Source organism: Anopheles nili, chromosome 3, assembly GCF_943737925.1.
Source record: "Anopheles nili chromosome 3, idAnoNiliSN_F5_01, whole genome shotgun sequence".
In the NCBI taxonomy this organism is placed as follows: Eukaryota; Metazoa; Arthropoda; class Insecta; order Diptera; family Culicidae; genus Anopheles; species Anopheles nili.
In genome coordinates, this window is record NC_071292.1 from 73,459,534 (window position 1) to 73,602,666 (window position 143,133).

The window sequence follows — 143,133 nt, forward strand, 5'->3', positions numbered from 1 at the left end:
TGTATTAGACATCCGGAACGGAGTCGACGATTATGAGAGAGGAAGCGAAATTTTATATCGCTCCTGCCAAGCAGTCCGCGCTAAGGACAACTTCATTAGGTAGCGACCGCGAGACGGTGATCTTTTTTTATTATCGTACCTTAGTCGCCTTTCTTTCGCCCGCCAAATGATGCGTGACCGAGAGAAACCACTTTCGATTTCATTCTTCCCATGAACTGCCGGACGTTTGGTGTGTAAAAGGTCATCTGAAAAAACGCGCCCTACACGTATACACGCCCGTTGGTTTAAGTTAACGATGGTGTCGATCGACGAGCGGAACCTCGATCCGTGTTAAATCATCTCTCCCGAACGGCCAGCATCGAGTGTTACGTGTGCCGGAGCTAATTGAAGATTCACCGATTGTTCTCACCTACTGGGTGACTCGCTTGCGCCAATTGCGGCCAATTTTCGAGGACATTCCCATGGGGCCTATCCAGGTTGAGCTTTTTTATTGCTATCAGTGGCCAACGTTTGACCGAAGCAAAAAAAATACACACCATGCTGAACGATCGCATTATCGAAGTGAAAGGACCTGTTGCCAGGCAGACGTGCCATGTGTGCTTAATCGAAACGATCGAACGGCGGTTTGTCGGTACCGTTACGCAAAGCAATTCGGATGAGTACCTTTTTTTTGACGATGACGGACGGACGAAGAGAAAAGGTAAAGGACTCGCACCCCGGCTGAACCTCGCGCTGGAAGTGGCCAATTAAAATGCGCATCAGCTGTGCACGTGGTGCCTGTCTGCTTCCGTCCATCGCACCCGAACGGACCCGCGAGGTAACCTTTGATTGCACAAACGCGCGCAATCAGTGCCCAGGGACCGCCGGGAGGGAGAACGTGTTGAAACGAGGCGTACTATCATGCCCTCCGGGGGCAGCCACTTTCCTTTGCCATATCGTATCGGGTGGCATGCCACGGAACGCAACCCCGAAACCGGACCAACCGTCTGTCCGGTTAGCTGAAACGAAAGACTCACCAAGCGACGAACCCCCGGATCCGGTCTGGAGGCGGCATGAAGGTTACGAGCCGATCGGTTTCGATCGAAACACGGGTGGGGGGCACGCGGCACATTTTCCCTCTCTTCATCCTTCTCCGCCAGCTCTTGCCCCCCCCCCCCCCCGACCATCGTTTGGATGCATTCGGAAGAAAGTTTATGCGACGCCTCAGCAACCACAAGCCGGCTCAGCTCAGGAGTTGAGCTTCCTCTCTGCGATTCCGGCTTCGGCGTGGATCAAACCAAGATAACACGCTCGCTGCCCACGAGTGCGTCGGCGCCGATCGAAGATTCATCCCAATTCCGCCACAACCGCGGCCACAGCCACTCCCGGGAGGGCGCGATAAAAGCGAATGAGAAAAATAAAACCAAACGAACCAGTCGGACTTGTTTAGGGGACCAAGGCGGCGCTGGTTCGATCGAATCTGAAAGTCACGGCGATGGCCGAAGCCCAGGGTGAAAGACACTTACGCTTTCGTTCGCCATGGCCACGGAATGTTACCTCCCGGTCACCCCACGTGTGTCCTGAGTCCAGCAATGCGAAAAACCGGCCTCCACGAACATCCCGCGAACATTGCTGCTGCGTGACGTGCAAGAGACCTTTCTCCATTGCGCTCAAGGATGCACCAGAGCGCCGGAATGTGCCGCTGCAGCAGAAGGAAATTGTACGCGCGGCCACTCGCTTGCGTAACACATCCCATCATAGTAAGGCTTGGAAAGAGTGCCGCTTGGGAAAATGCGCCGCTGCTGCAGGACGCTGCGCACGTGAACTATGAATGACCAACCGCAAAAACCACATCCCCACGGATCGGGCCCTCTATTTGCATGCGAATGGGAAAAGGAAACGTCTCGTCCATTTCTCTCCCAGCACAATGGCGATCGTGGTGTGACCGCACATTCCGAAGATCGTAATCGGAGACGCGACTAGTCCCAAATTGGCAACCGTGAGGCCCTTCGTTGTCGCCAGTGGAAGAGAAGGCAGACCTACAGCAAGATAAACGATCGTTTTTCTTTTTTTCAATCGCCGTCTCTTCACACAGAACCACGTGGGTCGGGAAACCCATCGTGTATGCCGTATTTCAGTTGGGTTCCTCATCAAAACGACAACGAAGACCCACAACCCAGAGCGAGGTTGGATGGTTTCATCTTTCCCGTGTGTGGCTCGGGAGTCTTTTTTTTGTTTTTTAGTGGGAATCCCTTGGGGTTTTTGTGTACCCATCCCATCCATCGGCAAGCTGGCTAATTTATTAATATCGTACTTTGTTGTCGTTATCGTTTTCATCGTTAATTTCTTGCTTTTTTTCTGCTCCACGGGATGACACAAACTACCTGTGCCGGTGGCCTCCTCCGGCAAGGCATGTCTCTCCATTGGCTTGTGCCTTTCAGGGCTTTCAGCGAGACGCCACCGCCCACCAAGCTGGACGGCACTTTATGTGCTTTAGCACCACATAATGAACTTAATGCTGGTTTATGAGCACCATGCGCCCACCTACACGGGATACGGTGAACAAGGGTGAGTCGCTCTATTCAGTGAGCCCAAAAACAGGGCGACCAGAAGGTTTTTTTTTTGAGGGGGTAATTGAGATTCATGATAGGACGTGCTCGAGTTCAGTTTCCATGGGTAAGTGATAAAGAAAAAAACGAGAAATGAAACACCGCCTCCATCTGCCATTGGTGGCAGGTTTCGCTTTCTTCTTCGCTTTTGGAAGACCAACATCTCCTCACTCTCGCTCTCCAAATCACGGTCCCGAATTGAACGTGGATGATGATGATGATGATGGAAAAATTTGGTTTAAAGAAACACACTCGTGGCACGCCTGTGGAGGATGGAAGGGAAGCAGTTGGAACACCGCACGGTTGAGCCCTATCTTAATTACGATCTCGGTCTCAACAGCTCCAAAGGATGGCGCGCGCGCTCGCACACTCGATCTCCGCAGCCTTTCCGGGAAACGGTGACACCCGGTGCGAATGAAAGTTTAATCGCTAGAACTGGAGCGTTATGCATAGGCTGCGGTGTGCTGACATAATGGGATTTTTTTCGTTTCGTATCGGCCTTATTAGATCGTCTGAAAGGGAAAAAACTGTGTTTATCTAGCGCTAACGAGACCGTCGTCAAGCGAGCGGCCTGTTTAAAATTCAGCTTGGTTTAGAATTAAAATTTTAAATTGGATTTGCTCTGAAACATTTGGTAGAAATTGATCTTTTCATTCCAACTTGAAGGAATTACCATGCAACAGCTCACATTACATCACGCTTTGTTCTGTTTAAATGCACCTGCCTTCGCTTTAACCGATTGGAATCAATCGGTAGTCTAAATACATGCTCGTTTGCGAGCTGATTGCGAGATAAATCGTTTAATCGCTTCAAACGGAAATGCGGAATTAAATCACGCATTACCGGATTTATGATAAAAAAACCCTTATGCAAATACGCACAACACGCTCTCATACGATCGCTCTCGTCTGGCTGTGTAAATACCGTGGAAATGAATTGGAACCGGCGCCTCGAAAACGCTGCACGATTATGTTACCATTTTTTACACATAAACATTACCCCTCCCAGCCATCAGTGCTGGTTTCTTCTTCTTTCTTCCTTTCTCGATCGAACATGATCGAGCCGGCGGAATGATGAAGACACGCCACTTGGCAGATGAAATAATCTGCGATCCGCACCCCTACCACGCCGAGGGAACCACCAACGATTGGGGATGCAAAACGAGAGCATCGACCTTCTCGTGGCAGCAATCGCCAAGCCCCAACGGGCTCTAACACGTGTGAAACGGGCAACCGATCGCGAGAAAAAGCGTGAAACGACACGTCACGATCATGACCAAGCGGCAGTTTAGATGACGTGCCCCTCCACCTGAATGTCACGACCTCTTCCGAGGTCTCGCCGCATCCCGTCAGTAAGTCTGTCATCGTCGCTGGGCCACGGCTGAGGTGAGTCGACGAAAGCTATCACAAAACAATGCCTCAATGTCTCCGCTGTCGGGCTTCGAAGGCGATCGGTGGCAGCTGATTATGACAGCGCCATTTCGCAGTGATCTTCGTGAGCGTGTTCCGGTGCGGTGGCAGATGGAAAGTGATAACAGGCGTGCAATCCGGTTGCAGCTGCAACTAGCTCAGCTGACAGTCGCGCCGCAAACCATCCTTGACGGACGCTTCGGAACGGAAACGGTGTCTGAGTGGCAGGGTGGAAATGAGCAGACGGCAGCTCACGATCTAGATTACATCTGTCTTTCGAACGAGCGATCCAACAGAACCACGGAAGAAAAACATTCCCCTCATTGGGGAGTCGAAAGATGTCTTTGGGAGACATTCAAGTAAGAAAAAGCAAAACAAAACTACCTCCAATCTCCGTAATGAAGCGTGTTCGCTCTAAGTGAGATATCACAATAGAGAAGAAAATCAGCAGCAACAGGCGAACTGCAACCGTATAATAAGCTCATCGCATTAGCTCACCCCGTCGATCGACGGGATGGATTCGTTGCACTGCGGTCGCTTTAATCTCATTACAGCTTTAAAACGACTCCCCTATCTCAGACGAAGCTCTCAAACACGCTCAGTCAAAAAGAGCATTATAATTTCGTACACGAGCTTCGGTTTTAGGTTCCCTCTCGAACAGGTTCACCACATACACAGAAGACCGATTAGAAGCTAACCCGTGTCCGCATGGGGTCTTGGTCCCGGTTGCCCCATAAACCAATAAATCTTACCAGCATCCGTGCCTGGCATTCCCAGCTGGTAACCATGGGCCGTCTTGCCAGACACTCGGGTATCGAATGAGCGTCCACGAGGAACGTTCTTACCGTCTTGTTCCGGGGGCATTCTGGGACGGTACTAGCTGAAAACTAGAGCTCTCTCTCCGAGGAACCAATGCCAATGACCCTGCTACGATGTGGTCCCATATCCGTCGGCATTCTCGGGTGTCTACGGTTTCATTGACCCCTCCTCGGCGGTCAGAAGGCACTTACTTCCGCCATCCCGAAAGGTCAGAGGAAATTGGACGAATAAAACCGAGATGAAATTGAGAGATTCCCAGAAGCCGTTGGGTTCGTCGCTTATGCGGCTGTTGTGTTCTTTCCGCCTCAAGTCTCCGGTAGTCTGCTTTAAGCAACCACACCATTCATTCGAACGTTCGTTCTTTCTCTCTCTCATTCTCTCACTCTCTCTCTCTCTCTCTCTCTCTCTTTCTCTCTCTCTCTCTCTTTTTCTCGATTTCAGTTACTTTCCAAACGGTCAGCGGATGCGGGTTTTCGCTTTTCGCCTTCCGCGTTACCTCTGCACCCGAGGTGACGTGCCGTGATTTACTTTATTGCATTGTGTCCTCCTCCTGCCGGTGACAATCTAATTAGCGCTCGCAAGCCAAAGTGAAAGTGGCGGCTTGGGACCTTTATCGGAGTTTAATGACACCCCGCCTCGGGCCGAAAAGGGGGTAACAGGGATGCCACATTCGGTCGGGTGTTCGAAAACTCACCTAAGCGATTCATTTCCATTGTGCCTGCCGCCTTAAAGTACGAATGTTTTTTTTTCCTTCCTTATTTTCCCCTTGCTCGTTCGTTTTTCTATTATTACCGGCTAGCAGGAACCGCGACGCGATTCGATTTTGGCCCAGGGTGGACATGGCATTGCACTTCGTGGAGTGAACAGCGCGCTCCGCGAAACTAATTCCGCAACCAAATTTTGGCCCACCTTGCCCCCGGTACGGCACGCGTACACGTCGCGTTTCTCTCAAACGACGATCATGACGATTAGCTGGCGAAATTGTACCAATTAAGGCACCCTACCTCCCTTTCCACGCGCATCCAAGGTGGCCACAATGGCCGTCAATAGACGGCCGGATGGTGCAGGTCGGTCGAAAATAGCTCGTGCTTGGAACACCACCAGTCGCTCGCGCTGTTCGATCACTTGTCGCACGGCATCCGTTTATTATTATTTCATCGCAAGACCCCACAGCGCACGTGACGCGTGTACCAGCGTCGGCTGATCGAGCTGGTGGCGGCACAAATGGGAACACGGGTTGAAGAAAATGAAAGTGTTTTCCGCGGTGGAACAGTGGCGGGACCGGGACGATGCGAAAAGAGGAGCGTGTGCGAGAAGCACACCTGTACACGGCGTGATGCCGCCTCGGTTCGCCCAGGTGTACCTTCTCTTCCATCAAAGGCGCGAGCGATAGTTAGCTTAGCCCGATCGATTCCGATCGGATGCGGTAAATTATGGCTCCCGGGGAAGGCCACGAGCAGGGACGCTGTCTTCGCGGCCTGGCTTAGGGCCACTGGTGAGCAGGTACACGAGGGCACGCTGGCAGATTACATGAGCACGGACATTAATCACTCGGCCGACGGCGAAGAGACAGCAAATAGTCATTTATCGATAAATTGTTTACTGACCCCCCTGTAGGATGGGCGCAAAGAAGAGCAACAAAAAAAGTACAGCTGGAAAGCTGCAAGATTGGTGGTGAATGTTGCCGCTAGTGCTTACGTAAATGATAAAAACAATTGCAAAGTACAAGTAGGTTCAAAAATGGAAATTCAAAATTTAACAACACGCAAAAATATGTGACAAGTCGCGGTGGTAGCAAAATAATAAATACCAAATGAAAATGGCACATCGTAAGCTACAAATAAGCGCACATATCCTCGCCATCAGTGAAAGCATCTCGTGCCCTTTACGCCTGGGCTAGGAATCGTATTTCACTCCAAAGAGCACCTCAATGGAGAAGGTGCACGAGATGCTGCTCTTTGCAACCAAACCTCCGTGATCTCTAGGATGAACGAGAGAGAGAGAGAGAGTGAGAAAGAAGGACTAAGCAACCATCTAAGTCCAACAAAAACCAACGGTTTTACCAAATTTACAACAATTAAGCTCCAGTGCAGGTTCCTGAGTTCGTTGTCCTTCACTCGTTCAGCTTGTTTAGTAGTTCTACACGATCGTTCCCGCCTGGTGAGAGCAACCGATTGTTCACCACCCAGCTCAGTTACCGATAGCAAAGGCGTGACTTCTTCCCGTTTTCTGGAGGGAGTGTAGCGAATCCCCCCTAGCCCCCTCCCGAGGACCATTCATCTTCGATTCGATGCGCTGCCGTTGGCCACGTATTTGCGATTTCGCGATTGATTTTCCATCTCCACGTGGTGGGTGGTGGGTGTTATGTTTGCGGTTCTTTTCAGCGTCCACCTTGAGGTGGATAGCCGTCTCAGTTTCATCTGCGCAAATTGAGCGCCAATTAGCACGACCCAAGCGGTCCGCGATCCGTGGCACGAGATATTCAATTTTCCCGATTCCCGATCGTCCTCCCGTACGGAGGACTCGTGCCGATGCCCTACCCTAAAGCAGCTCTGGGCAGGGCCATACTTTGTTGTGGCGATTTCTTTGGGCCTTTGTCGGTCACGACGGTGAAAGAAAAGTACGGTCAAAAGGTCAAAGTAAGGGCGGCCTTACTTTTCCAGATTGCGACCGTTTCGTGGTTCGTCGATCTGCGTGTTGAATCCTGGCCGGGAAAGTGCTGCGGTAGGCTGTCAATTGTGGACCCTCACCGAAGCTGTCCGTTTTCCGCGAGCCCGATTCGACACGGTCCATTGCGCAACGGATCGACGATTTGGCTAATTGAATTAGCCGCAGTGGCCCACTCGAAGTACCCCGGTCTTACAGGGCAGCCGCCAATTTTGCTGCCACTTTACGATCGAGTACGATGTTCGGGCTGGTGGCTCGCATCGAATCGATTCCGGTAAAATGCGATATGGGTCGATAAGAAGCGAGCGCGTCCGGCAGTGAGGACGCGGACACTCAGGGCTAATAGCGACATGAATTGCGGAACGGCTTGAGATACATTTTGCCCCCCACTCGAGCGAAGTGGAGAGTAAATAATGCAACAAAAGAGCGGCGGCGTGTTCGAGTGAAGGTGTTTCATCTTTTGCCTCGACACTATCACGGCAAACGTGTAGGAAATGGAAAGAAATAATAATAAATTCCACATGGGTGCAATTACGCTGTAAGCATTGTTACGTGAGGTTGTTTCACTAAAGGACTCCACAAACAAACAAAAAACATTATTTTGCCAAACATACATCAAGTGCTATGAAGTGAACCTTCAACGTTAACTGACAACTTTATTTTAGATAGATGCTAGCATGTGGTAGTAAAACATGGCTATTATTTTAGAACTAATTGGTTTACTAAATTTGCTAATATATCTGTTAAATTATAATCAGAAATGAATTGCCCAAACAAAACGTTTAATTTAATCAAGAAAGAAAAATGTGACTGACGTTATCTCAAAACCTATTAAACGCCAGAGAAACGCACCGAGGTGTTGAAAAATCGCTCTATGCCAGCGACATTACCACCGTATTAAAATCAAAAACTATTTCTGACATTTTTTTTCCGTCAGCAAAAATTTGCGAAAGAAGAACTAATGCCCCTTTGTAGGGTTATTATTTCTATTTACAACTCAAAACCAGCAGCGGCTTTTCATCACGCAAAACAAAAACGGAACGAAATTCCATTACCGTGCTAGCGAACAGCCCAAACCATCTCCCACAGACCGGTGGTGGGCCAAAACTATGGCATAACATAAATTAAGCCCACTGATAACAGTTTTTGCCTGTTAGCTGGCAACCAAAAACCGGAAGCACCACGACCGTGCGGCCACGTGCGTCTCAGCGAACGGCCTACCCTCACAAGTGGCACGGATTGATATATTTTCCACCCTGGGAAACAGCGAATGAGATAAAAAAGAAAAGAAACAAGAAGAACAAGCAATCACAGAGCTAGAGAAAGAGAGAAAGAAGGAGATGGTAACAACAGCCGCAGTTCCGAAACCAGCAAATGCGCGGAAAATGGAAATTATGTAAATCAACACCGTGCCGGGCCAAACCGGGGAAGAAGGAGAAGTAGAGATGGATGAGAAGGTGCAGAGTGCAGTGAGTTTTCCTCCCACCCGCATAATAAAAGGGGGGTTGTGGCACAATTTTCCTTCGCCTGCACGACTGAGAAACACACCGAGGCGGCAGCGGTTCGCGAGTAATAAACGTTTATTTTGGCCGTCCGCACACATTGCACACAACCGATGCATTGCAAACGCTAATGCTTTTAAGATATTATTGCTTTTTTATGCGTTAAAAATATAACCCATCCTCATCTCATTACGGTCGGTTCGAAACCTTCCTCGGCATGGTTGCAATTACGACGACAACCGATGGGTGCATTTGCAGACGCACACACCCTTAGGACCCCTTTTGAAACCTTTGGTAATGCATTTTCCAAACACTCTCAATGCTGCTACACGACTGTTTCGCTGAGTGCAATTGCATTCAAACTGCATACACGCTTTTATTCGTAAGCTATACGCTAACCGTACGGATTAGTTTTTATCACAATTTTAGTTCCCTTTCCCAGTGGTAGTGTTGGGTATTTCTACCACTTTTTTTCTGCCTAGTGTATTTTCAACCCCAATGGGTAGGTCTTTCACCGTGTTCATTGTTGAGCTCGGCGCAATTCATTTGCGCAAATCCCACCACTTCTCCCGGAAGGAAGCATCCAACCCAATGCCAAGGTAAACCTGCGTTGCGGAAACACAAACTGCAATCGGTACGCGCTACACCGAAACGATCGCTGCCGTTTTGAATGTGCGGAATTCGACGATGACAAATTGGTGAAATGGTGTCTCGCGAAGGAAAGTGAAATCGTTGAAGCTGGGGAATTTCTTCGCCGAAGCCAATCAATCTTGATATCGGCTCCCTCATCCCGGGTGTGCCATCTTTGGGCGCTTTGGTCCGTTCGAGCGCGTGGTTCGAGTAAATATTGATCCAGCAAACACATGCTCGGGTGTGAGTTTTTTTGTCACGGTAAAATACATCTGCCTCTTGGTGGGTGACCTACACCTTTCTGAACCGCTCACATACGCTCACAATGGCACAAGCTGACAATAGGGAGCACAAAAGTGTCTCCCAAAAAAATGACCGCCGAGCCACGCGTTAATGACCGAATGCTGATCGACGTCACAATTGAAAGCAGTAAAAAACCAACAGAAAAAAGGACGCTAATGCGAGACCGAGAGTGAGCGAATGAGACAACACAACTTGCACTTAAAATGGTCACCTTCCCTCCGCGATCGATCGGGTGCTTCTTTTCAACATTCCGCGAAGTCGTCCCAAGCTGCCGCCGCCAACAGACTCGGAAGGAGGATGGCGCAGCAAAAATGTAAATAAATAAATAAATCGCCACTTCGAGCGGTCGACCGAGACCGTGGGGCCGACTGAGGCCACTCGGATGCTGAGGTCACCTGGCGAGATTTCTCTCTCACGGTCGCACGATCGCGCGGGATGAGCCCTCACGACAGGTGACTTGAGCACGATCGCGCGCCCGCGAGATTCCGGCGGTGAAATACTTTCTAAATTTCGCCCGAACCTCCATCCCGTCGCCTTTGTCATCGCTTTTTTCACGGTGCGTAATCCGATCCGGAACGTGGCGCAGCGGGAAGAGCGAAGTGCGTGGATTCGAAATTCGGAGCGGCACGAATTGTGCGTGCAAAGCTGGAAGACGACACTTGGGAAGCCTAGAGGATGGTGGAATTGAAATTTTCGCCATCAGACCCACTTATCACAGTGGAAGAAAGCGATTTAAAAGTAAATATTCTCCATTTTCACACCTTCTTTTTGAAACGACCGCGATAAAAGAGTGAGCTTAATAGAATCCATCGTTGTGTCATTTCACCACCATTCTGAGCGCTTTGGCAGAAGCAAACAAAAATCGTGTCACAAAGAAAAAAAAAAGCGAAAAACCGGGCTACTACGTGTTGCATCCTGCACCATCACAGCCAGCCATCAATTACCGCACAGGGTATCAGTTCGTGCTGGTGCATAATATGTTCGCGTCGAGTGTTCGAAAGTGAAAGAAAAACTGCAGCATAATGTCCGCTCGCTGGTGGATGCAAAACTCGTATTTCTCGTCCCGGTCGCCGTAATTACTTCACTTCGCGGACACTTCCTTTCCTCCTTCTCCTGGACGGCCACCGTCTCCGCATGCTTGATCCCTTCGGTGGATCGGGAAAGTGAAATCGCGTCATTCCACACCCTTTTTGCATCCTGCCGGTCCATCATCGCCGGGACGGTGGGCATTCGCCCTGCCCGGTGCTTTCTGTTTGCCATAAGCATAAGCACCGTTACACACCCCAACGAGTCGGGGTAACAGGATCGAGGGGACCAGGCGGTTTGTGTACTTTTCGGGGGTAGCTCTTTTTGTTTTCATTTCAAGCTCGATCATGAGCTAAAGAAAGCCACGAAAAATGTATTGCACTTGGGTGCTCGCTTGTGTCGCATACTCAAAAGGCGACCTTTTTAATGCGCCGGCTATTATCAGGGGCGAGATTGCTTTATTTTCTCAGGCCAGGCCTTTCGCGGATGGGGCTGGGCGAGTGAAAATGGGAGAATAAAACCTATCAATCAGCCGTTTCTTCGGGTGGAGCGAGTGGCATAAACCTACTGATGTGGTTTCGAAGGGTGAATGAGCGGAAAAAAGCCCTTTAGGTCTTTTTATCGCACAGTACACGGCATCTTCCATTAACGCATTGCCACGGACGTCGGTTCAGTGATGCGGTAGTGTCGGTTTTTAAAACACTTTTAACGAATTATTTCCTTGAAGCCCGTGTGAAAGGTACGGGTACAGGTTAATCGAGCATGAATATACGCGCTATTATTTTTTTATGCTGTAAGTATGCTTGCTATTGAACACTACGCTATGCAACGCCATTTTTGAGCGATCTTTTGGGGGATGATTAAATTTTCCATGTGTCAGATATACTTCTACACGCGTTCTCTTGCTTGCTGCATGCAATTTCTCCCATCTAAATCAACTCTTGCTATAGTTTTCCTCCATTCAAAGGCGGAATCAATCATTTCTAGGAACAACGGATTGAACACGTTCAAATGCCTCATAGTGATCTTGCAAACGCCAGTTCAGTCGAGATCGAGTGCGTCGGTGCAATCATCACTCATTCCGTTGCGCAATACTGCGTACACGATGGCTCTACAAATTCGGACATCTTCACAACCGGCAGCCTCACTCGGTTAGGTTGTGAGCAATTCCGCACGTTCATTACGGAATTACGTTTGCCTTCGGTTCGCCCCCGCCATGCAGCACCTTTTTGGCACCCACGTACATACGCGGGTTGGCCATTGGTAAACCAAACGTGCTTAGATTTGGAAATATAACCAATTTGTTTTACATTTACTGGATGCATTGCCAACAGGTACCACTCGATGGTCTACCGCCACGGCATTCGAGTGAGGAGAAAATATGGGCAAAGACTATTCACGACATTTCTCCGATCGGGGTGCTACTTACCAAAACGAACAGTCTCATCTTGGCGCGGCTAGGCTAGAGGTGCACGCGCGGACTGTCCTGAAACTGCAGCTGCACCGTAATACTCCAGTAAGCCACCGTATATAAAATGGCACTGTTAGCGTGGGTTTCTCTTCTTTTTTGTTTGCTTCACTTCGCTTCACTACGTTCCGCGTTCGAAACACCGAAAAACACCGCACGAAAGAAAGCTTCTCCTCCCGACGCCGGAACGGCAACTGCAAACTAAAGATAAAAGATTCACTTGTGAAAAAAAAACAATAATCGAAAAGGAGGTAAAATTGAAGCTTTAGTCACTGAAAATAAAACCCAGCCCCGGGTCACTTAACGTCGTTCGATTCGAAAGGGGGTTCGTGTCCTGTCGCTCATTTAAATCTTTCGAATCGATTGCTCCACCTTTCAACTGACTTTCGTACTCTGTTCTGGTTCCGGTTTTTTTTTCACACGTTGCGAAATCGTTACCATCTAAAGGAGGCTCGTTGGTGGGTTTTATCTTGCAAATGTTTCCCACCTGAGACTTCGCGTTTGGCTTTCCTAGAGCATCCGTTGATCACTCGGTCACGATTTTCAACTCACTCTAGCCATTATCTTTGACGATTCTCGGAGACCGCGTGTGTGTGTGTATGTGTGAAAATGTTTCGTTTAATTATCACCACACGCTGGATAAATGTGCATCACGAATGAGTCTCGTTAAAATTCGCACTATTTTATTTGCCGTGTGTTTAAACTTTTCTCATTTTCCCCCCAATGCCACCCAGTTCGAAATGGGAAAAAACGGTGCGAGGATTTTTTCCTCTTCCTTGTTCGTTTTCTACACCGTTCTACACCACATCACACTGAGCACTCGACTTCGTCCAATGTCCAATCGCTCGCGCCCAGATCCGTTCGCTCCCTGCGAGGACTTTCTCTCCAAAATTGCTGTACGGTTCTTTGCGTGTCTTTTTCACGTCCTGCTTGCATCCAACGTCACCGTTCCTTTGCATGAGGTGTCGCAAACCGCGATCGACAGCCGTCAAGGTGCAAAAAAGACGGTTCACCACGAACGGTCGCGTAACACACATTCACATTCACATGCCTTCGTTCGAAGGGAGGCGAAAATCCAATCAATCTCCCATTTTTGCGCGACCCCACCGTGCGGCGAGGTTCACTGTGCCCGGTTGACCCGTTTTTTTTCCACCCGTTGCCGATTCTCTTTCACCGAAAACCTGCCAACTCGCTCGAACATGAACAGAAGAAAGTGGAAGCACTTTGGGGCGGTGGATAGTGTTTTTTCCCCCCCATCGGTTTTCGCTGTTTTTGTTGTTACTATTTTGTTCGCTCTTCCTGGTCGATCCACTTAACGCGACACACAGTCACATATACGTGTGCACGAGCGCACGTTCTTGCTTTGCCAGGAGACCGCGAGAAGGTGGCGCAAAATTCGTCTTAATTTTCGCTTTCCTTCCAGCAGCACCCGATCGATCGAAGCACACGCACCCGCGGAGTCGCGCTTTTCGCGTATTGCTTTCCCGATCCGCGCCGTTTGGGTTCGAATTTTGCGCTCGCTACTTTCACTCTCACTCTGCCCTCGGTGTGGGCCTGGTCCTTTTGGCGAACGGTGCCGCGTCACGATATGCCTCCGGGCCCGAGAAGAAGGTGCTTTCCCGAATCCGATCGCTCTTTCACCCCGAATCCAGAGGAAAATTCACCACGATCGCAGTACGCGAAAACCGGCGTAAAAGGCACGCATGCACGTAGCACATACATACAGCACAAGCACACACGCAAACGCGGAAAACGGCAATACTTGAGTTCTAGTAGCAGAAGAAGCAGCAATGCAACACAAACCTTTCGACGCTGGCTGAGAAGGAACGCTGGCGCGCGTCTGTCTCGCTGGACAGTCCGTGGTCGTTTGAGCTGCCGGTGGGTTTGGGAAACAAATTTTTATAAAATGCCGCCCCGACGGGTGCAGGAGAGCCCGCTGAGGATGGTGGCCACCGAAAGCTCTCGCTGTGCCAGCCGGCTCGAGGTGGGGAGTCCGTATACTCTCACTCTCATTCGGATGATGCGAGCGGGTGTTGCAAGCTTTCGGCCGGTTCGGGCATCCGTTCAAATGAATATGCAAATGAGGAGTTCATCCGTTTGCTACGGGTACTACAAAAAATTCCGTCCGAGCTTATTTCGACCCATTAGCGGATGAACTTTCGATGATGATCAATAAAAAGTGATCCATTTCTGGTTGAACTTTGGAATAAATTGCAGTAAGTGCGCAGATTTGTGAATTTTATGGTTGATGCAGAGAATATCACTAATATTAAATGTCAGCCAAAGTGTCAAAAGATCATGAATAGATCAAACACTTTCACATAAGAAACATCAATAAAAAGTCTCAAATAAGTATACTTGTTACGGAATTCAAAAACAAGGAAACTGTTTTAATAAACATGTGAATAACCTAAAATTATGATATAAGAAACGTTTTTTTTATAGAAACGATAAACTGCAGCTTATAATACATTGCTAAAATGGTTTGAAAAAATCACTTATTTGATAGTATAATTTATATCAGTATATTAACAAATTTCCATTAAAAAAAGACATGCCAAACAGCCCATGGGGTTTAAATGAACCAATCGTTGGGGGATGAACTTTCTTCGAATCGCTCAAGTAACAAGTGGATACAGGGAGAAAAGAAACGAGGAAGCCACAGTCAGGCAGCACGCTCTCACTCTCAGTAAATGGAGAAGATGTTCAACGCTTCCCCCCATCAGACGCTACCTTGATCGATCTCGATCTCCTACTAGAAGAGATGCTGCTCTCCCTCCTCACCGAGATGACCACTTTCATTCGCTCCCGAGCAGGCTTTCGCTTTCTTCGAAGAATCTCCTTCTTCTCCACTGGGAGAGAGTGAGAGTGTGTTGCTATCCGGACCAACTTGCCGCCGATCGGATCGCTCCGTGGGGCATTGGGAAATATTTGACCTGCACCAAGAAATATCGAGCACACCGAGGGAGGTGTGCAAAAACTACCTAAAGATACATCTCACACACCGGGTGACATTCACCGATCCTGTCTGTTGGGCGATGGTCTCCTCTAAAAATATCGAGTACGATTGCGCCCGATGAAGCAACCCGATGGCGATACCCGTTAGGGACGTTTTGTTGCCGTTTCGACATGACTCGCATTTCGCAAAAGCCAGTTTCACTCGGGAGTTTTGCTGGCGAAAGTGGGGAACTATAATGTTGTTTTCAGAGCCAATGCACCATTGACCTTCGTATGTGAAGAGCCATTCGATTGCACCCAAACCCCACCAAAAGGACGATACAAACATTTGCATAAAATCAACCCATATGGGACTGGACGGTCGAGTGACTAATAGCAGGCGTTGTCTTTTTTTTTGCGTGGCGCGGTGAATTTCGATGAATGACAACCGAAACTAAAGCAGGCTGGGTTGCAATTCTCTGCACCGAAAAGTGACATTTTGCAAACAGCTTGTTGGGGCGTTTGTGATGTGCTACATTTCTTCTTGGCGAAAGGTCACTTATAGAAAAAGCGACGAGCATTATTTCATCATTTAACGAAAATGAAAATGAGAATGGCTTTGCGGCTCTGTGACGGGTGTAAAAAAGGGTTCATTATATCGTTTTCTAATTAACCATCGTTGGTTCGTTTCCCGTGGACGCGATTTAATCTCGCTGAACATGCCTAAATAAATGTTTCTTCGCCTATGGCGTGAGTCACTACACCCGTCTTGTTTGTTGTCCTATTAATTGACGTCGGATTAAGTCTCCCTTTTCCACCACGGTCAACGGTGCGATCGTCGGTAAACCCACAATCACCCACCCAATTGTCCAACACACGGCGTCCCTTACGATGGACTAAAGTGTTCGCGGTGCAGAAGCACGGCTCCACGGTCGAAGACAGCTGTGCGTCCGAACACCGGGAAGACTCTATCATTACGAGTCCTCCCTTTGGCCATGGCCCGACCGGCCCTTTTCTGGAGCTGGACAAAGTGTTGCGGCTCGACACTCCAAATCGTGCCCTCCGGGAACGACAGCTCCCTTTTGCTCACTGACCGCGCCATTAATCATACCGGCGAACGTTCGATAGGGCCAGAGAAAAGCCCTTTGGTGTGCTTGAACGCAACACGATCACGTGGTAGGCGCACGAGAGAAAAAAAGGGCTTTTGCGTGATCCGTCCGATGGGTGTGGATATAATTCAAACTCGCTGCCCAATTTAAGCCACCCCCGAAGGGTTTGAGCTTGTGAAGCGGGTGTGCTTCCACCCGCCGTCAAAATGATCGCTTTAATCGCTCCGGGGGTGATTTGTTTCTCTCCAGATTCGTTCAACGTTCAACGAAGGGCGAAACGGAACCACGTGCTGGTGTAGAGAAAGATCCGTGCTGAGTGAGAAGGACAGGACGGGAAATGCTGAAACGCGATCATAATTTCATCACGCACATTTCGTCCCTCGCGAAGCCTCGAAAGGACGGACGGCTCAGTCCTAGTCGCCTAATCGATCGAGTATTACGATCGTTACGTGGCGCGTGCCACGGTCCCGCGTGGTTTCCGGTTTGGGTGGACAGGGGAGAAAAAAGAAAACCTAGCAAAGGTTATTGAGTTGTTTAAGGGTCGCAATTGCATGATGAATGGGTGCACGTTCTGGACAGACACGCTCTTACAGATGTTTTATTGTATCTTCCGGATCTTTTCAACACTCGCTCCATTAAAATGTCATTTTGTGGAACACTCAATGTTGCTGGGCGTGGGTGTTTAACCTGTATTAAACAGATAGCCAGGTGTAGTGTAATCATCAATCAGATTAAGATCTCTGATCAATGGAAACATTTGTTCATGTTTAGAGGATAATTTAATTTTTAGTCATTTTGGGATCTGTTGAAGTACATTTTTTAACGTTCGCAGCAGATTTGGATGAATCATTTCCAAAAAGTATAAAGAAAAAAAGTTCTTCGATTGATACTTGGAACATCAGTTTGGATTGTGTTTAAAATTATTTGACAAAAAAACAATCGGCATCAAATTTTAAGCCATTAACTACTGTTGATATTTTTCATTAAATCCTAATCCTTATCCATCCGTCCATAAGATTATTCCATTTAAAGAGCGTTATTCATTTTAGGTCCAAATCTGCTTCATCGAACGATCCAATTAAACACATCATCTAACAAACGATGATCAACACACCACACAAGGCTAAGCTAAAATGTCAAAACGTTTGCGAACGCCTTTTACGATCCCATTTCGATAGTAATGTGCGAAAACAATAAAACCCCGAAAGCCCAATTTCGTCACCGCGTACCTTATTGGTGTTATAAACGGGAGCCAGATCATCATAATACGCAAATTAGTGAGGAGGCAGCTCCAGTTGGTGCGACCTTGCCAACAAAGGCTTTCATTCGCAACGGCGGAACGCATCGTTTGATCTTCATAATTCAAATGTCACAAACTTCTATGAGCAACCCCAAATCCGTCAAAAAAGAAGCTAAACCGGGACATTATGCGATGCCAAGGGGTGTTCATGACAAATGACTGAGTTTGTGATTTTCATTATGATTTACAACAAAACAGACTCATGCCTGAAGGAGAGAATTGCTTTTACACAAAATTAAACCTACAAGACATGCTATTTTTATCACTCACTTAATGCCAACTTTCTTCTCGGTGACCTGCGTCGTCCTTCCCAGTACCGCAGCACGTGCCCTTTCCTCCAGTCGGGAGCGATCACGGAAACGATCACTCGTCCAGTGCGCAATCGTGGAGGTATTTGCTCGTGCAAGCCCATGCGAACCCGTCACCCTTGCCCGTCACGAGCTGACATTGATGGGCGGGAAGCATAACCTTCAACCTTTAGTTGGGGGAAGGCTTCCATTTCTTATTGCGATTTTGGAGCTTTCCTTTTCCAACGAATACACAACCACGGGAGCCATTGGGAGCGTTAAAACACGCTGCATTTTTAAGGCTTGATCCAAAATCCAACCCATCCAGCGGGGCTTATATCCAGCTCTTTTTGATCTTGTTTATTTATCGATCTCTTCCTCTCAAATAAGCCATCTCATTAAAACAGTCTCACGCCACAAGCAACGAAAATCAATTTGTGTGGTGCACCATTTCGAAATAACAAGTCGAAAATCAATATTAAACAATCGATAACGCGATAGGACATCGGCAGCAAAAACGACTGGCAACAGTTCAACGACATCCTCGCAGGGATGGGCTCACCGGACGATGGCTCACCTCAGCTCGGCTGCTTAACCGGTCGGGTCCGGAGGTCGAGTGTCCCAGAAGCTCAAGAGGATTTCGTTTTCTTCACAATTCGCTTTCTATCGAGAAAATCTATGCGACATCCGCTATTCAAAGACAAACACGAACAAATGCGTACGGCAGGTTTAGACAACTCGAACACAAAAGTCACAAAAAAATGTCAAACCTCTACATAACCCATTCCCCGAAAATACAAACTATCGGCAGCGGGAATAGGGGGCTATGCCATGACCTGCTTTTTATGCTAATCAGAGTCAGCATCACTACGTTTCACCGTAAAAGCACCCCTCCAGACTCCGAGGCTCCTGGGGATGATTTCAGGTTCTTCGAGCCACTATTCGCCCACCGTCTGGAGAGTGAGAAGAACTCGTTTGATTTATTTGGAAATCCATAACCCACATTGCAGCGTGTGCACAGGTGCGGGATGCGAGTTTGATAAAGTATGCCTCGAGCTGTTCGATAAGGCTGGCTGGTTGTTGCTTTTGCTTTTTTTTAGAAGATCACGGCCCGATTTGCATTTCGAAATGTTCCCACACGATTCGGCCATCTGGCCTAAGCGTTGCAGGAGCAGAATATTGAAACCCGGCTGGTGTGCTCTGTGGTTCGCGAAGAAATCCTTCCAAAACGGGAGAAATTTTTCATTCGATTTCATTACAAGTAGGCTATTTCGAGAGCGATGCCATGACTACATCCGCGATCACGATCGTGTCGGATTGTATGGTTCCAGAACCGTTTGTGTGGAACCTTTTGCCCTTTTCGAACCGTAAAACCCGCCTGTGTTTAATCAAATCACTATTGGACGAACGACGAAAACTGCATCACATGTTAAACACACCCATGATGGAGTGGTCCATAAACAAAATCACCCACCCTGCACCGATGCGATCATCGATCAAGCGCTTTATCGTAGAATCAACTCGCTGTTTCGTATTCAAATTCAACCAAAAACGCCACATGGCGTTGAATCCCAGTCACGGTACCAGGCGGCAAAGACACAAAGCCCGAGAGCGAATCCAAACGCCGTCGTAATAAACAGACTCAACTCTGGCTACCTCACCGAAAAGCCGATTGCTCGAGATCGATTAGCGAGATCTGGTGTGCAGTAAAATTGTGTGTTTGCTTCACTTTTCCGCCTTTCGTGGCCTTCGAAACACGCGGGCTGCTGTAGTGAGGCATCGGCGCACTTTACCGTAACCTTGCAACGGCGGCAAAATTATTCCACACAACTCACACTGCTGTGCTAGCGAGAGATGCGCCATTCTTTTCACATCGAAAATTGGAAAACAGCAAATCAAGCGATTTCTGGTGCAACTGGATCAGTGGACGGTGAGAAAACGGACTAATAATTAATTGCTGTAGTCGGAGAACGCCAGCACGTGTGTTTATTACACTCCATCGATGTAGATGAATACATTTTGGGTCGATTGGAAAATGTTGCTCAGCAGAAAGTGAAAAACCAGGAAGGCCTACATTATACAACATGCCGCAACACGTTTTTGCGAAAAAGTCAAAGTACTTTCATTTCTTCAAACTCACATGTTAAAGACATGAAATAAATTGTACTGAGGTACAACAGAGATTTTCACCACTGTCAATAAAGAGCATTAGTTTATCAACATCCTGCAAATTCCTTTCACTCCATGGCCTACGTGTATGTAAAAAACACCTACCATGGCTTGCGGTTTTTGCATTGACATCCACTGCACGATTTCGCCTGCCAAATTCTTAACCTCAAATGCAGCCTCAGTCGTTTGCTTGGCCCTCAGCAAAACGGGTGACTTTTAAGCGCAACAAATTACCCTGATCTGCATAACAAACACATTGTCCTTCCGTGCGCGTTTTGTCTCTCTCGGCCTTAACGGGCCACTTTCCGAGCTTAATAGTCCGCGATCAAAGTGTCAAGGGAAATGGGAATAAAATGCGAAGAGGATAAAAATAAACCACGCGCAATCAACGACGGCCCAGATTCGTTCGCTTCGCTGACGGATTGGTGGTTTTGTCCCCGCGAAATGTGTCTCATTTGTCACCTCCTTAGCTGGCCACAACGAGCGAGACGAACAAAAGAAAGAGAGACACTTTCGAGAAGATGTTAAATGGGAGACAGACTAAACCCTGGTTCAAACACCGATTGGCGGGTTTCGTTTGCGACACGCACCATAAATCCGAGTGGTTCTCCTAACCCAGTGACATTAAAAGAGTCCATCAAGCTTACAGAGAGAGGGATTCGCATCATTCGTCCCGAGCCATCCTCCCTGGTGGGTCATTATCGAACGCACGCCAGGCAAACGTATCGAAATTGATGCCACCATCGTACACCGCACCACAGGTTGTCGCGTGAAGGCCGCAAAGAAACAAGCGATTTCGAGGCACCATTTCGAGCCCATCAACGAGGGCAATTTCGTTCAAATTCTAATGACTTCTTTGTTACATAATTGTTCAGGACAACCTTACAAACATATGCAACAAATTTCATAACTCACCTGAGATACTTGTCAATACGAAAAAAATGGATCTTGATGGCATATGAACATCTTTGTTTCCAGAGATTGTGCAGTCCTAGCAGATAACGAAATACAAAGCGAGCTGTGTGTGGCAAGTGTTTTGAAAAATTCACGACGCAATATGAACATGAGATTTCCAATGTTCATATCCCACCACGAAGAGACAGATAACTACTGTAAGTGATGTTGCTGATAAGCAGCATAAATAATAACTGCCAATCTGTCCATAATAGAAAACGTTATGCACTCAAACCAGCGGGATCCGGACTGTGCCACCAGGAAAACATAAAGCAATTAACTGAAGAGAAAATAGAAACATTTTGCAAAGCGAACCTGCTATTAGGCCGCTAATAGACCATGGGTTATGCGGCAAACTCAACCGCATGCATTTCCCTTCTGAGAGCTGCATTATCTAATCCGCTTTCGGCACGTGTGACGGAGGTCACTGGATTTCCCGGCACGGCTTTGGTTCCATTATGCCCCGACTCCGGCGTTTTCCCACGGCGCCATCCACCGCCCGAGCGATAAGTGAGGTTAAGTAACCCGGTCCTTTAACCGAGTGACCCTCCCGTCATTTTCCACCCATCTTTTCCTTCACCACGTGCTCTTTGTTAGTCCCCAAGGTATGCCCAGAGCTTTTCACCCCCTTTGACCCCGAGGCCGAGAACACCCGGTACAGCGAAGGGGCTAGAAAAGGGGCATTTTCCACCCAGAGAGACAGGAATCGAGACCATCGAGATCGTACATGATGTTTTACATCGGAGACCACCGGCCACGAGCTAGCACTAGGTTGACACCAAACAAAGCGAGGAAGAAATGTTCCCCGCGAGAAACCGGAGCTTTTGAAACCGAAAATTTTCCACCACGTGGAGTAGGACTGCGCGGGCTGAAGATAGTGATAAAAAATGAAGCAACAACCACACACAAAGGCAGCAAAACAAAAAAAAACAAGCAAAACTAAATAACACACACCGCACGCCAGTTGCATCAGTCTCTCGCGTCTTGGTCGCCTTCTTGTGACCGATCGCGCCGTCACCGTGTGCACACGGAATTGCATAGCAATCCGTTGCCATCGAGTGAATTTTACGCGGTGATGCAACGCACACACGGTGCAACACGAGGGAAGGAGAGATGCATCAGTTCACATTCGCGCGGCCACCTTTCCCAACGACGACGATCACGGCGAAGGCGATGAAAAACAGGAAGATGGTACCACTTGGGGATGTTTGTTTTGTGGGGGTGAGATTCGTTGCAGCTGCTTACCTGCAGCTCCCTGTGCCATAGCGCATCACTTGACCAACGCGGGTTGATAATGCGAACGTTCGGTGCATTCGAAACATGCTCCACGCTCAACACGGTTCGTAGGATCCTTCATGATGCGCGGTGCTGCCACGGAATGGTTCCCTACTGCCACGGAAAAGCGGCCTTACCGTATCGGGCCGATAAGTGAAGGGATGGTTGAGGCCGAGGTGACGACGCCATCGACGAAATTCGAACGGTGCAAATGGAAGCGCAGGTGATTGCGCTAAAATTTGCCCTTTGCCTTGCGCAGGTGCGAACAGAATTTCGATCAAGTGAGAGGCGCTTTAGTTCTTGGTTGCGAGATGAAGTGAACGTTATTTGCAAATCGCATGCATGCAACATTTGTGGGTGGTTGATTCGAGTGCTAAATTCTTTCGAACGCTTGCAAACAACCCTGCGCACTAATGATGCACACTTTGGGCTAAGGAAAATCAGAGTGACATGCAAAACATACGTCCGGCAGCCTGTGAAGGCCCTTGCGAGCAGCGTGAGGCGGCAAAATATGTTTTTCCACAATCAATCGATAATGGGCCGAGGGTGAGAAAATTAAGCCCAACGCCATTATGTAAGCTCCAAAGTAGTGCATTTGATTGGGCAACAATGCACCGGATTGTGATCATAATTTTATAGGGCCACATAACAACAACCGGGTAAAGCTGGAATCAGGAGCCGATTAAACAGATTATTGGGCTTTTGTATAACGAATTAGTTGATGTCTTAACTTAAAGAAAATATAGATAGAAATATATGTATACTACTCGCAGTATAAATCACCGCCTAATCTGCAGCAAAGTCAAACAGCAGATTAAGCAATACGTTTTCAAACATCAAACCGAACCGTATTTCGCCCGAGGATATGGAAGAAGACACTCGCACGCTTTTTCGAGTGCTGAACTCGATCGAATAAACGCCCTTTAAGAGGAGTCGAAGAGAGGGAACTTAACGACCGATAATAAAATTATATAAACCAACACGCACCGTGGGGATTTGATCCCTGGTCGCCCGTCCATAACAGGGACCGTGAATTAATTCACCATAAATCTTCCGAGCCACGCAAAAGCCACCGATGGCTTCTCTCTCTCGGCGGCGCGACACCACGTGTCGATGGCATTTTAGCGTACCCCTTAAGAGTGCCGCCAAACGATCGTCGGAATGTTCGACACAAGCACAGGCGCACCTGCAGACCGAATGAGGGAGAAAAATGCATCCTACAAACACCCGAGGGTGGGAAAAAAACCGGAAACGAGCACGAGGAAATATTCCACGCATCTCTCCGCTGGGCTGGGCGGTCGAAGCCCTTGCAGCGCCGGTGAATCGATTGTCCTGCGAAACACGTGTTTGAGGTCTCCCCGGAAAGGGCCATCTTCAGCCACCGTTGCACTTTCATCGAAAGCACGCGTGGAATGTCCGTGACCGGTGCGCGAATCTCTGAAAGGGCGTTGCCGACGTGCACAGAGTGTGGGGCTTTTGAGGTAAATCTTCACGAAACGGTAAAGAGATAAATGGGCGGACGTTTGTCGCGATTATTCGGTCACCCAAAGCTGCCACCAGGGCTGAATGGTGGTGTCAATCAGCAGCCGAACAGGGCTAGGGAAAAATATTTGTGAAGCTCCTTTTGTGGAAGAGGCCCATGCCATCGCGCACAACAATCGAACAATCAAAATTTCACTGCCCTTAAACTTCACTTGCTGTGTCCACGAAAAGGCAAGGTCCAAAAATTCAATCACTCCTTCGATCGATCGATTGAAGAGCGTTCAATTGTTGCCCGTGACTGGTGGGACAATGATGCACTTCGAAAGGATGGAACAAAAAACGATAGCCCGATTGCACTTTTGGCCCCTCAGCTAATTCGTGTGACCTCTCCGGGACAAGGAGCTCTTAAAGTTTGAGTCAACCAACGGACCATAATGTCTTTTTTTCTCCCCCTAATTTCACTACCACGTACGGATCATTTTGTACGTTCGAACCGGTATTTGCCATGACCTACTGGATACGGGTATTACTTTATATTTATCCCTTTCGCCATTAGTTCGCCTGTTCGATTCTTCGAAAATTATATGAATTCTTTGCATAATTTGTTTGATAAATAAAATAAATCTGTAGTTTTGACATAAAATATAATTCCACCAAAACGATTATCGCTGCTAAAAAACCTTGAAAAAACATTGCACGTCGCTAAGAATGAATGAAAATTTAGTCATTTTTTCGTCCAACATCAACCCCACCAAGGTTGTGTGAAACGAAAAGTGCCATTTTTTCACCATCCAAAAGGTGACTCGCGAAACCCCGCAACGCGAACCCTAACCGCATTCACCTTTCGCTCTCGAGGGCCACCGGTAAACCTTTTGCAGAACCGTCCATCTTGCAACCCAACAAACGCCACCACGACGACGTGCGACTGCTCAACTGCGGGTCCAATTAGTCTCGACGTTGGGCATCATCTCGCGGCTCATCGGGGTGCGATGGGCTGTAATTCCGGCGCCCGAAAAACAAACAAACACATGCGCCCAAGTGAAGAAATAAAACAATACTCAACCGACCCGATCATCAGTGGCAACCGGTGGCGTGTTTGGAGCATTATTTTAAATAGCTGCCCGTCTGACTGCGGCACTGAAACCCTGTGCATCGTCGTGGCTAGAAATGCCGGGGCTTTTCCACTCCATTTCCGGCCTTAATTTCGGTGAGGACATGAAGGTCGCTCAGAGGGTGTCGTGTGTGCGTTCGTTCGCAAATGCCTCCTAAGATGGATGGGCTCGTATATGTGTTCAGGAAAAAAACTGACTAAGGACTTTTCTCCCCACTCGCACAGATGCGCCATCCAAGCGATGTTTTAATTCAATTAAACGTCTTACGTAGCCGCGCTCTAATTTATGGGTACAACGGTGCGAGTGCACGTGACCCAAGCGGTCGAAGAAAAGCCACTTAGAGAAGAGGTAGATCGCTTTTTCCGTGGCCGTGTGTCATCATACCGCTGCTCCGGTATGATTTGCATAGCAATTCATTTTCTTCTTCTCAACTGGGCCAGCCGCGGCCCTTTTTGGTGGTAATGGTTTGTTTACCGGTGATCACCGGCATCTCCAAAAATGTGATCGCAATCGGTTGGTTCTCTAGGTTTCGTGATCATCATCGCTCAACGGAGTCCATTAGGCCCACCAAATGGTTGTATTTCTCGCTTTCTCAACCCATCTGAAAAGCCCACGAAATGGATGAGCTGAGGAAACAAACAGGATGGTCCAAAGTACTGCACGCACTTCGTCGATCGGTCTCCGGCTGAATTTAGGACCTGATTGACATTGAATGCATGCGGCATGGTTTAAATGCACTTCGAGGACGAATGAAGCGTGTGAAAATTTGCAATCACTCATCACGGGCATTCACGAAATCGAGTTGCTTCATCCTTTGGGCACATCCCAACGTCCCAGAGATGCTCTCAGTGTTGCGAAAGGACGCACCCAGATTGATAAGGATTGAGGTTACTCCTAATCTACTGTCGTAATAAAAAAGTGTTGCAAAAAACGAAGCTCCCATGTTAACATTAAAATTAGTCCACCATCGCAAATTTACAACAAGACAGATTGCACAAAGATAAGAAGTAGTTTGAAACAGGACGAGCTTAAAACGTCCGGACATCGAGGTCATTTTGAACTGCTGCTACCTGCGACGAGTGTTCACTATGAATAAACTGCAAGCAGTCACGGGCACACACATCATATCTCACTGTACGATCAGTGAGAGATCGTGCTGACCTTCCTTCGGTAGGGTTACGATCCGTGCGATGTGAGCGTCTTTAGAAAGGATTCCCCGATGCCATCGGTCGTTTATTTCGAAACCACACTACAACCCCGACGTCCTGGGGTGAGTCATTTTCTATTTTTGCAAGCGACAAATATGTTTATTTCAATCGCAACGGAACGGTGGCAGTTTTTTAAAAGGTGAGCGATGTTATTTTCATAAATGAGCAAATGCATGAATAAAACAGTTATTATTCGTTAAAATCTAAAACACATTGATGGCAAACCTTCACGCTTCCTCGCGCTTTTATCTGTTTAGTAATTTCGTATCGAGAGATATCGAACGAAACGACCTAATCGGTTTCGAAATGGGAACGAAGATCGCAAAGGAAATCGCCCCACTGACAGATATCAACGTGCCCCGGAGAACTACTTTTTCCAAGGTTTCAAAAGGGGCGGCAAAAAAGGGTATACAACATATGCGAGCCCATCCACAAAAAATAGAACCGTGAGGCGAAGATGCGCGAAATAGATGTCTGTATCAAAATAAACACATTAAAGTAAGCGACCACCAAAAACAGGAGGTTTTATCTGGGGCTTTGATTTCGAACGCCCCGCGGCTCCGGACAAACGATAAAGAAAAGCCAACCTAACACCAAACGTTTTCTAATTTGCATAATTTTCAATCAGTTGCAAGAGATCGAGCGCATCGTTTTAAATGTCACGTCCACAGCCCAGGCGGTGGCGGTGGCATTACATCATCGAGGCCGAGTGAAACTAGGGACGATTTACGGACGACGACCACTCTCCCGGGACTTCGTTACAGGAGGCCCACATTCGCTCAGCTCGATCATTACTCATCGGTCTGATTACCCATTCGCCATCGGAGTACACCCGTGTTGCGCACGTGGACGCATCGAGGTCTAGACATTGAACGAACGTCGTACATCAACATGCAACGTGTGCGCTTCAGTTTCACTTTACGCGCGGGTTCGAATGTCTTCCGGTTGAAGAAGACGTCTTCCGACGCCACCCATAAAGCTGTCACACGTTCCGCGAATAATGTATTTTCTCGTTAGTTTACCTGATCGGTGCAAAATGAGTAAAAGCCCAACGATGTGCAGGTTGTTACGGTTGCGTTCGACGTGGAGTTGCGCTTTTGCAACATAAAAACAGCTAAACATACTCGTCCAAAAGACAGCAAATGCTGATAAAGGAAAGTGCATGTTTTCTCTGCGTTTGGGTAAACATTTAATCACAAAAAAGCGCCAGAGATAAGGCTCCGGTGCTTTTTGACGTTTGCGTTTCGTTGCGCTATTAATATTTAATCGATTTAATCTGCGCGTTATCATCCGGGGCTTTATCTACCAGCTGATGGGTGATGACTTGCCATCCACTTCCGGAGTTACATTCAATCGGAAAAGCAAGGAAACGTAAAAACGCCCACCTACCCTTTCGATTGAAACCGTTAATCAACGACATACTTGCCCGTCGTGCAGCGGGTTGCTTGCGGGCGGAAAAATCGAAATAATCTTACCCAAAAATATAAAACCCCAGTAACACCAACATTGGGTAACGAACGGGCGATCCAAAGGCAAAAAGACATGCGCACATGGCGACCCTTTCTATTTTCGCAAAGCCCATTCGCCTTTTGCACCGTGCCGCGCTTGCTTTTACGAGCGTCAAAACAGTGCCAAATAATTTACTACCAACTACTTTTATCGCTTCCCCAGGGGTGGCTTTCGGGTGGTCATTCCCCTGCCGGAAGCAGGTGGGAAGGAGAGACCGAACAGCGTAAGCTCCAATTTCTGATGTGCCGTCGTAACGAACCCACCACCGAGCGGTCATAAAGCAAAGCACCCACGGACAAAGCACTTCAAATTTGCCAAACTTGCCTTTTCCTAACGCCGGTTAGCAAGGGCTCGCAACATTTCGTTACTAACCTGCTTAACCGTGCTCGGGGAGCTTTGCTGTTTTTTTTTTGTTGCGAGCAAAAAATCACCAAAAATCGGCACCGGGTCCGGAGGGTTCTTTGTTACGGAATTTCATGATCCCACCCCGAACACGATCGTCGATCGCGCGGGTGAAAGATGTGAACCACAAACCGCGGAGCACAAAAAAAAGGGAGTGTATTAGATTTTATCCGCGCAACCCTTAACGCGGCTTCCCAAATTGCGCAACGTCTGCTTACATCGACTGCACTAGATCACGTAGTACGTTTGATCGTGCGGCTAAAGATCGTTAGCCGGTGTGGTGACGTGCGAAAGAAAGAAGAAGCAAAAAAAACGCCTCCCCCGTCAGGAAGAGTAATAATTCTCTACGGAAATGCACAACTCATCTTGCCGCCAAAAGTCAATCAGCGACAATGATCAAAATGAAATGAGGAAACGAAAAAAAACACACAGAGCTGCTAACAAGCCAGCGTAACAACGAATGGAGATGGTAACGCCAACCACGACAGAATTGGATCCAGATAGGAGAGAAACAGCAAAAAATGTACATCAAAAAAAGGCTCCGCACGGCTTCGGTGCCACAGTTGAATTATTTATATGCCACACTGCCAACGATGAACGTTTCCACAACCGACAACTGGCCGAACAGCGGCCATCCGTCAAAGAGCCGGCGTATGGCTTAATCCGATTTTAATGCCGTTCGCATTTATTTTTCCCCACATGAAGCAATCAGCGAAAACAGTGATGCCGCCGTCGGATCCGAAATGTAAACTACTGCTCAAACAGAACGACGGCTCAAACAACCAGACCAGGATGGGTGGATGGATGGTTCCGGCTTCGGAACAGGATATTAATGAGCGCGCGCTGTGTGTGCTCTGTTCGATTACAGATGCGCATCTTTTTCTATGTTTTTGGGTATGAATACACCTTATTTTAACACCGAATTTCGCCATGGTGTGACCTTTTCGTTTCGTTTTCCCCGTGGTAAAACTTGTGGATTTAAAATCACACCGGCGTGTGTGGATTTAATGGTATTTATTTATGCACAAAACAGTTCGCTTGAACGGCGGTAAAGTTTTCGTCGCGATTTTTGGGTTTAAAATATCGCCAGCTATCCGTCCAGTGACGCGTCTCCATTATTCATGTACCAGTTGAAATAATCTATTTGAAACAGAATATTGTTTTCATATGTGTGATGTTGTTTGTGATGCTTATATCATCAATAATCATCAATTTATCGCCCCATTGCCGTAATACGTCATACGATAATTAATTTATTGTGATCTGGATATGCTTAAAAATCGGTTGATTTAAACAAATAACAGCAGGTTGTTTTTTTTAAACGCTCCTTCAAAATACGTTCAAAAAACCGATGTACCAACGTCAACATTTAAGGGATTATTTAATGATTAAAAGCTGCCCAAAGATCAACATTGTTTAACTCGCGTGTTATCGACGTATAATAGCACACCTTGTAACAACTGCTTGTACGGTTTTTGTTCTGTTCGTCCAGTTCAAACCCTACTTTCCCTTTCGTAAAACATCAAAAATTACATAAAAATATAATCTATTTATCGGAAACATAAAGCCCGGGTATCAATTGCGCCTCAATGCGACCCTGCAATTATTACGAGATGAATTTTGAATACATTTTCACTACGGCACCGATCGATCCCGTGCCCACACGGCATTCCATTCATCGAATTCCAGCCCCGGCGCGATAACTGGATCGATGGCTCACGGCCCGCCTAAAAGCGCCTTTCCAATATCGATTTTCCACCCGTTCCGGAATCCCATTCCCTGCCTCGTACACACGATCGCCACGACAAAACGGTTCGCTTTCATAATCATGCCTAATCGAAGAGCCCAACTAAAAAGCCATTTTTTCCCCACTTTCATCCTCATCAAACCGTTCAGACGGACCAGCGAAGGCCGGCAGCGAGGCAAAAAATTTTCCCCATTTTCCCCCGAAATCGAAACCGTTCAATGACTATCATCGCGAGTCGGCGGTAAAACCGGCGAACGACAGGTTGGCGCAGTGCAGGTTGGCGGGCTACTAAGTGGCCAAAGAGCCGAGCCGTGCTCGGATTAGATCTTACCCGAGGAACGAACCCCTCTGAATACCTCCTTAACCCGCTTTTCGCCAACGAGGGAGACTTTCTTCCTTCGCCAGCAAACCGTGCAAAGGGTGGCCTATCCTGCGCTCTCTATTGCTTCTTTGGGCGGCGCGAAGACGATAAACTTGAGCAAACAAAACTCATCTCAGCCAACAAGGCGACACCGACGTCTTCGGGGTGGGATGTCGGTGCGTAACGGAAACTTTCGATTCGGGACTTTCGACGTCAGGTGCGCATCGAGCAAGGGATGCTGATAAACGATGCTAAAGGAACTGCCGTCTTCAATGGTGTTTAAGGTTACTTTTGTTTGTTTGGTTATGCTGCGGATTTACGTCACCAGTAAAAGGGACGGCGGACTTATTTTATGATGGAAACAAAAGTTACTAAGAATTATTTAAATTGACATTGGTATACAACGATGCACAAGAAGTCTAAATATGAGCAATGCTAGATTAACTATCTTTTTTTTTCATTATAAAAACTTAAACCTACCACAGATGCTATTCCGTGGTATGTGCGCCAGACGAAAGCCGCATCTACCGGACGAACTGATCGACCGCCAAGGAATGCCTAGACCCGGCACGAGATATGCAAGCGGAGGATGTATTTTGTCTTGGCCAAAACTCGCCACCGCTAGAGAAAGTTGAAATCGATTAAACATCGCCATTCGGTCGGCTCTCGGCAGAAAATTGAAGGCTAAGGAACCGCCGGCAAGACCGCGCGTCCGGATGCTTAAATATTTGACCAACGACGTCGCGAGCGCGCAATCTCACCATTAGTCGCGCTACGGAAAGCCCTTCGATGGAATGGCAGTCCCGAGTCAGTCCACCTGTGCCTCGTTTGCCAATATTTAATCATCGCAGCCCGTGCTAGCGTTGCCGACCGTGGCCGGTTTACGGTTGTGCCATTTCGCTCATCCTCGCAAACAGGTGCGAGATGTAACCTTCGGGAGTCCCGTGCCATCCGGCCGTCGCCGAAGATCCGCATTTCTTTTTCCTTTTTCCATCCATGGGAGAGTTCCCATCGTTATGCAACTGGCTGCAAACGCGAGTCCGGCATTCCATGGTCCAAGTGAATCCGGTGCGCGTTATAAGTGGAACCGATTTTTAATCGAACCGTTCAAATCAATCGAATCTCCTGCATAGCGCTACTAAATACAGTGAGAGATAAAGAGTAAAACATGTACAATCACTAACTGAACAGATGATTGACATGCATTTAAAGTACGTTTCAAGAGCCCATGCGTGAGTGTGACGTGAACCATTTCGTGGGAGACAAAAATGCTCACCAACGACCCTTCGAGCCACACGGGTAAGAGCCTCGTTCGTCCTTAAGGCGATGGTGTAAAGCACTGTAACGCACACCATTTCGTGGGTCGTTTCAAACAAAGCTGCTTCACGATCGCATCTTCAACTTCCTCCCCGAAATGCGACCCGACCGGAGAGAAAACAATTTTCAACGTTCAACAATCAAACAACCAGACAAAAAAAACACCAACAACATTCAACAACCAGCGGGGCCTTTCTAACCTGTTTCTTCCTCTCATTTGTGTTTCCCCTTCCGAAAATACCGGACCCGGACTGTCAACGGAGCGCTTTCGGGCCAATCCGTCGGGCGCATAATGGTTAATCAATTATGCATTTTGCTTTCTTTGGCTGCTCCTCTCTTGGCCGTGGCTTGATGTTCCTTCCGCTCGAGCACGTTCAAACTAGAGTTAATTCCGGTACCGTCGTACGATAGAAACCCAACACCATCGGTACGGCACACATACACACACACATACCGCCCATCATCCCGCTGGTAAACGAGATAAAGCCCGGAACGGGATATTAGTGCGAGCTGGCCATTTCCACCAATATGGAAAACGGAACCGACGGGTCCGACGGAAACGAAGATTTACTCGATATTGGGGTGCAGCCATAAATCAATATTAACTCAATAACATTAATCAAAGCGCTGCGAAACCTTTCGAACTGTCGCTTTACTGCATTGGCGATAGTTGGAATGATTCCGGGTACGTTGCGTGTGTGTGCGTGTGTGTGTTTGTCTCCTAACTCCTCACGAAAGAGTCCTCGACTATGCATGGCCATTTCACCACGAGGGCATCCTTCTTCGCGTGGGCGCTAATCCGACCTAATGCCACTCGAGTTAATGGTGTACCTAGCTTTTACGATTATTGTAACTAAGGTTTTGGAGGGAAGAGCTCACGTTGCACTATTCCTGCCGGTTTCTTTTGGCCCTAGTTCCCCTGTTTTATTCGATCACCCGGATCCGATCGTTCCATCCCGCGCTACAGCTACAGCTTCGGGGGAAAAGGAATCCTCCAAAATGATCCATAAATTACGCGAAATAATGCGCGATCGAGCTGGATCGGTCGCTCGATTCGTGAATTTCACAATCCTAACGCAACAGCGTCTCCTTCTTTGGGGTTTGAGTAATAAACGCTCCTTTCGTGCGGGAGTAGGATGAAAGGCTCATTAGCATATCGCAACATGGCGCAAACATGCGTAAAATTAATGTCGCGAAGAAACACGAGAAACGGAGATTCTGCTAAAAAATGAAACAGAAGCAAAAAAAAACCTATTGTGCGTAAACATCCGGCCATAAAACCGGCCCTGATGGGGAATAGTTCAAATGGATTGTCGCACCGGCGGGCCGTTTCTCCATTGCCGCAGCTTCACCTGGTGGTTAGATATTTTAAACGCTCAATCAAAAGATTGAAGAGATTATGGTTTGTACACCGCCAAAGGAGAAAACAGGTGGACAGGACAGGGAAGCAGAATGGCACGCATTTCCATGCAAACAGGCATCTCCTTCCCAAAAGCACGATCTCCTATTACACCGCAGTCACCAACGCGGCGATCATTAACAGCCAGTGGATGATTCCTGCGACAGACGATGGTTGTACCTTGGTGGTAGCCGACACCTAATGCTTCCGACTAATCGACACCGGGTGCGGACCGCCCGGTTCGGAGCCCCAGGGAGTTAATCAATCAAGGCCCGATTTTAGCGCGAACCCGCTGCCAACGCCGGCTAGGAGCTGATGAGTAGCCACACAGTGACACGCCATCCACCCAAAGAAGGCAAACGGATGACGCGCGAACAAATGACTTCGTTACCGCCGCGAAAGGCACAAGCGACGAACCCGCCGTTCGGTAGGCTCTCGTGGCGCTTCAGCGGCGTGTTTTGACGAAGAAAAAGGCATTGCGTAAGCAACGCACTTTCGAGGTGTCATCAGTCAGCGGGCGATCAGACAGGGCGAAAATAAATTCCCGGACACAGAACGTACGGCTGAGCGGCCATTATTTGTGTTACAGCATTGGAAAACGATAAGCGCGCCGGTTGCCCTAGTCGGCCGCCGTTGGGGAGCATACGCCCCTGATAAACCGCTTCCATCCCCCCAAACCATTTCTGTTGCATGCTGGAGTGATGAAAGTGATCGTTTGTGGTCCCGCCGGCGTGCCGCGCACAGTAAATGGCACAAACGCGCAACCGTCAGCTGGCTGTCAAAGCCGATTCGATTCGCGCAAAGCATGGTGTTGAACAAACAGCCGCAGTTGCATCATGTTTTGTCATCTTCTACGTGGTGCATCACGCGGGCTGAGGAATTTGTAGCACGGAGGACAAAAGCCTCATTGGCCCATAAAATGTGGTGCGCAGGGAAATGGGCAGGAAAACGCGCCCGCCCGTCTAGACGCGCCTGTTTGTGCGAGTCAGCTCTGGAAGGATGACGTTGCCATGGTAACGCGGTAGTCGTCCGGGTGGGTTTAATTGCACCTATAAAACATGGCTGCCTCTCTTAGCCGTTCGCACGCCCGCTCGAAGTAGGCTCTCCCTCGGGGGAGACAAATACGGTGGAGCAAGTGTGACAAATGAGCGACCGGCTGGACGCGGCAAGGTGAGATTTATTGGCGGTCTGGATTCAACGGTAGGGGCTGACGATTTTTCCTACCCGCCGGTCGGTGGCACACGCTGGGAGCAATTTTCCAAAGTGGTTTCCAGCGACCGGTTGGAATAAAAACGGGACAGACGATGGTGATGATCGCTCGCACTCCGGTGGTAAATGCACTCCAGCCAATCGTCGTTCTTGCATGGCCCTAGGTGGTTGGTTTATTTTTATGACGCGCCGCATCGAATTGCATAATTGACAATCGCGCGCCTTCGGTTGGGCATGTGGCGTCACAGGATGGCCGTCCTAAAAATGTGTGTTAACCCGTATCGAATCATAACGAGTGCGGTAGTGTGAACAAAAGATCCCCGGACCATTGTTTCAGCGATGAACTGCAGAGATGGGCCACTAGAGAAGGGTTGAAGGGTGAACAAAAAAGAACAGATACCGATCAAACGTTGCACCCGTTGGTGTCGATATAACATTGCGGTTCCACATCCCTTGCGCACAGCACTGCATCGGTGAAGCAAACACTTCCCTGTTGTGGCTAGATTGGGTTTGCTTTGAGCTGCACAAGTAATGGCCAAAAGATGAGGGTGAACAAAAAATCGGAACAAACAACACCATACAACCGACACGAACACCCATTGCGGTCGAAGGCATCCCGCTTTTGCAAACCTTATTAATGTGCTCACTTTCGAACGCAGGCTGTGAAAGAAGCCATTCGATCGAGATCAAACCAATATTTATCTCGCACCACTTGATTTGGGCTCACCGGGAGTGATTCAGGTCAGAGATTGCTTTTAAAAGTGGCACCCCGAGTGCCGGAGTAAATATTAATCATTCACACCCGATTCCAATACCGCTCGTGGTGGCCAGGAATTTTGATCGATTTTGGGCTCGTTTTCAAACAGAGGCGCCGCTCGTTTCTGGGTTAAAGGTGAGGGCCCTGTAATCGTGAAACAATAGAGAAATGTTTGGAAAAGTGGTGTTGCGCGATCATACCGCTTGCGTTTGTGAATGGCCGCTGATTAAACTGGTCCGGGAAAGCAGGACGAAATCGCTATGCATGCTGATTTGTCAATCGCTAGCTCGATTGCGAATTTAAATTGCTTCCTGCTTAATGAGTAACCTAATCTGATTTCATCATAATCACCATCAAACCTTGCGCTCATAATAACAAGCCGTAACAATGATCAGGGTGGTAAAATACACACATAGGCATAAGGCAGTGTGCAAATTTTCCCTCCCAACGTCGCGGAAGGATAATGATCGCTCCATTTTCCAGCTCGATTCCGGCTCGATTTCTATGCGCAAACTTTAATTGCACCTATTTGATCTAATTGCAACAATTTGCTAGCGCAGATTTCCATCCTCCCAGCTGGATCCGCCCCAAGGCAAGGCCATATGTTGCTTGTGTTGAAAAATCTTAATTCCATTTGATCACCTGCCGCGAACCAACCTCTACAATAATTCTTTTCCGATTGCCGAGGGGAAATGATGGTGATGAGACAAGGAGGCGATGATGATGAAATCGATACCCAAACCGGAGGGTTTCATCTCAACCCACCGAATAGACAGCATCCCAGTGAAGTTTTCGAAATCGAATCAAGCAACAAGATCAAGTTTGGCATCGGTTCGTCGTCGGAAAAGCGATGGTAATCGTACGGTTGAACAGCTTCGGGTCGGCTCCTTTTCAGCCGAGGTATGGTTAATAAGCAGTCGAAACAAAAAAGGGCCTCATCGAAGGATGTGCCTTACTTTTCGCTTCTTGGATGCGTCTCACAAAGAAGGTAGTGGTGTTGTAACGCAACGATTGGAGTTGCCCGAGAGCCCGAAAAAACCCAAAACGGCTTGAAGTAGAGTGTTTAACCTTGCTCTGATTAATAGCTCCAACAAGCCTGCCGAACTGAGGCTGCTAATTTCATTAGGCAGTGTAATGCAGTAATAATACATGCTAAGAAACGTATGCGAGCATAGAAGAAGCTGTACTATGCATGCGGTTCGATGTACACACGCTCGGTGACACGAATCTAGGTCAGTTGGCACATTACCCGCAGCGACAGCTTCCGATCCGGATCCGCACAAACTCTTCACAGCATACAGCATACGAAGTTGTCGAATCATTGGTCTCTCACCCTCGCAACGACGAGCGTGGATCCAAAATCAAAAGGAACCTCCGTAAACTCACCGTTCCCATGTCTCGAAGTTCATCGCACAACGAAAGGAATGCGGCCTACGGCTACGAAACAATCGAGTCCCGATCACGAACGGGCAAGGTCACCGATCAGTCTGAAGCTGCCCAAAGCCATCTTCCAACGACTCTATGACTTGTCCAGTCCAAGGCCACCATGTGGATCGCAGCGTGAAAAATGGAAACTCACCAGAACGCAGCAGCACGTTTTCCTTTGGCGCACAGCAGCATCTATCGCCTCTAATGGGATCTCGATCGCGGATGTGTTTGGCAGTGCTTGAGCCCAATTGCCCAACGATCGAGTGCCTCACGCGTGAACACCATTCACCTGGTGGCGCACATTAAAACAGGCGAAAGAAAATTAGAATGTACCGTCATCCCCAGTGGCGTGCTGCGCAATCGCAGCCACTAACGATGCTTGATCAACCGTGACTGCTCAAGCTCTGGCAGCAGAGCCAATCTACTGGACTCCCGATGTGCAGCTTCTGTGTGCCCTCTGACCGGTACGATCTTTGTCAACAGCGAGCGGCGTGCGATGTAAACTACCGGCGCCTAGCATTGACCGGTAATGATCGTGAAAAGGATCGCCGCGGAAAAGTAGACTCACAGATGGATTCCAAGCTGACACAGCTACCGACGCAGCTAATGATACGTTACATCGTGCCATCCATTCCGTTACATCGATACGTGGTTTTGGAGGGAGAGAGAGAAGATCGCGTTATTCAAAAGGGTAGGCATATTTCCCGGTCTAACTGTGAAAACCCGAATTGTTACGAAACATCCTAGCAACGCATCTATTTAAAGAAGGCAAATTGAAATTAAACGAGCAGATAAATGAGCGGCGTTGGGTTTAAAAATAGTTAAAAGTAATCGTATCTTGCCTAGCTTAAACGGGTTGTTCTCTGTTACGTGCATTTTTATGAGTAAAAATTATGCCCCACCAGAACCACCTGGCCACCTCGTAGAGACCTTAAACCAGTTATTTCGAGCTGCATCATCATCAAATCGATACATCATCGTCTTGCTGCGGAGATTTCGCGTTCAACTCCAATGCCGCCTGAGAAAGCGCGCGTTTCACGTCTCGTTCGCAATTGCAAATTTTCGACTGCAGTTTGACACGATGTGCAATCGCTTTTACCCTCGGCCAGCCAGGGTGGAAAGGTCGTCACCATTGCATGCATAAATGGCTCGCATAAACACCGATCGGTCATCGATCGTGAAAGGCATCCACTCAGCGTCGTAGGGTTCACAATGGAACCACCATAATGGCCTCCCCAGACCAGAAGGAAGCAACCAAAAACCTCAAAACATACAAGCGCATCATGACCGGCTAATGAGCGAGACATGCGTATCGAATCACGTGTGTGTGCACGCGTGCGCGATCGCAATCGCTCTAATTAACGCACGATGGCAAACGCAATCACGATCGCGCTCCATCGAAGTCCTCGTGTTCTTTTTTTGAGCCACCAACCAGCCAAGGAGGGCCAATTTTCATCCGGCCCACACAATGACACATACGCCAGTATTGCGCATCGATTGCACGAAGACCTTGCTGATGTTGAGGTGATCTACAGCGATGAACAGACAAGAAAAGAAATCCATCAAAAAAAAAACTCATCGCGAAGAACCGGACCAGAGATGAGAGTCTCGAAAGTGAGCCGTTGCGGAAGACAAGAAAGGCACACTTTTCGACGCGATGGCTCGTATTGAGCAAAAACGTCCGCAAGTCGGTCGCATTATTTTCGCAAATGGAAGAACGTTTCCTCACGCATTCCAACACTTATCAGCTTGTTAATAGGCTGACCGATTATAATGTTTCATTCGTCGTTTCCAAACCAACGAGACAGAAGGCGGCCAAATCCCTGCCATAATGTGTGTGCATAATGCAATTTGTTTAAAGCCTCCAATTAAATCTCACGAGAAGCGAGCAGCAAATATATTCCCTTTCAATGCAACTAATAAACGAATGATGAAAGACGGCTTGTCCACTTGTTGCATGCTTGAGCGTGAAGCTGGCTGGCATCAGGCAGAAGGGTCAATACTTCGATAAGTATCACAAGCCGACCCGTCTTGGGACGGTTGATAGAAGCGAGAGAAGCCACTTCACTCGGCTCCACCGGCCCGCGGCATAATTGGATATTTATTGCGCACCCTTTTTTTGTGTGCAATTACTTAATGATTTAAATAAGCCGTGTAATAAATGTGCGACTTCAGGCGCAACGTGAACGAAACGTGCAGAAGGTGTGCTTTGCGTAATTCTATTCATCCGCAATCGACAGTCACCTTTCAAGTTCGTATGATCGAGATCATCTGGGGTATTAAAAGGGCCATATTTGACGAGAAAAAAAATGGCGCACGTGTACACGCGGGAAATTAAAGTACTAATGAAGATATAGAAGCCCGCTCGCAATGAAAATGGTAAATGTTGCCCCAAAATGATCGCAAGTTCACGTCTCCATTAGACCTGCTACAGTTTGGGCTAAATTTGGTCCATCATCCCAAGCGAATGTAGTAATGTTGCGTCCCTTTCAACACCTAATAAAAACGGTACAATGGTTCGGCAAAGGTGCATTTCAATTGCTCCGAAAAGTGAACCCATCCCAAAAGGGCGTCCAACGCGCTCACAAACGAGATTATGTAAAGCTCGTAACCGAGCAATGCCCACTCACGGCATCCGTATGACGGAACAGCCCTTTGGGGGGAAAACCTCGCAGAATGACGACCGAAAGATACCGCTCTCTCGATAGCTGGCAGGCTCGCTGACCAGAAGGAAGCCTACCAGCTCCGGGAGGGTGTGTTGTCGCACCTGAAGATACGATCCGTCCCTTCGCAGGGTGCGCCACCTACCGAACAGACCGATGCGCTTTCTCCCGATGCGCGCACGTCGAATTCGGGTGGTCCACCGATGAACGATGGGAGGGAAAAGCCTCTTTCCACCTCGCGTGCATGATTAAGCTAGACAGCGAGACACCCGGAACGGGCGGTGGTCGAAAGACAAAGCAAAAAAAAAGACACCTCCCGGATGGGACACACTTCCGATCGTCGGTCAGCGTTGGTCAACGAAATCAATGCCTCCTTCTCTGGGCCGGTCGAAGATCCATGCCCTGCGGCCGGGCGGGAGCAGGAACCGCATTTAGAAAGACGGACGAAGAAAGAAACACATCACCACAAGCACGCTAACAAAATCGCATAATCGGGCACCCCCCTCCCGAGAAAGGCGGATAGGAAAACAATCCCGTTTGTTAGAGAAAAAAAAGCCCCGACCTCGTTAGCTGACCACCGGGCGGAAGGTGAAGGAGGAGCAAGATCGTGGAGGGGGTTGCTTCCGAAAGACCGCACACCAAAAACAGCGGAAACCCGATTCCCTTCCGATGGAGCCCCGCGGGAAAACTGGTCGTTGCGCCGCAAGCTCGTCGAAAATATATTCGGCTGTTTTACATAATTTTACACATGTCATTAGTTCGATTTTCAGGTGCTCCCTCACCGCTAGCGCTGTCCAATCTACTAACATGGGCCTAAACAATGGGCTCGGTGGGGAGAAGAAAACGCCCATGGAAAACGCGACACTCACCTGTGGAGCCTGTGGATGTGGAAGATTGGGAGTTGGTTGGGACGATAGAGCCCCAATCGCGCACCACACGTAAACACCGACACTCGAGCACCACTTCCGTCGATTGGGGCCAACCACACGGGGCACCTACCACTAGAACCGGTTTCATTTCACTTTCACGCGGAACTCTGTTGGCGATGTCACGGAACACGCGTGGTCAACCCGGCGGACCGTTCGGAAGGTAAAAACACAAAAAAGTTGCCGAAAAAAGCTAAAGAACCGACGCGACAGAACGGAAGTAAACAATGGCGATCCAGCCTCCTGTCACTAATGAGACAGGTCGAATGATCGCGCAAGCAAGCGAAATGATAAACAAACAATGGCGACTGCGAATTAAAATAAAAAAGCGCCTTCCTAAGACTGGAATCTCCTTTCATTCTAAATCTGTGTATACTTCAATCTCTCTGTACAAGAGCTTCATAAATCTTTTATGACTTCTACTATGCTCATGCTTTTGATGTTCTTGACTGTAAGACGCGTTCAATAATATACTCCTTAATTTACGTACTCTACAGTATAACAGCTCTATATAGCACTGATGGTCAGTATAACACATTTAGGTCAAAACGAAGACAAAAATTCGGTACAAAATGACGGTACTTATCGCTATTAATTTACACAAAAATGTGAACCCCTTTGCCGAAAAAGCGGTAACCGTGGAAAATTGGTGTGGAAATATGTAAATGTATGTTAAAACCATCACATCCGGCACCTGTCGAATACCATCAGCACCGGCGAGGATCTTCTCCTCGCATCCAAGCGTAGGGTGCCAGTGAAATTGAGAGATTTCTCACCGGAATAATCTTACCGACGGGTTTCGTTTGATTTCACGAAATGCTGAATAATCTCGCCGAGTGGCGGGAATATATCTTTTTATCGAACACGCCGTTCGAATGTTTTATTCAATAATATTCACCCTTCAGGACGACACTATACCGAAGCTGACAAAGACCAGCATCGACAATATGGAGTTCGCTTTCCGGTGGTCCCATACGTGAGGCGCTAATGAGTGGCAGACATTACACATCCGAAAATGGCCGTTCATCATCGCAACAATGGCTGACACATCGCCATTAAACCCACAATCGGACAAATTACCAGTGAGCATATCCAATTATCGCGTTAAATGCACTAAGTAATAGAGATGAAACTCGACCGACTGCTCAGCCGGATCTTGCGTGAGGCGACCTTCTGGGATTCACTGCCGACATAACCCGTCCGTTATGAAACGATCATCATTCCACAAAATGCTCGGAAAACCGTTCCACTGCATTGACCTGCGGCCACAGATATGTAATCCACTGCTCGCAATTATCACGACAGGTAGTAAAGGCAAGAAAAACCAAACAAACAATCCCAGCTGCTAACCGCACATCAAAGCTGGCCACGCGATCCCCATCGGGCCGGTACAGGGGGAGATGGTGCGGTTAAGTAGTACATTGAGGATAGGATGTTCCGTTCACCTTTGTACTCCGAACTTCAACTCCAAACCCATCTCTCGACCGACCGCGACCGACACGGGGACCCTTGATGAGAGCAGTTTTTTGTTTAAATTTCTTGGCAAAACCTCACCGAAACGACCATTTGCAGCAGGCGGTGAAACATGCTCAGGTCCCCGGTTCCTAGGATCTATTTCTAGCGCTAAATGTTGGAAGGTTGGGTTTTTTGTGTATAGTTTGAGCCCTCTTCCTTACGTGACGCAATCTAATCACCGCGAAAGGTAGTCGAAAATGTAGTCCACAAAGCCAACCAGAGTGGGATTTGGTTGAGGATCGCAGATGGGGTTTTTCGCCGCAGGGCGGATGTGCGATCGCATTCGATGGTCCTCGGGCGAACGTCCTCTCACCGGCCACGCAACCGTGGGTCCTATTGTGCTATGGCAAACACAATGCAGCGTGACGGGAGGAGTTGAATTGAACGCTTACGAGAGAAAGCAACAGTCCCGTAACTATTTAAGGTTAGTAGTATCATCTGCTAGGAGCAACCGTTTATATTTTTTTCTTTTTAGGAGGAACAAGTGTCCCGGCGACAGGTTCGAAGACCGACAACAATCTACCGGCAGCCAGTTGCGTGACAGCAGATGCAAAGAAGAAATAAGCTGTGATACTTCATTGCTATTTGGGAAAAACGCGAACCCATGAAGGGCAAACCGTAGTGCGGAACTTTACCGTAGTCCCTTCACTATGGCGAATGTTCATTCGGCATCCATTTTCATGCCTATCGTGCCATGACATGGCATGGACTCTAGGTGCCATTTGTCACACACTCGGATGAGTCGCGAAGTGAATACTTCTCGTTGCACACTGAACTTGAAAATTTCCTATGTGAACTTTCCACGTGTTTCCATTCTTTACTTCCGCGTAAGAAAAGGTGCAGGGCGAATGCACTCGAGCTTAATTGTGATGGTTTGTTTTTCTTCACATTTCTTTTTGTTCAATTTGTGCTTCCTTCTGAATTTTGATTGTATATCATTAAATCCAGTATCAAGTAGATGAATAGCAGCGTGTCATTTACTCACTTAAATAATCTATCACCGACCTCCTACTACCGCTTCAAAACCAGCATTAACAATGCAACAAATTCCGTTTTTTTAAAGGAAGCGAGTCTTATAATCTAGGTGGATAATTAATACATGTAGCTAAAGCATAAGTGTAAATACATGTCTTCACACTTACGATACAGCCTTTTTCAATGGTTAGTAAAGCCAATTCGTCAAATTATTTTCTAAAAAAAAATGTGTCGGTTCGCGCGCATATTTTAAACATTAGACATGTGACTAAACAAAACGATGTTTTGCTAGCAAATTAAAATTCGTCTTATTAGTGTAAAACGCTGGTACCACAAACCAAATATGCCCGACGTCTTTACCTGTTTCTCATACAATGGTAAAACCGTATTGAAGTCGTCGTCGATAGCATAGGTCTATTTTAGCGCCCTTACCCTTCAAAAAATTTATTCAACTTTTCAAAACGGAGCGAAAGGATCAGGCGACCAGGCGAAATTGTATATGACAAATTTCATTTGACGTTTAGCTTGTCAAATTTGTTGGATAAATGCGACGGTTTCGTTCGGTTATTGTTGAGTTTGTTCTTTAGTTAAATAAACTTTAGAAATATCACCTCACACGTCGCATTTATGCCTAATAGCTATCTAAAGCTTATAGCCGATATTCCTGCATTTTAATTTACGCTTTTTGTCAACGAATTTGTTGATCAGTTTCTACAGAAAAAAACATCGCAGTTCAAAATAAAACGTAGAAGACAGTGTAAATAAACACACGTGCGTTTCTGTGGACGCCTGAAGTTGCCAGTTGTTGGATAGAATCAGAAACATTTGTTACCGTTCAAGATGGTGGTCTTCATTTGCAACGACTGTGGAGATTCGTTGAGAAAACATAAAGTGGAGGAGCATGCATGGCGTTGCAGGCGTACAATCAACGTGTCTTGTATGGATTGCTTGAAGGATTTCCCCGGCAAAACGTACAACGAGCACACGACCTGCATTAGTGAAGCAAAAAAATATTCCGGCAAGGATTATGTCGAAAGCCCTAACGCGAATAAGGGGGCCAAAAAACAAGAATCCTGGGTGGCAACTGTACGGTCGATAACAGATTCTAAGAAAAACCTACCTAAAGGTGTAATGAACGCGTTTGAAGTGATTCAACGCCAGGACAACATACCGCGCAAGTTTAAAGGGTTTATGAACTTTTTTCAAAATTCCGCCAAACATATTTCTAAACCGGACGTTGAAAAAACATGGGCTTTGATACAGGAACAAACAGAAAGTGACAAAAAATCAACCCAACAACCCAATAAGACCGATCAGCCGGCATCGAAACTGGTAGATGCCAAAGCTACAAATGGAAACACTTCGGCGAAACGTAAGTCGAAAGATGATGCACCGAAACCATTAAAGGAAAAGAAACGAAAAATTAAAGCATCAGATAAAAATGATCATCATGATCCCGAGGAAGCTTTGCTAGAGGACCAAACTAACGGAACCAACTGTACACATGTGGAGAGTGAAGAGACTGAACAGACGAAGGATGTTGAAAAATTTCGTTGGAACGAAGTCATTCGAGATCTGCTGGTGTCCAAAAACAATCAAATGAATCTTTCCAAATTAAAGAAAACGATTTTAAAACGTTACCGAAAATACACTGGCACATCCAGCGAAGAGAAACAAGAAATCGAAGCCAAGTTCGAGAAAAAGTTTAACAAAAAAATAGCAAAGTCTGAATTCGTGATTGAAAACGATACTGTACGATTGGTTCAATAGAATAAGATCAGCAAAATACAATGTTATACGTATTCGTTACGTTACCGTACAATAAAAAAAGCACCAACTAACACTAAAGGGTAATTTAATTATACACGCATCGGAAATTACCACGATAGCCATTTAATCACAGGATCCATCTAGCCAACCATCCCGCCATCGTTCGTTCACCTTTGAGCAATCGAACTCGGGTTTACCTAGTTTTAAATTCACACGATTGTGTATCCGACATAGCCATTGTGAAAGGGCGTGTTGGGATTTTGTCTCCGGAGGAGTTTCTTTTAACCTGCGAATGTAAGAAAGCACGATTAGCATCGAGTCATTCGAACACTACACGGATCCCATTTTCTCTTCTGATTGTTTCTTACTCTTGCTGGAAGTCTTTCGCACAATTCTCGCACGGGTACAGCTTCGAAAAGGTCGAGAAAAACGTCCTCACGTTCTTTTCGTCCGCCTCGCTTGGTTTGGTAGGGTAGTAAGCAGCCATTGTATGCAGTAAACCCCAGGTATAACGACCGAGCTGCTCCTTATCTAACGGGCAGTTCGGTGGCGATCCTCCGCTACGGTCATCAGGTGTGTCCACTCTGTGTTGCGTCATTGCGCCGTCGGAGGACGTCTTTGTTACGCTGTTGGAACTGCTGGTGCTGAGGGTTTTACGTTGCTGTTTGGACCACGATTTGAAATCCATACATGTTCGGCAGGGGGCCGCCGGTTCTTTTCCATTCTGGTGATGGTTCTGCAGCGTTTCGGCTGAGGGCATCTCATTCACTAGTGTGTGCTGGGCAATGTAATGTAGACACTATTCTAGAATCAAATTTAGTAGCTTTCTGACTCCACTTGCGCTTCTTTCGAAAGAAACGCCTTAAAAAACTACTCTAACCGGTGTACAATATGATGTAATTTTAGCACCTTAAAACGTAAACCAAACCCCGTCGAACAGTTTGACAGCTGTAACAGCAATAACACAAACTAAAAAACGTCATCCGAGCACGTGAGTGATCTTTTTCTTTTCAAATTCACCGATTAAAGCAGTCGAATCGAAACATCATGAGATGTGTAATTCGAGTCGATAAAGCCCAGCATGTTCAGGTTAATATTCCATCCGAAATGAATAATGTTAACATGTCTATTTAAAAAAGCAACTCACACACAAGTACCATTTAAGTTTCAACAGTTCAGCTCTTTTGTTTTAGTTTGGTTTTATTTTAATTTATTCTCGTGCTCTAACGATTATAGTGTGGCACGCTTTGCTCCAGTTTATTGAAATTTGAATTTAATTCTGGCATTTTATACTAGCGAGGATGCGTGGGAACCGCCTCCTCCTCACCCAGCCTCCTTACGAGTGCAGCCAATGGTGCCATAGGCGAAGGTGTTTCACTGCAAAACACTACTAATCTGCCCTGGTGCAGGTGCATCCTTCTTCTTAAATATGACCAGCGAAGGTGCCTTCCTCGCGCTGCGTGTCCCACTTCTCGACCCACGAGTTCGGGCACATTGATGAGAAGACGCTCTTAAAGTATTTGCACACCTGGTCGCCTTCGCCCTTGACCTTCTCACAGCGGTGGAAATCCAGATAGCTCTGGTAGCAGTGCTTGGTCTGGTTCTGGTTCGGGAAACGAGGATCGAACGGGGCTGTCTTCGGTTCGTACGCCATCTCGCTGGTGCTCCGCGGGGTTCACGGGTTGAATCGATTAGACGAGAAAGAGACGCGAAAACAGACGACTGCTTCTTGACTGTGTACGAGAATGGGGACGTGAAGGTCCAGAGAAAATATCGTCAGCATGTGCTTACGTGGCACAAGAGAAAGGGGTTTGGATAGCCGTGTGCGCTCTATTTCCTAGACGAATAAGATACTTTCATTCTGCTTTCAGTATTAAAACTGTGTTCCCCTGCATGCAATACCGGAAAAAAGTATGGATTGCAAGACAGCAAAGTAGGACACTTTGGCAGGAAAAGGTTTAGATATGGAATTCACAAATTCATATAAATTATTATATATGTACAAAAACCTCACGGACCCTCTGTAATAAAAAAAAACATTGGACCGCCATGAATAAGAATAAAATAGTTCATCCGCTTCACTGCGTTTTCCCACGCGACAAATAGGATTATTAGCTTCAAAGTTTTTTTTCCAAACGAGTGCTGAAGAATCATGCATCGTTTGGATTTAATCACACTAATGGTCATATATAAATTTCCCGACCGTCCACCTGATGCATATCCAATCTGATAGAAATCCGATTCCCATAGCTCATTTGACCAATGGGCGTGTTTTCGAGTCCGCATCGCAAGAAGCACTTTTATACTTCTTTACCTCCTGCAGATACAACGTCCACGCGTCGTTTGGGGTCTCCGTCGGGGTCTCTTCGATGGGGCGGACCTTCTTGACGAGACCAGTTTTAAGTATTTTTCCACCGCGCCTGCGACCAAACACTGGTAACGGCGGTGGAGGCGGTTCTTTTTCAATGGTGGCCGACTTAACCACCGCCTGTGGAACCGCGACCGACGGTGGCACGAGCATTGACGCAGCCGTTGCTGTCGGAGTCATTTTGTACGGAGCCAACGCCGGTTTCTGGGCGGTAAAGGGAACCTTCGAACCACCTACACTAATCGCAGGAGGCACAATCATGGGTTTTGCTGCCACGTTTGCCAGGGGCCCAGCGGCTCCGGGAACGACTAATGGCACCGAAACCGTCGATGCGCTGCCTGCCACGGCTTGTTGTTGCAGTTTTTTGAACATTTCTAAAAACGAGCCATCGTTCGCAAAACCAGAAACGGTTGTCGGTACGGGGGCTTCCCGGTGAGGCTTCGCTGGAGGAGGATACAGTTTACCCTCAGAGGCCAGATGCTGCTGAAGCCGCTCCTGCATTTTGCGCTGGATTTCGATTCGCTCCTCTTCCGTTTGTATCTCGGGCACGTACTCGACTGGAGCTATATCAGAACCAGTGGTATTGGCACTCGGCAAGAAACTGGTTGGTTTGCGCCTATCGACACGCCCGTAACTCTTGATATTATTTCCTGATGCCAACGAATTTTCTTGCATGCCATCAAGATCACGTGTTCCATCTTGCTCTCCTTGTTGTTGCTGTTGTTGTTTCTTCATCGCTTCCTTTAAATCGTGCTGCCTTCGTAGGTTAGCCAGTTCTTGTTCGATTTCAGCTGAAAGGCGATCCTGCGCCGTCCGCTCGCGACCACGATCGTCGCGATGAGCCCGATGGCGATCCCGGGACCGCGATTCCTTCGAACGCGATCGACTACGGCTGGAGCGTTTACGACTCGCGCCTTCAGTGCTACGGCTGCGCCGTTCACGACGATCCCGATGATCATCCCGATCTCTGTGATGATCCCGGTACCGCGAATTGCTCGCTCGATCGTAATCACGGTCACGATGATTCCGATCGCGATGATCCCGCTGATCACGGTGGCTACGGTCACGATCGCGATCGCGATCACGGTCTCGATCACGATCCCGTTCGCGGTTAGACCGATGACAGTAGTCATCGTTACGACCCGCACGATGATCACGATATGACGATGATGCATGGTGGTCCCGATCGCTAACACGGAACATCTCCTCGTTTTTGTTGCCATCGCGGCCGGATGCCCATTGCTTCTGTGTTTGCTGGTTCGGTTGCGTATTGCTGCCGGGTTTTTCCTCCTCCTCTGGCATCATCTCAGACCTACCCGGGAAGCTAGGGGACGGTTGGCCTGGAAGAGTAGCGTAACACTACCGATAAGCGCAAACGAACTTAAGCGAAAAGGTCGCTCCAAGCCGCCCTAATGCGACTCAAGGCGACCGTGCGGCGCGAAATACGACCGTGTCCCGGGCCCAAATCGATATACCCCGTCTCGGTCTCACACTCCAGCTCCCTGTGGCGAGTACCAGACTGGGAGCTGGAGCTGACGACCGGACCGGGACACTTTTTGTCTGTTCATCTTTTGTTCTTAGTGCCATTTTTTGTGGGACATTTACATTACCGTATGGGTGAGTTTTTGTTTCGTTTGAATATAAGTTAATAGAGTAGTATAAGGTATAGAAAACTACATTACTCTTTTTGCTTGGATAACACCCGGCTGGCACCAAGGCTGCTCCACCGTTGCGCTCGGGAAGGTCACGGTGCGACGGATGAGGTGAGGCCCTTTGATGATCGATTTAGTCCGGTGCCGTGCCTTTGATGCGTGTGTTCATATGTGGTTCGATGATCACTATTCTGTGATTCCGGTGACCAACCACGTGCTGTTTAATTCATTCTGTTTTCCCGCTCTCTTTCTCTCCCTCTGAATGTTTATTCTGCTCACTTTTATCAACGGCCTGAAAAATATTTACTGAAACGTGAATTTTTCTTCGAATTTGATTTACAAAACAGCAAATAATTACTCTCGGATTTCAGAACTAGAGTCGCAGAACAATAGGAGCGTCGCGAGTGTATTGCGCTTCGTTTGTCAGCACAATATTCGCCACCCCAGCTAGGGGGGCAGCTTCTGTGCCACGCTAATCCATCCATGCATTCCCCTCATCCTGACCAAACACACCAAGGAAGAAGTGGAGGGAACCGTATCTTTTGATGCTATAAAACGGAAACTACCGGCCAACATTAAGGGTAGGCCACCGCATTCACCTAGCACCGTAATCAGAGATGATTGCTGCATTTTCGATGGAGACCGGATCGTAGCATTGACGCTTTACATGCGATGATTGGTTCCGTCTTCACACTAGTCATCAGGTTTGCCTGTCTTTTTTTGTGATCATTTGTACTCCTAGGTCGTGCGTTCGCTTCGCTGAAAATTTGCCCACACCCTATTGCAATGCCCGCTAGATCAATCCCTATCCATTTTGTCGCAAAAACAACTCTTGAAAACCCCCATCTGACCCAGAGAAATGCGTACCGGAGGACAACTTACATAACCACACCGAGCGGAGCAGAAGTTTGACAGCACGTCGGATAAATTGCTAGCCAACCTCGATTATAGCAATCAGTAGTGCAAATGATAGCGGATACTTTTCCAGCTAGCATATTTAAGTGCACAGCCGGATGAACACGGGAATAGAAGGACGATGGCTCTCATTCCCTCAGCGAGAGATACTAATTATGTAATTTTTCTCGTCCCATTGCCGAACAGGGGTTTTGTTGGCTGTCAAAGTCTGGTACCATTATCATCATCGCAAGCACCTTTAAGGGATGATTTTTAGACAGTATCTATTGGAACACCCAGCTACCAACCAACGCACAACATTCATTCCCTTATCGCTAGCGGGCTCGGCGGTAAGGACCGAAAAATAGGTGCCCGTTGCTGAAGGAAAATGTTCACCCATGTTTCCCATCCAAAACACACACATTAACACGCACATATCCACACAGTGCAAGCGAACAGCCCTAGTTCTTTTGGCCATCGATTCGCTAGTCGTACATTGATCCCTTTCGTCGCGATGAAATCACCAGTAGGAAATAGTGCGCACAGCAGATTGTTTGTGTTCGTTGGAAGATATTAACGAAGGAGCAATTACCTGAGCCAGGAACCACCGGTCGCTTTTTCTTTCGCTTTGAGAAAACTGTACGTCTGCTGGCTTGTTGCGAGGAACACTTGTCAACTTCACAAAAATGGCTACCCGATCGCTCACTGTCGCAGAATGACTGATGTGACAGCGAAACTACACGGGGAAACACCTACGCTTCACACTCGCTCAACAATTTTGATTCGAAGCGAGATGTTAGGATATATAATTTGAATCGTTCCCGTAGCGTAACATAATATTTGAAACTAAGACCACCTGCTATTTGAGTATTATTTAAAATTTGGTCGTGAGTTTGTCGTCTTATTGCACGTCGTTTGAAAATATTTTTAAAATGTGCAAAATAGTTTTTACTGCTATTTATCAAATGACTTTTTTATATTATTAAGTATCAAAACCAATATATAATATCATATACAAAATACGTATATCATATCCGTTAATACGGTCATAAATGTTTACCATGCTTGCTTGACATTTTGTCACAAGCAACAAGTTTTCTTAATGCCGTTGTATCGTTTTGGTTGCTTATCGTTTTCCATTCAATTTCAATTCAATTTGATTAAACGCTTTTTTCGCAAATAAGTTGTGTTAGGAACACAAAGCGGTTTCCATTTCGCCTCGTGAGCATTTGTGGCATAGTGTTGTATAATTTTGTAAAGTTGTGTTGCAATTAAGTTACTAATGAAAGGTATTGTTGTGATATTTGGAAATAATATGTGAATATACATTGTTTCGATGCAGGGACTACCAGTTTCGCTGCATTATTCACTGTATGCAATGAATGCCTGAGCAAACAGATCTAAGATTGTTCGTGTTTGGATATTGTTTGTTATGATGTAGTAAGAATTAATTGTATTTCAAGCGGTGAGTAATATTCATAGTAAAGCGATATTTGAAAGCCCAGGAATATCAGCAAACGGTTGTATTTGCAGGATTCGCAAACTGCATAATGGCCGCTTACTGCACAATGGCCGTGCATGATTTCTGTATAATACGATGGCCGCGTATTTGCATGTAAATTAATATATATATATATATTTGATTGTTCTGTTTCAGTGCAAAATCGTTTATAACCTAAAAGGAGATTTTGTGAAAGACGCAGGAAAGAGAACAAATTCGTAGAAGTTTCACCAGCTCATCAGTCACGATGTCAGATAACGTAAAGGTGTCGATCAAGGTACGTCCGTTGATCAGACGGGAAAAGGAGAACAAACTTACTCTGCAATGGCGCATTCGAGATAATACGATCGTATCAAACGATGGCAATGGTGATCCTTTTGTTTTTGGTGAGTACCTTTTTTGCTGCTACGCAATTCCAACGCCACTAGAAAATATACGTATCTTTTAGATCACATTTTCGACGAAACCGTTTCCACCAAACAGCTTTTCGATACTGTTTGTCGACCTGTTATACTATCAGCGCTGAATGGCATCAATGGGACGATATTCGCGTACGGTCAGACGTCGTCTGGCAAAACGTACACCATGATCGGGAACGAGAATGAACCTGGTGTAGTTCCGCTGACGGCACGGGAAATTTTCGAGCAGATTAAGCGCATTAAGGAGCGTGAATTTTTGATCCGGGCTGGTTTTATCGAAATCTACAACGAGAAGATCCACGATCTACTCACAACCGGCAGCACCAACTTGAAGATAGTGGAGAACCAATGTGGTGACGTTTCGGTTAACTTGAAGGAAATTCTCACAAACTGTCCGGAACAAATTATTCAGCTTGTGGACGCTGGGAATAAGGCGCGGAAGATCGGTGAGACGAACATGAACGAACGCTCGAGTCGGTCGCACACGATCTTCCGTATTATAATCGAATCCCGGTTGATCAGTGCGTCCAACGACGACACCGGAAAGGATAATGAAGCGGTCCAGATCGGCATACTGAACCTGGTTGATTTGGCCGGCAGTGAGCGGGCTGACCAGACCGGAGCGACTGGTTCCCGGTTCAAGGAGGGCGTCTGCATCAACAAGAGTCTGTTGTCGCTCAGCTGCGTCATCCAGAAGTTGAGCGAAAACTCGGACAAGCAGTTCATCAACTATCGTGATTCCAAGCTAACACGCATCCTGCAAGCGTCGCTCGGTGGTAATGCAGTCACATCGATGATCTGTAACATCACGCCAGCGGTCGTAGACGAAACGTACTATACGCTCAGCTTCGCGATGCGTGCCAAGAACATCCGTAATAAGCCGAAGGTGAACGAAATCCTTACCGATGCGGCCATGATGAAGCGTCTCGAACGGGAAATCAAACGACTCAAGAGCGTATTGCGTACGGAGCAGAGCAAGATTAAGACGATGGAGCTAATAAACGCGATCACGTTGCGAACGAACCAGTTCATTTCATCGAACCAGCCGCAAGCTATCGACCATGCTCGGCGCCGCACTTGGTGTCCATCGAACACGGAAATTCCGCGCCCCCTGATGGGCCCACCAGCGTCCGCCTCGGCAGCCCCTTATCTTGTCACCACGAACGACATGACACCACAAATTGCAACCCGCGCGATACCAGCGGAAGACGACTATCCATCGCCCTCGGTTGGCAACGGAGGATTTCGTGCCACGCTGGCGCTAATGGGGGACGACGTTTCGCAAAGCCACCATCGCGATTTGCTCCTCGATCACCAGGAAATGCTGAAGAGACCAAGGCGCTCGCCGTCCCCGAATCTGCTGCTCAATCCGTTTTCCGTCGACGGCGAAGAGTTTGTACCGGGTGAGCAGATCAGCTTCGGGCCCTCATCTCTATCGCCAACCTCGAGCATGACACGCGATTTACACACTCCGAGGGTGCTGCGAAAAACACGCCGTTCTTCTACCGGTGACTCACCATCCTACTTGGACTATGAGCAACGGTAAGTACTCGTGGGAAGGTTCGTCCTGTAGGTATCGATCGCCATCGGTAACCTCGACCTCTAACAATCTAAGGCAGTGAGTGTGTGATGCGTAAGGAAAATTGCCGGTCGGGTGGTCGGGTTGGCATCCTGCGGCGAGGGAATGTGCCTTCCCCGTGACTGGGACACACTTGTTTATACGCAAAACGTGGCTAGAAATACGGATTTAGCTTGAAAATAGATCCAGTCCTGTAGACGATCAGCCATTCAAGGCGATCGGGCGATGCGTGTACCAATATGAACCGAATTCTGGTCGGAACACATGTCATTCGTGGAATAGGGGGAATCGTTTGCTACTCTAAAAATACGCCGATGCACTAATGGCAGCAACGAATGCTGCTGACGGTACAATATGGTTTATTTTGTGTTTATTTGCTAGGGATTTTACCCCCGCACGCGCGCGCCAGAGCCATTTCTCCAACAGAACGTTACAGAAAGAGATTTGGGAATCGAACTAATTTTAGATGACGTACCCGCGACGTTTCACCGTTTTGAGAACGAAACAGACAACATCCAATATTTCATTAGAATTTGCGTACACAAACTGTGCTGTGCGTCTGTCAATGGTGAAGAGAACTGTGTGTTCTAAATTCGTCAACCGTCGCGTCCCTTCCATAGCGCACTGCGTATCTTGTGAATAAATTAATCGACGACGACACGGTTAGCGATCTTTTGTGCTGCGTCGTCATCCGTTGCACGTTGTAACTGCACTCGTGGAATTCCTTTAGAATGCATCGTTCTCTCGTACATGCGAGCAGTCCGATGTGTGCAGGGTTTGAAGAGGCTGGCTAGGCGGCATTGGTAAAATTACCTCAATAGTCCAGCTTTCATACACCGGCAAGTATTGAATTTTAAAGCTTCCCCCGCGTAGTGGGATATATTTTTATTGCCACATACTATATTCAATGCAATGAAGGCGTACTAGTTCAGTTGTATGTACAATTTTAGGGATGTAACCTCACATGTGCGCACTTCCCGCATAAAGATGGTCTCAACACACGCAAAAAACCCAGTATTTTAAAAGAATCAAAGTGCTCGTTAGGCGAAATTACTTTCGCAAGAAACATACACGATCGGGAAACCCCTGTACGTCAGGTAGTTCCACAGCGAGTTCCCACTAGTAACGGTGGGGAGAACAACGCCAGCCGCAGTTCAAGATCGTCGAGGGAAGGACACGAAGCGTGCGATCGCTAGCAAAAGCGTCCTCTTCTCCTTGTGTGCAGTTGCTGGGGAAGGGGGTTTGTTTATTTTGAGCGGACGTATATAGGGAGTGAGAGAGAGAGAGAGAGAGAGAGAGAATTCCGCTGTTTGCTCCCCATCGGGCTCTCTCGTATGCGACATCCGAGATCGAGAGACGACACGCGAGTGATGTGTGAGTAAATGTGCCACCTCTAGATCGTTGAAGAGAGGGTCTGCTGTTCGTTCTGGAAGGTGTCCCCAAACCCACAGCAGATGGTAACTTTTCTGGTGATTTATGCGAATCGGATTCGGCAAAACGGCCGAATAAACTTAGCCTCTAAGCCCTTGCATGTATCGTTTTGTTTGCGTGTCAACTCTGTGACGAAACATCCGTGTGTTGTCGGGGGTTGATTTGTCGGATTGTTGAAAAAAAAATGCAAACCGACAAAACGACACGTCAATTCGCGTAGTCACATTCGCATTGATAATGTACTGATTAAAGACACCTTCATGTCTTCGCTTTCCCCCTCAACAACGGTTGCACAGGTCTTGAACTCCCACGCAATCAATGGGTGCTACCTTCCCGGACGGAACATCCACAAACACGTCCGGTATCGCGCCCACACCCAGACAGTGGCCGCAACAAGCGGACACAAACATTGAACTTTACTGCAGCAAGTCGAAAAGGGAGGCTTTCGTTTTTTGTTGATGGCTGCGCTACGTAAGCGATTAATTTTCGATGTTTGCAGCCCAACTGCATCTAGCTCGGGATCTCGGAGCTTTACGTATCTGCCTTTATGTCCTTTGGTGCACACGTGCAGATCTCCGCGTTTTTCCCATCACACTCTGAACCGTTTCCCGAAGCGATTGTTTGGCCAGTCGATCGAAAGAGATTCCGTGTATCTTGTCTACCTTTGATTAATTGCATTTCGTCTACCAACACAAGGTGCCGGGTGCTGGAACAGGAGCTGCAAGAGCTACAGGAATTCACCAAGCTGGAAAGCTCGATTGAGCTGGAAACGCTGAAGCAAGAGCTGGTTAAGCGTGAGGAGACCCTGGCAGAGCAGAAATACGAGCTGGACGAGAAGCAGCACCGCATGGAACAGCTGGAAGAAAGGTGAATATATTGCGGCCCTACCTCATTATCACGTGTTCTCGAAGGGGGTGAGGTGCGATTCATGCATTCCTCAAACGATAGGTTCCGTGCGTCATCACAGCTTTGCGGACCTTAAGTAATTGATCGATCTAGTTCGGTGCACATCCTCCATCCGCTATGAACGTGTTTCGTGATACTTGTGCCATCTTGATTTTTGAGCTGATAATGAACTCGACCCTATGTAGTAATGGGAATTGTTAGTCGAAATAGAGGTGATAATTATCTCGACCGTGGTACACAATCTTTACAACGGGGAGTAAAAGTGATTGAGTGGATTTGATAACGTTTGCGTTTGAAGATGTGCAGTCGTGAATGAGACGGGATAGTAGTAAGCTGCTTTAGTTTAGTTTAGGGTATCTTTCGTTTGGTTGGGTTTGTTATTTTTTTATTCTCACTTGTGGTTCGAGGTAGCAGCTCTTGACGTCTTCATGGTTTGCAGATTTCAATTTGTCATTTTCTTATTTTGATGCTAAACAATAGACAACGACAATTTTCCCTAGTTAACCGTTTTTTTGAATTGAAACACGTGGTTATGTTTGAGGATTAATAGCGGGTTTAAGCATTTTCACTCCATCCAATAACATGATGCTCTTTTTGCCCAGATGCGCGCACCTTGAGAGCGAACTGGAGAACCAAAAAACGACAGTATGCAATGCAGAACAAGAGCTCGCCCGAGCAATCAAGGAGCGCCATGCAGCGGACCGGCAAGCGGAACTGCATCGAAATCAGCTCACTGGCATCGAGTTCGAGTTCGAACGCTTCCGACAACGATCGGAATCGCGCGAAAAGGAACTGATAGAAACGTTGCAAGAGGCACGCAGTGCGGCTGGTGCCACGCCAAACAGCTCCGATAGCTTAAAAGTAGATCAGAAGCGTGAGGAAATGAAACGCCTCGAGATGGTAAGTGCAGCCGTCTTTCTGCAGAGATCGCGCTATTTGCACTGAGCTTAACAATTTTGGGTTACTATATTGCAGCAAAACTACGAGTTCACCCTACAATTGGAGAAGTGCAACAAACAGATGGAGCAACTAAAAGAATCCAGCCTTGAGGAACATAGGAAAATCGAACAGGTCAAACAGATCGTGCTCCAGTATCAACTGCTTAGTCCTTGCAAAGAGAGCGATGCTACTCAATCTCTGGTGTTACCGCTGCGAAAGCTCCTGCTTTTGGCTGAAAATGAAACCACCTGTATCATTAAGCAGAACGGTTTTCATCCTGTTTCTCCACCGGCTGCTGAGAATGACGCTGACTGCACTAACGGTCATGACGGGAATACCACCGTTCTTGGAGAGGAGAAAACGATCCAGGAGTTGCTAAATATCATTGAGGAACTGGAGAAGAAAGTCTCAATCGTGGAGCATGAAAAATGCACCGAACAGGAAGCGAACAAAGTCCGATTAAGTGAATTAAAATTGGTACTGGAGAAAAAATCGGCCGACGCCGTAGAGCAACTGGAGCAGCAGCTAAAACAGTGGCGTCAGAAATTCGAAACACAAACCAACGAGTACGATGAGCTATCGACTCAGATGATGGATCAAATGCAGGAGAATGATGTACTGCGGAAAGACTTTGAGGCGTGTAGTCAAAAGTTGGTCGAAATGGAAAATGCAACGGATACCGAGCTGGCCGCAGTGCGCAAGACATTGGAGCAATCCGATTCGAAGCGGGAAGAATTGCAGCGATTGTGTAACTCGCTTAGTGGAGAGATTATCAACCTGAAAGCGGAAATTGAGAAGCAGACCACGTCGGTAAGCGAGCTGGAAGCATTAAAGATGCAAACGACGTTGGAGTACGGTGAACTCAGGTGTGAAAAGGAAGAGCTCTCCGCTCAGTTGAAGCGTCTAGAGCAAGAGATTGAATCTTATAAGCACGAAATGCAGTCGATCAATGATGAGCATGAGAAGCTTATCAAACAGCTTAATGGCGAAAAGGATGCGCTAGAGAGCGCAAATAATGAATTTCGTTCCAAAGTGGACACGCTACAAAATGCGTTGCAACATCTTCAAGAGCAAAGCAATCTTCTCGATGAAGCAAAGCTGCATTCTTCAGAAAAACAAACGTTGGAAAAAGACTTGCAGGATATGCGTGATAGCCAGGCCGAACAGGCGACTCGTTTGGCTGAGTTGCATCAGGAGCTGCAAAAATTGTTGGAGGAAATTGAATCATTGAAAAACACGATCGATCAGCTAACGGAAGAGAAGAACGGACTGACTGAACAATTAGCTAGGCGGAATACAGAATTACTAGAGGTACAAGAGTTGAACAAGACGATAGATAAGCGCGTTCTAGAGCTAGAATCGGAAATCGAAAGATACCAATGCGAGTTGCAAACATCGCGCGCGGAACAAACTGCGTTAGTGAGTAAGCACGAGGAACAGCGGGAAGCTTATGAAAGCTGCCAAAATATGCTAGAAAAGGAGATTGAATCTACAAAGTGCACGATTTTGAGATTAACGGAAGAAAATGAAAACGTATTAAAGCGTAGGAACGGTGACGACGAAGAGCAGAAGTTGCTACTGGATGAGTTGACGCGGTGTAAGGACACACTGGTGCAGCAACTGAAGCAGACAGAAGAGGAACTGGCGAAGATTACATCCGCTCTAGACGTGGCCCGTAGCGAAAGTATCTCGCTGATGGAGCAACGAAAATCCGACCGAGAAGAGTTAGATCTCGTCAAACAAAAGCAGGAGGAGCAAGTGCAACTGATGACTGATCGTCTGAACGAAGAAAAAACTAGAACGGAGCAACAGAACGATGCGCGCCGCAAGCTAGAGGAAAGAAATGCGACCATCGAACAAGAGCTCGCGTCCCTGCAGCAAAACGTCTTACAATTGATGAACGAAAATGAAGCCCTGTTAAAGGACCAACTCGAAGAGGAGCGATCCGAACGGCAACGGGTCTCGGCGGAGGGCGAAGAGCTCGAGAAGTTGCGCTCGTGTCGGGACGAATCGGAGCGACTTCTTGGACAACTCGAGTGCGATTTAGCAACCGCTCGGAAAGAACTGGAAATGGTTCGTAGCGAGCTGCTGGAGGAGAAGCGACGGCGGGACGAAATCGAGCATATGGAAAAGAAGTCCGCGCAGACGATGCTAGAGGAGACGGAACGGCTGAAGTGTGCCATCATGGCGCTTGAAGATGAAAAACATCGACTGCAGGAAGCGGACGGCCGGCTTCGAGACCAACTAAAAGTGACCGAGAACCGCACGGTGGAACTGGAGGCGAATGTGCGGGATAAGGAAAGCTTGCTCGAGGAGTTACGCAAGGAAAACAACGACCTAACAGTGGCCGTGCAGGAGCTTTCGGCGAAGATTGTCAGCCTAGAAGAGCAAATGGACGGAAATGAAGCCTCCCAGCGGAAGACCATTGACGCACTCGTAGAGGAGAAGCAAACACAGGAAGCCACTGCTGCTGCTCTAATGTCGCAGGTTCAGCAGTGCAAGGAAAAGTTGTGCGCAATCGAGCACCAGTACGAATCCACACAGCAAGAACTCCGCTCGATGAAGGCTGCGCTAGAGGCGAGCCTTGCTGTACGAATGCGTCTCGAGTTGGACGCTGAGGAATCGTCCAGCGTTCGGGATGTGCTCGAGCGTGAGCTGCAGGATTTGAAGAGCGATCTCGAGAATTTGGATGGCAAATTGGCGAACGAACGGTACGAGCAAGAGCGGCACGTTTCGGCTGGTTTGCGGCGTGAGCTGGATGAGAAACGGAAAGAGTTGGAGAGCTTCATGGCCACCGGGCGGCCATCGCTAGGTGATGGCCGGGTTGTGCAGGCGCTTCGACGTGAGAACGAAGATCTGCTTAAGCAGCTGGAAGAGTCCCGTCAAACGGACATACCAAAGGGTAAGCAGCTGCAGGAGCGGATCAGTGAGCTGGAAGCGGAAAACGAACAACTGCGCGAAGAGATGTCAACGATGCGGCACGAGGCTAGCTTCAATGAGAAGGAGAAAGAAATTACACATCTCCGGCAGAAGGTGCAGACCGCGGAGAAGGTTCGCGAGGAGACCGTAACGCAAAAACGCACAATCGAGCGCGCTTACGATCAGCTGCGGTTCAAGAACCAGAAGCTCGCAAAGGAAGTAGACGAGCTTCGTCGCACGACGGATAAGGAGCGAAAATCAAGGCGACAAAGCACGCACGATGACCGGCGAGGCCTGTTCAATACTAAAGAAATGGGCACGATGACCGATCCGAGCTGTAAGTTATCGGAGTTTAGGTTTTATGAACCAACACAATTCATCTAAATTTGTTTTTTTTTTCGAATTTTTTAGCGTCAGAATGTGCCTGTTCCGAGATGGACGCACAAATCCGGGATCTCCGCAACAAACTCACACTGAAAGATTGTCAACTGAACACGCAGAAGCTGATCACGTCAGCGAACCCGCTCAAAAACGAGATTACCGAAATGCGTCGCAAACTCGAGGAACAATACCGGGACAAGGCTCAACTGGAACGGGAAATGCGGGAGCTGCTTGAGCAGTTAGATCGGGAACGAAAGGAACGCAAGCGACACTGTACGCAGTGTATCCGGCACAGTCGTCAGCAGAACGCACGTTGCGACAAAGCGGTCCAAGCGTACCAACCCACCACTGCAGCCGGTGTATCCGATGGGGTTGGAGCTGATGTAGACCCAGCAGAGCTGCAACGTAGCCTCGAGAAACAGCAGGAACAGTACGAGCAGTTGATGGTGAAGTACCAATCAATGAAGCAGCTGTGTCGGTTGCGAAATGAGAAGATTACCAGCCTTTGTACTAACATCACCGATATGGAAAATGAGAAAACGAATATGAATTGTAACTTGGAGGTAAGGTGCAAAGTTTGATGGTGAAAAATCAATCTGATTGAGTTTTGTTTTCTCCACTCCCTTCAGAATGAGTGCACAAAGTTGAAGCAACAGTTAAAGGAAGCGGAAATACAGTGCGCACTACTCAACCGGGCCAGTAAGGTGGGAGGAAAGTCCATCAACAAGTCCGAAGTTGGCTCGCAAACGGACTTTGATGTATGTATGGCAACGGTTTTTCGGTGGAGCTCATTTAATGCTTCTTTACCTTATTCGTTTAATTTCTCAACACCCTCAGGTTTCCAATCAGGAAGCACAAATGTACCGTGATAAGTACGAACGTTACAAGGCGTTAGCTGCAAAACTGCTAGAAGAAACAAAAACCGCCAAACTGAACACGCACCGCACGGTAAGCGGTGTTTAATGTCGAATGGTTCCATGCCATTTTGTTCGTTGAAATTTGTTGTATGTACCATAAGATTCTCTAGTCGTCCCGTGAAAGAGGCGCCGGACAGTAGGCGATACTCTAAGCAATTGTGGAAAAGTTGCGTTCGCGCGCAGGGTCGAGATAAATTCATTCATTAGTCTGTAATGCAAACCGTCCTCCTTATTCATTCATCCGCCGTGTGTCCGTGTGAGATCGTAAAACTTATGTAGTTTACTGAACGTAGCTTTTTAAATGTCCTTATCGTGAAATATCACGAATAATAGTTTTTTTTTTGTGAACAATTGTACATTGTAAATCACTAAAGATTGTGCATTTAGTCATGCCCGTATGCTCCGTTGTAAAATGTGTATATTTTTGTGTTACTACTGGCCTATGTACCGTACCTTTGAATCACAAATCGTAAATCGCTTTTCTCACAATTCTAGCTAAGGTTACATTAGCTCATATTTATTACGAGAAAAACCTTTGTTATATTCATCCCTTAGGATCGAACATCTCCAATAGATAACGTAATGCAAGCGATAGTAACGTGTTTGGGCGAATAAACTTATTTTTGGTATATGATAAGTTATTGCAAAATATCACGAGAAAGAAAGTTTCTTTGGCGTGCAATCTCAGTTTAGAATAAACGTGCAATAAGTATTTCTATGCTGTATGATAACTTTAGTAGCGATAATTTACATTCCTTTCTTGAATACAAATAAGTTATCAGTGCTTCCATTGCCGTTATGTATTTCACTTTGTTGATACAGTTTCGTCATTTGTTTGCAAATCTGTCGCCATGTATATAGAAGTAGTCTGTATTGTAGCTTTTCGGTCTCACAGAGATTCAAACACAAAGATAGGCAGCACAATGCCGTGAAGGTCTTAATCAAATGATACGTTGTCCTTAAATTTGGGTTCTCCAGTACTGGTATCTTCGGACTGGCAAGCGGGCAAGTGTTTTTGGCTGAAAAGAATAAATATGCCAAAATTGTTTTGTCTTTTCCATCGTTACGGCTATACAAATGTTTGCACAGACGTGAAAAAAAAAATCATCGAGCCGATTGGATGATGAAGAAATAATGTCTTTTGAAGTATTTAGACACTTGTCGCATTCGGAACACTGATTAGTGGAACATTTCGTCGTCACAGAGAAGATCCGTCTATAGCATACACCATGAAATTAGTGGCCATCATTCTGCTCACCCTGAGCCTTGTTTCGGTGGTGCTGGCGCAAACTGCAAGGACCACCTGCGCACCAATAACCCGGAAATTGCGCACGACTACTGCAGCTCCCTAATTTTCTAAGGTTACCAATCCATGGAGTAACAATTTACCAACACTCCAAACATGGACAGGATGCCGTGTGATCAGGTATTATTGAAATAAATCAGTAGTACCGAGTTTGCGATCCGATTAGGAGTAGATGTTTATTATTCAAGTCCAATGATTTATATAATCTGCCGAATTATAGCAGATTGTTAAGGAAAGAAAAAGTTTAACGAAAGAGGTCGAATGCCTGGATTACGTCCGTTGTTTTTAATAATGCGACTCTACATCCTATCAAGAGAACTTAATTAATCGGTCTAAGAGAATCAAACTCGTTTCATCTGAATAAGAGTTGGGATCGTTAACGGCAGATCGGAACCGAAGCGAATAAAATTACAGCGGAGACCGATTATATGCATGTTTCTTCGCACCATGAATCGTTCCGTGGTATCCTAGTGAATAGCCAATATTCGAATCAAAAACCAACCGTATCCTAGCGATGTTTAGAAGGAGCTAAAAACAGAAAACATCGCAATCTTGTGCAATGGAGAGCTAAACGTCAGCTGTCATATGGTAGACACAGAGCGAGAGAGTACATTTGTGGCTGGTGGATCGCGAAAAGCGTATTGTCATTTTACGCATCGTGTATTCCTGAAAAGCAATGGAGTAGCTCAAGGGTTTTTCACTAGAAAAGAAGAAAGAAACGTCAAACGCGAAGGTACCGTTAGCCCAAGACTAGACCGTGCAGTATTTGGTCTATCGTTTCCCGTCTGGGCTGGGTGCTTAAGCGTGCCGTGTTTTGAACCAGTGCGACCGACCCAGAATCTAGAGGACCAAGCCAGATATCCTGCCTACATCAAGCTCGGAGTCACAGCACCACCACGGCGTAAAGGGTGCGTAGGAAGAGAAGGTACATACTTAACTTTCCGCCCCACCTACGCCAGCCCAGTGCTCGCGGACAGGAGTAGTGGCAACGGTTTGAAAGCATCGCGCAATAATCGTCGTACCATTCACGATGCCCCTAGTGAAACTTTAACTCCTTCGTCGTTCGTTTCTGACCACTCCTCCATTTTCTGGGCTCACGACTATCGTCGCCTAGTGGCTGGTATGGTAACAGTGCGTGATGTCCACCGAGAGAAACTCCTCCCGAGAGGCGAGCGTTAGCGACAGTTGCATTTGCATGTTTGTGTGGTAGGGAAAATTATCGACACGCGGAAATGCCTCCAAACGACATGGCAGTCTTGTGGTGGTACCAAATGCTAGTTATGTTAGATAAAGCCAGGTAATGAACAGGCGATGAAAAGAGCGAAGTATAAAGAAGAACAACTGAGAGCATTACAAAGACGTCGCCTCGATGTGCGTGCGAGAGAGCGAGCAAGGGCGACCGCGATGTTTCCGAGAACGTGACGGATAGGAGAGAGCGAAAGAGAACAACAGTGGAAGGAAGGGAGATAGCAAGATCGAACGCAAATCGAACTCATGGGACGTAATGATCCCGTGTATTGTGAGGTGCAAACAACGTGAAAAATCACCCCCGTCACGGACTGAACCCCAACACAAAGAGGCAAGAAAACGCAGGCGGTGTAGCAGATCGGGAAGCCAAGATTCAACTCTTTCTCCCGTTGTCGTTCGTAGTACACACTCTTGGGGGCCTCCCTGATCGCTTTGATGAGTGCGCCGTAGTGTAGCTTGTGACGCACGGATTTGATGTGTGTAGGGAATCTCGTTTTTTTTGTGATGTCTAGCAATACGCGTGCTTCTTTTCGCGTTGGCAATCAAAACGAACCCCCCAGAGCGGTATTCACCAACGTGGGATGAAAGGAAGGGTTGCCAAGTGAGTCGAGGGGTGGATCTGTCGCGGGGAATTACCAACATGGCCATTACAATTGTCTTCACCCGTAGCGCCCTAGTGTGGCCTCTCGAAAATTATGCCCTGCATCCGCTCACCCCGCTCACGTAAGGTCAGGGTCTCTCCGTCTCTGTCGCACACACTGTGTGACTGATGTCGGGCCTTTCCGCACATTTTTTCTATCACCATTAGTGGTGTTGTGGGAGGGTCGATGGGTGAGGGCATCGTTCGTAGTCGAGACGGAAAGTCTGGTTCTTCTGTCAGCCTGGCTGTGCATGTGCATGCGGGCAGTGTGAGTGTACCAATGCGCTCGAGACGCTATTCTTCCTCTTCATGGCAATTTTCTCCGTCTCATAGTGAAAAGACGCAAAGATATCAAGGAGGAACCAGAAGAACGTCAGATACATCGCGATGCACAGTAATAATAAGAATATGATTCCTCAATAGGCATAAACACATGTCCTCGTGAATCAGTGGTCATTTCATCAGGGGTACATTGTGAAAATTGTAACGTAACGTGCTTCACCCACAGGAAGATAATATCCGTTAGTGTTCATACAATTTCGTCTATGAAAATTTCCATTACCCGTAGCATTTATTCGAAAAAACCTAATTCACAGCTTGCTTTTCTATAATTCTCGTTTCCGGGTGTCACAGTAGCTACAACCCCATGCAATTGACGGGATTGGAAGATAGCAGCAGCGATTATCTGATCGCAACGTGAAGAAATCTGCCAGCGGCCAACTGCAGCAACACCATCTGAAATTCTACAGTTCCTCCGTCCCGAAATACACCGTTTGGCCAATTGGCCGATTTATTTTCCAGAGGAAGTAAAGCAACCAACAGTGTAGCTGTATACGCCGCAGTGGAATTGTTCCCACCCGGTGCCTCGATCGCCGGGGACATACTATTCTGAGAGCGCAGGATGTCCGAAAACCGGGAGGAAATTCTCGCCGACTTTCAGGTATACTGTCGGCACTACTCCCTGTAGCTGCTGTCTTTGTACTTTCTACCGAAAGTGTCTGAAGATAAAACAAAGATGCACACTATTCGAAGCGAAACCAGTACGATTTCCGATTTCCCCCGATTCTTTGTCTGGGCGTGCTGCGTGGTAAACTGCCTTTTTATGCAGACTCATCGTTGTCTGTTTACTATTTTTACGTCGTAACAAAACGAATGTGGATCTTTGTTTTATTTCATGTTTTATCGCATACCTAAATCCTCGTTTATATTCATCTTCTGCAGAGCATAACGGCCATCGACGATGTCGCCGAAGCTATTTTTCACCTAGACGCCACGAACTGGAATTTAATTGTGAGTAAGAGGGCAAACTTTCTTCTTCGCACTCCCGCAACTAACTCTTGTCTCGTTTTTTTTTGTTCTCTTCTTGCTAGTCCGCTATTCAGCGCGTACTGCCACAGGATCCGACCGATCACCATGCGCCGTCGGCTTCCGTACCGTCCTTGTATCATGACAGCGACCGTAGCGGCTCCCGGCATGGTAACAACGGCAGCATTAGCAGTAGCAGTGCTGCGGCGTTATTCGCCGGTAGCAGTGCCGTTAGCCAGGCACTGTACTCCAATGACCTCAACCACTTCGACGCCGTGCCGAATGTGGAAGAACTGATGACTGCACCGTCATCTCCGGTGAAAACAAATGCCGCCATCAGCAATAACAGCTCGGTCGGCTTTGGCGGATACGGACACAACTTTTCGGATGCTGGTAAGTTCCATCAGCGATGATTCTAGCACACGCTAAACCCTAGAAAAGGAAATGAGATTGATTACCCTTATGTTTTTGGGTTCATATAGGTGCCTCCTCATCGCGGTCCGCCAGTAACCACGATTTTCGCACTGCCCTCAACTATCTGGACACAAAGCCGTACGACCTGCTGTTCAACGTGAAGTTTAAGAACGAGCAGTATCGCATCATCATATCCAATCAGGCGACGATCGGCGACCTGAAAGCGAGGATTTACGACAAAACTAGCGTGCCGGTGTGCCGCCAGGCGCTCAAGGGTTGGGAATCGGGCCGATCAAAGGAAGCGGCCAACGCGAGCACCACGCTTAAGGCGCTCAACATCGTCGGTAACGAGGTCAATCTGAAGCTGAACGATCTCTCTGAAGAGGGTTTCATGGGTGAATCGGGGTAAGTTCGAACCGGCAATCATAGCGCCGCTATGCCATTCAACTTAAGTTCCGTTTCAGGCTCGACACGCTGCCCGCAATGGACCAGCTAACAACATACACGCTGCACATCAACATTCAGCCAGAGAACCGGTTGTTAAAGCTGAACTTTCCCGCCAATCAGGACATTCTGTCGATCAAGAACTCCGTCTACAGTGTGACCGACATTCCGGTACGCCATCAGGTGTGGTCCGGTTGGCCGAGTAACATCACTAATCACACGACGCTGGCCGAATCAGGACTAGGACCCGAACACAACCTGCTGCTGAAGCGCATGGACGAGAGCGCCATCAAACCGAGCAACAACAACAATAACAACAGCACCAGCAACAATAGTAATAGTCATCTGCTAAATGCGCTCAATAGTGCGGGCACTAGCGCAAACAACAGTTACAGCAGTAGCAGCAGCAGTAGTCGTCATATGTTCAACGTTGGGTAAGGGTTTCTGAGAAAGCGGCTTTGTATCTTCATCGATTTATTGTTTTTCATAACATTTTTGTTTATTGCTGTGTAACATGCAGTCTGGACAGCTTACCGGTTATCAAAATCGACTCGGAGAGCAGTGGCGAAGAGTTCGAGGATGCTTCGGATATTAACAACTACGACGATATCTTCACAGAGACGCCGATCGTTAACCAGCAGAAGCGTTTAAGTATGCCTAAGAATGCTTGCTTCCCATCTGAGGTTTTATTAAACGATTGACGTTTTCTCTCCGCCAGTTCCGGACAATGTGGACGACGAAGCCATCGGTAGCATACAGTTTGTGGAAAACTTCGTCGAACGGTACGGCCCACAGCATCCGATATTCTTCCAGGGCAGCCTGGAGGATGCGGTGAAGGAAGCCTGCCATCGACCATCGGCCCGAGATGTAAACAAAAACTCGTCGAGGAAAATTGTGGAAAAATATTAAAACATATAATGTTCTCGTTTACAGCGCAAACTGTTGGCAATTTATCTGCATCACGATGCGAGCGTGTTAACGAACGTGTTCTGCGGGCAGTTGCTAGCTTGTGAGAGCATAATACAGATTTTGTTGGAGCATTTCGTTCTATATGGGTGGGATTTGTCGTATGAAAGTAACAAAAATATGTAAGTTTGGCACGCAACGAAAACGGGACATGAACAATTCGCGTCACGGTTACAATGTTTTTTTTTTATATGAGCAGGTTTTTGTCATCCATATCCGCATGCGTGGGCATGACGGCCTCCATTACGGTGCGAAACATCCCAACCGATCGGCTTCCGGCAGTTCTTGTGATATCCAAAAATCGCAGCCAATGCGAAGTGTTTCAGGTGATCTATGGTAAGCGAGCAGATCTGGTGCTTGGGCGAACATTTAGTCGTTAGATACAATCTGTTCTTATCTGTAGGTAACGTCGGAGTGGATGATCTGCTGTCGAAGCTGATGGAAGCATCCGATATGTACAGCGAACAGCTTAAGATCGAACTGCGTGAGGAAAATGAACGGATGGCCCGAGAACAGGTGAAGCTCGAGCAAGATGCGGCCTACCGCGAAAGTCTCGAGGCGGACCGAGCAAAGCAGGAGGCGAAGCGCCAGAAGGAGATGATGATGCAGTCCGAACGGCGCCGGTTAGAGTCGGAGCGCGCGGAGCACGAAGCTAAGCGGGAGTTGATCCGGGCGAAGGCACGGAGCACGGTGCCGGACGAACCGTTGCCAGGCAGCGGAGAAAGCATCACCAAGATACGGGTCCGCTTGCCGAACGGCGATACGTTAGAGCGTAAGTTCACGGTCGATACGCCGCTGGAGCTGCTGTTGAACTACATCACCGCCGAGGGTTACCTGGTGAACGAATTTAAGGTGATCTCTGGTTGGCCTCGCAAAGACGTAAGTGTATAACAAGCGTTTCCTGGTGCCGATGAAAGATCCTACTCACGAATTTACTGTTCATTTCTGCGTCATTTTAGTTAACAACTCTGAACCACGAAAGCACGCTGAAAGAACTGCAACTGTGCCCGCAGGAAACGCTGATACTCGAGGAGCGATGATTGAACCGGTCGGCAAATCAGCCAGCTAGCTCGAGGCAACGGCACCAGCTCAGCGATCTTGCATCCACCAGCCTGTTCCCATTTTCAATCTTATTTTTCTCCTTTCTCTGTGTTGCGTTTGACGATGCGCTTGTTAGTTTGAATCAGATTTACATGGAAAATTTCGTCGTATACAATTCATATCTGTTGAGCGGTAGTGTTCAGCTTCTTCCACAACGGGTGTGTGCTGATCGTGTTGTTTGACGATAACTAAATCTGTTCATTCATGGGATGTCACAGCGACGTCTATTTACCAAAAGATTGATTCCTCCTGTGTCATACACCTAACACTTTCTTGATCAATCTAGTTCCGATGAGGACGCGTGAGATGTCGATTGTATGTAAGGCATGTTGGCAGCTATGCTCAAACAATGCTAGATTAAGCTGATTTTACCGCCGAAGAAATAGCATTTTGCCCAACCACTCTCATTTTATCTACTTGATCATCAGTCCTGTGGGATCGGCTTTGTCATGAAAATGGACTCGCAATAATGCTGCTGACAAATGCAGAAATGAACAAAGCGAACAAACTTACCTTGGCACTAATCTTGGGTTTTAACATGTTTTAAAGACATTGATTCTCCTGTTCTCTGCTGTTTTGGCCCGTTTTGGAGGCGAAATATTCTTAGCTTTAACTCGGCCTCAATATTTTAAAATTCTCAGTCCGAAGTCACATGTCACGTGGATTTCATCCCAACTTTTCAGTTCTTTCGCCAAGCCATGTATAAATGTGTGTGCGTGTGTGAATATTATCGTTCAGCAGGAGGCTCATGATTAGCTATAGATTGAATTAATTCTTTTATAACCACTAATGCTACTCGTAGATGGAAGGGAGCGGGTTAGGTGAACCGTTACAACACACTTTGGATACAATTTGTTGCTGGGGTATGTTTGCGCTGCTAGAGTCGCTTCATAATACGATCCAAACCGATAGCGCGAGCAGCAGCGACCGATGAGGGTTGCAGAGCAGGATTGTGGATGCTATTTAAGTTAGGCAGAGGGAATACTTTGCAGAAAGGCACATGAAGCAAAAACAAAAAAATACTGAAAAAATTAAATGATCTGCCAAAAAGGAGAGTTGTTTTATTGAAATGGTTTCTAGTGATATCTTTTTGATGACATGAGTTTTGACAGAAACCGCTGCTTAGACTTTATGATGCATTGCTGTTCAAATTAAGCATGCTCTTAAAAGATCTAAGGACTGCAGATTGTTTTTGCAACGAGATTCCGTTTGACGGTCCTTAAATTCGAAAATCAGCTGACATCGAGCTCCGCTACATCTGACATTTGTTGTGACATTGCGGCGACGTACAGGTATGACCAAAAAATGCCCTTACCAGGACGAGGGCGATGTTTTAGTGAATAGTCCTGTTTTTTGTACAGCACCACTTGATGCAATTGAACGGAAGCGGTACAAAAAACTTGAATGCAGCATTCAAGCGTGTATTGAGTACTTAAATAGCACTTACGCTTCTGGAGCACGCCAATGAACATTGAAGGCAAATTGCACCGGTAGACCATTTTCCTGCTAGTCACTGTCCAACAGCAAACGATTGCGAAGGTGTGCGTGTGATCGCTGCGATGATATTGTTTCGCTATTTTAATTTTTTTAGTCTGTCTTTCGTAGTCCGTTGTAGCGAGTGTCCGTTACTAGTGCCCGCGCTCCGGTGGCGGCGTAATTTTAACACGCGTATCCCACTACCATACTCAACATCCCCATCCGTGAGGTAACAATCATATTCCAGCTCAAATACGCGGTCATATTTTGATCCCGATGCTTTTTCTTTTCGCCTGAACCGAAACAGTGGGTCGACCGTGAACGCGACGGTGGCCAGACGACGGCGGCTGAAAACGAAACCGGAACGGGACGCGGCACAAGTAAGCCTCGACAAAGAAACCCGCGAGTGGACCGGAGGATGCTAGTTTTTCGCGGAAGCCAAATACTGTCGCCAGCGGGTGGTTGTAGTGGAAAACGGATAGGGAAAAACAAGTGAGCATCAAAAGCGCCAGTCCAGCCCACGGGCCGCCAGTGACAGTGTCGGCGGCGACGCAGTGTGTGTTGGTACAAGAAAGAAGTAAACAGTAAGAAAGTTTTGAGCCATTTTCCTGGTGCACCAAAGTGGGGTGAGTGGGTATTTAGGTGCGGAGGGTAACTGCTCACGACGGCTGGATCTATAGCTGGTCCGGATCATTTCGGTGTCCTAGAATCCTGTGGCCACCTTGCAGTGCTAATCAAAGTGTCCGTGCGTTTGTCTGTATTCTTCGTGCTGCGGGAGTATTTCTTTTACATTTTCGTACCGCAGTGGTATTATTATTATTTTTTGGTATATTGTGTGCACGATGAGGGCCGTAGTGCGTCGATAAACCCGTGGCAGCTTCTCCGCCAGCATTAAAGCCCCGTTACTTGTCACGGAAGATGAGTGCGTCGTGATTCGGTCTGAATACGGGCGGGTTTTAGTGCAAACTTAACTACCAGCGTGGGTTATCCTTCTTTGTATCATTATCCGTGTGCAGGGAAAACGAGATAAGGGCTAAGAAGAAAAAAGTCGTGCAAAAAGTGTTCCCGCGAAACGGAGACGGAAAGAAGGAGTGCAACTCGTTCCATATCTCGTACGCCTGTGTGCGCCGTTGACGACCGACCGGTTTGACGTAGCGAGAAAAAAGGATAATTCGCTAACGCCAGCCTCCCAGTGTTATCGTGGAAAAAGCCAACGGATCGACTGCTGTTGCTCATCAACAGAACCCCTGCTACGATCAGTAAGTTGTCCTGTTTTGCCCTTTCGATATCTGCTTTATGCTCCTTGAAACCAAAGCCCACCCGACAGCGGGATCGTTCGAATGCCTAACACACTGTATATCATCCGAGGGAAAACTTTGCCTAATGACTGGTAATTACCGAATGAAATGACTACTTACCCATAACGCATTGCGTGTCTCGAATGGGATGTAAGTTCGGTTGTTTTTTATGCACCACAATCAACCTGTCTCTTGTAAGGACGTGTCAGATTTGTCCTGTATTTGGCCGTGGAAAACCCAAACAAAAGGCAGAAACATTTGGCTGGTTGGATTTTTGCCTTCCGTAAAACGAAACTTGAAGACCACGCCATCAAAAATCACACCACCCGGCGCCAAGATCCCCTGACGGACAGACGGCGAAGTGGAATCGAGAATTTTTATTGATCCTGGCCCGCTCGCAAACCGTCTGGATCCGTGGTGGTGGTGGTGGAAAAGGGAGTCCTAATGTTCCGTTTGCGGTTTACCAGCACCACGAGAAACCAACCTAAACCAACCACTATCAACTGTATCCCTGAGCTGGGAAGTGTTGCAGGAGAAAAACTTGCCCACTTTTATGCCCAACACTGTACCAGGTCCAGGAGGAGGGTAAGCCTTACGCTATCGCGAACCTCCTTCGTCACAGCGGTGGGTTAAAATTGATTTTTTGTGCTTTTGCAATTTTTTTTCTGTTGTGTGCCTTCCCTCTCCAGGGCGCGTGAAGGCTTCAGGTGGTCCTTAGGTAGGCACATGCTCCATGTGACACGTGGCTGAACCCTGATTTTCCCCCATTCGCTCTCCATTTGTTTTAGTCCTGGGAGATGCAACGTTTTGTTTCAGACCCAGGCGCTACCGGAAATAACACTTTTCATCTTACAACAAGAAAGCTAGATGTTGAGGACAAAAAAAAAACATACCTTGTTGTCATGCGAAAATTCGAATCAATTAGGGCTAAATTTTTCCTAACATTATTTTATTTGCCGTATCGGTCAATTCAATCTGTGAAATCAGGAAGACGATAGCCTCCGAATAGATGCTAATAATGTGAATGAGTTGTGCAACATTCGATTGCAAAAAATGCTTTTTTGGTTTCCAGATGCCGGCTAGACGTGATAAGAAACAATACCTACACGATTGGTTCATTTTTGTTCTGTTTTACTTTCGCATTCATCTCGGATCTACATCTCTCATCTTCAGTCGAGATACCAACTACAACGAAGGCATCGGTTGACTCTGCATCTACAGATCGAAATCTTACCGATTTTTGATACCATCCGGTGGGTGGCAAAACCTTCGTTAGGGTGTTTCCCGCTTTTAAAGGGCCCGCGGATGATAAGGGAATATCGCTACGGTTGTGAAACACAACCACTTTGGAATCGTATCACAAATGTTTATGTTTCTTTTCAATTTTTGGATGCCGCCAATGAGGCGTGATAAGACACCATTCCAGAGTGGTTCGGAATGAGACGTTGAATTGTTTGTTTTGGCGTCGTGTTTATGCGTTTTCTTGCAGTTTTTTGTGTGTGTATTATTATTCAATTCAATTCGTCACCCGCATGTGTGATGTGTGGGTTTTGGCGATAGAAAGGATAACAAGCAATGCAAGTAATTACGCCAACGGATTGGAACATCGTGTTTGAACCCGTTCCGGTAGCCGTACGGAGGTCCGACGACCTTTTTCGGAACGATGGCGCAGGATGGCACAGCTTCATCGTAATTGGCCTGCAATCAGCGTTATTGGCTAATGGCAAGTTGACTGTTGAGCCATGTCGAGCTGTAGGCAGGATTCAATTGGAATCGTGGCTTTTGCGCACCGGAAGCAGTCTCTGGGGTTATTGCGGGGTTTGATCTCGTGTAAGAACACGCTAAAGTCATCCGTTGATGAGCATGTTTACAGGATTTGCTGCTTCGATGGAAGTTGGATTTCGTAACATAGAATGTTTGGCTATATTCACGTTGTCGTAATTTTTACCTACAAATATGAGCAGAAGGTGCAAAAGTGAATATACCTAACCTTAAACGAACTAAGAGACTGATGGTGAAATGCCTTGGGGCATATATTACAACAAAAATTATTAGAAATAGTGTGTTGTACTTATCAAAACGTCGTTAATCTTAATGGAGGGCTTGTTGGAATTAGCTTGGATGGATTTTTGTAAAGGTGCAATGCACTTACAAGGAAGTTAATTTCTCACCATTATCTACTGTCGGCATAAATTAAAAGGCACATTTCTGGAGTATGCAGTAACTCTTGTCTTCGACTTAGTACATAAAAGTGAGCGAGGAAGGGGAAACCGCAATAAACGCTAATCTGAAAACAGATAGGGATATAGGTAATGATAACTCAGAGGAAGTTAATATATTTATGGCTCACGTTATTCCAGTAGATGCAACACCAATGCCCTGGAAACAGCATCAGAATTGGAGAGTGATAGGATATCAAGGATCTTCTTCACGATCGATTGGCACATTACACCACGCGCCGGTTCCAGCGAGCACTCAGGGAATGGTGTTCGATAATTAGTTGCTGCTAACTGATTTCGTGGACGTGTGGGCCTGTTCTCAAGCTGATTGGGGGTGCTAAATGACGCTAAAGCCCGCCGTGGTGCTCGTCCACTAGTACGAGGGCATGAGGGCTTAATTTGGATTAATTTTGCACTCTCCCGACTTTGGGAGCTCTCAGAATTAATCAGCGACTCGCGACTGACTTCGTCACGTTTTGTTTTTCGGAACGCCTTCCCAAACGTCTCCCCGAGGGGACAGGATGGAGGTTTGCCATTTTGGGGAGTAAATTAGCATCGTTGTCGCGCACTACGCACCGTCCCGCCTAAAGGAAGGGGATGTTGGTCGTGAACGAGCTCACGTGTGACCGTGAAAAGTTCGCCTCCGGGGGTGTGGTTGCATTAGGCAACGTGGCATAATGAAATTAGTTAGCCGTTTGATTAGACCAAAGCAAACTTCAAGTTGTCGATGCAACGTTGCAAGTGTTCTCATTTTTTTTGCTCATTCTCTCCATTCCCCGAGCAAGCGGATGCTTTCTTTTTTAGCATACGCAGTGCGAAGAAGATTCAAAAATATCATGCATCTCTTGAGCACGAGACATTAGCAGGTTTGATGGCTGTTGTTCGCGTCCTAGCTTAGTTTCCTCCGAACCGTGTCGTTGCCAATTGATGCAGGTGGTAGTTTGCGCAAAGGCAGTTATTTATGCGGTTCCTCGCATTTTGGGTTCGGCGACGCATTTCCTGGCACATAGAGGAAAGTTCACGGTGGGAAAGTTCACATCCGCATCTGCAATGGCACCAAGGTACCAGGGCATCACTCATTAGGCGTCGAACTCTCTCTCTCTCTCGCGCGCGTCTGAACCAGGCAAGAACAGGTGCCACATATGTTGCCGCTTTGTCTGGGGACGTGTCATGTTTTTGGCTCCCAGAGGTAGCAGAAGAACGCGAATAAGCTGCAGTTAGGCCGAGCCCTTGACAGAAGGGCAACAACGAGAACGTGCTAACGATGGGCACTTATGTCGCTAGCGAAAAGAAGAAGCATAAAAATCCAAGAACCATTAAAACGGCACGACACATTATGCAAATGATTTTTCGCACACCTTACACGTGTTTTTATAAGAAGCTGGGCTCTAGCTGACATGCTGCGAGTAGGATTCGGCTTTGGAGGCCTGACTTACCTGACATTGGAGGTATAGCTTGTCTGCAACATTGGCCACGCTTACGAGGCAGGGGGACGATCACGTTTAGTAACACCCGGATTTAGATTAGCACCCCTTCCTCCCTGTACTAGACTAAATAATTAGTGATCATTAGCATCCTCACTAAACGCTTCCTCTCCACGATTTCTAGACGTGAGAGGAACGTGGATACTGTTAGAATTTGAGTTCCTTACTTTCAAATCGTCCTCGGTGAAGGTACCTTTGACGTAGGTCGGAATCCTTCGGTATCCTTTGACCGGAATTGCTCATCCCGGAAGCAGGCAAATATTATGGCGTAAAACGACGACATTCTCGTTCATGTACGCTCTCTATGGGCGCTTCCGAGGTGTCTTGAAGTCGTTCGAGTGCGTTCTGGGCTCGTCGACTGGGATGTATATTTGCACTCATAAGCATTGTGTAATGTTTGTCCACCCGGTAAACGGAGCACCAAAGGTTGGATATTGATTTCCTCTTTCGGATTCCATGCGCGCTTCTTCCGCGATGCGTCACCATCCGGCGGGTTGTTGAAAGCTCTTCAAAATGGTTCGACGCGTCATGAAGTGGAGTGGAATATAAATGAAATGAAATAAACAAAAGAGGGTGTTCTCATGCGCTTTTCTCTTGATTTCTGGGGGAGGTCACTCTGCACCAACAAACAAAACTGATGCAATATTTGAATTGTGTGTCGATGCTCGAATCACGCAACCTCCTGCAGGGGCAGTGACTCATTTGGAGTTTTTGCGCATTTTTGAAGAAGCTCCGTGCACCTTTTTATGATGCCCAAAACAGAGAACTCGCTAAGTGATAAGAGAAACGTCAATGTCTCGCGCGTTATGCCTGCAGTCTGACCAAACGAGGTTAGTTTATGAACCGATCCTAAACATGCTGGCGGCAAAGCGTCGTTAGGATATCAAGTACGTTGAGTAGGGCATTGTTTTTATGTATCGATTGTGATGTTGAATCGAGGGTCCCCGGAACAAAAATCGCAGCAAACATGTACCGCAACCGCAAACGGATCGTTATCCTTCATTTTCACCTTGCGTGATTGACGGGGAACAGTTTTCGCCATGTAACGAGCCATCGGAGCTTATTGTTTTTTTCCCGGCTCTGACTTTTTGGATATATGAGATGTTTCTTTTTTGCCTTTTTTTTCTCTTTTGAATAAACACTTTTCCAAAAAGGATCGCGGAACTAACTCCTGTCATGCGCGAGGTAGAATACGCCATAGTATACGAACAAAAAAGCATTTTAATAATTGGTTACGGTCAAGGTTTTTTGTGGTGCGAGGGAGGAGAACTGAAAGGTGGCTGAAAAGGGCTTGCGTGGATTTTCCGTTTCCCCGCCCAATGCCTCATTGGTCTGCCAGAAGCACGCTCATAAACAGCCTTCACATAAATCACGGCTTTCCGGGGCCGACGTTCTGATTAATCGATTTTTTCGGGTACCTCGTCACGATTACACGGGAACCTGTGAAAGTGCGATCGGTTTGGGGTTGAATTGGAATCATCTCTATTTTTGTAACCGCTTATCGTCCCGTCGTCCACGTGCCGGCTTATGAATGAAGTTTCTCTTCGCAGGTGCGGGATCGGGAAGAAGGGATGTTTTTGGGGCGGTTACATAAAACGGTTCCTTCCCCAAACCGCAGGGTGCTAGTGCGGTTAATGAGCTTCTGGGTGGGGCTGAGGGGTGTACCAAATGGGAATGTTATGTGGGCATTCCTCCCGGATTCTTGTAATATACCTTTACTTGAGCGCGAGCGAGTGTCGTTTGTTCGATGTGCTGCTGCAGGAAAGTGAGCGAAAAACACGCCACATTTGGTCGTGGTTGACTGGGCGGTGAAAGTACATTTCATACATTAATTACGAGGGGCTTTAATTAGATTCCCGTGGGTTTTTTCCCCTTCGAAGGGTTACATAAAACACAGGAGGAGATAAAAGGAAAAACCTGTCAAAAAACATGAAAGTTCTCTCCAAACAAATGTACCAAATCATATTCCCCTATCTCCCAGCGTTGGATCGAGCCGCTCGAAACGTGGCCACAAAAACTGCAGCGAAAGCATAATTGAAAAGTTCAACTTTCGTGAAGGGACGTGGAAAGCTTTCGCTTGTGTTCGCGCTCTCCTTGACGCAAGGACGAACGGGTGGTGGCGATGAGGTGAGAATGGTGGGTCTAAAAATAAACCCCTATCCACGTGTGCGATGGCTTAGGTTGTTTTCTCCTCGGATGTTTCTTTTGCGGCCTCAACAGCTCAGCGATGAGTCAGCGAAGTGAGCCTGCTCACAGGAAAGGGCGGCGCATTACAAGGAACTGTGTTTATACCCGTTGGAAAGATCAACATTAACCGTCGTTTTCCTTGGTCGCAGGATTCAAGAAGCCCAACGCACACCCTACAAGCTGGAACGGGAAATGCGTCACCAACAAACGGGCCAGCGCTTTGATGATTGGATGAAAGTTTAGCTAATTTTTCCGCATAAAGCAAATCCCCTCTCGGTGGTGTTTGTCGACGGAAATTTCGACGGGTGAAAAGGCACACAAAGCTCCCAGTCGGACCGAAAAACAAATGATAAATATGTGGGTGGCGGTGGTTTCATCGTTTATTTTGCGCAATTTCGTCATCCAAGCGGTGTTGGGATGGTGTTGAGACAGGACTTACTAGGGTCGGCGACGGGGTGTGGTAAGCTGACTGACGCCACTACCCCCTCGGCCAGACAGGACAAAAATCGACAAGAAGGATGAAGACAAATAAAAAAAAACCACGCCATTTGTGGAACGTGCGAGGCTTGCCAGTGGAAAGCAAAATTCCCAACAAGCGTCACAGTGGAAGCGGTACATGACGCGTTGCCAAGCGGAGCGGGAAATTGGGGTGGGAAAATTAGCACAAAAAGTCAGCCTAGTATGAGGAAGGCAAAGACAGCGGCTAGTAAGTCAGCATGACGGCCAAAGTGGGTGTAAGGTTTCATTTCGCTTTCTTGCGTCCTTGCGCGGAAAGCGTGTTGATCGCCCGGACGGACCTTCCGTCGTTGTTCGAGGTGTCAGGGAACCGGCGGTTCCATATGGAGATGTGCGGGTGTGGACGCTTTTCTTCGTGCCAAAGAGGACGTAATCCTCGCTGTCGAACTTTCGCCTCGTGCCTCCTCATTCTGAACGGCGATGGCGACGCGTGTCAGCGCTGTTGAAGTGTGTGTGTGTACATGGGGATGTCCTGCGTTCGATGGCAAAAGAATGTTTTATGAATGAAATCGGTTCGATGATGAATGGGAAAATGTGATTCCAGCAAACGTCCTTGCGTAGCTATTGGTTTGTGTAAACGTTGCCACATGTGTCCAGTCCGTAAAAGCTTCCCATTTTGAGATGATGGAATTTAATATTACTGTCACACAAATAGTAGAGTTTTTTTTCTTGAATCCCTTCGAAACCAGGCACCTTTACTGTTTGAAGGACAAAAATGTGCATACTTTTTAACTATCGTTCTGCTACATTTCCTTTGTTGCCAGCTCCTATGACCAGCAACCACTCGGTAAACAACACCCCATAAAAGCGATTAGCTTTCCCGAGCCCGAGCATAACACTTTTCCCGAGTGGATGGCACACAGACCGGTGACCGTGCACACTCACTCGCAGGAAATAGGAAGCGCGTGGTGTGGTGGCTGAAGTAGAAAGGCGGTGGTAACGGAAACGAATGAGTGGCTAGTCGCGGAGTACATGTAAATTACTAGTACTAATCCTTTTGTGCCAGTCCCTCCCTCCGAAGGGCTGCAAAATGGGGGCTTTCAAGCAGCGGATGCGGCGGAAATCGGGGGCAACTGCAAATGGGGTCAGGATGGGGTGGGAAAATGAAATCCCTTCTGACGCCCCCCGGTCGCATATGGTGGCGCCTCAAGGAATTAGCGTCGTTGCGGGGCGAGTAAATCACACTACGCGTCATATTTAACCCGTTTTGTACATTCAATGCGTTAGAATAGCGTGTCTATCCTTAGTGACTGCTGGCAAGTGTTGCAGTTTTGCTTCAAATATAACGTTTTGTCACCAGCGCATAAGTGTTTTTCCTTCAATATGCGCAAAGCGAAACGAATATCGCTGTTGTACCGATGGGTTATTGTGATGTTTTTTTTACTATTATTTTATTCTAAAAGCACGAATCCCTCTGATAATGTATCAGCTAGAGCCGCTATTGGCCCCCGGTCGCTAATGGAGTGGAAAAACAAAGAAAGCTAGAAGTGACATTACGCCGCAGAAATGGGGCGCGCAAAGTATTGGGGCGAATTGAAACTGCAGCTAACGGACTGAGGCCATGAATCATGAGAGTAATTTAATGAATATTAATGCATTCTCCTGGCGTCCGCTGGGCGATCGTAATTTAGTAGCAATGAAGGTGGCAAACCCATTCGTACAGTTAATGGAGATAAAGGGAAAAACGCGGGCGCACGGAATCGCATCACGAAAGCCGGCATGTGGTCGTCTGCCTTTCGACGCGCGAATGGTGGCCTGGAATGGGTTTCGTTGATTAATTTCCCATTGTTTTGTCGATTGCTTCACACCAGCGTGGATGTTTTGCCAGAGCGATTGTTGGTAATTTTATTTTCCCCTCCTACCGCTATTATTGTGTTTTGTTCGAATATTTCAAAGTTTGTGCGCTGCACAGCTGAGTTTCCATTAGCGCCATGTGTCTCATGATCGTAGCCATTTTTGTGTGCGCCATTGATGGTATAATAATTTTACATAGCATCAACTCTTTTTAATCACGCTTCATTGTGCTCTTATGTTCGTATCAGAAATGTCAGCATATGACATTTGGTCGTCAACATTGGCATGGTCGCGAACACCTCCAACAATCCAAGCGAGGCTCGTAATTGTCATCGAATAGCAGCGATAATGTCGTCTTGCTGTTTCTTTCCACTCAACACTCGTTACTTTCTCGGCATGCCAGTTAAGAAGTGAAAAACAGACCCACGGTCGATGATGATGTGGCCTGACGAAACCACCGCTAAGGTTTTAATGGAGTCGATCTGGTGACATTCAATTTTACTATCAGGTTTACGGGACGTGGCCCAACGTGGAGTTAAGTGTGACATTCGACTGCGTCGTAGTATAGAAATGCCACAGTGCAATGAGCTCGTCCTGGAAATCTCTTCGAGTCCTTATCCCACGACATCAACGTGTCCGTTTCTTCGACATCCGTTTCTTCATATTTGTTAGTTTGTTTGACCTTTCGGATGCATTTTGAAGCTCGTCTTATAGGAACTTCAAATCATTATCCATCCTCTAGGATGCACAAATAAATAACTGTGGGTTCGTTTGAGGTATATAATTCGTCCAAAGGATTGTCACAAAATATGAAAACTGTTCCAATGCGCCTTTTTTCTTTTGTTTATTTACACTCGCGTCCATGGCTCAATTGCGTTAGTTTTTCAGCATAGCTAAATTTGGCCAGGGGATGGCCAACAAATTAGGTTTGATCACGCGCCACGTCACGATCACGAGCACTGAGGGGATTCCGTGCATTGATTGAATTACGCTCCTTAGCCTGCGACCGGGCACGATACGTTTCATTTTCGCTGGTCCTGGATTTAGCTGGTCACATATTTGTTCATTCCGGTTCTACTGCTGGTATTTTTGTGCAGCTTCGTCCATGCGCTCGATAGAAACGCGCCACTTCGTCGATATGCCGTCTGCGGTATTGCTCTGCTAAAACATTATTTGGCAGCTGTTTGGTAACCGAACGTGAGCGGTGCTTTATGCTTTAATGAATAACATTATTCGCACCAAATCGTGCAATCAGCACCCCAAGGACGCGAACACCGTGTGTTGGGTGGTTTGTGCTATGGCACAAAGCGTGTCCCCAAAGTCCCCAAAAAATGTCCCCTAAAAAGTTGCTCCTTGAAAGACGCTGCCACGGAGAAGAAAGCAACGAACGAACTAAAAAGGGTACTTTTCTCGTGCGAGCCTCGGGATCGCGTTTGTTGCTACTCCGCTGGATTCGAAGCGAACCACAATCGATCGACCACTCTCCGAATGGGCATTCGACTTTCGACGGCTCTTCTCAGCCTCCAGCTCCACATCGTCGTCCTGGTGCACTAAATGACGGACACAATTCCACTTGTCGGGCGTATGGCGGCGGCTAAAAATAGCATTAATCTTGATAATCACCAATAATTGAACAACGGGGAGGTTTTTTTATGAAGATGGGCGTGAACGGAGATCGGTCGCTGGGGACGCACCAGCTGTGGAAGAGGTATGACGGAAATAATGGTGCATTCATGCACAACAGCGCTGCAGGGAGGCATATACGAGCGATGGAGCTGGTTCGAAGGCTGGACGCTCGGTGGTGCACATCAAATGCAATTGAACGCCGGGACCCCCGGTGTTCGTGCACAAAGGACCAAAAACGGTGGTCGTGCTCGCGAAGATCCAATGTGCAAAACAAGCGTGAACCGATTTTGCATGCCCAACCGGCTGGAAGGCCGTGGAAGGATAATTTAATTAAGCATACAGTCGTCGTATACCCTCTCGGGATACGTGGGGTGTGTCGAGTGTTTGTGTATTCCAGACCATGGGTGTTCTCTGGGAAGAGAGCATGATGAGTGGTGCTTTTGTTTTGGTCTCACCACCGGTAAATGCAAGAACCGCGAACAGACGGGTTAGGACGTTAAACTAAGCTTCCCGGGAGTATGGGAGTGCTTAAAGAGGATGTGTGGTCTGGTGTGCAGGAGCGACCGGGTTGAGCGAGATAATTATTAGTTTTGCTCAACTGGATTTCATCGTTCATCGCGAAAGCAGCTCTAATAAATCCACTCAAACCGGCGGTGACGTTTTGATTTGCTAATTTGTCTAATTGGAGATGGATTAGAGAGGAATAGTACCTAGGGTTTGCATCACCTATTGGTCGGTTCTATTTCCGTGTGGGCTTTTGGTGAATGACATCAATTGGATGTTTCAACAGGAATGGATTGCGATTTCTGAATTAGTGACTAAGAATAGGGCGTCAAATCATTCACAGCCAAGACTGGTAGCAGTAGCTAAGCGAAGCTTTCCAGAACCTCTACATTGAACTTATACATTTTTTTCACCTTTTTTTTAATATTTGGGAGGCAGAAATTAACGACATCTACTTAAGAAAAAATGCCTGGTAAATCGTGAAATAGTTCATGAGGGGCATATTTAATCTTGTTGCACGTGCTGTATGCACATGAGAATCAAACCATGCTCAGGCACTAATGACTACAGGACCGAGAACAAAGTCTCCAGCCTGCATATTGTTCGTCACGTGAGAGATGTGGTAATTGCTTTTGTCCACACCCATACAACCCGGATCGTGCAGGAGTCTGTCTCCTAAGAACGTCTTAATTTTTGGACGTTTTCTTCCTAGGAAAGTTTCGTGATTCGCACGGTTTGCGTCGCTAACGAAGCGTGCTACTGAGCATGACCCGGTATCGTGCGAGATAGACGCTGTCACAATCAGTTTGCTTCGAACAGTTCTAAGGAAAAGAAGGAAGAACAGTAGGTATCGCTAATGACGTGGTACAATATTTGAGTTTTGTTTTGTGTCTCCCACTTGGGATTCCGAGCGTTTGAAAAGAGGTATGTCTGAAGATGATCCTGCCCGTAGCCATAAACTTACCTCTCCGTAGAAAGTGAACTTGCTGCAATTTAACTGTCGGCTTAAACACGCTATTTACCCACCTTAAAAGCATGTACTAAGGCATGGTACTCAGCTAGCCGGCAGTAACTAAATCAACACATTCAGTAAGATCAACTGGCCGCAGCTGTACGTCACTCTTGGACACGAAGTTCATTCGCTCGCGAATCACGTCTAATGGCGCATCATTCTCCGGCGCGGTTACGACTGTCGGGGACGCTGTATAACTGCCACTTGAGCCGACGGCCCTTTAGATAGCGGAACCGAGCCTCAAGTGAAGAATTTAAATCCCCTTTCTTGGGGAGCAGAGTACGGTGGGTGAGGATGCCGTGATGGTAAACTAGGTTTATGATTTATGGGAGATTAAAAGAGTGCCCTTCTGCTGCTGCCCGAACCTAAAGCGCTTCCGAGCGTCCCGGGAATTGTCCAAATCCCAAGGGTACTTCCCATTATCAGCGGAATAAGCCTCATCCTGACAGCAATCCATTTCCTGCCGTCAGGGTTAAGAGGATGATGGAACTGAGGGGCTGTGTGTATGTGTTGATTTTTTATCTGCACAACAAACAAAGCAGCTTTTAGGGTGGAGGGTATAGTCTAAAAATATCTCTCTTCTGTCACAAGACGCGTGGTGTGCTACGTTCGTTAGTCAGCATCATCCCGTCATCGTGATCATTACCGATCGGGCGAAGATCACCACCGCCTAACACGTGTGTGTACTCCACCGGCGTGCGTCATACGGTGCGAACAAGTAGTTCACGATCAAGGTTTTGACATCGGTTTGAAGAAGTCCATATCCACGGTTGTCTGGCTATCTACGATCATATACAGTCGCAGGTGTGAAAGCCAACCGGCAAATCGACGCGACGTGCTGCGACCAAAATGTCGATCACGAACAGGTCCACCAACCGGTTCCCGTAATGGCTTCCGCGTCTGGATATCTTGGAGTGTGACTTCTTCCCTGGCTGCAGGTGGTGAAATAGGACAACCGCATTCCTCCCCTTCTCGTAGTGTGTCAGATGAGTTTTTGTTGCAGACTTCGAACCAAGGTGCATCCATCGCAGTTGCGCAGATATGGTGATCCAAACGAGCCGCTGTATAAGTCGTTCCTTCTCTCGATTTTTGTTGCCGAAATTTGGGAAACCTGTCAAGGCCACAATACACGTGTGTGTATGATGCGAGAGCGTGAGGTTTCAAGTTTGATAGATTTGTTTACCATCTCGCTGAGATTTCCTGTTTTTCGACAAAGACTCCACCGGCAAGTAACGGTTCCTGCAGCAGCAACGAGAGCATGAAAAAAGGCCCCATTTTCCATGTGGTTCACGATTTGGGAACGCTGGAAGATGCTCACATAACGTGTGTAGTAACCTCGAATATTTCCCATCCAACCAAAAGGGTATCATATTTGTTTCGGAGTCTGATCGAAAACGGTGCTGTACGTTAGCCATGCTTTCTTGAGATCGAGATGGAACCTGTGGTGAAGCATAAAAAAACTAGATCCCGCTTACATATTGCGTCGTGAAACCGCCGTTCGGTGGTGTTGTTCATAAATTCAGCGCTCTCTTTGAGCCGTTCGGAATGCTGTTAGTGTTTATGTTTCACTCTGGGGGTGGGATCACAACGGGGATGACGGAAGAGAATGCACCCCACAAATGGTGGCGGCATCAAACGCACAAAGAGAGACGTACGTGAATGTACGTGTGGACGCGTACATCTGTGGCCTCCAAACTAATCGCGGAAGTCACATGGAACGCTGGGACGCTTGAGCGGGTGCAGGAGCACTAGAGGAGGAACTTCGACGTTAACCACCCGCCGCCACGATCGGTGAAGGATCGATGGGCATTGTGCACAGTATGTGCTGGCAGTGTAAGCATATGCGTAAGGGTGTGTCACCAACTGCTAGCTCCATGAAGCCGGCAAATTTACGAGCAAAATCGTAAGCACCCCCTACCGTTGGACTGGGAATGCGTCGTGGACGAATCTGCGTCGCAGATGATCAACAAAGAGATCGCGCAAGATAGGGGCGTCTCGGGGCTCAGAAGCGGGACCTGATGGTAGTGGGTGATGGTACGGTAACGCTTATTATCATCTGTTGGCGGCTGCGATGAATTCGCGACAACTGGGGAGTGATACATTTCGCATGAGTTTGTAGGCACGGGATGTGACAGACGAGTCTTTAAGGTGGAATACACGAAAAATGGATCCTCGATCGAGATGTGGAGAATTACTATTAATACTATTTTTTAGAGAAGCAAAACATGTTTTAAGAAAGTTTTTTTATTGAATTGAGTGTTTTATTCTTGATCTTTAAGCTTAGCTTGATGTATATATCTTCAATTTAGATGTGAGCATAAATTTTTGATAAACCGTATTTTAGAGTGCTTAAACGAATACTTTACAAAGGCCTAAAGAATCGCGACTCGATGGAGAAATTTGTCACTATTGCGTATCGCAATCTTTCGTAAGTAGGACACACCTCCACTGTACACGATCATCGACAGCTTATCACCAGTGGGTTTTCCAAGGAGACTAACGGGTCAGGCACCGACGAAGATTGCTTCTGATGCGACAAAAGCACCTCCTTAAGCCTAGCAATTAGTTAATGAGTGGATTTACGTTTGTCCGTGAAGTGAATGACCGCAATGAGAAGACACGGTTGCTAGTAACTGTTGGGGGATTGGGAGTTTTTAGTTCAATTTCTCTATAAACATTGAAAAATAATGCTGCACCTATTTGACTAGTCGCCGATTATACTTCAAGTAGGTTACGTCATGGTTGGTTGGTGTGATTTATTCTTGTTCTTTTTCAATTCGTGAGCAATAATAAAGAATGCATTTAAAGTGACGCAGCCATCCCGACTTGTCGAGAAATCACCATTAACCCACTTAGTTACCCATGGGCTATTTTCTTCTCCTTCCTTATCACGCTTTGTCTCGTTGTCGGTCAATGCAACAAGTTCCCTTTGACCCTCTGCAAGCCATTTAAAAATTAGCGGGTAATTCTCTTCAGTTGTGTATACGAAGGATGCGTCCATATTAATTTAACGCTCTGTCGAGTGCTTTATGCTTTCAGCCCGGTTCTTTCTCGCGTTTTGTTCATTTACTAATGAAGAACTAGCACCTGTTGGAAGAACTCCATTACAGGTGCCCTCTCAGCTTGAGTAGGCGTGGATTATTATCAATCAGCGGCTTGGTTTTTTGTTACTAAAGTCCCCAGTTTCGTGACTCACATATGCAGAAAAGGTGTCAAAGTGCTCTCTAAATCCTAGACTCGTCTATTCGTCGGCCAGAGTAGCAGCAGCGTAGTAAGGGGTAGGATTTTACATACAGCCGGTGTAAGATAAAACGCCAAGTAAACGATAATCGTCGAGTTATCGCGACTCACAGAGATCGACCGGACAGATGAAGGGATAGTGAAAGAAATATTGGCCGTGGAGTTGTTGCTTGTCGAAGCTAGACGTATTATCGGCTGGCGGGCAGGCCTCTCGTTTGTATACTAATCGCTATCATCGATCGCGAGATTTTATTCAATGTTGGGTGACTGGAGGGGGATAGAGAAAGAGAGAGAGAGAGAACTCATGGTGGTTTTGTTATTGTTGACATTCAAGCAGGCTGGCAAAGTAGAAAATCCCACATCAACGGCAAGTTGACATCGGTTGGTCAAACAGCATCTAGTGGCATGGGGACCACCGCCGTTGTTAATGTCAACCTCACGCTAGTAGCACATGCCGACACACATGGTCCGCTCATGCAGCTAGTCATTTGGTAACAATGGCGTGTGCACACGGTCTGGACATGCAAACGTCAAGTTTGACAAGTACCCCCAATAGCGAAGATTTAAGCGCACGTATCTGTGATGGATGTTGGAAGCAAAACCGTGATCGAAAGATATCGTCGGAGTCATGGCACACTTATGTCGCCGGAATTGCAGCTATCGTTGGAGCGTCGCGTCTCGGTGTGCAACGTGCAAATGTGGAATGACCTGACGGGACTGGGAAGACGAATGATCCACACCTCCCAATCACGATTGTCACTGAGTCATGCTAGGCAATGGTGGAGGTGGTCCACCCGCGCCAGTTCGCAATAACGGATAAGGTTTGGCGAACCTACCACAGCGTAACCATTACGTGCGCTCGGTCACGTTGTGCTCTGCGCGATTACCGGGTCGAATTGGAAAACGATGCCATTGCCTAATGCAGGCTTTTAAGTGCAGCAACGAAGGGTTGGCGAAAGATGGTTGTTTGGAGTTTTACAGGTTTCGCAAAATGTTTTATTTTAGTGACTTGTTAAGAACTCCATTCGAAACCGCGAACGAATCTCTAGTGAATCGTTTACCGAACCGGTTGAGCGATCACAATCTTGCAATGGTAACGCCACCGACGGAGCATCTTAATCGGAACCCTTGGGCGATGGTGACCTTTGGTGAAGGTAGAAAATAAGCCTCGTTGTTTGGGTGCGGGTTGGCGAGAATGATTAGATAAGCCACGGATTGTTTCATGTTGGTGAAAAAAATTGTTTTACTTAGCATCACCTGGATGAGACCAGTTTCCGTTACACGAATCCACCGAAAACCGGTACGACTTTTGCGTCACTTGACGTCCTAGCCACGGCTCTATGAAGTCCGTGTTTGTTGTCGACGAGAAAGCGTTGGAGGCGAATTTTTCATCGCATCCAGCTACCGGTACCGAGCGGTTCAGGCCAGTTCGCGAGAAACAATACTGGAGGCGAGATTCTGCTGTAGGAAAAAAATAAAGAAACTAAAAGTAATTCCCCCACAGAAATCGCGCTGAAACGTTTAACCGGTCTCTCTTGCCCATGGGACGTAGAAATGACGCACATGCTTCTTCGTTAGTCCACCATTGGATGCCTTGTAGAGAAGGATGTGAATTTGAACGATAATCGGGCTTGAATTCGTACCGATGTTAGGGTGCGAATTCAATAAAATCGCCTCGCCATGCATCGTAAATGTTGAATTTCCATTTCAAGAGCTCATAACTTCAACGAATCACCCGGTAAACGACTCAACCGTTGTTGCCACGCTGTGAGCCATAAATGCGTGCGCCGTTCGCTAGAGTTGATGACGCGATGTTTTGCTCAATTGCTCGCCTCGGTAGAGAAAAGCATTTAAGTAGCTCCTAAATAAAATAAGACACCATTAGACGTGTCCCTCGATTACGTTGTGACATCCTCCAACGTCAATAATTAATGCATACGCGCGTATGCAATGTGTTATTGGTGCGTATCGACGGGCTTTTCCTGCAGAAAAAAATAAAAAAAAATACTACAGCTCAATAAAAGCCCCAAATGATTTCCACTAGCATACCGTGGCGTGTATCACGAGCGCTTACAGACTAATTACTAAACTGCGTTTTCGTCTCGCATCCGTCTCTTGGGAGAGAGAGTGTGTTCCTTCGGGTGGTGGAGAATGTTTTCCAACCGTTCAACCCCGCAGAGAAATTATGCAAATGCAAACCAGTTTTCCCGAGAACGAGTGGGAGGGCGTTTTGCATATTTGGCATTAATTAGTGTTGCATGTTGTTGATGCTTTTTTCTTCTATTACACATCGTGTGTCGCAGAATCAGCTACGCAAATACATAGTCAAAAGTCCTTGACGGAAAGTTTGTGACGCTAAGGAAGCTAAAATGCAAAGCGGACCATATTCATACATCAAGTTCGTAATGCAATTCTAGTAGTAGAGACTTCTGAGATTCGGAGAGCCTTTGGATTCAGACTACGTAGTCAATCGTCACATCCCAATCAAACTCGCCGTCTGAACGGTGACGAGTACCTCGTTTTGGCACCGAAAACTTAACGACCCCAAGACAAGCGTCATAAAACATTTGGCCCAGACATCTATTGCGGCGCCTTATGGTTCTTGTTCCGCGAACTTTTGCCATCTGGTTGCGTTGAAAAAATAAACGCAATCCCGTATAACTACGTTCAAAGTTTGGTCGATTTGTGGGTCGGCACTAGAGCCCACCACCGTGTCAACGTGCGGCAGAAGCACCATCAGTAGATTCATTTGTTTATAAGCTTTTCCTATGCTTCTTTTATCTGGTCCACAGACTGGTCCTGGTGCTGTCTTCAACATCATCGTTCGGCAAAGCGTTAGTAAGTTTCGGACGGAAGCGACATAAAACGCAGTAGCGAGACCACAAAGACGACCGCGACGACTCCCTCGGACCAACGCAGGCCCATCCCGCCGGGTATGGAAGAATGGACAACGAACAGCCACACCAGGAGCTGGTAAAGTGTGTCCTCGTGGGAGACACAGCCGTTGGCAAAACGCGGCTGATTTGTGCCCGAGCCTGCAACAAACACGTTTCGCTGTCACAGCTGCTCAACACGCATGTGCCAACCGTCTGGGCCATTGACCAGTACCGGATCTACAAGGATGTAAGTTTCCCAAAGGCTTTTTCTTCTCTTTCTCTCTCTCTTTTTGCTCTACCTCCAAAGCTACAGCTCAACTGGCGCTCAACGCGGGGCTTTTGTGGCAACTCTTGTGGGCAAAGGACGCAGTATGCCACCCCCATACAGGAGCTGGTAATTCACCCAGGACGATAAACTTTGAGCTTAGCTCTTTAATGGCATCGAAGTTGAAAATGCATTTTCGCCCGCTCCTTGTAGACGCCCAACAACTCGTTTCGCATTTTGCTTCTGACCCGTTTGCGAACCTTCGCCCGGTCTTGTCTCATAGTCGAGCACGATGTAGACGATATTTAATTCTTCAATTTCCCGGCAACAACCTGCGCTATTTTCACCGGTGGCACTCTTGGGAAGCCACCGTCTGGGCATCTTCTTCCCTCGGTAGCACAAAGGATGCGGTGAGGCACGATAGAGCAGATTCTGGAACTTCGCCATCCTTCCAATCGTGCTTCGTGCAGGAGCATTTGCAATCTTCTTTCTCGCATTGGCTTCGGTCGGTGGATGGGAACTCGGGTGGAGTTTATTTTTAGAATCATTTCGGACGGCGACAGAGAGAGAGAGCACTAGAGATGGAAAAAGGGTGGAAAATGACGGTGCACGTGCAACGGTATGCCTCTTTGGCGCACAGGGGGTGGTAAAAATTTTCCATCACCACGCCACCCCTCGTGCGAGTTCTGCAGCTGGAGCAGCAGTAGAGAAATGCTGCGAATTCTCTACCGTGTGTGTACAACGGCCGCGCGAACAGAACAATGAATTGAATTCCCTTTTCTTTGTGTGCTCGTGTGCGCCATGGAGCAAGGTGGCGCCAATCGCTGTACCAAAGAAAAGCGGGCAACATTAGAAAGTGCAATGTTTTAAAGCTGTCCTTTGCTAGCAATCTCCTGCGCGCCGCTTGGCGGCTTGATTTCCAGTCCGGTGGAACCAACTCTCGCCACTCTCGGTGGCCATCGATTCTACTCGACGAACCTGGTTTTTCGTTCCGTTATCCAGGCAGTACGGCTGGAAAACCGCCGCCTTTTTCGCCCTCCCTGAGTGTTGAGTCTCGGGATCAAGAGCTAACAAAGAAAGCGTTTCTCCCATGAATGGGGCGCCAATGGCGTCTCATCGAAAGCAGAAGCAGACGGGGCGAATACCCCATCTTCCAGGGGGTCGCGTTTGCTGGCTAGTAACGAGCTAGTGCTATTAATATCCCGATGCCAGTGGACCGGAACCCGGCAACAACAACCACCGCCAGCATGCCGGTGGAAAGCGATCCGAGACTTCGGTAAGTCTCGGTACAGCGAGACCAGCGGAAGTACGATTTTCCGTTCGCGTGTGCTTCCGCCCTGCGAACAATTTGATTTTGCTGAAGTGATTTAAGATCGGCAGCGTGTGGATCGGGTAAACAGATACACGGAATAAGACTTTATAGCTCTGCTCGTATTGCTTCTGTTTGCTTCCAACAGCGGGGAAATTTGATCCAAGAAAAAAAGGACCCTTGATCGCTTGTCGGTGAATACCGGAACGCGTCTTTGGAGTTATCATAATTGGACCATCCATGCTCTCGGATGACTTGAAGTCACTGTTTTCTTTGAACATGTTCTCGTTGCGAGAAGATGCCACATATTACGATTGATAGCAAATATTCGTCTGGACGCCAGGGCTGTTAGATTTGTTTACCGTTGTAACTGGCTTATCGACAGCAATAATTATCGTTCTTGCAACATGACATCAATAACCGGCACTTAAGCTAGAGATTGAATAATTGCACTATTGCAAAGCTTGCACATGGGAAGGTACATTGTGCCTTTTAACATAGGTAACAAGCAGTAAAGGTGGCCGATCTTGGCGTGATTTATCCACTAGTTGTTAATGCAATTTAAGTAAACCAAAAACTAGAAATATGTTTATGGGAATAGAGCTGTAACAAACACTTTGTTATTTCTTCCGTTGTGTTTCTTCTGTTGCGAAATAACGACATCAGTTACTGCAGTATGGCAATTAGCATCAATTCCACTTTTTTTGGGGCGACGCGTTCGTCACGATTGATTATTCACGCTGCTGCTACCACTGCAGTTGGTAAACAAACGTGCCTCTGGCTTGCATTTTACAAAATCTGGTCAAGAGATGCCCTTCAGCGGGAATACAACGTCGCTGCGCGTTAAGTGCTCTATCCCGAAAAGAGGGGGGCTCGAGCCATGTGTGTTTTTATTTACTTTCGTTCGAGCGCAGCAACGCGCACTTTTTGAAATACGGCCACGTGCCGTTGAGCAGTTGTTCTCCGCACAAGAACGTACGGCGCAGTTTCCTTCCGCCAAGACGATCATTAATCTTCCAACGAAATCGCGGTGAAACGACGGGCCTCGAGAGTGCAGGTGGATCTCGTTTCTGACCGATCAATGGCGCCGGTGGCTGATTGCAGCCACTTCAAGAAGCATTAGGATGCATTATTCTCGTTTTTATGATCACGTCTCCATCGCCGTGCATTATTCCGCGATCGACGGCGCATTTAAACGATCCATCGATAGAGGTGCCGGCCCTCTAAATGACGGACTGATTGTAGGGCGGTTTGTTTGCTTTTAATTCACTTGCGCTGGTAAAAATAGCACTCGCAATGAGGGGTTTACAATGAAGTTGTATTTTGTGCCGCCTTTCCGTTCATCTGGTATGGAAATTCAATGCATTTTTGCGCCTTCCTTCTTATTGCTCAGGTTCTCGAGCGATCGTGGGAAATCGTGGACGGTGTCAACGTCTCGCTGCGTCTGTGGGACACCTTTGGCGATCACGACAAGGATCGACGGTTTGCGTACGGTCGGTAAGTATGGTACCGATGAGGTAAAACGCGCTGTGCGTGTGTTGCGGATTGTTTAAGATGTTCTTTTTTTCAGGTCCGATGTCGTACTGCTGTGCTTCTCGATCGCGAATCCGGTTTCGCTGCGGAACTGTCGTGCCATGTGGTACCCGGAGATACGGAAGTTCTGCCCGGACACACCCGTCATACTGGTCGGGTGTAAGAACGATCTGCGTTACATGTACCGGGATGAGACGTACCTGTCGTACTTCGACGAGCGGAGTCCTTTCGTGCGAGCCGCCCGGAAGTCCGATTTGGTGATGCCGGATGAGGCCCGGGCTGTTGCGAAGGAGCTTGGAGTCGCGTACTACGAGACCAGCGTGTTCACGTACTTCGGCGTGAACGAGGTGTTTGAGAACGCGATCCGGGCGGCACTGATTGCGCGCCGTGAACATCGCTTCTGGATGACCAATCTGAAGCGTGTTCAGCGGCCTTTGCTGCAGGTAAGAAGAGATCAAGACGATTGAGGACACGAGCCTTCGTCGGATACGTTGTTCATCACCTTTACTTCGTTCACTTCGCAGGCTCCGTTCCGGCCGCCGAAACCGCCGCCGCCGGAAGTAACCGTCATTACCGGCACGCATACGAAGGACATGCTTAACATGTTCAATTCCCAGTGCTATACAGATCTAGTATTAATTGTCGGTACTATCCGTTTTTCCGTACATAGATTTATGTTAGCTAGTAGTTCTAATGCATTTCATAGGTTAGCAACAGTTCCAATTACTCTCTCTTTGCGTTCCCACCCGAACGAACATCGAAATCTATTAAGCGGCGTTCCCGTCTTCTTTTTTCTGTCTATTTTTCATGCGTCTATTTTTCGGGTCCAATCGGTGATGTCTATTGCGGTCCTTTGCGAACAGGTTACTAATGATGGACATCAGCGACATCGGTGCGCGAAGCAGCAGCGAGTCCAGCATGGTCAGTTCGACTTTTGGCGAATCGACTACGGCCGATTTTAACGAGGACACGGAGTGTTTGATTCGACTCGAGCAAAATAAGGCTCCCAACCGGTAAGAGAGCCTTCCGGGTGAACATAAAATCAAAGAAATATTTAATAAAAATCTTCTTCGATCACGCAACGCAGCATGTGGGAACAACTCAAGCGACGATCCAGCTATCAGGCATTGCCAACGGTGGAGCCGAAGAAAGATCTCTATCGGGAGTTGCATCATCCCGTGTTTCAAAGTATTAGAGTGTTCCAGGTGAGTGAGCTGTTGGCAACTGTATCCAGCTAGATAACGTATTGTGACCTAAATCAAACTTTTATTTTAGATCGATAGCGGAAGGCATAACTACACGCAAACACAAACGATGGTGCAGATCAGCAAGGTAATCACACCGCAAGCGATGCAACAGTGCTTGAAATTCATCTACACCGGCACGATCGATCGCGATTGCCTGGATTTGCAGGTTAGTTTTTTAGCGAACTGGGAACGTTTTGTCACTCTTGTTTAATTTCAAGTCGTTTCATATAATGCCTTCGCACAACTCGCACTTCGCTAAAACGTGTGTGCTGGAAGATCGAAACAAATTATGATCACTTTCGCAACGCATTAATGTGACACTAACAATGATCAATCATACTCAATTTATCTCCTACATGCACGTTCTTGTGAAAAACTCTTATTACTCAAACAATATTTTAGCATCTTTGATGCACATTTTAAATATCATATGTCTTAGATGAATTTTTATTCCATAATTTTTTCGTTTTGTAGAGCATTCAAACCATTAAATAATTGCATCGATCAACTAAACATGCATTGCATTCCACTGCTATATTAGCCTAACAGATATCCGTGATGATCCAAAAATTGTCAATTTCGTGATTATTCAGTGTATTATTTTTGAATTTTATTTTCGCTTTTATGTTCCTACTACATGTCCCCTCATCTGCATCTCGTTCACACTTGACAGTTCGCCATATGTTTCAAATAATAAAATTCATTGTGCGTTGGTAAAAATATGTTTTTCCATTGAATCAGTGAAATTTCCACGTGTCAAAGGATGGTTAACTTTGAAAATTACCCAATTACCCGGTGTCCTTCCCTCATATTTAACGCCACGATCTTGGATTTTGGTTCCCGCATTTACGTGAACTTTTTTTTATTCTCCACCCGTCGCCTACAAATTGTCGCTGCTCTCCACCGATGCAGACCGCGTCGATCGGATTGATACTGGTAAATGCAAACACAAAAAAACGCTATGCAGTTTGTTACTAGACTCTCGTTTATGTTACGATTCTGTGTTGCAGAGTGTCAGTATAGCAATATACTGTTCTTGTCAGCTGTAATGTAGGCTAATGTTTAAAATGTGTTTTGTTGGAAATTAATTTCTTTTTTTACACAATTCTTTTTCATTTACTATTTGTTTATTGTAGTGCTTTGTGGTTATGTTTGAATGGTTTTGATGATACGTTAGAATTGTGAAAGCGTGCATACAATATAAGACTTATTGATTTTACACTGATGAACTGTATTGGTTTTACACTGATAATAATAAACATTGATGAAGATCTTTTGGTGGTTATATTTGAGCTACAAATGCTCTAATTATTTGTATAATTTCTTTTCGATGCTAGATTTTTTGTAAAGGATGTTTATTTATAGTATTTAGTACTAAAATTATTTTAATTAAACTTTACTAAAACAACGCACTCAATCACCGTGTTATGGCTGGTGAGCTTTTTTCGCTCTACGCTTGATTTTCTTTAACTTGTTGGTTTAGCACTTACAGAAATATATATGTTTCCAATTTCCATGACAACTGTTATAGTAAAAAATGAAGGATACGCAGTTCCAAACTAATACATGTTGTGTGTCCTCAAAACCGTTTGAACCAATTTCTAACTAGTTTTAATCTGTTTCACTTTCATGTACTCATTTGCCGTTCGTACTTCTTATTGTTTTTCCTCTCACAGGAAATACGACAGGCGGCCGAATTCCTTGAACTGCCGCAGTTAATGGAGCTTTTATCTAACACGCAGGCGAACCAAAGTTTCATGAACGACGAAACGATCCAACATTATTCAACGGTGAGCAGTTTGGTTTGGCCTGCAAACCTTTTCCTTCAGCTAATCGCCATTCTCTGCTTGTAGTGCATGAAGCAAAACTTGAAGAAATATTGTGTTCAGAACGGTATCTTTGGTGATATCACATTCGAGCTGGACGATGGCCACATGAAGGCGCACCGTGCCATGCTAGTCGCGCGCTGTGATGTAATGAAGGCGATGCTGAACGGCGACTTTCGTGAAGCTCACGCCAACTTGGTAGGGAAAGGACCGTGAGAGACGTACCTCGTTCGTACGTCTAATTTCACCTTTTCACACCTGATCCACATTTCCATTCACCTCGTAGGTCGTACTTCCCGGTGTAACGGAATACACCTTCCACAAGCTGTTGTGCTATCTGTACACGGACGAAATACCGGCCATTTCGGCGGACAAATGCCTCAATCTGCTGGAGCTGGCGAACAGGCTGTGCTTGCCACGGCTGTTGAACTTGGTCGAATGTCGCGTGATCGAGGATCTGTTGCGGATGTCGCAGAACGAAACGAGCGAAGCAGTCGAGCACTGTCTACGTTTGTTGGAACCGGTGAAAGTACGCATCTAGAAAAGGAGTTGCCGATTGCTGTCAATCCTAGAAGCGGCTCTATTGACTTCTGTTCGCTCATCCTTTTTACAGCTACACAATGCGCACCAGCTGGCAGAATGGTGTATGTCGTACTTGTGTGTCAACTACAACAGCATCTGTCGGGTATCGCCGCGCAGCCTTAAGAGCCTACACCCAGACAATCAGGACTACCTGCGGGAACACCGTTGGCCACCGGTCTGGTATTTGAAGGACTATGATTTCTATCAGCGCTGTATGAACGAACTCAGCCGGGAGCTGAACAGTGGCAAAAAAGACTGCACTACTGACGATAAGGGGTGTCTGTGTTTTTCGGGTGGTAAGTAATCGCAGTTCATACATTCGTTGCCATTTCGGAACAGTTCAACTTATCGATCATCACTTTCACAATAAGATAGTCCCTAGTCAGGTTGATCTAGATGCAACAAATTTTACGTTAAATAAGCTCCCATTTAACTGACGTATTTTTCCTATTTACGTATACATCACACATTTTACCGATAGTCTTTTATTCTTAAAATTAATTTAGAGCACGTTAGGTTTTCAATTTTTTCTGCACTATGCTAGTCGTTATTCCTAACTTGATTTTTTTAAATTTTTTTTTTATTTTCATTTCTTTCCATAATCATATCCTTTGGCCATTCTTCCTATATATTTTACTCACCTTCAACATTCCTTGTGTATATACTTTGAACTCATGTTGGACTCATAAACCCAATCATCTCATTTATGTTCTTGTTTACGAATACTTTCACGTTCATGACTCCACATCATCAAACACTGCCATTACCATTTTTTTGCAAATATCCATGCTCCATCCACACACTCGCATATCCATCCATCCTTCATGTTCCTTCGCATACGATCGAATTGCCGTACTGGGAACAGTGTTTTTATGGCTACTAGGGAAATCGAAACGATCGGCTGCCACGGCTAAATCGGCCATCCAAGCGTCCGGTAAAGGAGCTGCCGCTATTGCTGCTGCAGCCGCTGATCAGCAAGACACAGTCAGTTCGAGCCTCTTCCAATCAAACGCCAACTCAGTCAACCAGCTCGATCCGGAACATGACGCCGGTGATCTTTGACATCTGGCCGATGGCCCATGGAGGTATGGCGGGCATCTAACCGTTTTAAGGCCTAGTTGCAGAGTGGGTTAACATGAGATTGTTTTTGTTTTTTTTTTTCAGATCCCTCCGCTTTATAGTCATTTTGCCAGTGCTCATCTGCTTCATCTGCACAATCCTCAGCATCTTGATCATCTTCCAGATTTACACATAATATTTACTGCAACGGTAGCCACCGGTAGGCGGCTATTGACGAGAGTCGCGCTCATGGCTAACAAAACATATTTGCGCGACTATCACACGAATGAAGCAAAATAGCTGTGACCCATTCAGTAGAGCCTTCCTGGAGTTGTTTCACAGTACACGTTTCCTTTGGTGTGCGCACGCGCTCAATAATCCAATCTATCCCGAGTATAAACTAAAGCTCAATTGGCCAGCACGCTATGACTTTCTCATGATATACAAACCCCCAGATATTCAAATACGGGTCCGTCGCAAGAAAGATGCAATTTAACAAAAAGTCATACTTAGTTCTATAAACATTATTTTATCTCGTCATCTCGCGACTGCCTCAGGGGACGTTCGAGGAATCCTTGCCCAAACATATAAGCTAATACACGGTGCGACTGTAGCTGTTGGATAGCGACAAATGGTGTCTATGATCGGTACATTGATGTGCCGATTGAGTATTTATAGGAAACTTCTTATAGCACCCGAAAAGAAAAAATTAAAGAGACAAAGAGAGATGGATAGCAAAAGGATATGAGCAAAGCAGCAACAAAACAGCATTATAATGTAGGGTTGGTGGAATCCTGTCTGTGATTCATAATCTGAGAGAAAATATATTATTTTCTAGCTTTCCTTTTCATTCCCTTCCCGAACGACGTGATGAGCGATCTCTTTTTGCTCCTGTTCACCATTTCACGCCCCATTTGCTGATGCTGCATTCCAAGATGGCATTAGAACGTATTTTTTACACCCTATGCACCTGTTCCGTGCGTCAAGCCAAAACGAACAATTAATTGATCACATTAGCTTAAGTTTGTATTTGTAATCAGTACCCAAAGGCGAGTTTTGGGCTCTCGTATGCCCAAGAAAGCGGAAACTACAGAAGAAAGCTCGTACTTTCCATGCAAAGCTCGTTCCGGTGGAGGAGCAGATAAACAAAAAGATAGACTCAAACCAATCAAAAGAGTGTAACCCAAAGCTTTCAACGACTATTTCTGTTTTTTTTTGTTTTATGTTCGTAATTTTTAATTTTTATCCATATTTTATGATGTAAGTTCCCCTCTCGGTGCATTTTATTAAGCGTTCGGGTGCGCGATTATTATCGTAGATAGGCTAGCGAAACAATTGTTGTGTAAACATCTTTTTACACATCCTGTGGACAGAAGGACTTGCAATAAAGTCGCATAAGAAATTTATGTGTTTTAAGTTTCGTCCAATAGATTCAAGTTTGCTAATACGGTTTTCTTTTATTTAAAAAATTAACAAAAAACGTTACATTTCAGCAATTATCATTAAACTTTATGTCTTCAACATAACGATATTTGATATTTATTTACTCTTAATTTTTATTGCACTTCAAAAATGTATTTAAACCCGTTTTGGAGATGCGTTTTATTTTGCATTTATTCTCTCGGGATATGACATTTTTTTAGTCAGAAGCAATAGAGGAACTGTTTATTCATGAATGATTGATAGCAGATAACAAACAATGAACTGTGCCACGCCTCCACACAACATTTCCATCCGGTTCAGAGCAGCTGGTTCTCCTCTGAAAGCTGGTTGGCAATCCTTCTTCATGTACGAAGCAACTTTAGTAAATATGATACAAACAAATAGTTTATCGTAGACGATTGTGAGCTGGCTTTCGATCGAGTGAATAGTAGGGCTGAAAATGCTACAACCATACCAGCATGTGTATTTTAGGTCATGGATGTCAATTGTAACAGCTGTAGAAGGTAGCTTAAATGTGCAGAAAGAAACGTGGAGTGAAATTGCTAGTAGAGAAGAGCTGCAATGTTAGCGTTGAAAAGGCGTCAAGAAATGGTGGTAAATGAAATATAGATCTCGTGTGCGGCCCATCACAGTAGCGAAAGCAGTTGCCATAGTAGTTGATAGTAAGTAGCAGAAACCGATCAGCAGGATAGTAGTCAAATGTAGTTGACGAACAGAATGATAGCCAACAGGATCCAAGTAATCCGGATGCGCGATCATGGAAACTGCCTCATTTTTATAAAACACAGAAAATAACACAAACTCCGGAAGTGAAGATGACGGTGGTAGAAATGTAACCAAGGATAAGGACACACTAGACGACCTTGTGATTCTTCATTGCGGGTTGTTTTTTTCGGTAGTAAATCATTCTCATAAGCACAAACGCGCGTTATCACTCATAACCATAAGCTAATAGGAGACAATTTTTAAGGTAAATACATAAAGCAGCCAACAAAGGATCAGCTACAGTTCTCGATTTTCACGTCGCGATAAACGGGAGCTTTGGAGAGAGCGTCTTTGATAGTAAAAGTTTAGAGAAAACCGAATACAAACGCTAGGCGACGTATATGTAGCGACCATTTTTTATACAGACAGATCCTCGCTCCATGCTAGCGCCGATTGGCATGCACAGAAGCGGATAGAATGTAATAACTATGATACTACTTTCGCTTCGAGGATTGTAAAATTTTGCACAGCAAACACACCCAGAAGAGCCCGTCGCGCTGATAATGTTTATATTCTATCGCATGCCATCGTCGTCGTCGTCATTATTGTCGTCCTTGCCTTCGCTATTTGCTGTTGCTATCTGCTGCCGTCACAAAGAAAATAGCGTAAATCCGTATATTTCAAGCGCCTTTTGTTCCACGGATATTCCTTCCATTATTAATTTTTCGACTCGGCCTGGGCATGAGCCCGAACGGTTTAAAATAAGCTAAGCTTACTGAAAATGAAGAAAAACGTAGCTCCTCGGTCGCCGTTTTAAATCGCTTAACACAAAATGTGATACAGCGGGTGGTGGAAAGCTAATATAAAACCAGTTGGAGCTTAGCAAAGCGAGCGAGACTGTTAGGCAGTTAGGAAGAGGGTATTTTGAATGCATAAAGGACAGCAAATTTTGAACCAAACCATTTGATTAACACGTCAACCGTTGGGCTGTAAAGGAATTGGTAATAGGGGAAGTAGATCAGCAAAACCGTATAGTGATTAATCTACTGCGCTCTAGATTGATGTACAATAGGCAGTGCGAAAACAGTGCATTTCTGGAGAACCATCTGCAGCCCTAAACATTCACTTGCTAGTAGAAAATGTACAGTACGAAGAATAGGAAACGGTACCTAAGGATCAGTGAAGGATAAACGAATTGTTGTGGAACCTTTTTGTCGATTGGAACCGGATTGCAGAGGAGATGTGCTTGTATAGTGAACCCAAAAATCGAAGTTTGGCTTTCACGCCCAGTCATCTTATCAACGCGAGCTAGGCAGGAGTTTCCAGCCAATGCCAGGATCGATGCTTTTACGCCCAATCTCCTACCCATCTGAAGAGCAGCACGGTCCCGAGCGTGTTCCGTCGGAAAATGGAGGAAAATGCGAAAAATGTGCAATCGAGTGCGAGTGTGGAAACGCTATGTATGCAACGCAAGATTGATAATCATGATAATGAGCAGCAACAGTTTTGCTTCTTCCTCTAAACACATCCAAACTCGTGTCTGATTTTCTTTTGTAATCCGAAATACGAACGATTGTTTAATAGGAAGAATTGGTAGAGAAGGAATCCTGTTGGAACTACTATTAAAATATGTATATAAAGATTTGTTTACAACACACGCATTACTCGGAGCCCACAGGAGCGATTTTCCTCAACTTTCCACGATTTCGCATCATGAGACTCGATCTTTTATCATTTTATTATCCTTGAAAATGGGGATTTTCATCCTATTGCGAACTATTTTACTAAACTTACGAATAAAGTGCAATATGACTGAAAATTTCGTCTATCCGGTACGTTTTGCTAACGACTTGCGAAAGAATGTTCTCACCACATCCAGAAAGAACAAAAAGGCCTCGCAGCGCAGCTGAGCGGAAGAATTTCGACGACAAGTTTTGCGATCAAAAACAGGCATGTAATACCAGGAGATCATGCTTCGAAGAGCATTCTGCCGGAGTCGGATGGTGCTAGCAATTCTTTCTCCCTTCCACGCATTTGCCAATAAAGCTAGCTCCCTCTAGCTGCAGATTCAAAAAATAAACACGACCTCGTGGCGACGACGCTGAGCGGAAGGATTTTGACGACAAGTTTTGCGATCAAAAACAGACAAAAAATACCAGGAGATCATGCTTCGAAGAGCATTCAGCCAGATTCACATGGTGCTACCAATAGCCTTCTCACTTCAACGGCTGGCAAAATTGAACGCTAGTTGCCTGTGGTGTTATCAATCCATTTACTCGCTCTTTCCAGTGCGTGATTACCCACAGGCCATTTCTTTCGCTCTCATTCGCATTCTCGCCTTGCTTTGAGATGAGTCTACGCCCACGTGTATGCCGGGTACTACGCGTAGGTGTGCGCGTTGCCATGACTGTTTCCGTGCGCGGAGCGGATTACGCCAATATTTTGAGTCGCAATCGGGAGGATTTTGAGCCCGACGCGGGCAATGATAGTACCAGGAGCACATGTATCATGGAGGTTGCCTGCATTCGATCTTATCGGCGATGGGGTTGTCCTGCTCACTCATTGAACAGATAGCCATCTATCATCGCACTTTTTGGTACTTCATCTTACCGATTCGAGTTCTCTCGCTCATTCCGTTGTGCAAAAAAAGATACCATGCAGCATTGAGACCATGCAAAGGAGATGATAACAGTTAGAATTTGAAGACAGAACTAAACAGACACAATGTTAGCATAACAATAATACTCTGTTTGCGAAAATGCGAGATGATAAACGATGAACGAAGTTTCCTAAAACAAAAATGACCCAACTTAAATCGGGTAAATCAGTTATTTCCCAAATAGGTAAGACTATGTTATGTATAAAAAGCGTACAGTTAAATTGAACCATTTTTATTCCGTTATTTACTTTAAAGTTTATTGTTTTTCAAAAGTAACATTTGCTGAAGTTACTTACAATACGCAATGTTTGAAGCCTATCAATTTCCTGATCTACCCATTTCCGAGTGACAAGTACCCTAGTAGGCTTTGCTTTTTCAAGTATTTATTTATCTCTTAACGATCCCAAAACTCTAGAGGAAGTGTATTCATTTCTAGCGGAAGTCAATCGAGATTGTTTGCAAAATGTGTGTGCTTACTTATTACTAACAATTAGATTTCTTGTTTTTAGTTTAAATACCTCACTCACGGAGGCAAACGCACGGTTCGATTTGATTTCGCTCATTTTTTTTCTATCACTTGGCCACATTTGTTTATACACGGTCTATAGCTGTTTAATCCTACTCAACTCAATGTTGGAAATAACTCACAATTTTCTACAACTTCCTTCGTTATACTAGCAAAAAAAGTGCTTTATTTTCAGCTCGAAAAGTTAAGAGATACCAAAACGCAACATCCGATGATTTTTTAAGAAGGCGGCTCAGTAAGTAAACTTAACGTGTTTGTGAGTTTTGTTTAAAATATACACAATTGAACTATGCGGGTTTTATAAACGTTACATATTAGCTAGGGCGTGTATAAACAATGCGTTGCTTCAGGATAATACGCATGACAATATCACAAAGCAGATGGGAAATTAAACGGTAGAAAGAAGTTTCTCATCGCACGCATTACACATATTCTCATCACACTCAATATTGCGAATGGCGCTAGGATTGCGCGCTGAATTAAGCGTGACCAGTTAGCGACTATCATTCGTTGCCTTATATGTTTTGCTTTTTCCGAGTAACGAGTATAGTTGAATTGCATGTGCAGACTTCTCTTGATCTACGTGTACATGCACTAATTTTATGCTGTTTGTAGTTGTCTGTTGTTGTCTTAATTACTAGATTGAATGAATAACTGTGTTGTAATAACGTATGTTGACTATATAGTCGATTATAAAGCAACGAAATAACATACTAAACCCTCCACGCCGGGTGCTTTCATGCTAATATTTCGACAGTGGGAGGAAAAGGGGACCTAAGGGAATCAGATACATGGTCACAATCAAACGCTTTATTGTCGGAAGGGTCGGTAGGGTATATTGATTGAAATGGATTTCGATGTTTGAAGCTCTCGAAACGTATAAAATCAGTCTATTTTTCTGTTCTGGAAGAAGACATCAATATTGCACATATGGTGGGAGAGCTAGCGACGCAAGAGTTAGGGAGATAGAGAGATAAAGTGTTTAGGAAGAGATTCTCTTAAGTCACGGTTATTAGTCAAGGATAAGTGATGATGAGATTTCAAGTTTGTTTCGATTTTTCAATATTTTTTTTGATTTCTCATACTTTTTCTTTAAATGTAACCACTCTGATTTACACGAGATAAATTATCAGTAGCATATGTGTTATTATCTAACCTTGAAAGCATCGCCTTAAAATAGTTGACGATAAAAAATGTCAAAATAAATTTTGAACAACTTTTCGAACATGCAAGAAACCTTTTTTTTCGAAAAGTTTAAGAATATCCTGGCAAGCGCCAGAAATGAGCTAAGATGTGCATGTTCAACCGTTCATATACATGAGAAACAATTGTATCAAACATAATTGATCTTTTACACATCCACAGCACATAATTTTTTCCACACATCATCAACAGTAAACGATCAGGAGTAAGGCGAAATATGTGGCAGAAAAAATATGTTGTCGCAGGGTTGGGATTCCCCTTTTTCGTTCCTAACAGTAGCCTAGTAAGCCGTAGTTCTACAATAACTAGTTAGTGCCTGCGCATGTCCCATCTGGACGAATTCACTTGCTTAAAAACTATACGATAAATAACATTCAATTGCATTCACATCTATCTCGGACACGTGCTGCAACATTTACACTACTATTGACAAGATACACAACGTTACTGGAGGGTGCACTAATAAATATAGGATCAGCTTATGCACTGTGTGTTTCTCCAACATCGATGGTATTCTTGGAAGCAACAAATAATTAATTAAATTCACAATAGATCACCACTCTTACACAGGCACTACTTTAACAATCAATCAGACGTTCACCTTCCGGTGTCTCTGTAAAGAACATCTCGAAAAAAAAAACGATTCAAATAACAAATAAAAACGAACAAAACCCCAACAAGCAACAAATCACCAACGGAGAAACCATAAACCCCAGGGCAGTTTATCACAAATCCAGCGCGATCACTGCATAATTCCTCTATTCGGAGCACGCCTAAGCCATCTTCCGACGGCCATCATCTCCGAGCAGGGCGGACGAGGAGCATCAGAGCTGCGGATAGAACTGATACGACGTTGACGTTGTGGGGTTGAGCAAGGCATGCCTCTGCCGCTGTTTGCGCTGCTCCGTCATCTGTGAATAAATCCCCGACGAAGAAAACCATCAGATCATGTGTTCGTCACGAAACGTGCTCAGTGCAGGCCATACCTTGTTCTCCAACTCCATGATCTGCGTCATTAGCTCCCGCACCGCGATGTGGTTCGTTTCGAGCAGATTCTTGAGGCTACGCAGCTCGATCTGCTCACCATCGCCATCGACCGCAGCCAACGACATCGCCCTGAGCCGCGGGAACCAGTCCTGGATGTTTGCTTTAACCATGGCGTGCACGTAGCTTTCAGGACCAGTGAACTCGGTGGGGTCCTTCACCTTCACCAGCACGATGAAGTACAGGTAGTGCCACATGTTGTGCTCATTCTTGATGTGCTCTTCGAAGCTGACCGTTTTGTTGTCGAACGCGGACCGATTCAAGCCGCAGATGAAGCATGTGTTCTTGAGGATCAGCTCCTTCTGCTGCTTCTCGCTTCTCAGATCGGCGAACGTGTCGATGATCACACCGAAGATCAGGTTCAGCACGATAATGATGACGATGAAGAAGAACAGCAGGTCGTACACGACACGTGGCACGAATAGCGTCTCTTTGCGGCTTGGCGCCCGTAGGATGTCTCCGATGCCCCCACCATTTCTCAGGCCCTGGTTGAGCGTCGTGATGATGCACATGATCATCGAGTCGCAGCCACGTTCCTTCATATCACCATCTGATTCGGGCAGCTCGGCCGCCGCGGTTTCGGGAGGTTTGGCACACGTTTGTTGCACGACTTGCTCCAGCACTTCCGGTGGTGGTATCATGTGCCCAACCATGGGTTCCCCAGCACAATCGCCATCTCCATTTCCAACCGACGATGGGGCGCTGTACTCTTCGTCCACCTGCACCAGGAAATCGTCCCGGAAGAACATGTACCCAATGATGGAGAACATGTACACGAGGATGAGCGCCAACACGGCGGTGAGTATAATCGATCGACCGTTTCGAGTCACCGAACGGATCACGTTGAGGAGCGTTTCTTCACGATATACCACGTCGAACAGCTGCAGAAAGTGATCGTATTTTCGGGGATATACGATTGAATAAAAATCGTAGTTCTTATCTACCAGCAATACCTACCAAAATCGAGAAGAAAAATGGATGCAACAGCACACCGAACACACAAAACAGCAGATAGAAGAAATGATACAGCAGCTCCGCATCCGTGATGATCGACACAAAGTGCTTCTCGAGTGTACCGTAATTGCCCATCAGGCTGATGATGTGAACGCCTTTCATAACCACGGTGATGCAGCCCAGCAGCCACAAGGTCGGTTCAGGACCGCAGGAGAATATGAGCCGCAGGATGAGCGCCACCACGAACGTCCGGATACCCGATTGCCGCGGTAACGTTATGACGATCGCTAGCGAAACAAGCATCACGATCCAAATGACCAATGACAGGTGGAAGCTCAGTTCTGCATGGGAGGAAGAAAGAAGAATGCGATTAAAAGCCGGATAAGTCACGTGAAATCGACCCACCAGAATCAACCGGTCGCTTACCAGGAAGAGCGTTTTCGAACGGATAGAAGAACGCTACGATCAGGTTTATCAGCACGGCCAGATTGAACAGGATGTTGCTCCACAGTGACATGTAGCTACTGACCCAGAACAGTGCCGGTTGGCCGCGAAGCTTCTTCTGCCATTTCATCTCGTTGAACATGGCATCGTGTCGGTCGAAGAAGTCGGCCACCTTGCTACCCTGGTCATCTCGCTCGGCCGTGTTCAACACGCGCACCTTCGTATCCTTCGTGAGGTATTCACAGATCTCCGGTATCGGAAATACGATCTGCTCAAGCGTACGATCATGCCGCACAATCTCAATCTGTGCCGTGTGCGTCTGATAGTACAACAGCGCCTGGTTTGTCTTACTGTTCGCCTTACTGGCTGCAGCGGCACTAACGGTGCTGGATGATCCGCCTCCTAGACTACTCGGATTAGCTCCCGGAAATGTGATCGCGCTAGCGCTGGCGCTTGTCGTACTGGTGCTGTTGCTGCCTGCGCTGGCTGTTCCGCTGTAACTATCGATCTTCAGCAATCCTGCCAGTTCCTTGTTGTGCTGAGCTAGCTGATGGCACAGGATGTAGATGTTGTGGCCAACCTCCTTCGGTGAGACACCCACATCGTCATCATCATGCCCGTCATCACTAAGCTCGTGCCGCAGGCTACCATACCCATCATCCCCAGTACTACCAGTTCCTCCACCTCCGACTCCACCTCCACCGCCACTACCACTACCACCTTCACTCTGATTGAGCAGCATCAGGATGTTCTCGTCCTGGTGGTACGCTCTACACGCCACCTCGACCAGCTGCTTTGGATTCATGTTGGCAAGAATGCGCTCGGCATTTTCGCTGTCTCCACGTGATTCCATGATCGCGAGCAGTAGCTTAGAGGCGTTGTTCTTTAGCTCCAGCACCAGGTCCATGCGGTTCTTGCCTAGCGGGTTGATGTCGTTCAGGATGAGAGCGGTGATGATGTCGAGTCCGTTCGACTCGTGCGTCGCTATGCAGTTCTGATTGTCGTGACATGGCCCCTGACAGTACTCTGTGAGCGTCTCGAGCGTCTGATTGATCAGCGACACGTTGTTCTCGTTGATGTACAACCCGAGCAGTCCGAGTCCACCCGTCGTCGAGCCACAAATGCAGTCGAGGAACATCAACGTCTCCGAGACGAGGTTGTAGTTCGTCTTGTTGTTCTGGTTCCGCAGCAAGTTCTGCAGCTCCGGGTTGTGGTTCTCACACAGCAGCTGCAGAAAACGCAGGATCGGTTGCATCACCAGTACCTTGTTGGACAGCTTGTTCTGCTCGTCCTTGTCCTTGTGCTTTTCGAGCTTCTCCGCCAGGATGTCCTCGAGTGCTGAACTGCCGATACTCATGAGCGAACTTTCATCCCCGTTGTCCGATCCGGTTGCGTCCGAGGTCGCCGCGAGATTGCGCGCATTTATGTACGACTGCTGAGTCACGAGTGCCGCATTCTGGAGCTCTTCCTTGAAGTCCTCCGTGATGACGATCCCGTTCACTTTGCTCACGCTCTTGCGCTGACCGATCTTGTCCAGATCCTTGCCCTCCGTTTTGCTTTCGCTCGCCTTGTTCGCCGCCATGTCGGACGTATTGACCGTCACGGTTGACTTGATCTCCTGCTGAGCGTCCTTCATCTTGTCGAAAAACACCTTGAAGAATGACTGGCTCAGATCGTTGCTCAGGAACTTGTTGTACATGCCCTTCTGGATGATCGGGTTGCCACCCTCGAGTAGTGCGATGCCTAGCTCGATCGCCTCCACAAAGATAGACGGCGAGTTGATCGATTTGATCACGAGCTCGATCACGAGATCGCTCGCGCCTTCTTTATCCAGGTGGTTCTGAACTTCGTGTAGGGTGCGCCCTGCCCGAATCAGATATTTTGCTCCCGGACCGTGCGATACGCTAGCCATAGGTGGCCCAGCCACAACTGACATACTGGCTGGTTGCAGTACTGCGTGGACACTGGCCACTGGGCCTCCTGCACCCGGTAAGGCTGGCAGAGGCGCTTGCAGCGTGAAGTCGTGTCCGAAGTACCGCTTCAGCAAGATCGTCCGTAGGTGATCACCCTTATCACCGTACTCGCAGTCAATCGTCATCATTTCCTTAAGTGTTTTCAGTATCTTCACGCACAGCTTCTCCTCCTTCTCCTCCAGCAGCTTCTCGGTGTGTGCGATCAGGTGCCGGATGAAGTCACCCGTCTCGCACTTTTTGCGCGATTCTGTGTTGAGCGGGAAGAGCAACTCTGATCGGTACAGGATGTCCACCAGCAGCGACTGCTCTGCTTCGACCAGCGGCTTTAGTTTGTCCTCTAGCAGGGACACGATGTCCTGCAGACCCTCGATGATGCTGCGGTCCATGCGCATGATCTGTGACTGAGAACGTTCCATCTTTGTTTGTTTCGTAACCAGCAACCACTTGCTCGTCTGACGGGACAGCATCGCCGTCTTGTTGAACATCTTCACCACCTGGTTCTCGAGGTCGATCGGGATGGCGATACCGCGCGGTTTTGCTTTCTCCGAGAGCGTTCGAATGCAGTTCTCCACGTTGAAACGCTGTGAAGGTGTCAATCCCTTACATTGCGTCAGCTTGAACGAGTTCTGAAGGATCTTCACGAAAATCAGCTGCCGTTTCTGTGATAAATGAGAGAGAGAGAGACAGAGAGAGAGAGAAGAACACCAAAAGGAATTAGTTAAACCGTTTGGGCCCCAGCTGAGCCGCTAGCATAGGTTGCATAAGTTAAGTATTTCAAATCAACGGAAGCATGTGACTAGCACTGTTGTCAATTTAAACGCGAAGGACGGTGTCGGACATATTTTTCAATCACTAAATACGGGCTCTAGCATTGATCGTACAAAGAAAATTCAAATACAAATCACACGTGTCCTTGCCTGACTGAGAACCAACTTTTTCAACATGGGCAACCGAACTTCGTTCATGCTGTTCTGACGTAGCAATCGTTTGATCTGATACCGCTGCGCCGAGATCATCCTGTTCAGTTGCGTTTCCCAACCATTGTTCGTACCTTCCTCCTGTGGGGACTCCTCGGGACGAGAGTGCCTCTTTGACTTGTTTGAAAACCACATTGAAACGATAATGCACTGTTGAGACCGCGGAACCTCACCCGCCTGGATACTAACCTGCAGTGCCGTGCTTTGGTCGGAGAACTGACTGTTGAAGAAGGTCGTCAGTATGTTCATCACCTCGTTGCAGACGTAGTTCTCCAGCTGCCGGTTGGTGAACGGACCGCCCTTTACCACGTTGTTGATGTCGATCAGGAACGACTTCTCGAACAGGCACCACATGTGGTTGGACGAGTAGATCTCCTTCACCTCGACCTCCGTGTCGATGTAGCAATGGCACAGGAAGTCCACGTACGCCACCTTCACCTCCGGGATGCAGTCCGGGTGCGATATCATCGCGACGATGTCATCCAGCGCCAGCAGGCTGTTGCACTTGATCTCGGTGTACACGTTCTTGCCCATCGTGCAGCAGGCCAGCAGCTTCACCAGCTCGATGTGGTACATGAGCGGGCTCGGATCGACCAGTGTGCCTGCGCTGTACGAACGCATCTGCTCGACGAAGTAGTTGAACGATGCCTTGTCGTTGTAGAACACCAACACCTCCTCGCCGGCGTTGACCAGCTCCTGCATCACCATATCCTGACACTTGCGGATGAACTGGTTCTCCGCCTTGATGATCGTCTGTAGGAACTTCAGGTACTCCACGTGCCGGCCGTGAATCTCGACACAGTGTACAAAGTGCTGCACCACCTTATCGCTGACCTCGTTGCAGAGATTCAGGTTGTCCTTGAAGATGCCACACACCGTCTCCGCTTCAAGGATCTATCGGGAAGGAGAGGTGAAAAACAGCTTTATAACCGCTTCGCCTCCCGGACACTTCAACGCTCTTACCCCGGGGTTCAGGAACAGGTCCAGCTGTTTGTGCAGCAGAATCTGGTTCTGCTGATTGCCGAGACAGAAGTTCTGCAGGAACTCGTGCGCCAACCGCATCAGCTCGTTCATGCGATAGTCATCCTTCTCGTCGTAGGGAATCTGCAGCAGATCCAGTACGACCGTGTGGACACCGACGTTACGCAACAGACGTTGTTCATGCTTGCGGGGCTTCACAAACCCATCCGGTCCTGTCGCCGTAATGCACAGCTTGTTCATGCGTATCAAGATCTGCTGGATCTTCTTGTACTCCTGCGCCTGCTCAGGGTTCAGTTCCGGACCCTGGTCAAAGTTGAGTTGCGACTCTTGCTTCACCAGCTCCGGTTTGCCCTTGGCACTGGCTGATCCGGTCTTGCCTCCACCACCACCAGAACCCCCTCCACCCGCTCCTTCTCCTTGTTCGTTGCCACCCTTACCACCAGTTCCACCTGCATCAGCCTGTTCGGTTCCTTCACCACCTCCTGCTAGCAGGTCATCCGTTTGCTTCGACTTGTACACCCACAACTCGGACTTCTCCACACTCTGCCGTAACACATCGAGATCAGATTTGATCTGTTTGTACGACTCAACGTCACTATCGGACACGAGCAGCTGCACCTGACGGAACGCATGCAGCACCTCATGGCGCTGGCTGAAGTGCCGGAAGAGCAGATGCAACGCACCAGACACCAGCGCCGGGTACTCATGCATGATCAGGTGCAGTAACACACGCAGGAACGTCCGGCCACCCTGCCCATCAAGGTCGAGTGGGTTGTACGTGTCCTCGGTGCAGCCGAAGATGCCCTCCGCCTGGTAACCAATCGACTCGAGATCGATGTTCTTCTGGCGCAGGTTTATATTCTCCGCCGTCGGTGCGTCCGGATTTGAGGGACGACTGAATGCGTTTCCTGCGTGCCCTGACGAACTACCATCGCTTGACATCGTCCCGTGACCCTCGGACGTAGAGTCCAGCGTCGTTACCGAAGTCGTCGTGGTGCTGCTCAATGTCAGTGACACGTCGGAGATGGTGTCCCCGCTAGTACTGCTGTTCGCGTCCAATGTCGTACTATCTGCTGGGGCCACCACCGAAACCGTCGGCGAAGGATCGCTGGACAACGATGATGCCGATCCGGCCATGGTTCGGTCTGTGTCAGGCAGGATGACAGTTGGTGGACCTGCCGCAAGGGCCGTCGTGATCGTCGCGGACGTTTGCTCGTTTTCGTCAAACTCACGCTTGAATATCGACAGCAGACAGCTGATGCGATAGTCGAGACGCACGTCCAGGATGAACTGCAGGATTTCGATGATCTTCAGCTTGGTGTCCATCACCAGTGGGTATTCCTTCATGAGCTGCGACACTGACTTGCGGTGTTGTATCGTGGGTGACACGATCGCGGTCGATATTGGACCGAGTGTGAGAGATGTCATTACCGCACCCATGTCACCGATGCGGCGCAGCACGCCTCCCTCCGCTGGAAATGGCGATAATGGAGAAGATCACACAGTTAGTTCACAATCTGGACAGTGGCATGACAGCGGCTCTGGGACGTTGGAATTTTCCCAACACACGGATGGGGACGAAATTTAGAACAATCGTTAGAAGCCAATACACGAGAAGTTGCACTGTCGACATGGAGAAACGTTCAACTTTTAAGGACATTCTAAATTGTAACAAACTACTAGCAGTTACAGGTTCTGAACAGTAAAGAAGGAATGGAACCAACATGTTCCACCGTGGTAAGGAGCGTTTTGAAGGTTGAACGTGTGCAATGATGTCAGGATAGGGGACGATAGGGAGATGATAGGGACGAGTTCGGTAGATTGACGCAAATGAATATGTCAAACACAATCATCCCCTACGTTGCACGAAAGCCGGCATGAAGCTGTGATGTAACGATGGTTGAATTAGCTCCAAACGCAATAGCCCAGCGGAGATAAATTCGTGACGTTCAAATCAATAGCTCAGGAGGGTTAATTCAACACGACAAAGGGAGGACACATTCATAGCGTTTGGTAGAACGAGCTAGCAGCTGGATGTGTTTGTTCATTGCGCAATCGGTAAGCAGGCATTCAACAGGTACAAAGCACATTTGAGTACAGCTAGAGGAAAAATTGTGGAAGCATCAACATAAATTGGGAACAAGAACATGCGGTACCTACAGTTCATTTTTCAGTGGTGCATCCTTACAGAATGTTCCAAGCAAGGAACGATGGTGTATAATGGGTGAGAAATGAAAATATTAACCTAACGCACAACATCTAAAGCAAGCATATTACAGCGTTTTTGTGATTGAGCCAATCACACACTCACACACGCACATACCTCCAACACCCCGGGCCGCACCATCATTCACAGGCCCGGTGGTGTTCGCTTCCGGTATGCTACCGGACCGGAGCTTAGACGAAGCTTTTGTTGCTTCAATGGCGGCCAGCACGGCCACGGTTGACGCGGAGCGATTCAACTTCTGCGGCATTCCGAACTCACTCGTCAACATGCTTCCAGGACCGGTTCCACCACCATCGGCATCGGAATCCTTACGTGCACCTCCATCTTTGCTAGACACAGCAGGTACGACTACCTCGTCCTGTATTGAAATCCCCGGCAATGCCGCTTCCTTTCCATCAGCTGCATTCCGTTGGTGAGGTCGTACGGCGGGTAGCGTTAGTAGCGCAAATGTTAGTATGAAACGAAATGGTATCCTACTCCTCAAATGAATGAAATCGTGCAAAGATGACTGAGACACAAATGAGGTGCGATAGCGCCTGTGAAAAACCGCACGTTTGATACTACTGCAAATGCAATAAACGTCATAGCGAACAACTGGACCGTTGTCCTGCGAGAACGCTCAAACAATTCGTCGGTACAGACACGAGTGAAAAAAGTAACGCAGCCCGAATAGAACGAAAATCAAGCGTATTAAACCCTACACTGTTCTGAATGTTCTAACAAGTAAACGAAACCAACTTGTGGCCAAAGTTAAGTAAAAACAAATGAAAGAACACACGTTCATGAAGCACAAAATAATACAATAGCATACAAAAATGATAGCCTTCAACTATGAGGTCCTTGCTACTTACAGTCGATATGTCCCGTCGGTAGGCCAGTTCCATCTGCCTCGCTGTTCGACACGCAGTCCAGTATGTTCAGTAGCGTCTTCGTCAGCCGCAGCAGATCGCTGAAGCTGTAGAACCCGAAGTAGATCAGATCTCGCGCCAGCTTCACCACCTCAAACGTGAGCTTGTTCTGGTCCTGATCGGCAAACCACATCTTCGAGACCACGTGATTGCACAGGTAGTCCTCCACGAAGGCGATGGTCTTGTTGAATCGCGCCCGCACCGCCTCCTTGTTGCTGTCCGGTTGCTTCTCGATGTCGTAACTGCATCAGGGATGGAAACATAAGCAACGGTGACAGAGTTCGGTTGAGATGAGTGATGGCCTTGCGAGAGCGCGCGCTAGTTCCTAATTTGCTTACTCACTCGTTAATCGACATGACGGTAGGTATCTCGGACCACAGCCGGGCGTACTTGACAGGCGTGACCGGTTCTTGTGGGTCGCGATCGACGTGCAAGTGAAGCATCAGCCGACAGAACGACGCCCGCAGATCATACGGTACGGTTTTGTCGGACATGCAACGCAGTATCAGATCGATGTCTAAGTGTGGCGACAGGTTGTTTAGCGCCAAGTACTGTCGGTTGAGGCACATGTTCGAGAACAGGTTCAACTGGTGCCGGTAGTAGTCGAGGATGGCTGTATCAACGGCGCGCCCTATTTTCAGTCCCTGCGCTAACCGGCTCATAGATTTCGATTGCTAGAATGGCAAACAAATAGACACAAGTCTCAAGGTTAGGTTCTCTGGCGCTCCAGTGAATAAAATTCCCGTTCCCTTGCCCGATCATACCGTTCGGTTCTGCCACATCAGCACGACCTCGTAGCGTTTCTTCTCGTCCAGCTTCCGTTTTCCGCTAGAACCTGCTCCCTTTGGCTCGCCATCGCCAGCAGGACCCGCGGAACTAGACTCATCAACCTCACGAATCTCCGTGAACTCCCGATTGCCGCGTTCCAGCTCACTAAGGTATCCGAGCGGGTCGTCGTCTACCTCACGCAAGAACGTCTCAATCAGGATGTCGGCATTTTTCGCACTCAACACGCTCTTGCAGATCAGCTCCTGCGTGACAGCGATCGCCTTCTTGTTCGAAACGCACAAATCGGACAGGTAGTCGAGAAAGCGTGACTGCCAACTCTGCATATTCTTACGCACTAGCCCAACGAACGTTTCGATTTCCGCCGCCGTGATGTGCTTCTCGAGCAGCTTCCGGTTGTTGTGCAACAGCGCGGTGATCGTGTCCTCCGCCAGGATGTCATATCCAATCTGCTTCTGCATCAATCCGAAATGTTTCGCGATGTACTCCTGGTTCTTTCGGTAGTCCTGCTGGCTGAGTTTCAGTATGCGATAGCACAGCCGGAAGATGTTCTTGAACGGTGCGTTCTTCGGATCACCCAGTTCGTCGATCTTCAGGAATGGCCCATCAGCGCCTTTCACCTCCTGGAACGGCCCCTGAAGTATCTTGAACAGCTGCTTTAGGATGTACTGCTCACGCAGCAGTTTCTGCCGATCTCGGTTCGGATTGTTGATCGTCAGCTCGAGTGCGTCCGACTTGTTCTGATCGTTCTCTTGCCCCGCGATGAAGAACACGATGTCCTGCAGCAGTGCGATTAGCGATCGCCGCTCGTTCGACGAGATCGTACCATTCTCGAGCTTTGTGCTCATCGCAAGCAGCAGCTTGCAGGCGTCGTTTGCGAAGTCAAGATCACGCACCTCCACCGGTGACACCGGGATCAGCTGGAACGCTTCCTTGTCTTCCTTGATCGCCGAGCAGCCAACCTTCGACATGACCGGTTTGTCGTCATCGATGTCGATCGGTACCGAGGTCGCGTGTACCCAGGTGTTCGAGCAGAGGTGTCGCAACCGAACGTAACTCGACTGCGGTACCAGGCCCTCCGGTCGCGTGATCGTAGTCGAGTCCAGCTCGAACACCGATGCGATGTCCGTTGAGTGGGGTACTGGTACCAAGCGAAAGGAGTCGCCTCCGGCCGGATGACTCGAGCTGCTCGATTTCTCCGTCCGCGAGATGTCCTCGTCGATCTCAGCCGCCAGGTAGTACCCGGTGGCGAGGTGCTTGAAGCGAAAGAGCGAGTTCCAGTGGCCAGCTCCTCCTCGGCAGCTGTCATGTTGGACCACTTCCACTTCCCAGAGTGCTTTGCTGCTAGTGGCGGCTGTCGCACTGCTTCGACCCGTTGTTCGCAGGAACACGTGCTGCTGCTTCTTGTACTCGTCCATCGTGAGGAACTTCTCCTGTTCCGCGTGGAACAGCCGCACAACATCACCGCCCTTTAGCACGTCTTCTTGATTCTCACGCTGCTCCATGAACAGAGTGATCTTCCACGAGGTGGACGAATTGAGCACGTTCACCTCCTTGCTGCCCGGGTTGTCCGGCAGTTCGTACGTTGCAGCTACGTGAAGATTTTGTCGGTTGGCGTTGACCGGCTTCAGGATGACTTTATCACTGACGACCACGTTGTCACCGGCCGACCGCAGCTTGTAAAACGGCATGATGTAGAACCAGGAACCTTCGTTTCCGTTCGCGTCCAAATACACCCGCATCGCATTCTTCTCCAGCAACGCCGGCAATCGGATGTTCACCGTGACGTACTTATTTGACTTGAGGTGCAGCAGCTGAACAACGCTGCCGTACTGCACGACCGTCCCCAGAAGCTTCTTGTTTTCGGACTCATTCTGCTTCTTTTCAATTTCTGCCGCATGCTGTGATGGAAAGGGAAGGATTAGGAAACGAAGCAAGAAGCTCGGTTATCTTCCCCACAATGCCTGGTTGTACGTGAGACTGGCTTTTTTTATAAGCGTCTTTCGTATTCTTTTGAATACCCAACAACAACATTATCTTTTTTTTTTCAAGAACACGTTATTGATGGAAGAAGACACATTCATTTGTGCGAGAGGAAATAATTCCCCAAAGTGATTGCAAAATATTGAAATCCCACATATTTGTCTTTCAAATCCCAAAGTCCCCAATCAATCTATCAGCCAGACGAGAAAATCTCACGAGAAATACTTACGTGTAACCGCTTCAGCAGACTCGTGTCGGTGTTCGTTGTGGTGCTCTGTTTGGCCGCTTTCCAGAACTGCTTTTGGGCTGAGTAGCGGTTCATGGGACATATCTTGATGAGGCAGTCACGGAACTTCTCGGGCGGATCGTTGAGATCGCCCGCCCCAGGACACACGACCACGCGATCATCGACCAGGCTGTGGGAAAAGCGAGGACAATGGGGTCGACCGGCGTTAGAGCAAATGACTCCTGACGAAGAACGGCTGGTATCGACAGATAAGCACTTACCCGAGCGTGCTCAGAAACCCGGACACACTGCCCTCCGAGTACAGGGACACGATGTCCCCGAGATGCAGGAAGCTAACCGAACCAATCGTGCTGTCACCCATTGTTGATGTTTCTCACACTGTCGGCTGGTAAATGTGTGTTCTTTGCCTACTAGCGCCGTGCCGAGAGGACACTCGCTATTGTTACACGAAGCCACCACCTCACGGACGACAAATAAGGACTAATCCACCCGAGAAACGTCGGGCAGCTTTGTAACGCCACCTCTAAAGGAAACCCACTTGACTCACTCGCTTTCGCTCGATAGCTTTCACTTTACACTACACTTCTTTCGTTTCTGATATTTTTTGTTTCACGAAGGACACTACGACACCACGGTTCGAAGGACAGTCCCGTTTAGACGGCTCATTCGAGTGGTAGGTACATCTGGAAAAGAGAAGCGGAAGAACACGTTACAGTAGAGAAAAGAAAAGCCGGCGAGAATTGGTTGAAAGATACGGATAATAACGACAACCACAACGGACGGCGCATAGGCACATTCTCATCCATCCCTGGACGTAGTTGTTTCGTGAAAGGAAGGAAGGACAAATTAGTCAGCATCGGTTGAACTAACGCACCCGGGAGAAGTGCCCCAGGTCGGATCGGAATGGGTGAAAGGATCGTGAAATGAAAATTTTTCCTAACGGGAATGGTGGAAAGCCACAGCGGTCGAACGTTGGCCGGCTGGCGAAGATATCGCCGACAAAAAAGAAACTAAAACAAAAAAGCCCAGAGATTGTAAAATAATGTACTGCCCACGGGAGCAGATCAAATGGCGATTAAATAAGCAACAGCAACACGAACACCGAAGAAATAAGCCTGGTGCAAAGAAGCGAACTGTCGATGCCGTTCTGGAAAATGTGTTTCCACGTTGTTCGCACCGGTACCAGGCACAATAATTCTTGTACCATAAATTCGAAGAAAATCGGCTACCAACCTCCGTGGCTTCGATATCTCCCGGCCAAAGGTGTCGGAAAAGCGAAAATCAACTATCCGTATATTGTGCAGTACATGTGGGTTCGAACCATGTGTTGTTGTTATGTGGCAAAAAGAGCTATGGACCTCGAGGGAAATAATATTTATATTGAAACATTTTTCGGCCGAGCAAGCGCGTGTGGGAATTGTTTGGATTGTATTGTTTATTAACATTCATTTATTAACATTTGTTTCGATTACTTTTTGCAAAACAGTATTCTTTTGGGCCTCAGAGAATATTTCACGTCAACTCGCCGAGGAGTTAGGTTTGGCTACAAAAGAGATCTTTCACAGCTCATTCGATCAGCCTGATGCACTCTCAACAACCTGAATTAAAGCTGTTAGCAAGAGCACTGTTTTTTCGCAAAATGTTTGCTCGCAGCAAATAAACAAACAAAGCAAATGGACAATGGTAATTAAACACCTGCAACGTTCCTTTAGAGGAAACTGATCCCTCCTTCAACGTGGCTTGATGAGCTGCGTTTTTTACGTCTAAACGGGAGTGCCGTGTATTCTCACATTTTCCCCATGATTTTTTGAGGCACAAAAGGCATGGGATTTAATGTATGCTCCAAGATTGAGAGATAGAAATGGGTAACAAAAGTGAACGTGAAGTGGAGATGTTTTAAATGATCAGTTTTAAAATTCAATCTCTGTTAAATGGTGACTTCATCGGAAAAGCGAGCGATTAAAGCAGAAAAAATACGATCCGCTACTACGGGAAGCTCCCCGGCGTGAGGGTATTAAAATTAATCGTAAACAATCGGATCAAACCGATATAGTTTGGCGGATAAACACCACGAAGGTTCTCATAAAAATGTTCGAACCTCTGGTCTGGTCTTCGTTCAGGGTCGATTCCTCCGCCCGGATGTGGTCTCTTCCGTCGAAGTCTGCGGTACAGTTTTTCCCATCCAGCAATACCAGGAGATGGTTCGACATTGGTCCAAACGGGGGTATATTTGCTTTTGTTTCTACTTCTTACCGCTTTTCACACTCTTCCAGGCTAATGTGGACACGCAGTTGGAACGATGCACCTCGGACGTTGCTAATCATTGATGCTAACCACCCACCGGTAACGAAACCTCTATCACTGGGTTTTGTAAACATCAACCAGAAAAACATCGATGTAACCAGCATATCACTCTCTCTCTCTCTCTCTCTCTCTCTCTCTCTACATCCGTTAACATCCAATAAACCTAGCTTCAAGCATTTACCAGGCGTTGTTTGGACAAAATGGAAGGACACGGGACTCGACGGTGGCAAAGTCCGACGATTCCAAAATAGACAACTGGGTGCCATCGAAACCGAGCGAAAATATGCTCGTTCCTGTTGCTCGGTAAACATTTTTTCCATATTTTCACACATATGCGCGAACATATTGGAGAGAAGTGTGGTTAGGTTAGGCTAGGAATACCCGTGATTCTGACAATCAATTAAACCTGATTGCACTAATCAGACGCGATAAGCACTATTTGAGCTGATCTGTTATATTTTTTTGAACTCCAATAACCATTTCTAAGCATTGCTATGCAATTGAAAGCAAATGGCCAAACACAGCACCTTAATTTCCCCCCGTTTTCTCGACACATTTTGAGGTCCGCAACGCAACGCTACCGGTTCGGAATTTCCCGGATGACCTACACGTGCTAGGCACGAAAGGTAACGCTGGGAAAGCGTAAGCGTTTGAGCGAAAATCAATAACCGATTTCCTTTCTGCGCTGTCTGCAACGAGGCCGACAACCGAGCGAAGGGTATTGTGTTTCACGAAATGGAGACGCATGGTGCCTGTGCTTCATGCATGCTTCATGCATTCGCCAACAAAATACCGAATAATTACAGAGGAACCTCCGCTTCCTAATGACAGTGGAGGTTGTTATTCTTCGTACAAACGCCTCCAAATGCACCGCATCAAATGCCGACGCGCTTTATTGATTGCCGCTTTACATCTTTCACCGAAGCCAAACATCTGTCTGTCGATCGGAAACGGGTCTCAAGATTCCTAATGTTGCGGCCAATTGAACCGTCAATTCCGTCAATTGAGAACAGGGCTGCAATAGAGCCAATTAATCATTTCACTCTTGAGCTTGCCACAGACCTCGTTTGCATCTGCTTAAAGCATACGGAAAGGGCCCCAGCAACAATAAAAAAACAAAAACTAAGTAACCAATTTTACGGTGCACTCAGCTGTCATGTCGAAGGACATAACCTAATTCCTGACCATCCTCAAAGGAAATTAGAAGCTACGGAAAAAGAGCGACAGCTGAACAGAGAGCGCTTCTATTTATTTCCCACTCGACAGGACCAACGAGGCATGTGCATTTCCTTCCTGTAACAGTAGCAAGAACGAGGGCCTGCTTTGCGTCCAGTTTTAGAATTCCACCGGCGAGTGCAGTGAAAAAACGAAGAGGAAAAAAGCAAGCCCACCAACCGTGTTCGTGTAACTCAATACTTTTCACTCCTTTCCCCGAAGGCACCACTAGCCGAGCGTGTGTTTCACAATCATTTGCCAATGGCTAATTGGCATTTCCGTATGGTTTCCTCGTTTCCTGATGCAAGGACGTTACGTACAGGGCTTGTTATTTTTTTTTGCACCTCACACTCACAGTAGGCCAACACAGCTAACGCACGAGCGCACTCCCATCCTGTGTCCTTTTGGAAGGCACAAGGGCGTACTCCGTATACTGCAAACATAGTGTGGGTCGTTCCACTCGTGAACTAATTCTCGCTAGACGCGCACTACTGAGAATACGGTTGCATGCGAAAACGGAGTCAAAGCCTGGGAGCATGTATAAATAGGCGTGCAGTTCTAAGCTACGGTCTGGCTACCGCTAGCGAGATAACACACGTCCACCGTACCCGTACCGGAAGCTAGACCAATATGACTTCCATTCAGCTTCAGAAAACACCCAAGGGGGATGAGCCAGCGCGCGAACGTGTGTGTGTTTGTGAGGAACCCTTCAACTGGGCCGGGGGTCAACCAAAGAGTCGTTATCGACAGCGCCGTGTCCAAGCACGTTTCTCTCTTCCATAACAATGTGCCACCTAATCGACAAATCCACACATTGTTCGTGTCTGGTTGAGCGTGATTTCGCGCCTTGGAAAATAGTAAGGAAAAAGATGCTTGAAAAAGCCTTCAAATCCCTTGTGAACGGTCCCGGCAGTCGTCAGCTGTCCAACCACCGGGAGACTATTTATATATGAACGGCAAAAGTTTCAAGTCGGTGAGCTTCACTGTGGAATGTGGAAGCCGTCTCGCCGGAACAGCCGTTACCATTCACATGCAGGTGACAACCCATGTGGTGTGGAAGAAACTTCCATCACAATCACACCACACGTCGTATAGGGGGAGGAAGTCACACATCAGAACTCACCCCTGTTGTTGCAAGCAGTGCCTCTCTGGGGCTGTAAAACACCGTGGAGTTCAAATGACGGTTACGTGACCACAGGATCTAAGGACGGCAGTGATTACAGGCAAAGTCCAATACACGCATAGGCAAGGAAGCGCCCTCCCGGAGGACGTTGAGTGACAATGATGGGGCTTCGAACAGTGTATGTTAGAGCTGTGGGCTACGTTAGCTTCCTGGCTGCCTAGCTACAGGACATCAGGTCCTGTTATTATTCCACCGAGGGAAGGTTATCATTAGCTCGCACGAACAGTGCCATCACGTGTTTATACGAGCGGGTGTGATTTTGAGACCACAGGAAGTTCCGGCGACGAAGACGACGTGAATGGTGGCTTGACGTGTACCTCAATTTTCAATTTGAATGTCTATTGAAATGTCTGACGCGTTGCTGGATACCGTTAAAAGATACCTATTTTCACTGAAATAAATTAAACATGCCAGATCACGTTCACCAGCGAACGCAAAGGGAAAAAGAGCCTCTCTAAAGGCCATACAAGGGGTTTTACATGTATCAACCACGGTCAAGTTATCCAATACGGTATCAAATATCCAATGAAGCCCCAGGTATTTGTACAAATGCTCTGAAGATTCTATACGATGGTCTACAATTCTTTCTTGTTTTATAAGAACATTACATTTTTCTTGTACATCGAACGACAAGCATATTTTCTGTTCGGTTCCGATATCATCATGTGGAACTCTGTTACGGTTTCAAAGTTGATCTCCAAAAAATCCATGTAATAAAATTTCCCGAACAATGTTAAAATACATCTACGAAAATTATCTGCAATGTGGAGCAATTTGCGACGAAAGAAGAATTATCTTTTCGAAAGAATGGCTTGAATGAACGCTATCTCTTTCATCGCCTCTGGATGCAAAGAAATCCCATAGGAGGCCCGGTTCGGAACCACGTCGGAGTGAAGGAAAAATTTGCATTTCTCTTTGCGTTCCGGGCATACCCTCATCAAACGAATCATCGTCATTCCAGCGGATGGGCACACGTGCATTCCGCTGCTTTGAACATTTCTTCCAATCGTATGTAGACCATAACGACAAGAGTTTTCTTTTCCTACCATCTGATGCATCGAATTCGCCCTTTGCCTTCAAATCGAACTATGGAGAAGAGTTTTCTATCCGGAAGGAGGCGTTTCCGTTGGATGCTTCTGCTCAACAAATTAGCGGTCGAAATCGAACCGTTGGTCCTTCGAGCACGATATGCTCTTGCTATACCACGAGCAATTACTGCACTTAGCAATCATTTCCGTAGGAGGTCCCCCAATGAGGATCCTATACACAACTGAGACATCAAATTGATTTACAACCCGCTACAAAAGATGCCACAGGTTGGCTTCCGTTTGATGGTGGGTTCTTTTATTACGCCGGCGCTATAAACCTTCCCCAACCGCGTCACATCTTTACGGGCATCCCCACACGGGTGAATGGCGCAAATAAAAAAAGACATCATCAGATACGGCACAGATAAGGCATGCCTGATGGAAGACATTTTTATTTAACCATCTGTCAACAACCCCTAAAAGCCCACGAACAAAAGGGAAATTTATGAGCCACGATAACACGGGAGAGTAGTTGAAAGAGGATAAAAAAAAACCAGGATCCAACTGTGTGCGGCAGGCCAACCGAGAGTCACGAGATTGAGCGTAACAAGCGGAAGCGAACGGAATTTATCATTATTTTATCAACCACAAATTCACTCGAAAAACTCCTTTTCGTTTCTTTTTCTTACTAGACGCAAGATTCCGAGACTTGTGGAAATGATATGATTGATTTCTGCTACGATACCTTAGACAAGAAATCACACTGTCAACAACGCGAGCTGCTGCGTTTCTCCAACGGCCTCGAACCTCTAAATTATGTAATGATTTGTGGCCGCCGGAGTTTGCGTGTGTTTTTTTCGCCACCATCGTTGGCATTGGACTACGTTCTACAGCAGAAGCAGAGCTGAGAATTGGTTGGGCGGTTCCAGGGTCTCGTTTACACAGTGGCCAATATATTTCGGTCCGGGAAAAGCTTTACCATCGGTCTTGAGGGTTCATGGCGGCATTTAAAGCCACATTAAAGATGAAGGTATTGTTCGAAATGGGGAGGGAGAAGCTATACGAAAGTGAGGGAAAAAGCAATCATGGACCAGGATTTGAACGAAATATGCTCCAGCATTCAGGGATAAATAAGGCATAATCCTCTTCTAATATGCTGCAATATTTTACTTTTGTACCAAACTGGCATGTTAGCGTTCAATTGTGATTGCTTTTCATACCCATGCAATGTATTGATAAAAATTTATGTATCTCTTTAGAACATAAGGATTTTTATACATTCGCTTCGCATTTTCCCTAAAGATCATGATAAGTATTAGAATATGTTTTCTCCAATGATTCAACAAACTACCCACAGCATACAGACTCAAAAACATAACGGGCAGGGAACTTTTTCCCATTTTTCCACTCACAACGTCTTGGCCATGAATCGGGTGCTTATCGGCAAATAAATAAACAAACAATCGCCTCTCACCCAACCCCTGAACTCGCTGTAATGTTTAAAGTTGTACCACACAGAGCGGAGGATCAGAAAGAGAGAGAGAGAGAGAGAGCGAGAGAGAGAGAGAGACAGGGGGGAGAGGGGGGGCTAAATTATATCTCAAGATTCCAGCCTAGCTTTGGTTGGAAGGGGAAAACTGTGCTTTATATTCAAACTCGATGGATTTTTCACTCTCAAAGACTCCTTGCTTGCTGTTGGAGAGTTCGATTAGTCAGAAATGTGTGAAAAAGAGAAGTGAATTCGGGGATAGTTCATTTCCCAGCAACCTAGCGCGTCTTTTTCGCATGTCCATCCGGTAACACGAGGTTTAGCAGTAGCTGCAAACAAAAAAAAGAACAAAACCCGACACTTGCCGTATGTTTTGCACCCGTATAATACCAGCTCGGTATGCCATCGATCGAGCACTGGATCAGGTTAACCTTTGAGCATGTACACCCGTGACTCGCCAGGCCAGGGTTTGTACCGAAAGCAAAACGACCAAAAGCGAAAATAAACAAACAGAACCTCCGACGTGCATACATTTTTCCGGACGGCAGATGTCTGAACAGCCGCGGGCCCGCGCGTGAATCAGCGGGTACACGATGAAACCAACGCCAGTCAGCAGCGTGGATCTTTTCTGGCGAAAATCGTCCAAACCACGGCCTCCTTTAGGCGGATAACGATTTTTTTACTCCTTTTGCATCCCGTGTGCCGTTGAAGTTACAAAACGGAAACTCGAAAGATGTGCAGCCCGGCGATCCAGATATGGAGAGAGAGAGAACGGAACGTTCAAATGTATTCTAATCGCAGTTTGCGTCAACATAATATTGCTTTTTTTTCATAATGAATTTGAGGTATGCAAGCATAAAAGAGACGGAAACCTAACCTGGGACGATAACATGACACTAAAATATAAGTTATAAAACATGAATTATATCTATAAAAACTGTAATTCTATCTAAAAACTTGAGTAAGGAAATCTTTTCTTTTTGAAAACGAAACCCCGTTAAAACAATTTGATAGTCGATAACAAAAATACACGGCCGCCTCTCTCCTCCATAACTTTCTAATCTTCTAATTTTGAAGATAACTCTTGTTTTATAGCGGCACGTGTACCTCGTTTAACTTAAATGCCTCCTGTGAGAATCGAACTCACGACCGCTGGTTTACAAGACCAGCGCTCTGCCAACTGAGCTAAAGAGGCTCCGATAACGATGCCACTACTCACATCCAGCTGATTCTAGTCCAAAAAATTGTCTGCAGCTGTTTGAAAGAATTAGAAAACAACAAGAACAAAAAGACCTTAAAGCTTTCACAGCACGACGCACAAGCAGAATTGGAGCGATTGTGTCGCTTTGGATTCGTTCCAGTCGCTCCACATCTCGTCGGATTCGCTCCGCTACACAAACACACGTTCACCGTAGCCCAACAGTTGGAGCCTCTTTTTGTCTAGGCCAACAAACAACGATCGATTTTTTGGTGCTCTTGGTGCACTAGATTCACCCTCCAAAATATACCATTTCTGAGTGATCAACGGTACAACTAACGAGACACGCCGGCCTCCGAAAAGGTCAACGAGCTCACCCGAAAGGTCGACCGTAACGAACTGAGCCGGAATGGACAACACCGGTCATCGGTGGCAATAAAATGAAGAACTGACAGCATCAGCAGAGAGTCGCCTCGGGGTGCTCCATATCGAGGTGAAGAGCAGTATCGCATCATGGCCGGAATTATGTGGTGCAACGGAGCAGAATAAGTTCAAGAGCTCATCTGACAGCTCGGTGGTTGCAAGGCCTACTTCTTTTCTTAGCGTCTCTTTACGCGTCATTGTTGCACCGCAAAATGTACCAATTCCCGATGGCATGAAATTTATAGTGTGCGAGAAAATATTAGTACGATTGCCGCCTCCGTCAGTGGCAGCCCTGGGATGTCGGTGCGAGGAGAATAATTAGACTCGGCTCCGGAGAGCGATCGAGGACAATCTTTCGACACGTTCGCCACCCTAGTGCAGAAGAAAGGAGAACGTTTATTTGTTCAAAGGGGCACACATGATGGTCGGGCGCATCTTTGTGTGCAGGAATTTTCGCGCGAGAGGCCATTTTTTTGTGGTTCACAGAGTGGTTGGCACTTTCGGCCCGAGAGTTGAAAATATTTTTTTTTGTAATCAAACGACTTGTCGTAGGAGACGACACATTGACGGTATTAATATATAAAAAATGTATCTTATTGAGTAGAAAATTACATTTTGTTTTAACTTTTAATAGACACTCTATGAAAGAGTTGACAATTTAATAGATAACATCCCAGCAACGGACTACGAATCGGTAATGGGCTTTAGACAAAACCCTCCTGCTATTATCTGCGTATCCCTCAAAACGGGTTCAAGGTTACGGGACGAAATCATCCAACCGGGCACCAGGCCAACTGGGACAAGTTAATCAAAAACCCAACCTATCAACCCTCGCCGCGAGCGATAAGCCAACCCCAGGGATCACATTTTACAAACGAAACAAACTCAAACAGACTGCGATATATCGATCTCGGCAACGGCCTCCAGGCAATTTGGAACACTTTCTTTTGCTTTTTCCCATCCATCTGAACATCGTACTGGTATGAGCATTTTACTGCTCGCTGGAGCGATGCTGTAAAAATAACCTCCTAAAAGAATCTGTTACGAGCAGATTGCGAGGTAGAGCAGTGGGCGGAGATTAATTTCTTCGGTCGGACGATTTTGAGATTGAAATTTGTCAATAATGAAGATGCTCGCCGGATAAAAATGCCCTTGTGCCAGAGCGTTCAAAGTAAGCTTTTCTGCACCGTTTTTAGAAAAGATGTATCGTCCTGGTTTTAGTAGCGTTTGCTCTTTGATGTTTTACTTTTCCGCTTTTCTTTGATCAGCCTGTGCCCTTTAGCCATCAGTGAAACTGCGAAATAAAAACACGCAAACTTCTACAAAAAAGCATCACACACTCCAAACTGCCCAAGAAAGGATTAGTGATAATGCGATCTGGACGATTAGATTAATGGAATTATCTTCGAATGGTAGCGCCAGCAAAGGCGAACAATTCCAATGGCCATTATCCCAAAGTCCCATTCGCAAAGTGCCAGCCACTTCAGAAGGCACACTCGTAAACCACTTCCCAGGCGAAGGTCAATGGGGCCATTTGAAACACGCCCGTTGTGCTAAATCGTTGCCGGAATAATACACCAACTGCATCGCGCTCTCGCGAGACAGATAAGTTTGGCGATCGGGACCTTGAGGGCAATAGGCGACCATTATCGTCATCGTTGCACACGCCTCCCAGGGCAATTTAATACAAGGTCAGTGATGCTTGTAGCCAGAAGAATGCCAGCTCATTTCGCTCTAATAGACTCCCTACCGATACCGGTCATATTGCAAGCATTTAAAATCGATCATTATGGGAACCCCAGTATCGAAACAAACTATAAATAAGCTTAACCATTCTCGTACATGAACGGAACAACGAAAGTGTTGCTTCGTATTTGCGTTGGAGTGACTCGCCGGCTACGGAAAGCAACAGATACGCCTCAGCTCTTATCAGGGTAGTTTGTTTTCATTTTTTTTGCTGCAGTAGCAGCAGCAGCTGGCGCAGTCGTGTGGCATGTTTGCTATCGGCCCTCGTGGCCCATGCCCCATTGCGCGAAGGGGGTGAAAAAGCAACCTCAAACACGCACAAAAGCGTACTATTGACACTGTTCCCGTGTCCCTGTGTCATACATACTCGCACGAGAAGCGGAAACCGGTTTGCAGGGAATGGTTCTCAATTCTGGGCAGCTCGAGTATTTTTTTTTCCTCCCAAAGTCATCCCGTGGGGCTGAGTCGTGGGCGAAACGTTTCGCGACAAATGGTTCGAGCGTGGCCTGATAGTGATTGCAATTATCCCTGGCAAAACCGATGCCCTTTTGCTCACCTTCGTTTACATCAACCACCGGCCGGTGTGGGGAATCGCGATGGTTTCCAACATTAGCGTTCACGATTCGCCCGACGTCAATCGTGCGAGGTTGGTATGTGTTTGTATTATTTTCCCCGCGCACCGTGGAGGTTTGAGAAAATGAAGCATGTGCAAATTAGGTTTCAACTCTTCCAGGGCAGAGCTGTGGGCGCCTGATAGGTTTCATTAATATTTTATGAGAACCACCCTTTGGCGCGGAAATATTGTGTTAAATAGATGCAGAATTGTATGGCAATTTGCGTGACGAGGTGGATACTCATACTTTTGATAACAAACGTAAATACACAATCATCTTTTCAAATAAGTCACATTTGAAAGCGACGTCGAATGCATATGGTACGCTTACTTTCAAATCGAATCCCCACTTGAGTGTGATCATGTTTTGTTTATTTTAAGACACTAACGATCGCATTTGGCACACAAATAAGATCGAGTTTCCATTCCCAACCGGAGGATTGTGTGGCGAAAAAAAACGAACATCCCCTGCATTCTCCTCTCAAGCCACTGCTCAAGTCGCAACGATCGCCAGATGATCTCCGACGGGGCGACATTATCATGTTTAATTCTTTACATCCCTGCGCGCGGTAATTCTATCGCGCTGCATCGTCGGCTTTATTATCAACCGTGGGCAGCCAATAAAAGCAACAAAACGAAACAGTGTAACGAAAAAAAAACTATGGGGGGGGGGGGCCGCAAACGCATTGCACACAAACACACGCGGAAGAAACAAGATGCACCACCTCACGGTGAATGTTCTGGAATGTGACCGCGCGGTATCGCACTACCTCCCAGCGACACGCGGTGAATGGCGCAGTCCGCGATCGGCACCGATGGATCCGAACTGGCTGGCTTACCTGCTGTCCTGGGGAGCAGCAGCGTCACGGTGTTGGTGCACTCGCACACATGCCAGTGAAAGGAACCGGGGCCATCATGGCATCACACCAGGAGAAGAAGGGAGAGACAACACTGAATAAACGGCCAGCAACGGCCGGTTCCGCCGGTGATGACGTGCGTACGTAAAGCCCCGCTAATAGGTGGTATAAACAAACGCGCGAGCTCGCAAACTCAACTTTGGGGCTAAGGTGACGTGAGAAGAAGACTCCAGCAGCGCGCGCGCTCACTCACGTCTCACTCATTACCGCCCAGCGAGTTCTACGGCCAATCCACGGTGAGATTGGTTGCGTATTGGGAAACCACCTTTTTTCACGGAGACACCACCAAGCGGATCCCAAAACCGGTAGAACAAAATAAAACAATCTCACTCACGCACAAACGCACAAACGCACACACACACACACACGTGTACTCGCGCAACGCACTCTGGCCGTCAGATGGACTAGAACAATATTTCACGCTGTTTGCTATTCGATGCAATCCGTTTCACGCTGGATTGCGACAAGATTCCGAGATTCTTGCGATTCCGGCTTCCTGATGGGCGTTGGGTGGGCTCTATTGGGAGGGCCAACCTTTCGAGCGCCTTCTCACTCTCGTGCACACGTCTCACCCGACCTTTCGAACACCTATTCGTTCACACACGCTCGTGCACATACGCACACACGACCTTCTTCTTCGCTGCTTTATCGCTCTCACTAGCCTTGGTACTCTTTCTCGCTCTCTCTCTCTCTCTCTCTCTCTCTTCTCCCCTTCCGTTAGATGGGGTCTTCTTTCCGCTAGCAGCCTCCCCAGCGATCGCGCAGATGGGGCTCGCTCGTGGCTGTTGCTTCTATATCATACGGCAACCCGTCCCTTCCCTGATGCAACCCGTCCCGAACCCACCCACCGGAAGAAGATGTAACTTCTCGAGGTGGGTTCCACACTTTGATCACGAAAATCGAGACCCTCCCCGACACGGCCACAAACAACACAAGGGCCTTTCCGGACGCGTTCGGCCACAAGGTGAGAAAGGAACTGGGAATCTTTCACCTGGTGGGCAGGCTACGGTGGATTGGGCACGAAATTCCAGCTCCCGGACGTGCCTTGGCAATGGGGCACGATTTAACACGTATGCAACCTGTAACGGGCCGTGCAACTGGGTCGTGCAGCAACAGCAGCAGCAACAGAAGAAGAAACAGACAGCTTCAGAAAAGAAACACACGCACTATTCTCACTAGCCTTGGATGGTGGCGACTTTTCGCTTCATTGCGCGGCTGGCCCACCTGAGCTTCTTCCCGTGTAACGCACAACCTATTTTTCGCCTTCGACCGTGGCGAGCACGCACACTGAAATGGTCGACGACGGCAGCGAGATTCAGTGTCGGTCGCGTATTGCTGCCCTGCACGCACTAAAAGCTCAACCTCATCAGTGGTGGGGACGCACTGTGGCGCATCTCGATCGGAGAGCGAAGGTCATAAATAATAATTTTTTGTTTTTTTGTCTGTTAAGAATTGAGAACTTTATTTTGCTAGGATTTCTAAAAAACCATCTGTTACGTTTTAGAAAGCTCGCCAAATAAACATGATTTTATATGAAACTAAATTGGGAATATTTGGAGAATCCTGTAAGATGTACTTTAAATTCCATTAGCTTATGATATTGACTCATTTCCACTGTTTGCCACTTATTATTTTGCATATTGATTGTTAGCTAACGGAGATGAATTTGTGAAAAAAAATTAGAATACATGCAATTATGACCGTCTTTCTATCCCATTGGTCTGGCTTTAAGCTTTTTTTCTACCCTTGTTTTGCGAGAGCACCGATTTACGATGAGGAGAATAGGATGAGCAAATGAGTAGATTTAACTCAGTATGTAGCATTTTGCTCAGTACGTTAAAAAGCTCACACTTACCGGCGTCTCACTATCGATGAACCAATAGGCATTTTCTCACTACGGTCTCTCCCGCTCGATGTTCACGAACGTTCTCTCGATTTAGTCGGTTCATGCTCAGCTGACGCAGGCCCCCTTTCACTCTGATAACGCGTTCTCACTCTCTCTCTCTCTCTTTCTCTCAAAGTCTCGGGGCTCGTGCCATGCGGATGCAAACATGTGCCTTTCAAAAGGACAATCAATTTTCAAATTATTACATGAATATAACACAATACCTGGATGAGCAACATTCGAATATAAAATGCACGTAATTAACAAAATTTTAAAACCGACTCACATGCATTTAATTGTGTTTAAAGCTGGGTCAACCTACTTAGCCCCATTCGAGAGAAAGATGCTCAGATGGAGTTTTGGCTCCATGCGTATGAAAACAATCGAGGAGTCGTTACAATGACGCGCTCTATGAGCTGTACGATAGCCTTATTCCCGTGCATCGAATCAGACCCACAAGACTCCGCGGAGCCAATCACATCATTAGAATAGCACCGAATAACCTAGGCTAAGAATCATCTATACATCAGAATATTGAAAAATTTCATTTCGTACAGCATTCCTTCTTTGTGATTTTTTAAACTTGACGATGACAACGTTTTTAAACAAACGCTTCAAATCAAACTGTAAAATTTTCGAACTCACTGCTTCTTTAGAGTATGCAAAATGTCACCCACTTGCCTATATTTTGGCGCCTAACAGAAAATAGTGTCAGCTTTCAAACGAGAGATGAAATATTTTTTAATAATTTAAACCACTTTCACAGGCTCCACAAAAATTGTTTCGATAGAACCGAAGCAAAATGAGATCGTAATAAGGTGATAAACATGTTAAACCCTTGATCAAAGCCACAACTAGGGCTCATTCACCCTTATGTACGAAATTTCGCGCCAAGTTTAGAACCGTTTCGCTCATTAGCCGATGTGTTTACACTCACCTGGTTTGACAAAGCGCTCGTATTTTCGAAATGTCATCATCTCCGCATCGCTCAATGCTTTCACAGCCTGCCACCATTGACTCGACTAGCTTGACTACCGACCAGTTGTCCCGTTCTTTCATGTCATCTCTCGCCCTTTCGCCACTCACCACTATATCGCAATGATCAGCTAACGTGACGTCAGGAATGTGCATTGCGGTTTGTACCAGCTTAAACACGCACGCAAACTTTTTCTTTTTTTGTTCGCGCGCTTTTACTTTTTCCAATAATAAAAAATGGAGAGAATTGTTGTTCGCGCCGGTTTCGCTAAAATTCTCAACAACAAGCCACTGACGGCGAAGTGGAAACGCCATTAAAAAAGTGTACGCTTACGTGACCATCGGTTTGTGCAGTGCGCGAGTAAGGATTTATTGCAAATATCCCAGCTGGGAAGCTACACCGTATAGCGCGGAGGGGTAAACACCTCGAAAGACGCGCAATTCCTGTACCTCGCCCTTCCGTTGCCGGCAAGGGGTGTTCGTACGGGTCCTCGCATCCTCATCTCCTCCACCCACCCACCCAAGAGTCTCCAGCTAGAGAAACGCACCCATCACGGCTTTTGGGTAGACTTCATGAGTTTCTGTAGCTCAAGCAGCATTCGAACGGCAGCAGCGGCAGCAGAAGCATTAGCGAGAACCACCTAAAATCTAGTTGCATCAGCGTGACGGACCAGCGGGAATTTCGGCGTCAAGTGCAAGGCCTTTCGCGTTCTGGGGGATCCGTCATCTAGGCGCACCCTGCCTTCCCTTCGTTGGTGCGTAAACTCAAACTCTTGCTGGGAAAAATACCAACACACGGCATTAGTTCTGGAGGAAACGATCAGAGGTGGTACGTAGTTTGTGCCTAGAATCCGTTTGCATGCCAGCTCCGTGAATATTTCGTAAACCTGCTTACGAAAAGTGCTTTGGTGGTTGACCTGTTTTTGATTTGTGGTGTTGCTGTAATTTAGTCGGCAACGTGCGCGTATCTAACGGCTACAAACGTTGCAAGGATAGTTCACGATCGAAGGAATCTGGTTGGACGATCGGTGAGCAGAAAAGATCGACAAGGACCATCTATCCACCTGCCGGTAAAACGATTCCGTTTTAGAAGTGAAGTGAAGCAAAAGGATCTCCAGGTGATCTGCCAGGCCAGCAGAGAGAAAGACACAGAGAGACAACTACGTTAAGGGTTTCGGACGTGCGTGTGTGTGTTCGGGTAGCTTCACGATGACTACGACCGAGGAAACGTCACCCGGATCCGAGCTGGTTGCTATGAGGGAAATATATCGGGAAATCTGCCGTGCCCTCAACATTGATGCCGACACGGAAAAGCGCTCGTGGCAGTCGTACGAGAAAGCACGCAATCAGTTCGATTTGACGGTAGGTGGCTCTTTAATATTCCTGCTTCCAGACATTTAACTATTCCCCACAATTTCCACCCATTCCGTATGAATACGTCAGAGGAGGCTTAGGAATTTTCCTCACTGTATATAAAATCGTTTCATCGTTGTTTAAGCCGGTTGGTTGCTTCGTGATTAGCAGCAACAATTGGTTCGACCAACCGGACGCGTTACATTTAGCTCCGATTTAAATTGCACCCCAGACCAGCCTGGCCCAAAAGGGGAGAAGTATTCCCTTGTTGTCATGCTCTGTACCCGATATCTTAATTTCCAGCCCTCCTATTCAACTGCTGCCAAAAATAACTCGCAACTGTTCCATGAAAATCGATGCCCTTTTATCGGTCTAACTTTCCCGTCGCGAGGGAACCGTTTCGTCTGTGAATGCACCCGGCGCTTTAGTCGTTAGGAAGAAGTTAGGAAGAGTTTTCTACGTGACCCGTAACACATAGTACGGCTCGCGATTTTCGGTGCGAATCATCAACCTCGGGGGTCTACGTGTGGTTGTGTGTGTGTTTGACTGGCCAATCAATCGTAGTGGCAAATGCATGAGTTGCAGCTAGTTGCATCAAACCTATCGTCTTGGATCGAGAGAAGGAAATGCAGCACGTACGTTCCTGCGTATGCACCACTATGCGCATACGGATCGCGAATAGATAAATCTCGTGCACACATACCCACCTCCCTCATGCGCGTGCACACGTGCACATTTCTCTCGGAGTTTCGGAAGAGTTTCGGAAGTTTGAGTAATATTATGTTGAAAAAGTCCCCCCCCCCCCCCCTTTTTATTGTAAAGGCAAATAGGCAAATTGTTGAGACATTTGTATCTCGCGGTAAATATGTTGAATTAATGAAATATGATCGCTTGAATAGTAATTACCAAAAGCTTGTGTTCTTCCCTTGCTGGTTTCGTAAGCAAGCAGCAAGTCCGAAAACGCAGGCGAATTGCTGCAGTCCTGCTCGAACGGAATTGTAATGATCGTCGCATGTTCTCGTCGACTTTCTCGCTCTCGCGTTCTATCTCTTTTATTGCCCGTGATGTTGCACTATTAATAATTGGCTAGCATTTCGTCTACTTTTTCCGTTTCGTATGTTGGGCTTCGTTGTGCCGGAATGTGCCGCGAAAATTCTGCTGGAACTTGGCACAGAAACCGGGAATAACAACCAAAAACAAAAGTGCGCTCTTCTTTGTGCCACTGTTATGCACGCAGGAGAGTACTTTGCGCACTCAAGCGAAACTCGCGAAAAATAGGCTGTCGGTCGATCCGGTCGGTCGTTGTTTCATAGTCGTTTGCGATCCGGCACCGGTTGAGAAAATTAGTATTCTTCCGATCGACAGGGACAAGCGCGAGAGCGAAATGATGAAAGACGACACGGAAAACCAGGAAGTCTTCAAAAGTCGTGTCAATATCATGACATCGCTGTCATGGCAACGTGCCTAATGAGATTTATATGGTTTGGCTCAAATGTGTCGCTGCCTACTTTACTCGAGCTTTGACGAGGAGATATCGGGGAAATTGAAGATTACAGCCTGCAAGCTTGTAGTATTTTGATGAAGCTCATGAGATATAGGAAACGTATTTACAACGTTGATTGCTGCTAGAACTGAATGAACTTTCCTGGAAACGCAAACGCGCGATATGGGAAAACGACCACATGCGCGTTCGTCTACCCTATCTTTCTTAATTATTTTTTTTCAGTCACTCGACGCGCGCGCGCGCCAAACGTTTGGTGCGCGGTTTTTTGCGATTGAGTAAACGAGCTTACTAATGCCAAGCGCTACTTTACGTGGTGCGTAATTCTACATTTTGCACCAAGCTAGCGTAAGTGTGCGCGCGTGAGAGAGAGCTTGAGAAATGAGAGTATCATATTTCGTCACACAAAATTCGATGCAGTTCAAAACGGCGGCATTATTTGGCCTCGCGCTTGTATGCACCCAACAGCTGGTGGTAACGCCGTTGCGCTCTTGAATATTGGAGGGAAACTATTCCTGCACTGGCGCCGGTCTGTCGGCGAGTGGCTGGCGGAAGGATGTCGAAAAAGGACCACAAACCAGAGAAAGGCAATGTTCTTCTCCTTGCTTTTCTCTTCATCTTCTTGCATTTATCGTACGACGGTGTTTTCTTCTTCTGCTTGCTGTATTGTACGCACTGCGAAGGGGCGCTCTCTGTTGGCGTTATGTGCACCAACCAGCTGATCCCGTCAGGATGGCTCTTTAAACATGTGCGTATGTCTGGCGTAAGGGGTGCAGAAGTTTTAGGGGTTTTTTATTTTGCTCGATGGTGTAGAACACGGGCAATATTTGTTTTTTAAAGGTCACACGGTAGCTCAAGTGCACAGGGGCGAAATGTGTGTTTCCCGATAGCAAAATGGTGCGTTTCCTACTGTATTAATTTTTCCATTTCTTATATACAGTTTTTTTGTCGTACACTATCCGGGAAGGAATCAGTCACAAAACGTAGACACTAGAGGTGTACGATCGTTCACATTTAGCTTCCATTTTGATTCCTTTATTCATTAGAACCCGACCAAGGGGTGAAAAAATTGGGTAAAGGCCGTGGGAGGGGTGCAATTATGCACCGGCTAGTTGTTATCACTGTTCAATCTAATTGCCTCAGGCTATGATGTCACTCTGTTCCTTTGTATGGCTTATTCTTTGGGCGCTTATTTGTGAAACACGAATGTTACACAAACACACGGTTGTAATGAAGCGTTATTCGCATTTAAAAAAAACTGTGCCAAAAGGGCTCCAAGCCGGAGTACAAAGGGAAGACGTAACGATCAAGGGTTACGCAAACAAAAGAAATAAGAGAAGCCGCCGTATCAATGACTGAGAGAGAATTAGAAAGAAAGAGAGAGAGAGAGAGATTGTAGAGTGCCAAACAGCTTAATTCATAAATTTGATTCATAAATAAGCATGCATGTCGCCGTACTCGGTTTAGAAGGAAGTAATTAAATAAAAAATAAGACCCCGCTAGAAGCTATCCCTTGACCCTTTTGTTCTTTTATTTTATTTTATTTTTTTTATTGTCTTCAAGTGTGTACAAAACAACACCCTTCTACCATATCTGTAAATTATGATGCAATTTAGGCTTTAGTTTACCTTGTGCGTTTTTACTAATCGTTGTTTTTTTATCTCTTGTTCAGGGAGAACCCAAACACTGGATGTGCTGTGCATTGTACGTGGCCTGCCTCCAGGATATGCCGGTCGTGGGTCATCCGGATCACTACATCCAGGGCAATGGCGTGAATATCTCAAATCTGCTATCGCAGTGCAACGTGAGGTAAGGGTCTGCGTTTGCGTGGAATTCATTCGACAAAATGTGTGACGATTACTTTTCCCTCCCATTTCCCCCTCAGCATCCAGGAATTTTTCTCTAAGATGAAGCAATGGTCCGGGATCCGATCGCTCCCTACCCGGCTGCAGACGGCAGTTGACAATCTGCACCACGAGTTCTCGGTCTCCATTGCGGCGTACACCGCGTTCAGCGAGGACTTTCCGCGCATCTTCAACGAGACCAACATAACGCCGGACGAACCGAAGCGCAACAAGAAATCCAAACCAAACCCGTGCTCGTATAAAAAGCTGCGCGAGTTCAGTTGGTTGCTGTTCCTGAACGTGAAGGAACCGCACAAGGAACAGCGCCACGATATCACCACCGCTATGGATCTGTCCGTGTGTGTGATGGACCTGGTCTATCGCAACGTCGTCGGGGACGGTCGAATGGACCTTATCAATGCGAACGTGTTAACGGAGGGCGGTGGAAATGCGGTCGATGGGACGACAGCGGCCGCTGCCGAGGCCGCTCTGTTGAATTTTAACGTGCGTGATCTGCTATGCAATGAGTATCCCACCACGATCGAGAGCGTGGCCGAAACGTGCAACGCCATGTTTCTGCCCACGCTGGCAGCGATGTTCGAGACAAAGGATCTGCGCGGATGCCGTGTCCGAGGGGCCGAAGATATGAAGCAGTTTACGGGACTGGTATCGCTGGCTAATTTTGAAGATAACCTAAAATCTCTGAACCGCCGGTACGAACGATCGATCCTGCGATGCGGCATGCTTGATGAGCGTATTGCGCTCAGTTCGCGAGTACCCCCGACAAGTCTGCGCCAGCGCTGGAGAGTCCACAACGATGGGTATCCGAAGACTCCGCTCAGCATCAAGTCGCGAGGAACCGGATTCGGCACCAGGCACCACGATGGCACCCCGGGAACTCGGGGCTTTGTCACGCCGGATCAGACCGGGGTCGCTAGTTTCATCGTGCGTGGTACATACAGCCAGCTAATGAAGAAGATCCAGTGCCACGAACCGGGCAAACCGCGCGGCCCGTTCCTCGATTTGATGAGCAACTGTACACCGAGCCCGGTGGCGATGGTGCTCGAGAATGTCAGCCAAGTGCGGCAGCGATTCGTGATGAAACTGACCAAGCAGGAGGGTTGGAATCCGCGTACGGCCGAGAGCCGGTTTGATTGGGTCGAGGCGATGTACCACCTGCTGGTGGAAAACATCATCCCGTGGGAGCTGAAAAAGCACCCGACAAAGCCCGTCTCGAAGATGATCTTCGACATGTGCTCGAACAGCCGTTTCAACGAGACGATAATGGTGTGCGCGGCTGAGATCATCTTCTTCCTGCGCCAGGAGCAGCACAACTTCCCCTGGATACTGACCGTGTTCGGTATGGAACCGTTCCACTTCTACCAGATTATTGAGGTGACGGTGGACGCTAACAGTGACATTCTGACGACGGAGATCGTGAACCATCTGCGGCGGGTACGACGGGAGAGAGAGGCTCTTACGGTGCGGTAGAATAATTGTGTCCTTTTTTCTGTTTCTGCAGGTCGAGGAACAAATCGTCGATTCGCTTTGCTGGAAGAGCTCATCGGTGCTGTGGGAAACCATGGAGAAGGATAAATATCAAATACCAGCGTGCAGGGACGTTGAGGTACGGAATGATATCGCGGGTATAACGCCTCTGAGAGGTGACCCCCCAATGAACCACCCGAACGGTACTAGAGGTAAGTTTCACGTAACCCGCAGCGTAAAGCGTAAATTCGCCGGAGTGTTGCGTTGATGGTCGGTCTTTCTGGAACCGAAGCAACTATGAAATGTAAAACTGTAACCCCATTACTCTTCTGCTCGTCCAGGCGGTAGCACGATGGCACTAGCCACAGGTTCTACATCTGCCGCAAGCACATCGACTGCCTCCGGCCGTCCGGTTCCGCATCCGGATTCGGCCAAGAAAAAGCTCTTCATTGATCCTCCTGTGACGCCCTCGAAACAGGCCCCATCGGCCGCTCCTTCCACGGTGGCAGCTGTGGCGGTGCATTCCGCGACACAATCATCGTCTTCCAGTGCCACTGGGACTGGGTCGACTAGCGGCTCATCTTCGTCGTCCATGTCTGCAACAGCCGCATCGAAGGTGGCAAATGCGCCAGGTTTGTGCTCACGCACTCAAATCTCGTGTCGTGATTCACAATCCCCATTCCCGGCCAACTTTTTCCCATGCATTCTTTTGCTTGCATCTCTCTGACTGTGACATTTAGCGGAACTTTCGATAACAATTTTCATGCATCATGTTAGGTTAAAGCTGCTTGATTTTGCATTTTACGTCCACCCTCCAGGTTCTATTTCATCCGCATCATCACTCCTCGATACTAAAATGGGATTCCAAAAATGTTAATGCTAAATTATGGCGAACTAACACTGCGCTTTTAGGAAGTCTAGTATACTTGCTTTTGCCTGCCTCTTTTCATGTTTGCATTAAACCCATTCATTAGGTTCAATGTCATGGGTTGTAATTGAAAAGTGCTCTAACATCTATCATATCTAATACGATGGCGTGCATAACATTATTAAATACCTGTTTGCATCGAAGTTGGCTTCTTCTTCTCAACCTTTGAGTTGAGATTATCATTATGATCTGGCTTCACAATTCGCTTTCTCCTCGCCATCCGAGCTAATCCTTGCCCTAACTCTTTTGGTCAACAATCTGTACAGGTAATTCCACCAACGGTTCCATCGGTGATCCTCCGTCGATCTCATCCTTCAGCTCACCCCAGCGTGACAGCAATGATCAGCCGTCGACCGAAACGAAGCGGCTGAACTTTTTCTTTCGCAAAGTATGAGTTCCAGCTACGTGTTTTGAAAGGAGAACTATTGATAACATTTTCCAATGCTTCGCAGATGTACCACGTTGCGTACTCCAGGTTGTGCAATTTGTGCCAAGATCTTGGCATCGACTCCGACGTCATCCACAAGCTTATCTGGACGATCTTCGAGTACACGATCACGAAAGGATCCAAGAAATTGATGCGCGATCGGCACATCGATCAGCTGCTCATGTGTGCCATCTTCGTGACGGTGCGCATCAAGAAGTTGCCGAACACGTTCAAGCAGATCATGCACTGCTACCACAGCCAACCGCAGGCGAACAGCTCCATCTATCGGAGCGTGTTCATACGCCACGAAAAGGAGGAGCAGCAAAAATCCGCTGGCGCTGGCGAGGAGAACAACGGTACCAACGGTGCAGAAGCGAACCCACCATCCGGTGATCGACCGAATGGTGACCAGCGGGTTGCGGTAACGGAGATGGTCGGTACGTCAGTCCAGTACGATCGCGAGGTGTACGGAGACATCATCAAATTCTACAACGACATCTACGTTGTGATTGTGCACGAGTTCGCCATGCAGTATTACAACACCGATGTGGTAAGTGGCTTGGGTAGTGTGATAAGCGTAGGTTTTGGAATTTCGCGGGATTGTCCTGACACTCAGTGTTCTGATTTTTTTTCTCCTATTCCCGCTTACAGTCGCAGGAGTCGCTGTTCCTGTCACCGACTCCCAAGTCACAGCTGCGAAACATTCAAAAATCTCCCCGGCAGATCAGCTCTAACATCAATTTGTTCGTGTCGACCACCAACAAGATCAGCTCGCTTCCGGACTCACCAATTGTTAAAACCATCACGTTTCAAGCAAGCCCCGGCCAGAGTCCCACCGTACGTCGTACCATTCCACTGTTCAACATTTGTGCTAGTTGGTTAACATTTTCTCTCAATTCTTTTCTTTTCATGTTATGTTCCGTCCGCCCGATCGTAGATTCACGATCGCAACACATCGCATATGACAAGGAAACGCGCACCAGACACGTGCGCTCGACGGTTGACCGAAACGGCTGAGTTAGAGCCCGGCCAGGCACCAAAATTACGCCGGCTTGGGAAAATTCACGAGGAGCGACGGCATCAGGATCACGAATCTTCGGAGAACGAGGAAATGGTGGATCATTCCGCATAATTTTCGCGCTCCGAAGACGCTGTACCTCATTCCTCCTTATTCCTACTATAAGTCATACATCTTCCAACCATTCGATAGCATTTTTTTCAGCATGCGTTGTAGGCCAGTTGTCCTTCAACACTATAGTAAAGTGTTTTAGAAGTGGGCGCACAGTGGCCGCATATCCATGCAGGACTATGTTGCTTATCGAATGTTGATTTCGATTGTTTTACGCAGCGTGCAATTTCGTGCACGGGCTGCTTTGGGGATTTTATTTGTTTTACAATTACGCTACCTTCCGCTACGACGGAATTTGGTAACAGGAAGGCACAGTAATAGTGGTTTTAACGAGATTTGGATGTATCGATTATTGTGCTCGACTATAGGCTTTCCTACTATTACGCATTATGATTTTCTTATCTTTTTTATTACGGGCGGCTAGTTGTTTACTTGTAAAGGACATATTGATTACGAAAACGAGGGGTTGAGCAAGCATTAGCTCATGTTTTAATACTATTTCTTTTAAATTAACATAGAAGGGTAGTCACTTTGCTGAGATTACACATGGAACGGTGGTTGCTGTTTTACGTACTCGTATTGTTTATTCTTCTTTTTGTTTTTGTTTTCTCAGTACCGTGAGGCGTTAGGACATCCGGCGTTTGCACACCTTGCGGTTTTATGCTCGCACAGCCCATCCTCATCCGGTTCATTCCTTCTGGCGACAAGTTTTGGTGGATCTCAAAGTTCGGTGTCTTTCATTCGATTGTCCCAAGTAGATCGGTCTCTCTTTCTCTCATTCTCGATCTCTCGGGGCGCCATTATTGTGATCTTTCCCTCCATCCCACCCCACTTACTGAACGCGTATCTCTTGTATGGGGTAGTGTTATTTGTTTTCACTCCTTTATTTCGTTGGTACAAATTGTGTTGCGTGTTATTTAAACGTGTGTTTTCACTCGTATCCTGTGGATAAGCGTGTGTATGAATGTGCGAAATGGCAGGGTTTGTTCGGCCCTGCCAGTCTTAGACTTTTAGTAGCAAATTTTTAGTAGCTCTTAAACACGCGAGAGAGAAGAAAAGAATATGTCCCCTTAGTGCTTAATGATTATTTATTTAACAACGGGAGAGAAAAAACAACAATAACAAAACACTACTTAGAACCGGGCATTACAACGTTTTCAGCTATATCGCATCACCAGAAAAGATTCGCTGCAATCTGTAATTTTTTGCAATTACGTTTCGGTGAGTCAGCTTGCTGACTGGTGGGCGATCGAGCAAAAATGATGCCCGGTAGCATATTCCACCGCTAGGATTATAAAAATCTGTATGAAGATATCCGTACTTGCGACAACTAGGGAAAGGGTTGCCCGCGGTCAGGCGAATCTTGTTCCCCGGCCCAGTGGGTCACTGGCTAGACGATTCTGCGGCACACTCTGCGGGCCAGAAGCCGTCTGGCGTAGAGCATAGTTTAACACCACGAACTCGTACGTTATTTTGGCGCGAAACGGCGGTAGCTAAACCGCTTGATTCGACGGCATTGGCGTATTTGTTCCACCAACTATTTACACCCTTAATTTTGATTTACATGGAATCGGATTGGAGCAAAAAAATACATTTCATATCGAAAACAGATGAATTCAGTAGGATGAGAATGTGGCATAAGGTGTGCAATCGACGAATGGTGTTACGGACACAGTGTGTTCCGGCGTGGAGGACGTCTGGATCGATCTTTCGAACGGAACGGAAGTGCCTTTCTTTATCGATGAATTGTCTCGCTACTGGCGTTAGTTACCACAGGGCCCTCGCCGGGTTTTGATTTTGACTATTTGGTCAATCAGATCTCCCTGTAACATAGCGAAACGCGGTGTTAATGGCCGCATCGCTTCCTGATCTCTTGATCGAATTCATCGACACAAATGTTAGATCCGTCGCAAATCTTTCCCTGCGTTCCACCCCGGATAGTTTTCGCTCACGGCACTGTGATTAAAACTACTGGTAGGCAACTACTATAAGGATAGAGAGTGCATTACGTTAAGGTGAAGCTTTCCCTCACCACATGATGTCACTAACGATATCTTGCCCGCTTTGCACATGTTCAGCAAGGTTATGTATCATCATCATTATTATTATCATTACCATAATCTGCGTATCAGTGTAAAACAATATGTTTTCATGTGGGAGGAAACTTTGATCCTCCCGCTATTAAATTTTAATTTGTACTGCATTAACCAACACTAATTGTGATTTAAAATGTGTTTTTTTCTATTTTTATTTTATTGTATGTTTTTAAATCTATATAATCCTTCCCAGCAGCAGCAACAACATCAGCGGGAACTATATCTTTCTTTCCGCCGTTTATTTTCGACTCTGGTTAGTTATAGGCTTTTCTTTTGAAACCAATTGTAATAGCCATTTAGGAACGTTGTAGGTTTACGAGTATAAATATATTAATCGCACGCATAATAGTGGCTGTTTTAAACATGTCTGCATTGAGAACAGTATGAACCATTCCTTTCGATCCGATCCGATTTGCTCAGGATGAATGTAAGACAATATATCGATTGTGCCGTTGCAAATCGTGGATGAAATGTATCCATTATGGTAAGCTGATAGCACACAGTGCAGTGCAGCGAAATCACAAGGACACGCGTTTCTGGGATAAGATCATGATCCCGCAGAAAAGGAACGATCAACTGCGGCTGGTGTTTTGTTTGCATCTGGTATTTTCTTTCTGTCTACGACAACGGCATATTGTGTACAAGCACACAGTTCGAAACGCGTGCCGATTAGAACATAGCGCTTTGTATGAGCAAATGTTTACCGAACCATAAACAACCCGATGCGAAGAGGAAGCTGCTGCACACGAGTCGAAGTACCTTTGCCTGAAACCTTACTAAAGGAACTCGAACCAAGCGAACAAACAAACATACAACTCCCAGAGGAAAGGGGATCGTGTGAGCTTTCGCGCTGCTGATGGCTCCCGATTGGCGCGATTCCCTTCCAACTGGGAGCGACTTTCATATGCGGTCCTGCGTGCATTCGTTCCGCATAATTACCGGGCGACCGTCGGGCTCCTTATGGTGAGTCACAGCGGTTGGCGAGACGTCCTGTGCGTAAACCAGCGATGACGAAATGCCGGTCATTCTTGCAACCAACCGACACGGGAATCCAAACTGTTATATGAAGTGCAGTAAATCATTGCACCCACCGCTGCACTTTGCGTTTGGTGAGGGACTGGAAGGGACACCGAGACGACCACGGCGGGGTTCATTTCTAAAGTACAAAAGCATGTAGCGGGTGTGGTGAAGTTTTTTCTTCTACTTTGTTTGTTCTACTTTTTACATTCCTTAATTCAAGTTTCTTTCCGTTTCCAGAGCATGCCCCATCGTTTCGCCGGCATCGACGGAGTTGCATTTCCGGTCGCTCGTAGCGGAAACGGGCGGAAGATTGCATTGGATGGAAACCGGGATAGCCTCACGTGCGACATGTGTCGGTCGGTTGGGCTGAGTGGAAATTGGAATTCCAGCAAGATAAGACAATGCGTTTTCCAATCACATATATTTTGAACTAGGATTCGATGCCGTTCCCGTGGCGAGTTTTGTTCTTTTATCTGTTGATGTAAAATATTCTGTTGGTACATTTCAAGGGCGCCCTTCGTTCAAGTTCGTCTAACATTTTATCGATTTCCGGTTCGATGGAAAAGCATACAAGCTTATCGGGACATCCGAAGGTGTCGTGGGGAAAATCTAATAGACACACCTCCACGAGGAGAGCAATTTACCGTGATTCAAAGGAACATCACCCACATTTCCTGTATCCTGTTTGACGTATGGCCAACTGCCAAAACAGCGTGACACTGAATGGTGAGCGGGACTCACCTCAAAGGAAAGCGACGATGAAGCGAATTGACCGAAGCACCGAACCATGCAACCATAACCGGAAAGGATCAAAATTGTTAACCTGCCGTTCAGCCACTTTGTTTTCTCTCCCTTCACACATCCGCAGAGCTCAGCGGGATTGGGGCATTGGCACGTGCTGGGAGGAAACGGAAGTAAACTAAAACTTATTTTGACGTACTTCTCCCGTAGTTTATCTTTCTGTTCCTTCGTTGTTGTTTCGAAACATCGTTCGTTAATAGGTGATAATACAGGACGCATTCCAGCACCTACGTCACACCTTCTTTGGCATGGGAATTTTGGGATCAATATAGTTTTACATGTTGCAATTTTGCTCGGCATGTAACGCCAATCCTGGCGATTTAAGATGAATTATTGTTGCACGTGACTCGGTTAGATGACCGTCTTGCTCGTGGATTGTTCTACCAACGGAATTGGTTTTCTGGATCTGCCCGATAACCGCATCTTCCTTCCAGTCCAGGCCGGATGCATGAGTCATGCTTGTGGAAAATTTCCGGTTGACTCATCCGTGCATCAGAACAAAGCAGGCCATCGCCTGGCTGCGTGGCGTGGAAAACCGATGCCATCACCGATCATCATGGCCTGCTGTTGTCTGTCGTCAGGCAAACCAATACCAATGGAGCGATACATTTTCGAGTCAATCAAATAAGAGCACAAGGATGCGCGCGTAAAATACGAGGATACGCGCGTGAAAAATGGCAGATAACAAAGACAGGCTAAAAGGGCGACTATTTATAATTCAACTCCATCCGTTTCTGCCGGCCAGACCACAATCAACAAATGGCAACGATGGCCTACGCCTATAGAGGGCGCCTGGCGTGTTGCTTTAACGTGACGCGCAGGGGTGGAGGAGTAGGAGGAGGAGGGACAGGGAAGGGGAAAACATCGCAGGAAAATCGATAGATGGAAATTTGCCGGCTTGTTG

At 47.0% G+C, this 143,133-nt stretch overlaps 10 protein-coding genes and 1 non-coding gene across 11 annotated transcripts in view; 5 read left to right on the top strand and 6 right to left on the bottom strand.

The window, feature by feature from the left end:
* LOC128725040 (titin-like) overlaps nt 1-1,644 on the bottom strand; it is a 12,337-nt gene extending 10,693 nt beyond the window's left edge. Inside the window, exon 1 of the mRNA XM_053818759.1 lies at nt 1,537-1,644. Coding sequence (XP_053674734.1) covers nt 1,537-1,644 — 108 coding nt within the window. The remainder of the gene's footprint in view (nt 1-1,536) is intronic.
* A 41,649-nt stretch (nt 1,645-43,293) lies between these two features.
* Nucleotides 43,294-44,264, top strand: LOC128725042 (cell growth-regulating nucleolar protein). The gene has a single exon (XM_053818760.1). It carries the CDS (start codon nt 43,294-43,296, stop codon nt 44,221-44,223), a length of 930 nt encoding a protein of 309 aa, XP_053674735.1. The 3' UTR covers nt 44,224-44,264.
* Nucleotides 44,212-44,983, bottom strand: LOC128725497 (FAD-linked sulfhydryl oxidase ALR). Its single transcript, XM_053819249.1, has 2 exons — nt 44,592-44,983; nt 44,212-44,509 (listed from the first exon to the last, which is right to left on the bottom strand). The coding sequence occupies exons 1-2, from the start codon at nt 44,981-44,983 to the stop codon at nt 44,347-44,349; spliced, it is 555 nt and encodes a 184-aa protein (XP_053675224.1). The 3' UTR covers nt 44,212-44,346.
* Nucleotides 44,984-45,320: 337 nt separating this feature from the next.
* Nucleotides 45,321-49,834, bottom strand: LOC128727839 (cytochrome c oxidase subunit 6B1). Its single transcript, XM_053821785.1, has 2 exons — nt 49,730-49,834; nt 45,321-45,956 (listed from the first exon to the last, which is right to left on the bottom strand). The coding sequence occupies exon 2, from the start codon at nt 45,875-45,877 to the stop codon at nt 45,647-45,649; it is 231 nt and encodes a 76-aa protein (XP_053677760.1). The 5' UTR covers nt 45,878-45,956; nt 49,730-49,834; the 3' UTR covers nt 45,321-45,646.
* Nucleotides 46,466-47,801, bottom strand: LOC128727837 (RNA-binding protein 25). Its single transcript, XM_053821784.1, has one exon. The coding sequence runs from the start codon at nt 47,792-47,794 to the stop codon at nt 46,475-46,477; it is 1,320 nt and encodes a 439-aa protein (XP_053677759.1). The 5' UTR covers nt 47,795-47,801; the 3' UTR covers nt 46,466-46,474.
* Nucleotides 49,835-50,885: 1,051 nt separating the features above from the next.
* Nucleotides 50,886-60,747, top strand: LOC128725043 (centromere-associated protein E-like). Its single transcript, XM_053818761.1, has 8 exons — nt 50,886-51,024; nt 51,087-52,599; nt 54,764-54,934; nt 55,576-55,873; nt 55,949-59,168; nt 59,243-59,775; nt 59,842-59,985; nt 60,050-60,747. Exons 1-8 carry the CDS (start codon nt 50,886-50,888, stop codon nt 60,173-60,175), a joined length of 6,144 nt encoding a protein of 2,047 aa, XP_053674736.1. The 3' UTR covers nt 60,176-60,747.
* Nucleotides 60,748-64,144: 3,397 nt separating this feature from the next.
* LOC128722723 (FAS-associated factor 1) lies at nt 64,145-68,592 on the top strand. Its single transcript, XM_053816400.1, is given in 11 exon segments — nt 64,145-64,263; nt 64,545-64,613; nt 64,694-64,991; nt 65,048-65,447; nt 65,507-65,920; nt 66,007-66,137; nt 66,205-66,353; nt 66,420-66,574; nt 66,652-66,788; nt 66,856-67,331; nt 67,412-68,592. Coding segments are annotated over 11 exon segments (2,349 nt in total). The 5' UTR covers nt 64,145-64,224; the 3' UTR covers nt 67,493-68,592.
* A 19,115-nt stretch (nt 68,593-87,707) lies between these two features.
* On the top strand, nt 87,708-95,815 carry LOC128723308 (rho-related BTB domain-containing protein 1). The gene is made up of 13 exons (XM_053817034.1): nt 87,708-88,032; nt 90,753-90,856; nt 90,930-91,335; nt 91,417-91,598; nt 91,756-91,905; nt 91,980-92,108; nt 92,182-92,305; nt 93,816-93,929; nt 93,993-94,163; nt 94,252-94,494; nt 94,579-94,843; nt 95,413-95,632; nt 95,712-95,815. The coding sequence occupies exons 1-12, from the start codon at nt 87,853-87,855 to the stop codon at nt 95,607-95,609; spliced, it is 2,265 nt and encodes a 754-aa protein (XP_053673009.1). The 5' UTR covers nt 87,708-87,852; the 3' UTR covers nt 95,610-95,632; nt 95,712-95,815.
* Nucleotides 95,816-102,966: 7,151 nt separating this feature from the next.
* LOC128722517 (inositol 1,4,5-trisphosphate receptor) lies at nt 102,967-115,027 on the bottom strand. Its single transcript, XM_053816185.1, has 12 exons — nt 114,927-115,027; nt 114,649-114,835; nt 112,415-114,337; nt 111,993-112,324; nt 111,594-111,892; nt 110,839-111,141; nt 108,498-109,987; nt 107,724-108,428; nt 104,567-107,216; nt 104,144-104,481; nt 103,129-104,067; nt 102,967-103,053 (listed from the first exon to the last, which is right to left on the bottom strand). The coding sequence occupies exons 1-12, from the start codon at nt 115,025-115,027 to the stop codon at nt 102,967-102,969; spliced, it is 9,354 nt and encodes a 3,117-aa protein (XP_053672160.1).
* A 7,980-nt stretch (nt 115,028-123,007) lies between these two features.
* On the bottom strand, nt 123,008-123,080 carry Trnat-ugu (transfer RNA threonine (anticodon UGU)). Its single transcript has one exon. It is a non-coding gene; the product is annotated as a tRNA-Thr (tRNA).
* Nucleotides 123,081-130,851: 7,771 nt separating this feature from the next.
* Nucleotides 130,852-138,315, top strand: LOC128725044 (retinoblastoma family protein-like). The gene is made up of 9 exons (XM_053818762.1): nt 130,852-131,004; nt 134,169-134,305; nt 134,382-135,795; nt 135,863-136,040; nt 136,170-136,460; nt 137,023-137,144; nt 137,209-137,733; nt 137,835-138,020; nt 138,121-138,315. Exons 1-9 carry the CDS (start codon nt 130,852-130,854, stop codon nt 138,313-138,315), a joined length of 3,201 nt encoding a protein of 1,066 aa, XP_053674737.1.
* The last annotated feature ends 4,818 nt before the right edge of the window (nt 138,316-143,133 follow it).

What these genes read in the sequence shown, in the direction of transcription:
- LOC128725042 (XM_053818760.1), top strand. Translation starts at nt 43,294, where the DNA reads ATGGTGGTCTTCATTTGCAACGACTGTGGAGATTCGTTGAGAAAACAT.
- LOC128725497 (XM_053819249.1), bottom strand. Translation starts at nt 44,983, where the DNA reads ATGCCCTCAGCCGAAACGCTGCAGAACCATCACCAGAATGGAAAAGAA. An exon ending in GCGAAAGACTTCCAGCAAGA is followed by an intron (nt 44,510 to 44,591) that starts GTAAGAAACAAT and finishes TTACATTCGCAG; the next exon opens with GTTAAAAGAAACTCCTCCGG.
- LOC128727839 (XM_053821785.1), bottom strand. Translation starts at nt 45,877, where the DNA reads ATGGCGTACGAACCGAAGACAGCCCCGTTCGATCCTCGTTTCCCGAAC.
- LOC128727837 (XM_053821784.1), bottom strand. Translation starts at nt 47,794, where the DNA reads ATGTTCCGTGTTAGCGATCGGGACCACCATGCATCATCGTCATATCGT.
- LOC128725043 (XM_053818761.1), top strand. Translation starts at nt 50,886, where the DNA reads ATGTCAGATAACGTAAAGGTGTCGATCAAGGTACGTCCGTTGATCAGA. An exon ending in TACTTGGACTATGAGCAACG is followed by an intron (nt 52,600 to 54,763) that starts GTAAGTACTCGT and finishes TACCAACACAAG; the next exon opens with GTGCCGGGTGCTGGAACAGG. An exon ending in AAATGAAACGCCTCGAGATG is followed by an intron (nt 55,874 to 55,948) that starts GTAAGTGCAGCC and finishes ACTATATTGCAG; the next exon opens with CAAAACTACGAGTTCACCCT.
- LOC128723308 (XM_053817034.1), top strand. Translation starts at nt 87,853, where the DNA reads ATGGACAACGAACAGCCACACCAGGAGCTGGTAAAGTGTGTCCTCGTG. An exon ending in AGTACCGGATCTACAAGGAT is followed by an intron (nt 88,033 to 90,752) that starts GTAAGTTTCCCA and finishes CTTATTGCTCAG; the next exon opens with GTTCTCGAGCGATCGTGGGA. An exon ending in GTGAAGCTCACGCCAACTTG is followed by an intron (nt 94,164 to 94,251) that starts GTAGGGAAAGGA and finishes TTCACCTCGTAG; the next exon opens with GTCGTACTTCCCGGTGTAAC.
- LOC128722517 (XM_053816185.1), bottom strand. Translation starts at nt 115,027, where the DNA reads ATGGGTGACAGCACGATTGGTTCGGTTAGCTTCCTGCATCTCGGGGAC. An exon ending in ACCGTCATGTCGATTAACGA is followed by an intron (nt 111,893 to 111,992) that starts GTGAGTAAGCAA and finishes TCCCTGATGCAG; the next exon opens with TTACGACATCGAGAAGCAAC. An exon ending in ACCAAAGCACGGCACTGCAG is followed by an intron (nt 107,217 to 107,723) that starts GTTAGTATCCAG and finishes CATTTATCACAG; the next exon opens with AAACGGCAGCTGATTTTCGT.
- LOC128725044 (XM_053818762.1), top strand. Translation starts at nt 130,852, where the DNA reads ATGACTACGACCGAGGAAACGTCACCCGGATCCGAGCTGGTTGCTATG. An exon ending in TGAACTTTTTCTTTCGCAAA is followed by an intron (nt 137,145 to 137,208) that starts GTATGAGTTCCA and finishes AATGCTTCGCAG; the next exon opens with ATGTACCACGTTGCGTACTC. An exon ending in GCCCCGGCCAGAGTCCCACC is followed by an intron (nt 138,021 to 138,120) that starts GTACGTCGTACC and finishes GCCCGATCGTAG; the next exon opens with ATTCACGATCGCAACACATC.